The sequence below is a fragment of the Pipra filicauda genome, unplaced genomic scaffold (assembly GCF_003945595.2).
Source record: "Pipra filicauda isolate LSUMZ 115617 unplaced genomic scaffold, ASM394559v2 scaffold84_size4826128_pilon, whole genome shotgun sequence".
In the NCBI taxonomy this organism is placed as follows: domain Eukaryota; kingdom Metazoa; phylum Chordata; class Aves; order Passeriformes; family Pipridae; genus Pipra; species Pipra filicauda.
The window spans coordinates 35,226-177,751 of record NW_024105031.1 but is presented as its reverse complement, the minus strand read 5'-3'; the positions used below and the strand labels follow the sequence as shown (position 1 = coordinate 177,751).

The 142,526-nt window shown below is 42.8% G+C and overlaps 4 protein-coding genes and 1 long non-coding RNA gene across 7 annotated transcripts; 3 read left to right on the top strand and 2 right to left on the bottom strand.

The window, feature by feature from the left end:
• Positions 1-13,266: 13,266 nt before the first annotated feature.
• LOC120325137 lies at positions 13,267-15,616 on the bottom strand. The gene is made up of 3 exons (XR_005567005.1): positions 15,469-15,616; positions 13,861-14,180; positions 13,267-13,668 (listed from the first exon to the last, which is right to left on the bottom strand). It is a non-coding gene; the product is annotated as an uncharacterized LOC120325137 (long non-coding RNA).
• Positions 15,617-29,245: 13,629 nt separating this feature from the next.
• On the top strand, positions 29,246-75,267 carry UBE2E1 (ubiquitin conjugating enzyme E2 E1). The gene is given in 8 exon segments (XM_027744886.2): positions 29,246-29,267; positions 29,684-29,834; positions 29,837-29,868; positions 31,859-32,037; positions 34,163-34,213; positions 65,960-66,092; positions 73,277-73,424; positions 74,363-75,267. Coding segments are annotated over 7 exon segments (783 nt in total). The 5' UTR covers positions 29,246-29,267; positions 29,684-29,692; the 3' UTR covers positions 74,461-75,267.
• A 2,419-nt stretch (positions 75,268-77,686) lies between these two features.
• NKIRAS1 (NFKB inhibitor interacting Ras like 1) lies at positions 77,687-91,729 on the bottom strand. Of its 2 annotated transcripts, XM_039390609.1 has the most exons (5): positions 91,513-91,729; positions 90,819-90,912; positions 90,019-90,147; positions 82,303-82,544; positions 77,687-79,468 (listed from the first exon to the last, which is right to left on the bottom strand). In XM_039390609.1, the coding sequence occupies exons 1-5, from the start codon at positions 91,666-91,668 to the stop codon at positions 79,229-79,231; spliced, it is 861 nt and encodes a 286-aa protein (XP_039246543.1). In that variant the 5' UTR covers positions 91,669-91,729; the 3' UTR covers positions 77,687-79,228. The 2 variants fall into 2 exon arrangements, with proteins under 2 accessions (XP_039246543.1, XP_039246544.1); XM_039390610.1 differs by lacking the exon at positions 91,513-91,729 and having other exon boundaries at positions 90,019-90,145; positions 90,818-90,902.
• Positions 91,730-92,083: 354 nt separating this feature from the next.
• Positions 92,084-97,902, top strand: RPL15 (ribosomal protein L15). 2 transcript variants are annotated; one of them, XM_027744898.2, is made up of 4 exons: positions 92,084-92,133; positions 93,559-93,743; positions 95,133-95,269; positions 97,268-97,902. In XM_027744898.2, the coding sequence occupies exons 2-4, from the start codon at positions 93,572-93,574 to the stop codon at positions 97,571-97,573; spliced, it is 615 nt and encodes a 204-aa protein (XP_027600699.1). In that variant the 5' UTR covers positions 92,084-92,133; positions 93,559-93,571; the 3' UTR covers positions 97,574-97,902. The 2 variants fall into 2 exon arrangements, with proteins under 2 accessions (XP_027600699.1, XP_027600700.1); XM_027744899.2 differs by having other exon boundaries at positions 92,096-92,133; positions 93,562-93,743.
• Positions 97,903-113,241: 15,339 nt separating this feature from the next.
• On the top strand, positions 113,242-137,304 carry NR1D2 (nuclear receptor subfamily 1 group D member 2). The gene is made up of 8 exons (XM_027744897.2): positions 113,242-113,503; positions 116,855-117,115; positions 119,038-119,126; positions 120,065-120,209; positions 121,792-122,408; positions 125,624-125,809; positions 129,636-129,846; positions 134,209-137,304. The coding sequence occupies exons 1-8, from the start codon at positions 113,488-113,490 to the stop codon at positions 134,403-134,405; spliced, it is 1,722 nt and encodes a 573-aa protein (XP_027600698.2). The 5' UTR covers positions 113,242-113,487; the 3' UTR covers positions 134,406-137,304.
• Positions 137,305-142,526: the final 5,222 nt, after the last annotated feature.

The following is a 142,526-nucleotide window of genomic DNA, read 5'->3' as shown; positions in this document are numbered from 1 at the left end:
GGAGAAGGGCACCTGAGGGCACCAGCATTGAACGGAAAGTGTTTTATAGGGCAATACACGTTGTAGCAGCTGCTGCTGATGGAGAAGGAATAAGGAGGAAGAACAGATACTAATTCCTACCTTGGAAAGATTAATAAAGTTTACTGCCTAGTTTCACTGAATCTCGGCAAATCTAAGTCCTTGCCCCTTGGTCTGCTGCAGGGGTCCAGGGGAGGTTCAGGGTAAGAATCTCCAGGGTTATATACTAAAGAAGGGTAAGCAAATTTCTGGACAAGTTTGGAGAAGAACTATGTGGTGTGTGCCTTGTTTTTGAGTAAGTGGAAGTTTGCACCAAGCATCCACTGGCCACGGGCTTGGAATTTTTGTCAGTTCTGGCAAAATAATCGCTCTCTCTCAGCAGACACCACAAAGGTCTCATCCTCTTTTACTTGTTCATGGTTAATCTTTAATATTTTCCTGGAAGTGGAACTCTACCGGTTCTCACAGAACTACAAAGCCACATTTATAAACAAAGATCTTATTTGCGAGAAGATGAAACCCTGATGGCAATGAATGGTTTGCTTTCCACCACGCTACAGAAACACTGTTTCCTGCCACTCCCATGAAAAGAATTTGTGGCAGCAGTCCCTGCACAGGCTGCACACCTACAGAAACCATGGGCTGCCCACGCCAGCAGCACCAGCGCCTGTCACCTGCCTCACCTCTGGGGACAGCTGCAGGTCAGCAGGAGCTGGAGTTGTTACACCTGCAAGGCTCCATATACCACCCATCAAAGAAGGGCAAATGGCCTAACTTAAAACTTTTTTTTAATCTATTGCAAGGAATGGATTCTCACTGAAGCAGGAGGTTATTTATGCTGTTTGGAGATAAGCTGTTATTAGGACAAACACTAGGTAGATCTGGCCCACATCTTGCCTGGTGCATCTTCCTGCTGTCATTCTTGCTTGGAGAAGTCATGAAAGAAATAGGGAAAGCCATCACCACTTCTTTCTCTGCCTTCTGAGCTGTTGGTCCGAAACTTCCTTTAAAACCTGCAGAAGGTGCAGGGATGCCTGAGCTTCCCACAGTGGCACCTCCACTTCCATTGTCTTCAGAACTGTTCATGGGAACAGAACAACTTCGCAGCAGCTACTCTTCAAGACATAAGGCTGTGCAAATCATGAAAGAATGGCACAGAGAGGAAGAAAAATAAACACACTCTCAGTTCCTCATCTGCAAGCTGCTGCTACATAAAAAGGCAGCACAGAGCTGGTGTAAGGAAAGAGATTGTTCTTTCATGTGGTTTCCAGATAACCACCGATAACATATAGGATTGCAGCTGACCTTGTGATACCATATTGCTGCTTATATTTTCTTTTAAAGTACAGAAAGCTGTGTTGCCTAATGCAAACAAGACTGGCAATGAAGAAACAAGCTCACAGCACCTCCGGTAGCAAGGCTGATGACTACAATATCACCTTTCAGCCACTGCTCTCCTGTTCTGTCCATCATCATCTGGATCATGTACTGTCTATCATTTGACTGTAAAATATTCCCCTTCATCATTAGACACATGGTTTCTTGATCCCCTGGACTGAACCCCTGGGCTTTCTTTTCCTTCATCTGTGGAGCTACATATAGTATGTTGCAACATTCCTGCTACCACACAGCTTCTCAGGAGATGTACAAGGCCCCTTTTTGGTGGGTCCTTACCACCACACTTCAGGCCTAATTGCAAGTTAGAGCTTCTCCATCAGTGGCACTGTGAAGAAACCAGAGCCTTGATCCAAGCAATTTTAATTGGATACTTATGGGAATAAAGACAAGTAATAAGAAAAAAAGGAAGCTTTGCTCTTTCGAACTAGACCAGGAAAACCTTGACTGAGCTCAGGAAGGCTCACAGTGTAATCTTGGTACATCAGCTATCTATATTGCATAGAGTTCCAAAAAGTTCTGGTTTTATTCAGCATGTTAAATAGCATTAGTATTTATTTCCTCATGTGAATTTTCTATTTCTATCACAACTTTTTTGTTCTCAGCCACAGAATAAAAATACACCAGATGCTAATGGCTGTTTGTTGGGTATGTAGAAAGTGGGGAAACTGAGACTCAGAAAAGGAACTGCAAAGACTTGTAGATAGAACAGAATAAAAGATATTGTCAGTTGCCTCATATGTCTCATACTGTTCATATGTCTTATGATGTGTATACAATTTAATAAAGGCATTAATATCTTTGGGCATCTTGTAATTTTTAATGCTAACTTTTCGTGTCACTTATGTTTGGGATGAAGGCAAGAGAAAGAGAGAGAGAGAGAGAGAGAGACAGAGAGCAAACATCATATTAGTCCCCGTGAAAAGTGCCAGCAAGTACTTAATACGTATCTGTGTCAAGCAGTGCAGAGGCAGAAAAATCCATACAAACATATACGGAGAGGACCTACAAAAACTTCTTGCCATTGGGAAGAGAGAGCTACCTGAAGGCTCCCATGGTCTTGCCTGCTTCGGATGCTGGAAGGGGTCCTAGTGTAATGTAGGGTAATCTGTTTCAGTCGCAGCACGGGCCTGTGCTAGCTACTGCAAGCATCCCAAGACCACACAAGGCACAGCCCTGTCAGACTTCCCAGACGTTTTTAACAATATCTTATGACCTCAGATATTTTATGGTAAGCTGTGTCTGATCTTTAGGAGCACCTGTAAGTTCAATTCCTACAGAGCTGACTTCCACAGAATTTTTATGAATATGTTTTATATAGAAGATTTGCCCTGTATTACGTTTGAATGTGTATCAGACAATAAATTGCATAGCTGCTGTGCTGGTCATTAGCAGACGTCTCCCCGGGGTTCCAGGGTAACCACATGATGTACAGACTGGTTGGGCAAGTTTCAGTCCCAGAGGGAAAAAAAAAGAAAGTGATGACACAAGGCTCAATTAATAATGAATTGGAGGACCAAAATATAATAATTGCCAGTCAACAGATGTTGTGGAAAAGAGGTCAAACAAACTGAATGTTTTATAACTATGTAGTTATTTTTACCAGCTGATATGTTTAACATACCAATCATGCCATTTTTTTTAAATTTAGCACTATACAATTTCCACAAATTATGCCTACAGTGGACTAGGAAACACACTACTAGGAGCTCAAAAAATAATAATAACTGTATGACATGATATTGAGGGGCTGCTATCAGGTTTCTGTAAGCATCAACATCAGGATTGAGGGCATCCAGCATCTTAAATTAATGCCCTGGAAATGAATATAAAATCACTGCTAATAAAATTTGCAGATGACATAAAGACAATTATGAGGACAAAGCACCCATACAAACTGACCAGGAGCTCAGCAATCCTGGATCATTCTAACTAGACCAGTTATGCAGTGAAATATAAAGTAATTCATTTAGCATCATGGAACCAAGCCAAAGTTATAGACTTCATCCTGTAAAAGAATGATCTGAAAAAGATTATAGCAGAAAGGCAATTCAACATGGACTCCAAAGGCAATTCTGTGATAAAACATGACCAGTCTTACCCTGGAACTTCTAGACTGGTGATTACTGAGTAGGACTAAGGAAGTGATTTTTCTGGGTAGAACACTGGGCCAAATTATACTGGAGTACAACATCTGGTTTTGGTGTACACAGGTTTAAAGGATTTTGGAAATAAATGCGAAAGGAGAGTTTCCTGGTTACAGGGGCTGGGATCAGTTTATCATTACATGGGTATAACCAAAACTGTGTATTCTGCACCATCCGTGTCATTTCTGATGGACTATTAATAAATGGATCGTTTGCAGCAGCTGCCCAGGGCACACCTGACACCTCAGGCTACAAACTGGGTGTTAAAGAATCGCTGTGAGGCAGGGGAGTGTTCTTTTGTTTTCACATCAATGACTCAGCTGCGATAACTCCCCTCTGGAAAGGCATTAACACCTTCACACCCAGACTGAGGGGTCATCTCTGCTAATGGGCCACCCAGGACTGGCAAAATAGGCAGCTGCAACACTCGACCGTCAAAGATTCCAAAAATATCCCATGACTCACAGAGTTAAATCACCTGTTGTGAAACTCCCCGTCCTGGAGGAGGTACTGGACATTCCCACCTGAACTTGAGCATATATAAACATCGGGGTTGGGGACTTCTGGTACCACTCATTGGATCAAGAGGAGGACCAGAACACCAACGGGACTGCGACTGCCACTCTCAACAGGATTGCCACGATCATCTGGACCAACAGGTTTTTCTTTCGTTTTACTTTGCCCCCGGGGGGGCACGTGGTGCTCAGCACAGGGACCAACAAACACTGTTCTGTTCTTGTCCCAGGGTGCTGGGTTATACATCTGTCTTTGGGGGTTAAAATCAGTTTTCTCTGTATTATTGTATTTATTGTAATCTTTTTAGTAAATTGTAACTCTGACTTGTAATCTCTCGAGTTGGGTTCATTTCTCCCGCTGGTTTACTTTTAAACCAGCACAGAGAGAAATCTATGCAGCAGGAGATGCAAGAGCTTAGTGCTTTAGCTTATTGAAAAGTGTATTGAAGGCACCGAATTATATCACAGAAGTACCTTTCTTGTAGGCAGAAAATAGAAGGGTTCCACAGCCTAGAGGAGAAGACTGTAACAAGGACTAATGACTGGAAACCAAAACCAGACAAGTTCAAATTAGAAAAGTAAGAATTTTTTTTTTTGTTTTTGGTAGTGAAGGTGATCAACATGACCAAAGGAACAAGTTATTCTCCATCTCATGGCATCTTCAAATCAGCCCTTGCCTTTGCCAAATGCAAATTATTGGCTTCATTCTAGACATAACTGAAAGGAATTTAGTGGTCTGTGATACACAGGAGGCCATGTAAGATATCTAATGGTCCCTTTTCACCTTAACTTCTGTGCATCAGTGAATTAAAGGAAGGAATTCTGGTACTACAGGATATTGCCAAGTGGGAAAGGATGAACTGGTGCTTTTGGCATCCAGAGAGGAGTGGAGGGTGCTTCTAACAATCAGGTGCTTGTTACTTTAGTTACAACTTTACTCTTTAGTAATATTATTAGAGGCCAAGAAATTAATTTATTTTGGGGGGTGGGATGGGGTGAGAATTCCTGTTGCTAAATTTTTTCCTAACAACAGGCTTGGAAAACAAATTTTCTTTATTTTCTTATCTCAAAAATTTTGCTTTGAATTTTTACTTAAACAAATGTCTTCATTTGCTTAGCAAATGAAGCAAATCATCTGGAGGTTCCTAGTATTATCTGTGATAAATAGTTAATACTAAGCCCTGTCCAAAGACCATTGAAACTCTTCACAAGGAAGTTTTCAGATTCACCGACATTCAGTCAGTCATTATGCAGTCTCTTAGTATCCACATTGGGTCAGTAGAATAGACTTCAGCTACTCTGGCATAGATCTGGATACACACCTGGGAAGCCTATCTGCGTTGGTTCAAACTCTACACTTTGTAGGATCTTTTTTTTTTTTTTTAATAAACCATACAGCAAATTATATTTTACCAAGAATGGTATTATTCTGCAGATACAGTGTCTTTTCCACAACTAGGAGAATGTTGACTTTCATCATGAAGTTCAGTTTCACACTACCAGTACCAAATAATTTGTTTTTTCAACTTCTCTATTTTCTCTCAAAACAATATTCTAGAAGACCTGAAGAGAATTAATCCCAATAGTTTTCATTTAGCTCCTACAAGAAAAATGCCCTTTTTAAAAATTATCATTTTTGTCAGTCATTCCTGCCTCTCTGCTTCATCAAACTTCTTGAAAATTTGGCCTGTAGGAGTACTTGAAAAAAAAGGTGTTTAAGCAAAGTGGATTGTTAGAGCCAACTCTACTTCACTGATTTCACCAAGTCAAATTTTCTCACTATTAATATCAGTAAGTATTTTTTATGTAAGTAGCAATAATACTGAATACTGTACATTAAATGAGCTAGAATATATACAATAAGGGCCCTATTCTTCAACAGGTGTTTTCTATTACCCATCTGTTTTTATTATATAGTTTTTGCCTACAGCTGATCTGAAAAAAAAATATATCTACTGTTCTATGTGCATTACTCCAGCATAGTGCTGGTTCATACTTGTGTCTCCTACCCAGCACAGCATCAGAAGAAATAATAATTATTATGACAGTATTGATGATAATAATAATATTTATATATATACTCCACAAGCAGAAGAATATGTACCAGTATTAAGAAGAAGAAGGGATTTACCTAACAGGAGGTTAACTCGGTGATAAGAGATTAAGATGGGAACAGGTGGATCCAGAGTACTTGGAGATTGTATATTTTATTAAAAGTCTATATTAAAATGTTTTTAACTTAACTGGTTTATGAAATTATACAGACCATTATATATATTTCATACATATGGAAATTTTTCTCATTCAGAAAATCCGACACTACCTACTCTAGTCTATTATTAGGAACACCCTCTAATATTACTATGTTCAGGCCCATTCTAAGTAGACCAACTATAGTCCTGTTCTCTCTCTCTCAAAAAAAAAAAAGGTAAAGAAAAACCCATAGAAATGCATCACCGATGCACTAATGCCTACTGGGAATATTTTCTCAGCTGGGAATGATAAACTGTCAGTAGAGTAGATACTTTGGGGGGAGGGAAAGATGCAGCAGAAAGGAAGGAGAATCCACAAAGTGGGAAGCTCATTGTGAAATAGAAAACCTGCGATGAGTTCCCTATCCTGCCACTGATACCTTGAGGCCATGTAGATAATGTCTCTTTAGTGTCTCTGCTCCTTCTCCAGGAGTTCTTCACCACACAACCATGTTGTGAGGCTCTCAGATCTGATTGTAATGAGGAACCATATCGAGAGAGAGCTGAGTTAGATACGAGAGACAGCAGGATAATATCTGCCTTTATTAGGGGACAGATACTGCCTTGAAAAGCCAGGACATGGATCCCTGCTGTTAGGATATGAACAGAAGGATTATTAAACGAATGGGTGTCATAACAGAAATAATAACACTGACCTCTAGTTTTCATCAGTATTAATGTTGTTCCCTCATTATAACAAACTATTTACCCTTTGGCCTCATTTTATGCACATGGGAATCAGATTATTGCCTCATAAAACAAAGGAGCAGTGAGATTATCACTTAAGTAATGGTCCCAAACATACTGTTAGCACAGTGTCACGGACTGTTGCTATACGGCAGAGCAGTATAACCTCTTTCATCAGGGCACAGTCCCAGTAACATGGGCAGTGGAGCAAGTAGAAATGTCACAGGGCAAGTGAGCACAGCTTCCCATTCACCCTTGGAGCAGTCAATCCCCAGAATTTTATCCCTGCAACTTGTTAAACCTCAGAAAGCTCACAGCCATTTAAAAGTGATAGCTGCTGTGTCCGTGCCAAATTGTTTTATCAGTTTTAGATAGCCGATTTTTCACACACCCTCCCCGCCCCACCCCCTTGGTATTTGCTGATAAAATGTTTGCACACTGTTACATGGGGAAATACAGAGCACTGGGTGGGGGGAAGGGGGGGGGAGGAAAGAAAAAAGGCCTTGATAATTTCAGTGCTGGCATTTCAGAACGAGAATGTCAAGCAGTTTATATCTTGTTGACGTTGAACCCTGGGGCTCTCCCTCCCTCCTTCTTCTTCATGTTTAAAGCAGTCAGAGTGATCCTACGTTAAGGGCGTGTAGTCAGATACCTCTGCTGGGGATTCTTCTGACCAGCTTCAAGCATACAGCAGTGACTGAAGTCCGTGGAGACAAGGATCTGTGGATATAATACCAGCATTGTCTACACTTTCATTTCTGCCATACGCTGGCCCCTCTCCTCCTCTGCATTCATTGTCGCTATTACATTTATCTGGAGAGAGAGGCTACCGTAGGCTGCATATTTATTAATCATTCTTACCTGCTTCTCTTTTTGTTCTTTGCTCTCGTTCTTTTCTGTACAGGGAGACTGAAAGGCAGCAGCATATCATTGCAGAAGTACTTACACAGTGCTTTTCTTATCCACAGATCTCCAAGTGCTCTACAAAGGTAAGTGCTAATATAACAATTATCATTCCTGTTTGTCAAACCAGAGAAGCGAGGCTAAGAGAGAAACCCAAGGGCACACAGCAGGTCAATGACACAGAGTGGGAGACACCTTACAGCTTCTCTACAGTATGTTGGATTTTGTTCATCATGTTTCTTAAGCCAAGTAGCCTCGTGGAAAGGCCTCTCTTGTCCTCTATCAGAGACCTTTTGACAAGCAGAAGACACCCTTGCTTTAGTGGACAATCCAGTGCAGCAAAATATTATCTTCGCTGTAGTAGCAATAGGGTTACTTTCTTCCCAGCACTCTGCAAAACTCCTTCCCAACCACTGCTTCCTGTAGAGATTACTATGCTGACAGGGTTAGCAGGCTGCAAAGGGTGCATAGGGATCAAGAAATGAATAGATGCATCAGGAGATTTAGCAGAGGTCACTAAACCCCTGACTTTTAGCAACTACCCCTAAACACCCCTCCCTTCCAAAGCTGGGGACCGACCACCCTGGGTAGGCAGATCTTTCCCCAATTAACAGACACAGCAGCAAAATTTTGATTTCCCTGAAAGTAGTGGTGTCTGTATAATATCACACTGCTCATTTCTAGATCTTGATTTCAGCTTTGTTTATCTTCTGAGTACAGTTATAAAAATAAAATCCAGATTTATTTTTTTTCTTAGTGCTGATGAGAATGGGAGTCTGGATGTCTCAGGGATTAGGTAATGGGAGAGACAGTCTTTGGCTTGAAGTCACCCATTCAGCTTTGGTCAGGTCAGCTGTGTGTTAGCATTTATATTGTTTGCTATCCCAAGTACTGAGAAGTTGGTGGTCCTATTCTGATGTGCAGCTCAAAAGGAACATTTTACTTTGAATGTGAAGAGGATTTATTAGCAACAGGGCTGAGGAGTATATGAGCATGGAAAATTAAGCAGGCCTGAAACTTCTGGGCTGTGCCAGGATTTCAGTTCACTGGAAGATGCCGTGGATAACACTGCACATCTCTTGCAGGTAATTGATCTAGGGAAAAGTTTTCAGTGCAATCAATCTAGTACCTTCTCAAAGGTGGTATCGTCATTTTTAAAGAGGCTGAACATTAGTATTGTTTTCCTTTGATAATTGAAAGTTTCAGTAGATTTAGGATTTAACAAATTCCTTTTTGGCTCACACTAGCATATGAATTTAATGTAATTTTGTATATTATCATCTCCACTGAAAATATTCTGTAGTTTCTTTTCCTCTCCTGGTATAAGTAGAATATCTATAATGCAGTACTTGCAGCCACTGCCAGTGCCTTGGACGATTGTGAGGAGAAATGTGAATTAGAAGTGGATTTGAAAAAAAATCCTTTCCTTGATGGTACCTTTGTAACTGATTAGATTTGGTAATGGACTTGCAAATGAAGTTTAAACATTAATCTAAGAGCTCAATTAGGTAAGGTATTATGGTGCAGTGGAGATTTTCTCCATTCCCCAGGCAAGTGAAAAAACCTTGGAAATCAAGACAAAATCAGCTTCTTTTCTTTCTTGTCTTTAGAGAGGTTTAACAGAGGTTGTTACTGAATTAATGAAATATTATTGATTCATATATCCTTTCTAGTAAGTGAAATGGAAGGGGATATCACCTATAGTTCCTGAGCATTTTCATACTGCAACTGGCAACACCACTGGAGCCTTGTAGGCCTGAAAATCCCCAAGCAAATCAGGTCTCTCTGAAGGTCACATTAGCAAGCCATGTGACTTTTTTCAATAAACCCTTCAGATTTAACTTTGCATTGGGAGTCATAAAGTACACTTTTCAGTATGACCGAGTTACTGGATCCCATAATGTTTTCTTACAAAGGTGTAAACTCAAACTTGCACTTAACTGCATGGGAATTAAGCATATCATTAAAGTTAAGTGTGTGCTTAAGTACTGCTCTAAATAGAAATGCTTTCCTGAATCTGGAATAGCGGTAAAGAGTAATTCCTTCCACTGCAGGCCTTGCAGGTTAGAATGCCATAACCTGCATTATGCGTGAGGTCAGATAGGATGGTTGGCTGTAGTCATCCTGTTTGGACCTCCAGCCTGTGAATAAGACACATCGTTGGTCAAATACCAACTTTCCAACTGGACTACATCCAGCACTAGCAAGCAGTGTTTAGAATTATACTAAGGAAATAAAGACAGGCTGGGGTAATTAAACACAGGGGAGATTTTTTCCATTCACAAGCCCTAGACATCGGTGTTTTGAATAACTTGTTCTATTAAAAAGCTATCTTGCTACAATATATTTGAACAATCCTTTATTCTGCTCATTCTATTAAGGTTGCTCTAAAATTATTCCACTGAGTATTGCCAGCAGCTTTGAGAACTTAAGCACACAGCATTAAGTAGAAATGAATAAACACTTGGCTAAAATAACACATGGTGACTCTCTTAAAAGGCACTGTCAAGGCATTTTATACACTTTTCCTTTTACTCTGCTTTTTTATAATATTCCTCTGAGAAGACTGAAAATCCTCGGTTCTTCCCACTGTCATTTGATCCCTCACTCTGTGCAAATAGATGTTGTCTTCAATGGCAATGGGAGAGAGCCTGTCTCGTTCCTCTTAGGAGTCTTAGCTTGCACAGTCCACTGCTCTGCTGGACCGTTTTCCTTATGGATCAGTAGTAAAGGTGTCCCAATAATTTCTCCTATGCAGCTGTGTGATGAAGGGAGCATCTGAAATGCAGAATTGGTAGCCCATATAAACCAATGACTGTGAGATTTTTAAATATAAACTCTTGCAAAGTAACACCTAACATCTGCACGCAGGTGTAAAAATCTCCTCACAGCACATGAACCCAGCAGATGCTGAGTTTGGTGAAGAACTCAGCTGTCCACTGCAGTTTCCCACTACAAGAGCCATCTTCAGTGAGAGACTCATCCCATAAGTACCTAGTGATGCCTTACAACAAAAGACATTCTTTAGCTACTACAGGGAGGATAACCTGAGCAGGATGATGGTTCTGCTGGCTGGGACCATTCAGCAATGGATTGACAGCACTGATGGTGACTCAGGTATACAAGCCTCATAGCATCAGCTTGGCTCATATAGTGGAGTCAGCACTGAGTAACTCAGTGTAGCCATCCAAACCATCTCCATCAGATATACCACTTCATGTGAGTTAGAAATCTATGCTGGATGGTGCTTTGAAGCAGGGAATTGCTTGCCTCTTCCCCCATCTTCTTGCACTCTAGTGCTTTTTGCAACACATTCATCACAGCTCCTCCCTCCCCCTCTCACTGTCATTTGGCTGCCTAAGGAAAAGCAGGAATGTGGAGCCAAGTGACTATGTACTGATTCACTTCTCTCTGAGGTAGCACCAGCAGTCTGCCAGCTTTAATCACACAAAAAAATTAGTTTAGAAATGTGGGGGCTTTTTATAAGCCCTGAGGATAGGTTCTCTTCTCATCTGTGCTTGTGTCAATCAGGAGGATGTCAACAAAAGCCAGTGAGACCTTGTTTAAAGTGCAGTCTTAATTCCTTTCCAAGTCTCCTAACAGAGGGTAGATGCCACTATAGAACTGTTACCTGTCAGCAGTCAAACAAAAGCATGCTGAAGTAGTTCCTTGGACTAGCTAATAAAAAACAACTTCCATTAGTTCAAGGGCTATCTCCTCTCGCACCATCCTCTCTCCAGTTTCTCCACTGTCTCCTCACCCAGACCTGTAACCATCCAATGTGACAGTTGCTGGTCACAGCATCCATCTCTGCAAGAAAAATATTAATCTCAGTCCAGGAATGTCCCAGGGAACAGAACTGAATTTCTTGAATTTAGGAGGAAAAACCATCTAGGGCAACCACAATTTCACCGTATGGGTGGGTGTTAGGGAGATTTCCACCACACTTCACAGATCGAGGGAGAGCAATGCTCTCTACCAGCATTACATCACCCATCTTGAAGAAGAAAGGCAACAGCTGTTTAATAGCACTGTGTAACGCTTCCTGACAGCTTATGACAAAATGGGAAGTGGAAATTGGACTTTCTTTTTTAAAGATCATTGCTACTATTTTACCCACCAATTCTCTCTCATGAATTGTGTGATTCAGCCCCAAGAGGACTTGCTTGAAGAACTGTTCTCACAAAGAGAGCTACTGTGAAAGCCCTTTTTGACAGGTTTTTCCAGATTTGACGATTTCCTTGACATTAGACTCCCTCCCTCCCTCCCCCTCTCTCACAAACCCGTGCATGAGTATAGCTCACTGTCTACTTTCCTTTCACCATCTTTCCATGAAAATAATTAAAAGCCTCTGTGCAAAGATCTCTCTGAAAGATTTGTACCTCAAACATAGTCCTACTAAGACGAATTTTGTGGGGAAGCCTGAAGTACTTTTGCAATCTTTGCCCCTCAATTGCATTTTGAAGTGCTGTAACAGTTAACAGATATTTAAAGAGAAATGATGTTCTGTTTCACTAAGGCTCTGTGTTTTCAAAGTACATCAGCCCTTGTCTTGAGCTGATGAAAATTTCCACTTCGATACATTCACAGTGATTTGGCCCCACCAGGGCCTTGTCCCACGTGCTTCCTTTGAATTAGCCTCATGTTAGCCCTTTCTCTCAGAAATAGAGCTCAAGCTCCTTTCTGCATTACAGGGTCCAATAAATAGCCTCCCATGAGATGGGAGATTTTGCCCATCCCTTAGCCCATTGTAAAAGGGAGGCAGCATGACTGATGAGTCAGGTACTTCAAGTGAGGTATTACAGAGCAGGTGATGCATGGTACCCTGCCAGCAGGGTCAAACACATCTGAGCACTTTTCTATTTATGGGATGCTTTTGAGACAATATAGTTGAGATTTATTTTAGTATATTTGATTCAGGACACACTTACAGAGCTGAATTTTTGTATCCATACCTGTATTGTTTATGTGCGAGTACGCGTGTGCATTTTTATGTGTGTATATATATTGTAGGCACGTTGCTTTGGTTGGCTGCTCTTCAGATTCAGGACACAAAAAATTCACCAGTTTCATAATTCACTACTCACATTCACAGACCTTTCCAGCCTCGAAAACCATAACCACTCTCTACGTTTTGTAAGATCAGACGACAAGGACCACTGCCTCGTAACGGTGCCTCATAACAGTGAGTATTGAAGTTGGACATCGTATTACAGTGCAAAATTGCAGATAATAATCACGGCTCAAAGCATATCTCTGACATAAGCATAAATATTGCTCATTAAATATTATGGGAGAGGAATATAAAAATCTAACTTGGTCTCTCATTGAAGCAGTAAACAGCACAGCCAAAGCACCTGCTACAAACAGCTCTGTAAATCTTTATATAACATATGGCATCCAGCAATGAAGAATTAGTTTGTCTTCATGTTCATCTACATTTTGAGGAAAGATATAAGTTCCTGGGAAACCAAATCTAAACCTTTCCAGAGGTGCTCAACCTTGGGAACCTCAGCATCCTGTTTGAGACCTCAATAATTCTCCATGTGACTGGAAAGCGCAGCTGCTTCCAGTAGCCAACACAGTGATATAAACCACAACACCTCCATCCTTTCTGAAGTAGATCCTCTGCTAAAGCCAATGAGAATTTGGCATCTGTAGCAGTAGTCAGTTTGGCCCTTCAAAATAAGGTCTTGGTGTGCAGTTTTCAAGTCAATTGCCAGAGGAGATTTTCTTCTGTGAGATATGTCCCTGGATTTAAAAGAAAAAAAAAATAATTGTGCTAGCACTTTTGTTACTTATATGAGTACAAAATCTGTGTATAGACCAAGCCAAAGGCTTAGGAATCAAAATATACATATTGGATTGTGCTCGTTCACTGGAAGCAAATGAATACATTCAAAACCATAGTCCAAGCAAGATAAACCATACTTTAGCACTCACTAAGCTGATGAAACTGAAGGCTTCAGTTCAACAGATGTCTCCATGAAAGAAGGCAGGCAGTCATGTGCCGTTCTGCCTGCGCTCTGAGCCAGCCAGATGTGAGGCAGCCAAGAAGTCCTAGTGAACCATGTGTGTTGGATCCAGTGTGTCATATGTGCTCTTGATTAGTTTTCCATTTCCAGTCTTGGAAGACATTCTTGTCCATATGTGGATTAATTATGTGTCACATGCTCCTTTTGCAATCAAGGAGCAATGTCAGCATTTTTCTGCAGCTACAGAAGCACCTTTACATTGAAAGAATTGTAGGTTGGCATCTTTTCCTAGAGCAAAAGAGGGGAAAGGAGAGGAGAAATAAGCTTACTAAAAATGGTTCTTAGATTTAATTTTCTTACTGTGAGCTATGGGCTTACAGTTAAAATAATTAAAGCACAAATATCACATAGGTAGCTCACATAGGGCTCCTAAATTTACACTGACCACATAAAAATTACCAGGTAGTAAGGGACGCTAAATATTTACTATAGCTTCAGTAGTCAGCACTTTTGAAAATCAGGCCACTTGATATAGGCAGCTAAACAGGCATGTTGGAAATGGTTTGCCTTAATTAGTTCCCCAAAGTTACACAGATTATTAGAAAAATAACTAAAGAAGCATTTTTATTCAGGAGGCAAAATGTAATGCAGTGTTAAACTATTAAGTGTAATTTGCATGAAACGTGGTGTGCACACACAACTCCCTCTGTTTGAACTTTACAGCCTTTCTATATAATATACTAGTAATAATTTTCCCCTTGTAATACTCGTTAAGTTCCTCTTGCTTTGGGGGGTATTAAGTGAATGCTTTTGTAGGTAAAATGACAACTGCAAATGAATGGTAAGATTGTGTAGCTGAGTGGATAAAATACTTTAAATCGTGGCACTATGATAAAGACACCTCTGCAAAGGTTGCAAATCATTTTTCATTTTAAGGTCAGTGTTCATGATTCCACTAACATTTTTAGATGGGTTTAAGAATGAGGTTCATTCTGTTTAAATGAATCACAGGGCTGTATCTGTAGAAAGCTTTCTGTGCCTGCAGAGAACCCTGCTCCTATTCCACAGCAAGGGAAGATACAACCCTCTATCTGGGAAAGCTCATCAGGAAATTATTTAATTTGGCACTAAATAGTTTGATCTATCTAGATTCTTTCTCTTCTAGCTCAAGAGGTAGGCTCTTTTTTACTAGTCGTAGGCTCAGCTTGCACTAATAATGAGGGTCATGACCTTACAGATAAGGAGAGGGATATTTTACCTTAAAAAGCCGTCTTATGAGAGATTACCAGATATCGAATTTGGGAATTTTCATGGAAATTATACAGAGGAGAATAATGCAAGCACTTAGGGGGCTCTAAAATAAATCTCTCTTCAACATATCACTACAATATTAGGAGATTAACTTTCTACACGACTGTCTGCATTAAGGAAAATACTGTCCATTTTAAAGGCAAGCTCAGCTGCAGTACTGCACCAGCAGGTTGTGTGCAAAGGTAGGCAGGGTTTGGTCTTATCACCAAAAAAAGCTGCTCTCACTACTGCTGTGAAACAGACACAGGTTGTCCTCGTGGCTTACCTCCGTAAAAGCTGATGTTAGTTTTGTCTAACAAATTGGACAAATGCAATCTGAAAGCTGTGATTTCCTCTGCATCCTTAGGGAGAAATATCTTCAGGAAGGTGCTTTGACGGGTTAGGAATTTTTCCCAGCTCCTGCCTTCAGCTGACTTCTCAGAGAAAAGGGTAAAAACAGTGAAAGCAAAAGAAGAAAAGTGTGGTGCCTTCAAGTCCAAGAGGAATTTTTCAGAAAAGCATCCTAACTTTATGAAGCGTGATATTAACTTGGGCTGAGCCTTTTGTCAGGCCTAAAGGTGTGGCAGAGTTTGTGCATGAACCCAAACTGTGCCCCTATGACTCCGTGTAACTGCACAGACTTGAATTTATACTGAAGAGGAGAGCTTGATCAGTCTTATAACTTTATGATGAGACTGGTAGTCAATGCTTTCCTGTCTCACTTTTGTCAGACTTTTCCACTGGCATGGCATTGTTCCCTTCGTGGGTGTCCTAGTATATATACAGCTAAATTCAGTGCTAGTGTAAGTGAGCACAGCCCTTGATACCTCAGCTGAACTGAGGAACGTACAACAGCAGTGAACCTGCTCCAGTTTACCAGAAGAAAAGTGTTGTTTACTACTGGGAGCACCTTACTCATTGCTGCTAGTGCTGTAAATATATATTAAGATCCACTATCTCCATCACTGCCCAGCAACCTCATCAACTCTCAACTTCCCTTTAATTTAGTTAAATTCTCCATCCTCACCTGAACCCCAGTATAAACTCCCCTTTTCTCCTGTTTTTTGGGGTTTTTTTCTTTTTTTGCGGTGGGTGGGGGAGGAGGTGTTGAGAAGGGCCCTATGGACACCTCAGCTGCAGTGGTGATTTTGCAGCGTTGCTAAATTAAGTCGCCGATTAAAGCCGGCGCGCTGCGAGCTCCCCCTCCTGTCGCCGAGCCGGTCGCTCGGGGCAGCTCCGGCTCAGCGCCGGTGGTACCTACAGGAGGGCAGAAGGATGCTAAAGAGGGGCTAAATCTGGAGGAAAACTCCTTCGAGCCGCCAAGGGAGGTCTGGCATTGAAAAAACTGGCATGTCGGAAAGCAAAGCAGCTTTATGTTGTACACTAGAGCCTTCATGGACTAGGGTGATAAAATTGTCTGGCGCAGGATAACACTAGCCTTTGCCAGGACATCACTTATTTTATACAATTGCATCTTTAAGAAGGTAATAAATGCTAAAATTACAAGAAAATCCCTTGTTCCTTTACTATCTCTGTATCTTCCTTTGTAATGGTTTAACTCAAAGGGCTTGGGATATAAGGAGAAAGCAGAATTTTTCAGAGACTCTAAGCCTGCCCCTTAGGCACAGAGGAAAAGTGAATACAAACTAGTCAGAAGGATTTTGTGCAGGTTTTCTCCATCTATGTAGCGTGTCTCTATACAGCAGTATGAGCAGAACCTTGCATAGTATACACCAGGCATGAGGGATGGGAGAGCCAGATCCAGAAGTGCATTGCTGTGGATGCTACTGTAGCTCATCCCCGCTCACAGCATCATGAGAGCATTTTAAGAAGGAACGAAACTTTCCAAGTGAAAGCTCTGCTGAGAAATCATCACTAGCCAGTGTTGCCCAACAACAGGCAATCACTGTAGGTCTACCCTTGGGTCTGACATGGTTTAGAGTCCAATTATACAGTGAAGCTGAGAGAACAAGTCCAGGAGCTTCCTCTCACTCTTTCTCAGTGGCAGGGTGTACTCTGGAGCAACTATGAACCAGCTGCTTGAAGTGTGTAGCTGTTCTCTTGTTTACAAACCAGAGCCAACACTCATTTGGATGGAGGGATGAAAGGGAGAAATTGGATTCAGGCCCCTCTTGAATGTGAACTGAGAGCTGTAGCTTAAAGGGAACAACAGGAGCATCATTTGAGGTGAAAGTGAGCCAGGCACAGAACAATTTCAACTGTGTCCTTCTGCCACTTCCCACTCCTGGCAGGCCCTGGAAGTACCTGGAAGATGGTCTAAGCCATTGGACCAAAGTGGGGAGGAGACAGGGGTGTTGACATACAGGGAACAAGGATGGGGAGACAGGCTCATCGCTGGAGCTGAAGTGATTCATTAAAGGTGTGCATAGGGTACAATGAGTCAAGCAGCTATTCATTTAAGACTGGAGGTGGGAGTAAAGAATTTAGTACTGTATTTGTTTGTGGGCTTGCACCAAAGCCTAAGCAGAAGTCTGAGAGAAAGCAATGTATGTTTGCACAGTTTGCAGCCCAGCCAGGGAAATCTGGCACTCAGGTTCTGCTGGGTAGAGGTTTTCCAAAAAATCCTACTTCCAGCCTCTAAAATCCATTAAGGCCATTCATAGGGCCCTATAGACTGTGGAGCACAGTTAGGCTATAGGACAAAACACATTTGTACTTCTGAGCAGAGACTGTGTCTGTATTGTGGGCTGCAGCTGTGAACTGAGAGATACAAATATGAAGTAGGTCAGAAGGAGACCATCATACAGGCAGAGAGGAATAGAGCTTTACACTTGGTGTAAAGGCTTTAACCCTTGCCAGACCAAGGGCCTCAGTGGATTTAGGAGAGCCATAACCTCCACCAGGCAGTTGTGATGGGTGGAGGTGCTTGTTTGTACCCCACATGCCTTCTCCCCTCCTCCTGCCCAATCTTTTCATGCATGCTGCAAGCACATCCCATACACCAGGAGTCAGTAGGAATGGATAGATTAAAATCTCACCCCTGTGAGCTGCTTCGAAACACCTCTAAACCATGAGGCTATTGAGAAGTATCCGTAGTGAAAGCCAGACCCTTCCTCCTAGTCAGAACTTTACACGAGGCAAGTTTGTTGGTTTCAGTTGGACACTAGTGTTACTTACTATGGTTTCTAAAAGTAAATCAGAGTTTTAATTCAGAAATAAGCAAAGAGGAAACCTTCCAGCCATCAAAGCGAGGTTTGACTCAAAAAGCAAGAAAGAACCCGGTTGTTCATAGGCAGCCTCAGAAATCAAAGAAGCCAGAATCTCCACTTCCCCAGTCACCACCTTCGCCAGCGCTGCCTTGGCACTAGGCTTCTCTCCTGAAAATATGAGTGGGTGGAGTTGTATTTGCAGGCTGGAGGGAGTTCCTGAGCTGACATACTGCCAGATTCAGGCCTGTTAACTGTTGCTTTCACTGTCAGCTGCTGAGATTATAATGGGAGCATTTTTAATAACGTTGGGGCAAAAATTAAAAAGAGGGCATTAGATTAAGCAGTGACCCTCAGACAATCTGTAAGTCACAGTAAGGAGAGAGATATCTGGAAAATTTGCCAAGTTCAAAGGTCTTCATTATTCATGTTCCAATAGCTGACTTGATGGATTGTCTCTGGTCTGTGTCCCTTTATTCCTTCCACCTTCTCTCCTAAAGACAAATGCTTAAGACAAATCTCTAGATGGAGGGATAGACTCTGTAATAGATTATTTCTTATTACTTAGAAATTGGTTAATAATTTACTAATTCAATTTCACTGTTCCATCCCCCACTTCAATTAATCTTTAGAATATAGAGTAAATGCTGTTCTTTGTTCTTCTAGTACTAATGAAGAAAGAAACTAATGAGGAGACCTGGCCTTGATACCTTTCTAAAGATGATTTAGCTGTATAGTAGTTAATTTTCTTTTTTATCTGCTTTTATTTACTTTTCTTCTCAAACACAAAATCCATCCATAAAACTGAAAGCTGTACAAGCTGATTATGAGCCCAGTTTCATGTGTGCTACACAAGTCTTACTCTAGACAAATTCCATTTCTTGTCAGAGTGTAACAAAATAATGCACACCTATAGTCTGCCATCCTGTAGATAAATATTTTATACAGATAGTTTATATATACCTGAATAAAACAAGATATAGGAACTTTTGTACAGCAATTCAAACTGCTGTCTGCCATTTTGCAATGGTGCTTTAATATTTAGCAGATGTAGAGAGTAATTTGTTTCTAACAAATTGTACCTGTGGCTCTGTGGCCATAATGCATTTCAAAGAGATTTTTTTAATCTCACCTGTCAGGAATTACACAAGTATAGTCAATACAGCCTCCTGATATCCCTTCCAGCCCTGTTTCCTGTAATTCTATTACCTTTGGTTTCTTACTTTTCTTCTACTGTTTTCTCTTACCGGAACCCTCCCATCAGCACTCTGAGAAATGTTTCCAGCCCTGCCCATAGCACTGTAGCCAGGATACATGGGAGTCTGTGATTGATGGCTGCTTGTCTGCCAATGCACAGGTGTGAATTAGGAAACCAGTTCAGATTCCAGCCAACAGACCTTTGTTCTTGCAGCATGTTGTGTCATCATTTGGACGTAAACATTTAGGGCACCAAATGACGCATTCCAGTATTCAGATACTTTTTGCCAAATGCCATTTCACACCATGGGGAGGACAAAAAAAAAAAAAAGAAATCTGTCAAAAAAAACTCCAAACGGCAACGTTCATCTATTTTCACTTTCACAGAGTCCATTTTCATAATGGTAGTAGCATGTGGTCATCATTGATAAGCCTACTTCATGTAATTACCACTGATACAGGAAGCTAACAGCCTTTTCCTTCACACCTACAAGCTTGCTTAAGCCTGTCCCATTACAGAACAAGGATAGTATATTAAGCCATTTAATAGCGGGACCGGAATACTGTCCATCCAATGAAGGAGAGAAAAGATGCTGTTCAGCATGGGAGAAATCCTACCAGTCAGGACAGGATTCCTCACAGCAGGCTCTTGGCATCCTTTTCCCCATGAACAAGATCACTCAGACCTGTATCTAGTTATAATTTGCTTCTGAGGGCTGCATAAGTGATCACTGGCTGGAAGGCTACATCCAGGTCTGCTACAGGCCAGAAGCATTCATTAGCTTTTTGTCTTTCTACAGGGGCAGGAAATTCCCTGTGCATCTTATTCTTTACTTTGCCCTCAAGCACAAGAGGGGGAAGGGCTTGCTGTGTAAAATTTGCTTTACAGATTCCTAATTCTACTAAGCAAACACATCTATACACCACAGTGCAGGCCACCAAATATATTAGAATAGTGAATTGTCCCAGATTTTTGGCAGTAGGGGAGTAAGATTTTCCAAGTGACTGAGTAAATTGATGCCTCCAAAAGCACCGTAAACTGATCTATTTGGCTTAACTCTGAGATCGCTTTATTACAGTGTAAATCTGGAGTAAACCTGCTGAACTAAATAGAGTTATGCCAAGGCAAAGTCAGAATCCCTCTCTTCACTTTTTTTTCTTTTACTGTGCTGCCTAATCCCATAGCTGCAGCAAAACTGAAAAATATATATGTACAAACTCCATTGGCCAGGTTCTCTTATTGTGAAACCTACAGTATATCCCAACCTTATAAGAAATCATTCAAGTGTGACACTGTCCTCTCTCTTGCTTTTCTGATAAGCACAGAGGAAGGACTGCCAATAGCACAGAAACTAGAAGACAAGAAAATAATATTTCACAGTAGTGGAAGAAAACATAACTGAATGGATATCAAGGAAGCTAAATTAGAGAAACTCACAATACCTGGGTTACATGTCCACAACACACAGCTACAGCACAGATGTCAAGGCAACTAAAGGATTCTCCCAATGGCAATCTTCTAGTTGCAGAAAGCAGCAGCATCTCCACTAATGAGTTGCTTCTAAAAATCTGCTCTTATCGAATGGTTTGATTTGAAACAGATTAAACTAGTGAGAAGAATCTTGTTGGCTTCATCAGTCAGTGCATGAGGCTTGATGAATTTAAATAACACGTAAACTGGTGAAATACTATCATGGTAAAAGAACCTACAGTTTCCCAGATTGCAGCTGATCGTATTGCATTGTTTGACCTGTGTGACAATGTGTATTTAGAAGGGTGAGTGTCATCTTTCTATGGTATTGGCAAAAACAAGGGCATCTTTTGAGATTAGCAGATGTTTAAAGTAAAAATAATGGTAGAATTTAAGGGTGGCATTGGAAAGGTGCTAGTCCTGTCTCTGCTATATGAAAAATCTCCAAATTTTTTGCCAACAAATTCCTAGAAAAAATGGTAATGTTCCATTTCATTATTAGCTGTTTTTAAATAATCATATGAATATGCCTTTCATATCAGCCCACGCTGTAAAGACTGCCTGTAGTTTCAATATATAAATTCTGAGATCTGAAATGCAAATCTCATTTTTGAGGACACGGCAATTTATGTGCAAATCTTCAAAGAGCAATTCTCCTTCTGACTATACCTAGTAGAGGAAGTACTTTTGATATCTACTGTTCAGTGTCTTTTTTTTTTTCTATCTCAGTTTTGCAAACAAACCCTTCCAGGGTGTGGTACGATTGCCACCCAAAGTGCCACAGAGCTGTGCAGTTTCAGTCACACCTTGAACATTGAATACTGTATAGGAAGAATGATTCTCTGCTTTGCTTTAAGCATACACACCACTGGATTCTTACTACACACGTGTCTCTAGGCTGGGAGACATCTTACTAAAACTGTTTCTATAAAAATATTTATTGACTTCTGCAGTTATGTTATTACGTCCTGTTCATACAGTGGTAACGCCTAAAGCCCAGTTATGCTGTAAGAATGAAAAGTTCATGTCCAGAGGGCTCCTATTTTTATCACACCGACTAATGCAATAGGTAGTGGTTCTCAAACTACAGGCCCCTGTGGACCTGTGAGGCTGTAGAGCATTTGCTGTGTTACTGATCCGCTGAGAGAAAGCTGCTTCCATGAACAGTTGCAAGGCACTTCATGGAGCAGCCTGTAAGCCCGGGAGAAGCAGGACTACGAAGAAGGATCTCACATAGCAGCATTTGCTATGGGAAGAAGGGGAGAAAGGAATTAATTGACCATTTTGTATGATTGGAGAAGATGGGGAAAAAAAAACTTGGCTGACTGGACACACTGGCCAAAATTCCAGGAATCACTTGCAGAGAGTTAAGAAAAGCCAGAAAGAAGGAAGTGTATACAGAAGAAAAAGTGGAAAAGGTAAAAAACAATCAGAGAATCATGGTCCCACAAATATGGAGAAAGGCAGTGCTTCAGGCTATGCAGAGAGGAAAAGCAAAGTAAAAGTCAAAGGAGTAAAAAAGGTGCAGTAAATTCTTTGAGAGAAATCCCAAACAGAGTATCAAAAGAAGCTCCTCTTGTTCCTGTTCTAACTCAACAGAAATGTTAAATTAAAAGATTGGCAAAGAAACTTCATTACGCCATGGCTAAAGTTTCCTGAAGCATGTCTATGCAACAAAAGAGGTTATTATATTATATAATGTTATATAATTACACTGGTATAATACCTTGTGTGAACAGTCTAGAAGTGAGCCTTTTTCCAGTTTTGACTTATATTGCTCTGGAAAGGGTATTAGATGAACTAGAGACAGTATTTTTATGCTGGAACGGGAGTTCACAGATAGTGTTATTCTTGCCTAACTCTATCTGTATGATTGTATTGATGTGAAGGGTGAAACATATCTATAGGGATAAAACCTGAAATATCTAGCTGTCCTTCAGGCCACAGACACGTCGTTCTTTAGCTTAGCAAGAAGTCATATTTCAAAGACACCTTTTATGATTGCATGGGAACAGAACAGAACAATACAAGGTTATTCAGAAATGTTTAGGTTTCCTAAGCTTATACTTCCCTGTCAGCAATTGCAGAAGATGCCACATGGAACTTTCGTGAACATGAACGTGAGAAAGGATAATGAAATAGTGTTATGTGTGAAGATTTAGTCCATGCTGTGAACACTTCTATAACCTTTGGCATAATCTGAGAGTTACCATGGCCTATATCAGGAAGAAAAAAAAGAGACAAAGTTTAAGAAGCCTTGAAATGAAGGGCTCTCTAATGCTGGAGTTTTTAATAGCATACAACTTTTTGTTTTAATGATGGACTTTATGTGGAAAACAAAGAATGCTTTATCACTCAATAAAGATAAAAAAATATATGATTCAGGTGTTAAGTAATGGTTAACAATCAGATGCATGTTCTATTCTTTGCTTCCATGTACTGGTCAGACAAAAAGAGAAGAAAAGAATTGCAATACACTGGTTTCTCAAGAATGCAGCATCAGGGATCTGTAAAAGTCTGAGTGATTCTATTGCTTCCTTTTGAAGGGCTCTAATAATAAGGAGGCCTAGGGAGAAAAATTGCAGTTGAAGACCATTGAAGTCTTGAACTGCAGTCAAGCCACAGAGTGAAATTACTGAGCCCTGAACACCTCTCCTGATCTTTCTCTGTTGAGAAGAACCTTTGTTAGATGAGGAGGCAGAGGTTGAAAGACTCAATTGAAATCCTCACTAAATAAATTTTCTGAGAAGTTAGGACGTGGACTTTTTCCTCACATGGATATACAAATCCACAGAATTGGAGCAGATGGGAAAACTCATTTTTAATAGAAAGAATAAACTAGAATATTACCAATTCAGCATATGAGCAAGCAAAGCAGAATTTCTTGTACTAACCCATCTAGGCCAGAGTGACCCATACTGTGACACTGAGAAATATTTGAAAGTGCAGAAAGAAAGGACTGTAGGTGTAAATATTATTTACAAGGTGAGAAACCCTTTTATTTCAAATACTAGGAAAATTGTTTTGTCCACTTATTACTGAGTTCTTAAATATCACATTCAGTACAATTGACCGACATTTTATATGTCTTATTGCAGACCTTCATCTTTACAGTGAGTGATTTTTCAGAGAACATATTCAGAGTCTATGGGCAATCTGTAACATTCTGGTGACCATATAATAAACACTGTCCTTTTTCATCTGAAATTATGAAAGAACACTACAAAAGCAGAGGCATAAACTGTAAGTGTACACTATTAATAAGCCAATCCCCATCAGTTCTCCTCTCTGACTATTCTGTTCCAAGACAGAGACACTCTGAGGTTAAGCTTACACCAGAAAAAGATCTCTTGGGATAGCTGTGCAGGTAGTACAGCAGTACAGAAAAAATGCAACATCAGGAGGTGCACTTTGTGCTGGCAAACCAGTCTTTTAGACTGGCTTTTACAGGGCTATACCTGGTGTTATGCCAGCATAGGCATGTCGTAACCTAACCATTTACTACTGTGGTGGAAAGCTTCATCTACAGATTTTCTCCAGCAATAGACATTGCCATTGGTCATTTAGTGTTGACAAATAAAAAGCAAACACAAGTTTAAATGTCAAGTCGGACTTTCCTGCAAGCTAGCAGAAGAAGAGTGGCAAAAGTACTGCATTTGCTGCAGTTTGACCCACCGCTTACAGGAGTCTGTTTGTGTGGGTCATGTTGGACAACATCTTTCATCTCTCCCACAGGTCTTGCCAGCAGGAATGTCATCACCTTGGGATCTTTCCTATGGTACTACTGTTTGATGATAGTCCACCTACTACTTAATCTAGTATTAATCTAGATAATCTAGTATTCCACTTTCTGAGTTTCTTCAGAACCTGAGTACTGCTGCCAAGGAAAAGTGGTATGTAGAAATGGAAAGCTGATGATGATCAATAAAGCAGCAGTTCCTGTAAATTGAAAAATAGGCAGAAACAAGGAAAACATCTGAACTAGGGGAGCATGCACTGCCAGAAGAGAAAAAGTCAAGGAATACAGCAATCCAGAGATCCTAGATGGGCCTTTGAGAAACCCGGTGTAGTGAAAAGTGTCCCGGCCCATGGCAGGGGAGTTCAAAGTAGGTGATTTTTAAGGTTCCTTCCAACCCAAACCATTCTATGATTCTATGAAGAAAAGCAGAGCCAGCTACTGCAAAGCCCAAAGGAAGCACAGAGGAGAAGCATTGTTCTGCAGAAAAGGAAGTCCATCAGGCACAAAAAGGAAGAAACAAAAAAGACTAATGAGTGGCTAGGGATGAAGTCTGAATGTGCACCTCTATTTACACTTTCAGTCTAACTCCAGATGAACATCATTCTCTTTTTTTACAGGATGGAAAATGAAGATCAGAAATATGGAATCAATGCTATAGAGACATAGACAGGGGAAGAACCACACAGCTCTCAGTCCTGGTCGCTAAGTACTAGCTACAGACTGGGCAAACCGAGAAAGAAATGAATCATTGTATCGTCAAGATAAAGCAATTTTAAGACTCAATCTCATCACCTGGAAGCAAGGCAGAACCCCCTGGAAATATATCTGTTGAAACTTCTTATGAAGCTGCAAAATTTAATTGATCTAAGCATCTCCAGTTTTTCAATTACCAAAACGAACCAGATCATATACCAGCAGAGGCGTAAAAGAAGCACAGTAGAGGCAGAAGATATGTATAGTTATATGCTGCTATACTTCTCTGCTTAAGCATTTGGAATTAATTGCCAGCTGCTCTTCATATCTATGGGAGTTCAGCCAGGACTTTAATAAGGTCAAAACATGAAACAGGTCTCAAGTCTTTCTGCCCACATGACAGTCTCACAGCAAGGCCTTCAGACAGGTCTCAGGACTAGTCTCTAACAGAACCAAAACCAAGTAGCAAGCAGCAAGGGTCTGACAATGAGATCTAAACTTTTCCTTCACAACTGAGTCCTCTTTGGTACTGGAATAAAAGGAGAGGAAACAATTCTTTTTCTGCTTGTGGACCCTTTCATTCTTCTGTAGGGAATTGAAAAAGATAAAACTCTAAGGACTAAGAGTTGTATTGTGTGAAAAAATTACAGCAAGGGAAGTTGGACAGCATTATTAAGTTATGGCAAGATAGTTGTGAGTGGGAAACCAAAGGGTGAGACTGTAAATTCACTACCTTATGTCACATAAATAAGCCACTTTTGGTTTCTCTGTTACATTTTGTCTCATTTGAATGAAGTTCCTTCCTCTTTTGGCCCAATTCAGAGTTTCTGTCTAGCTTTATTCAAAAGCTGTGTTGTAAATCCTGAGTTTATTGTAGCTTTTCCTTGCCACCTCACCTTGTATCACAGGGGCACACAAAAAGGACAAAATGTGTCATCCCAGGGCTGTGTAAGGTATTAGTATGTTTCTGGATTTGCTGCTGTCACTTGCAAGTGTGACATTACCAGCAAGCTGACATTAGGAGAGACAAAAATATGATCATTTCTTTCTGCTCCCCACAAAAGGTCTGATGCAAAACTCACTGGAATTGCTGGAAATATAAGGGGCTTTGGCTCAGACCCAAACAGACCAGCCAGAAATAATGCTGAAAATGTATTTGGAACTGAGATGATACAAAGGGACTAATCCTAGTCACCTTCCCTTAGTGGAAGGCTCAGAGTGATTTGAATTGGCTACCTTCTGTTGTGAATTAAGCTCAAAGCCCCAAAGGCAACTTGATTTCAGCCATCTATCTTTGCAGCCTCCTCCAAACTCGATCCAGAGGGAAAAGTGACTAATCCTATTCAGTTGCTACACTGAGCTAGTGCCATCGATTAAAAAGGCTTGGGGCACAGGGAAAATGAATAATCTGGGTCAGTTTTGCTCTGCAAGTCCTTTGCACAACTCGTTCAAGAAAATAAAAAAAAGTAAGGACGCAGCGAGAGGAAGCACTGATAAGAAGGAAAGCTCACCCAATAAAGTGCACACACTTCACAGGAAAGAAATACAAGCAGATCAGTGAGGTTTTGTCCAAATTCCTAAGATGGGATGAGATTGATTACAGGAGTTAGTCCTCCTATTTGCTGGAAAAGAGGATCATGTTTTACACTCTTTTGCAGTTCTTCCATGTCCATGCAAAGCTGAGAGGCCAAGCATGGTAGCAAGGCAAGCTGCAAAAACATTTCCGGGCACAGAAGTCGGCTTCTTGGCCCCCCCTCTCTCCACGGCTGTGGGTATGGCACGGCTAGCACAGGAGAACAGCCCATTGCTGATCCTAGCCATGACCTAGAAGGTGAGTCATAATATGGGAGTTGCCACTGTAACAGCTGCTCAAGCGATGACATTAGTAGGTGCTTTCAGCAAAAGCATTTTTGGGTAGGCTTCAAAGTAAATAACTGCTGCTGCTGGTTATCGTATTATTACTTTGAACAGGGTTACCAAGGACTGTGTGCTGCAGAAAAGGTTAGTTTACAGATAACCCCCTACCAAGGTTATTAACATAATATAGGAAAAGTGCCTGTGTGATTTTATAGCACTCTTTACATTTTCCCTGCCCCTTATTACAGAAGTGGAGGGCTTTCATTATTAATAACAGTTGTCTGACTTGACTTTGGTGCATGTTTCCTGTGATGACAGGAAAGGGCTGGAGGTTTGTTTGTGGCGAAAGAGAAGATTTTCTGTTTTAAAAGAGTTGTTCCATAAGCAGTAAAATTTGTGAAGCCTGGTCACCTTGTTTTGTGTCCTCTCATCTTCTGCATCTGCAACCTGACACATACCACCATATCGCCAGCCCCATCCTCCACAGCCCCCTGGGTCAATTAGGAGAATGCTGACAGAGCAGCTGGTTGCTGTTAAGTCTACAGGAGCTGAATTCTGACCCCCTTTTGTCGAGGAGGGGCATGAAGCCATCAGATCGCCCACCTTACCTAAATGCCATTTTTCATGAAGTTTTACGTGTCTTCAAGGCCATGGTCAGTGGTGGAGATGTCAAAGCTCCAGTTACTAGAGGGAAGAACGACTACGGCTTCCTAAGTGTCATTCCTACAGGTCAAACTAGACAGGTTGTCTCTGCTAGCAAACTGCTTTTGCAGGACAGTTCACTGAGGCCTCATACATGGTACCACAGGTAATAAAGACTGAAGAGGTGGGTTAGCAGAAAAAAAAAAAGCTCCAAAATCAAAACTCCCCACTCAAAGACCATGTAAGGTTGACACTCCAGTGGAATTCCTTCTGTTGTCAGGGTGATGCTCAGAGTGTCACTGGGGTGTATGCATGGCTCAACCAGGAGGCTGGGCGACAAGTTTGGGGAGTGTAGGTAGTTTTGGGATGGATCAAGAGGAAATGAGGTGCTGCTGAGATATGTGCAGAAAACGAGAGAAAGAGAGAAGATAAGGAGAGAGAAGCAGCATATGCAGTGCTGCAGAGGAGAGGGTAACAAGGGGAAAGACTGTTCCTGCATGGATGTCCCCTCTAGGGATACCTCTGACTCAAGGATTAGGGGATATAAATGGTGAAAGACCAGTGCCACGACCAGATCCTTGTGTTGAGTCACAAAGTGTGAAGCTGCTGTCCCATGGAGCAGGGGCACAGCATCCCCAGGCAGCCCTGCTAACAGCTGACCCCAAAAGAAGCCACAGGCACCCCATTACCCAACCCAGCCTTTAAGGTTTCATCCCCACTCAAGCCTCCAGCCTCGCTCAGGGGCAGGCTCCTCCCGGAGGCCGGCTTCACAGAACCAGTCCCACCGGCGGGCAGGGGGCCGGGTCCCACGGGAGCCCGAGGGCCGCTCGCCGCGGGGAATGGGGAAGGCTTCCCATGGCCGGACCCGGGCCCGCCGCAAGCCGCCGCCCGCTGGGGCCATCTTGGCATCCCGGGAACGGGCAGAGCCCGGCAGCGTCAGATGGGAAGCCCGGGCTTCAGGAGAAGCCAGCCTCGGCTGCCCCCCCTCTCCGCCCCCGGTCGCTGTGAGGCGGAGATGTCCAGCCTCGGGGTGTCCCCCCGCCTCCGTCCCCCGCCGCTCCGGCGGCTTCGGTTTTGTAATTGACCCCTGGGGACTCCCCAGGCGTCATGTCGCAACAGCGCCCTGTCGAGCCAGCAGCCAGTCGTGTGTGCCTGCGGATCACCTCGAGGTCCTCCCGTGGGAGGACTCCGATCCATTATTGCGTGGTGGTGACAGTGCAGTGTATTTTCGGCCACTGAAGACACCAAGTAACTCGATAGGTGATACCTCGATAGGCTGTGGAAACTGGAGGCATCAAGCCAAATGTGCCCCGGGTGAGGTCGGTGGGAATGCCGGTCCCCATTGTCCATTCACGAGTGGGTCCGGCACCTCCAGGAAGAGCCGCGGCTGCCCACCGGGGCTGCTCCCCTCGCCCACGCCTGGGCTGGGGGTGGTGGGTGGCTCCAGCCAAATTACTTTTCTCCGTTGGGTGGACAGGGAGGGAGAGATGGATAGCAGAGGTTTCGGGGAGATGAGTAAATCGCCTCGCGAATACAAACACGCTAGCGAATACAACACGCCTTTTCCCGCAGACGGGATCCTCATCAGGAGACTCGGGGGGGGGGGGGGGGGGGGGGGGGGGGGGAAATCCCTAATAATTTTACCTTTGGAAAATTGAAGAGTGTGGGGGTGCGTGTGTGGGAGTGTGTGTTCGTGCTGTCGCTGCCAAGCCCAGGATTTTGTTTTCTCTCCCAGCATGCGTTGATGACATCACGAAGTGCCCCTTCTTTGTGTGTCAGTGATGTCACCAAATGCAGTGTGTGGGACAATGGAATCCTGAACTCCGGGCGAGGGCGAGTGGGAAGCGGCTGCTCCTGCTGCTGGTTCAGAGCTGAGTCGAGAGAGGGGAGGACACAGCTGCTGCTTTGGGGCTGAAACAGGTGAGAGACAGGAAAGCTGCCGGGGATTCCTTTTGCCTGGATTGGTGGGGGCGAGGGGGCTTTGGGATGGGCTCTTCTGTTTTTCCCCCTTATTGCTTTCCAACTGAGACAGGTGAGAAGTTGCTGCTGCTGCCAGACGGACAAAGCAGGTGAGGCAGGGGAGTAGCTTTGGGTTAGACACAGTTGTAAGAATAGGAGGAAAGCAAACAGCCCCCCCGCCGAGCCTAATAGCCCCCTCTCAGCTTTAAAAAAGCAGCCCCGGGAACTGCCCCTCTCCCAGCCACCTGCTTCCACCGCGTCCTCGCGGAGCTCCCGCACGGAAGCAGCACCGGAGCCGGGGAGGGCGCCTGTCCCACCCCCACGACACCCCTGCAGGTTACTTTTCAGAAGGTCTCAATTAAAAACTCACGTCCCCCTCCGCGCGCCCCTTTCTCCCTTCCCCGGGGGCGGGGGAGGGAAGGGGGGACCGTGGCCGCCGGGATCCCCCTTCCATCCCCGGAGCGGGGGCTCCGCTGCCCGCCCCCCGCCGGCCCCCGCTCCGCGCCGGGTGGCGCCCCGGCCCCGCCGCCCCCCAGCCCCGCTCGGCGGTGGGGGAGGCAGCCAGGGAAGCCATTGCCTGTTTAATAGTTGCTGTTGCAGCACTTCCGCTTCTCTCCCAGCGAGAGAGACACGAGTGGCCAGGCCCAGCCGCACCGAGGAGGAGCAGCCAGACACAAAGGGAGAGGTAGGGGGACGGGGCACCCCCCGCCGCCCTCCCCGGGGGCAGGGGCGAGGGGCAGGGCCGGCCGCGGCCCGGCGATGGGGCGGCAGCCGGCGGGGCAGGGGGGTCGCGCCCGAGGCTGTCAGGTATCGCTGTGCCCCCGGCCCTGCGGGCCCGCGGCTGGGGCAGCTCGGCCGGGCCCCCCCGGCTCTCGCCCGGCGGGGGCCGGGGAGCTCCCCGGGGGCCCGTGTCCCCAGGGGGGAGGCGGCCGTGTGCTGGCTTCCCGGGCCCGCGGCTGCCCTCCTCGCCCCTCCCAACCCCCCCGAACTCTCCAGGGGTGCCCTGCCAGCCCCCCCATCCCTCCCGACGGCTTCTCGCCCCTTTCGGGCGCGGACAGCCCGCCGTGCTCGCCCTCCTCCCCCGTGTCCCCGGGGTGCCCTCATGAGCCGTGCTGTCTCCCCCTGGGACCCCGCTGCCCCCCTCCCTGCCACCGGCTTCCCTGGGCCCTCCGTTCTCGCCCCTCTTAGGCCCTGGCCCTCCTCCCTCCCACGTACCCCCCCAGCACAGACCCACTGTTCCCTTGCCCCTTTACTGGCACATGCCCCTCAGTGCAGTGGGCCTCGGTGGGTCCCATCAGTGCACCCCACTCCCTGCTTAGCCGTTCCCCTTCGTTTGCCCTCTTCCTGCTCCCTCCCCCCACGGCTTACAACACTCGATCCCACAGGCAGGGGTTATCCAGCAGGCAGGGGTTTCCCCACCACAGGTCACAGATTCTCCAGGGTCTTCCCTGTGTTGCCAGTGATGCCCCACTTCCATTTTAGAGCTGGCGATGGTCACCTCGCCAGCCCCATCCCTTCCTGCCTCCCCCACGTGCCTCCCGGGAACCCAAGGGACCGGAGCTGTTCCATTTTTATCTTCTACACCCCTAGGCTGGATAGTGGTGGGTGGTGATGGCTCCTCTTGTGTGTGCAGTTTGGGGGAGATTAGAAGGAATTGCTTTGAGCTTCCCTGATCCTTGCAGTCGTCCTCGTTCCAGTCTCCTCTCATTTCGCACTTGCTTTCTGAGAGGAAGCTTTAAAAATCCTTTTCCCCCTGCTCCTCGGTGCTCCTAGTGCACGCAAGGCTACTGCTTCTCCTGCTACGGCTGTAGGGCCTGAAGAGGAAAGGGAGACATGAGGATCCTTTAAAAGGAGCATGACCCAAACACAGAGCGAGATTGTCAGCAGCCTTTCTCTGTGTGTGTTTGTGTTCACTGTTTGTTCCCCACGCCCCATGGTGTCTCCTCTCCAGGTTGGGGTGTGTGGTGGGGGGGTCGCTATGTCGGATGACGATTCGAGGGCCAGCACCAGCTCCTCCTCATCTTCATCCTCCAACCAACAGACAGAGAAAGAGACAAGCACGCCTAAGAAGAAGGAAAGCAAAGTCAGCATGAGTAAAAACTCTAAGCTGCTATCTACCAGTGCCAAGAGGTGAGACTGCAGTCAGTTTTCTCACTGATTCACTGCATCTTTCCTCCTTCCTCGTTTTATTTTGCTCTGTGCCCCCACTGCTCCCTTGCTGCTTTCATTCCTCGTCTCTAGCCCTTGTGCTCAACCTTTCCACATGAATCTGCTATTGTCTCGCATTTTTCAGTGTCTCAGTGCAGTGACTTTCTGCCCAACTTCACTGCTCGCTGATCTCTCTTCCTGTTTATTCCTCTGTTCCATCCCAAATATTTTCCTGTCTTTTCTTCCTCTGGGTTGTTATTCTGACCCTCAGTTATTTCTGCTGTCTTTCCTTTTTCCTTATTGGCATCTGTTATCGGGATGGTGTAGGATTGACATGTAGACCTTAATTCTTTCTCTGCTGCTGGAAGCTATGTGGTCCCAAGTAAGGCATTGCATTTCAACATCAGTTTCCCTCTCTGTAGGTTGGAATTATCTAGACTGGCTTTTTTACTTTCCAGGACTGATTTGGGGATTAATTAATGTTTGTGAAGTTTTGAGATTGCTTGCATTGGGGGAGGGCACTCCAGTGCAAGTGGTGTAGTATAGCCCCAGATCTTTTCCAACAAATATGTTACTGTTATTTTTGTCTGCTCAACACTTACATTGAATTTTCTGTATATGGTTGGATGCTGACTAGAATAAATAATCTACAGCCAGTCCACTTGTGGACATTCTGCTCTAAAATAGTCTTTGCTCACAGCACAGAGTGGGTTGGGTTTTTTTTGAGAATTAAATAATTTTTGTTCCAGAATAATGTGTAGGGAGAGATGCCTGCATAGAATAGTAATTCCAGAACAGCAATGTCAATCAGTTTTCTTCACTTGGACCTACTCAGGCTTTTTTTTTTTTTTAAATAAATTGTTACCCTTTCTTATTTGTTCTGTGTTTCACCTGAATTCAGCACCATCCTGCTTCAGGGAGCTAAGCTGACAAATGGAAGTTTTCAAGCAAACTTGCGGTACTTCAGTAAGAATAATAAACCATCTCACTGAACAGCTTTGCCCGGCAGCAGAGAGGTTGTATCAGAAGGTGTCAAAAGTGACTAGGGTTTTATGCAAAGCCCCTGCTGTTGCAACTGAGTTCTCTGTGGCTTTGTAGAATTTAGGCAGTTTGGTTATTCCAGAACTCCACTCAGCAGGTTTCCATGGCAAACTGACATAGATATTGGCAAATGGTGTTTACGTGTTGTGCCCTTCACTCTTTTAAGAAGATTTTAAACTGCTTAATGTGGAAAGGCTGTGGTTCTTGTGTGACAAGTGGAAGAGAGGCAGAAGATGCTGTCTGAGTTTAAAGAAGGGAGGCAGACTGAGTGCTGGGTGGGGAAATCTGGAAAGGAAGCCTGAGTGACAGTAATGGGACTCCAGGGAAGGGGATGATAGCTGGTTGGGCGTTTTGTGGCAAAAGCAGCATAAGCCCAGAATAGTCTGGGCAGGGAGTACAGGGTGTTGGCTGAACACGATGGAGAAAGGGAGCATCTGGAGTGCTGAGGGAGGAGACCTGGGGATGTGTGGCTCTTGAGGGTGAAGAGAGGGGAGAATTGAAGGTGGCAGGAACGTGCAGGAGCCTCGGAAATAGATATTCGCCTTCCTTTAAGTGTCCTTGGGAATGGCGCAGTTATTGACTCCCTCAGGGCTGATGTTTTTTTTTTTCTCAGGTTGGTGATGAGAAGCTGTGGGGAGAGGGGGAGCCAATTTGGCAATGACTGTTTCTGTCAATCCTGTAAGACAAAATTCCTTTTCAGACTGCAGTTTCCTCCTAGCACTTGGTTCATCACATTTGCAGAGGTTTCCCCTCATTTATAGGCTGGTTGTCAGAGCAAAGCAGACAGACTTTTCCACTGTGTGGCTGGCATCTTTATGGGAGCATGCAGCAGTGCACCTCTCTGGGTTCAGTGCATGATGCCTGAGTGCTTCTCTCCCTGCCTCTGTAAGAGGGCAGGACACCTGTCCTGCTTAGTGAGTTTGGACTGGTGTGAGGCTTCATCTGAGAGTGCCTCTGTCTTGTGTCCTGTTGCAAACTCAGTGACAGTATGTCTGTAAGGTCTATGTGTTAGCTGCTATCCCACACAGTGACTTACTTTTGTACCTTCTTGCTTTTATTGCCACAGGATTCAGAAGGAATTGGCTGACATCACCTTAGATCCACCTCCCAACTGCAGGTCGGTGTCGAGTCCTTCCCTGAGGAGGGTGGGGGAAGGTGAGGGGCTGAAGTATGCCTGTGTGTTGTAACTGCCTTCAGAGGCTTTCGATGGAGCAGAGGAATGGCTGTTTAGGTGGCCTGCAGTAATTTTGTGAATGCTTGGATGACATTAAATAGTTTCCAGGTGGGGACACCTCCAAAGATTCTATGTGTTTTCATAAGTTTTCTGTTTGTTTTGGAAGTTGTTTTGTTTTTTTTTAACAATTGCATTTCAATCAAGTTACACTGCTTGCGTGTGTATGTTTCGGAAACTGGTCTGTAAAGAAGAGTGTGAAAACTTTCTCCTTGTTTGTTTTTTTTTGTTTATAAATCTAATGCCTGACTGCACTAATCTTATATAAATAAGAGTCCTGCCAAGGAAGCAGAGAATAGTAAAATGCTATGAGGTTTTTAGCTCAGAGTGTTCTGTTGTGAACAGCAGCTCACAGTGGAAGAGAAGCGTGAATTCGTCACTCAGTGGGTGCCCCACAGGAGCACACATCTTAGCTGATGAAATAAAAAGCAGGGATATTCTGTTGCCCTTTACAGAGCAGCTTGTTTTTAAGTGTGTTTTAGAAACTTGTACTATTTTTTTAAAACATCTAGCAGGTTGATTTGAGGCATTGCATGGTGTCCCTGAGCCTCTTTGCATTTGGAGAGGAGACTGTAGTAGCGTAACATCTTTGGTTGTGCTCGTTCATTCAAGAGGAAAGAGGCTTTTGGTCTGGTCTGTGTTCGCTGTAGTTGCCAAAGCACAACTCTGTTCCCATCTTCTTGCTGTAGCTGAGGTTTGATGCCTCTTGATGTTGGTAATAGCAGAAATCAGAGAAAATTATGTTTATAAATAACTGTTCAAATTGGTCTTTTTAGTATTGAATTGCTGCCCACAAATGTATGTGAACCTTTTTATTGAAGCTTTTTGCCACTGTTTGTGTGCAGAGAGGCATTAGCACAAGAATTAGCCTGACAGGTCCAGAGCCACCCTTTCAGTACCAGTCCCAAGGATCATTATTAATGAAAGGAGGGACTGGATGTGATGTGTGATGTCTAGTCTGATACTAAGATTTTTGTGCTGTTTGGAAGATAACCAGTGAGCTCGGAAATCTTTAGCTGTGACAATGTTGTTTTAGTGACAGTAATGACTTATCTCAATAATTCAAGAATTTCCAGTTCTTGGGCTGGAGGCGTCTGTCTTGTCTTCGTCCTGGCTCTGTGTCAGGATGAAGTCCACATGCTTTTCCTTCCTCCTCCCACCATAACCTGATTTTCATGGGAAAGAAACACAGAAGCACAGCTCAGAAAGGCACTGTGCCTTGCTGTCTAGATAATGTGAGTCTGGATGATCAAAGTGCTGGGACTGCAGTGAACTTTGCAAATCTATCCAACAGTTGTGATAGTGAATGAGTATGTTAGATTGCACGTTTCATCTGAAGGTTTGTGTAAATAATATTAGAACCCTAATTTGTCCTTTTTTCAATTGGATTCATTCACAGGTAAAGATGAGCTAGCAGGCTACCTGTCAAAATAGAGTATAGTTTTGATTTTTCTTTTTTAATTACATAGACCTTTGAGGATAATGCACTTCAGGGGCCGCATAGTAAGTTTGTGTTGTTTCAGCCTTTATAAATATTTCTAATGGTAAAAACTGGATCCTAGTGCAAGTAGTGATGATTGATCTTCACCCGTAGTGGAATTACAAGTATTCTGCATTCCTTCTGACCTTCCGATGGATGAAGGCTGGCAACTCTTGCAAATAATATATGAAACTGATGTAGTTGTTACTGTCCCTTAATATGTTGATAGGTAGGAAACTGTGAGTGAAGGGGTTTGGTGTGTGTGTGTGTATGTGTGACAGTGCTGAGAGTGGCAGAGAGCACCTCTGCTTATGGCTCACAAGGCTCCAGTTGTGCAGTCAAGCACTGGGAGTTTGCTTCTGTAGCAGCGGGTTTGTAAAAGGGTGAGCAGGTGCTGATTGCCACAACAGTGAGATGAGTTTCAACTATCACAGTTATCGGGAAAGTTCACCTCTTGTGGATAGAGAAACAGTCAGTTTATGACTGTTAGGATATTAAGCGAGTGAGAGGCTCTGGTTGCTGCGTGATGTTTAAGGTTGCCAAAATTTGCTCTTGGGAAGCCTGCTAACAGTGACACTGCTTTCCTTTATGTTTTTTCCTTCGTATGAACATCATTGGCATGCTGTGAGGGAGGTATTAAATACATAGTTTGAGAACTTAGTTTCAATTTCCTGCCTTTATGACTTTGCTTATTCTCACCTTTCCTCTGACCCCCAGCCCCTCATATTTCTGCTCTCTTTGTGCCTCTACAGATGTTTTTCAGGTGTCACTGGAGGGGAGGCCAGTCCTCTTCTTTTAGATCTGACTCTCTCCTGCAAGTTTAATCTCAAAACTTACATATTCAGGGAGTTATACACGATGCCAAGTACTACTTGTTCTGTTGTCAGCTTCAGGGGTGCCACAGCATCAGAAGTCACATTTGAAAATGTGCATCTGAAACTGTATCCTGTGTTATGTTGGAAATGTCATAATCTTTTTTTCTGGACATTTGTTCTTACACACCTCACCACCATCCTTGTATTTTCCCCTGTTCCATGCCCAGTGTTTGATAGCAGTTCATGGCTGGCTGTGCTTTAATTTTTGGCCTCATTGCAAAATGCTGTTCTTCTTTCAGTGTTATTGCAGAAATGAGAGTTCAAGATATTTAGCACATCCCAGAGCAGCTCTGCATATTGAAAGACAAAGCTTTAGGTTGTGAATGATTTTTAGTAAAAGTTTTCTTCTTATAAAATACCACATATAAGATGCAATTACAAATAATGACAACCATTTGATATTTAAAAAAAAAAAGCTTAAAACCAAATGTTACATTTTTATTTTTGTAGCTTGCAGTGGCTGTATTTTCATGTGTGTAACCCACAGATCATCTGTTTAAAAAACAAAAACCAAAAAACCCAAACCCCAAACTCACTCAACACTCTGTGATTGAGCAGCTGTGTGGGTTTTAGACATATGTGGGTAATATGAGGGGAAATTTATCCCAGAACTTCCTCTCTCCTCAGTACTTTCCTTGCTTCTGGTTTTCCATAGCTTGTCTATGTCCCCCAAAAGCTTACCTGTGCTTGTTACTCTTTTACTGCTTTACCTCTCGAAGTCTGTTTGCCCCTCCTGTCTCCCCCCCAGGCTGCGATTTTGATTTTGTGTAGGCTAGTGCAGTTACTCGTGCAGAGGTGCAGAATATGTGCATGGAAACACTCTGTTTGGCCTGCATTCAAAAAATAGGTTTTTTGACTTGAAGACATTTTCTAAAAGGATACGTTTAATACATGTCATGAAATCATGGGTTCCTGATGGGAGCAATGCTGTCCTCATAAGTGTCCTAGTGTAATATATGTGTGGCAGCTACTTCTGAATGGATTTAAGTCCTCTTCATCACCTTCAGTAGTCTGCTGCTCTAGAGGTCTTTAATTTCTGCAAGTTGGTTTGACTTCTCATATTAATACTGAGTTATGAAAGTTAAATGTGGCTTTCAAGTTCAAAAGGTGGTTAGTGATTAATATAAATTGGAGAATGACTGTTTGGACCTAAAGTATTTTAAATCTTTTAAGAGTGTACCTGGTGATTTCTTCTCCTACTTTGTATTATATCAAAAAGTTATAACTCTTGTTTTAGGACTCAATGAAGGTACCTAGAGACTTTTTACTTTTGATCTTCTGTATATGTTGGTGACAGAGCAGTATGTCATGTCTTTGCTTTGAGTCAAGGAAGTATGTATCTGTGACTGTCCACAGATGTCAGAATATGGTTCCATCTTGATATGTAGGCAGTCCTATCTTTGCTGAAGACGCTTGTATTGTGAAAAAGCTTGCTTTCTGTCCCTGTGATAAAGTTTTCAAAGCTTTAAGAGAAGTTAATTAAAGCTTTAGGTACTGTTTATTCACTTTGTGTCATGTATTTGATCTATGTATTTAAGGATCTCCTTATAGTAAATCTGCTTGTTGAGATTATGAAAGAAATGTTTTTTCCCACTTTTAGGGTGGGGAGTTACAGCACACAAAAACCAAGTGAGTTGTCCAGGGTCACGCAAGAAGTCTCTGGCACAAAGTGGAGAAATGAATGTAAATCTCCTTTGTTTCAAGCTAACTAGCAGCTGAGCTGTTCTGCTGGAACTGTGTGCATCAGTTGCATTATGAGCAAGGCTTTGAATTTGAGCTTTATTGGGTGTCTGGTATTGACTGTATGTAAGCACGGTAATTTAATGTTATTTCTCCCATCTGCGTAGAGGGACCAAAATGGATATTAACTAGAATTAATGTTTTTTAATCTTTCTTACCCAAACTGTAACAAGTTTGTCTCCACACGGCTCATTTAAGTCCACATAGGCAAGACCAGCTGTTATTTAAACAAAAATAATTTTCAAACACTTACTGAAAGAGGCATTTGCCTGCAAGACTTACCATTGCTTCAGAGAAAAATGCCATCACAAATTCATTATTTAGATAATAATAAAATACAGTTGTGTTTCCTGGCACTTTCAGCCCGGTTTTTGTAAATTCACAGAATAAGGACCAGATCTCCCTGAGAGTCTTGTGAAAGTTAACTGTCATCACTTAATAAATATGTCTTGGTAGAGATGGTGGGGAGAAGTGCTCTGCATTATAATGTATGGAATATTAATAGTTTTCAAAACTTTGCAATGTGGAATTAAAATTTGTTGGCTTGGAAGAAGTCTGCATAAAATGTATGGCTCAAAGGCAGTTTTGAACTCAATAGTTTCATATTATAATTAATATATTTCATCTACATACCATGTAAGTCTGGCATTTGTCTTGCTTACATTTGTTTTTTTATGGTACTTGTAATTTTTTGCAAATGTAATTTTTCAATACTTCCAACTCCAATAATGCTTGAAGTACTTTTGCTTTTAAATCTAGTATATTATCTAAGGATAATATACTGTTTAATATCAGTTATTTAATATCAGTGTTGGTTTTGTTATTTTCATGCTTGGAATAGTCCTTCCTGAACGTAGCCATATTCTGGCATAAATTTTCTGGTCTTAAATTTTTGTAATTAAAAAGCTTAATTTCAGTTTGACCTTTTTTCTCAATATGCAGACTAACTTATTTGATCAAGAATGACACAAATGCCTGGTTTTACTTCCTTGTAGAAATAAAAAATACAGATCACGTTTAATGAAAATTATCAGCTTACAAAAGTGGTTTTAAAACTTCTTTTTTCTCCCCCCCCCCTTGTGTTGTTTCTCTAAATGCAGGTGTTTTCTGTGAGAAGTTTCAAGACGCAGGATAGGATGCACCTTCATAATTAGTGCTGTGTGTAGTTGAAAAATATCTTTTGTCGTATAAACTACCAGTGGTTCAGCATTCCCTCCTTGCTTTGTTTGGCACACGATCCCTGGAGAAATAACTCTTCCTTTTGAAATGGTGTATTAACTAATTTAGAGATCCTCTGCAGCTGTGTATGGTCTGGCTTGCAAACCATAAAAATAATACATTTCTACACTTGGTGAATTTGAAGTATGTGAAAGTAGATGCTCCTGCAGGCAAAGTCCTCTACCTGGCGTACTCAGACAAAAACTGCACAGGAGCAGCTTCTTTGCTGTGGGTCGATCAGTTAATATTACAGGAATTAACCTTTCTGAAGCTACTTCTGCTTTTATTTTAGCAATCAGAAATGTTTTGATGGCCAGGCTACTCGGATGCTGTGGCAGGAGCTGGCTGATGCTGTGGTAGATTTTGTTTGGCACATCCTGGCTCAGTAATTCCCAAATGAACTGCATTCTGTGCTCTTGCATGCCAAACATTGGAACGATGAATCTTGAGAGCGGCTGTGAAATTGTATCATGGCTAAGAACAAAGAGGATTGAAATCCCTTCTGTGCACACTCTCTTGTATACCACTTAATTTTATTATTTGACTTTCAGCTTTGCTGCCCTTGGAGGGCACTGTGCACCTGTGTTTATGATGCTACATATGTTTTATCTGACAAATTCTAATATTTCCTCTTGGTCATGCAGTCTTGTTTGGTTCGTTTCCATTGTATTCCAGTGCTGCTGCTTATATTGGATACGTGCATTGCAGCGGGTTCTATGTCCGGTTTTGTTTTAAACCTACACTTTAGGGGTTGAATCTATCTTGTCTTTTTATATGAAGGCAAAATTATCTACAGAGAACTGGCTAATCTAGGGGATTGAGAAAGTAGTAGAGGATGGTTTTGTGTTTGAGGATTTCGAAAAGAGCAGGTTGCTAGCGGCTGAGGGCTTTGTGGTTTATGAAGAATGGCTTGGTTTTGAGAGCTGGTAACGTGCTGTCTGACAAGATGTTAACTTTGGTCCTGCTGTCCAAGGGAATTGTGCCAGGAATGGAGACAGAGCTGACAGGCACCTGTAAATCAGTGGATTAAGGTTATTGGTGAGTTTGTGCATAGTGAAACTTCTGCGGTCTCTGCCTGCACTCTTCTGTAGTTGTACATGAAAGACCAGACTTCCATAGAGCACCTTTTTAGAAGTATTTAATGTACTAAACAAAAAAGGATACCATTTCATGTGAACAGGTTAAGAGATTATTGCACACCTGTGCAGACTCGCACACCGCGTTCAAAGTTAAAGGCTATGCTCTCTCCACAAAACAAAGTGCTTCAAACTAGGTTAAATTAATAGTGCAATTTAGTCATTATAAGTAGAATCTTGCCAATCTGTAAATTTATTTGAATGAAATAAATTTATACTTATTTTTCCCTCTGAGGCTTAACAGCAGAGGTCTAAATACTGACTTCATAATTTTACAAGATGAAGAAGAGAACATGTATTGTCAAGTACTATAAATAAACTAAAACTATCAAAATATTACTGTACACTCTGGAATTCAGAGGGGTTTTCTTGTTTCTTCTGCCAGTTTGCAAATTTCAGCAACATGCAATTGGACTTCCAAGGCATTTGTGGAAAGTGTAATGTTTACCACCATGCATTTAATACATATGTTCTGTGTCTGAGGGGCTGATTGACATTACCAGGAAAATATATTGCAGAGTTGTACACATAACTTCAATATTCAATATGCAGTGTTCTTTATTAACCTGGACTCTGTGCGATGGGAGCTGGGAGAGAAAAGGAGAGAGAGAGGCATGCAGACTATAGCTTGGTGTAGATATGGTATTTGACTCTCTCTGCTCCCTCCAATTTGATTCATGATTTCACAACTGAAAATATAGATCAGTTAAGATTAAATTGAGCTGTTTTGAGAACTGGGTCCAGGCCAAGTTTTGGCAGTTCGTTTGTTTAAGAGAAAATATGAAGTAATTGGATTAAAAAGGCTGTACGATTAATGATGTAGATTCCTGTTAGATTTCTTTGCCTCTGTGTTTCTGTGAATCAAGGCAGAAATTAGGGCTTAATTCCTCCAGGGACTTTTTTAGAGTCAAAAGTGAGTGTAACGTTATCACAGCACGTTAGTAGATGTGTTTTGTACTTTCTCTGTATCAGTATAAATGGCTGATTTCTCATCTTTCTCTCTGGAGCTGCTGGATTTGCTGGAACATAGAGAATCTTGAACTGGTACTGAGAATTGTAAAGGCAGTAGTAAATGCTCTGTGCTAAGAGGGGAGGCCCTTCCCGGGGCAGGTGCGCTGCTAATATTTAATGCTTTTTCTTCTGTGGCTATCTGAGCAATACAATTTGGTCAGTGAGCTAATTCCCGTGTCTGTTTGAGAGAAATCAGGAGAGGGGTCTTGGTGTCTTTCTTTTTTTCTTTTGATGCCTAGGATCATACAGAGAGTTGCACACAGGGGTAAAAAAGACCCTAAACATTAAAAATTAATTCTAAAATTGAAAGTATCTTTTTACAATAGGTGAATTGATTAAAAAAAGATAAGTACTTCTGTATGGTCTAAGAACTTTGTCAGAGTTTTTTGGAGACAACAGCAAAGTTTCAGGGCAGTAGTGATTGTTCTTCAAGGAAACCTGCCAGGGTAACTGTCTCAAAAGTTTTATATGCAGTTTGAATATCTTCACTGACATTTTAGGGCGCTAATTTACATGACGACTGTTGTGGTTTTGTCATGCGTTTGCGCTTTTCAAGTGGGCAACTTCTAGAAAGTTTGTGTGTTATTTTATATTCTGAACAACTGTAGCTGCTCTGAGAAGTGGCCTATAAATGGTGGAGAAAGTGCAACATATTTCATTAAAGCATTGCTTAGCTGTTTCAGATGGTTTTGAAAGATTGCTAAAATGTACACAGTTGTAATAACATCGTTTTAAAGCAACTATATCAATACTGTGGTATAACACAAAAGGTCATTTAAGCAGAAGTTTCTGATCAAACTGATTATTGTAGTATTATATTTGCACATTATTTTCTGTATGTCTTAGTAACCTTTTTAAAGAAGCTAAATTAGGTGATGTATGCAAGTATTTATCGTTGGTGTCCTCCTTGACTTCCTTGTAAGTTGTTTATCAACAAGAATTGCCTAGTTTTGTTTTTGATGGGGTAATTCTTAATTTGAGAATGCTATCATATTTTGTGGGGCTTTGGCTTCTGATGAAAGTATTTATGCCTACTTATACTTGGGTGACTGTGTGAGAGAGGGAAAAGACTGAAGGCTTTAAATAACTGTGCCAAGTCTCAAAATATGATGAAGCTGACTGAGTTCTCCATTGCATTAAAGTTGTGGTGATGCTTTCCTAATTTAAATTTAATTTTAACAGCACCCTTGTGACATAGGAAATCAGGCAAGAAGATGTGTAGGAGTGACAAGAGTGACCTAGGAAATCTAAGTTTTGAGTGTAACTAGTGTCAGGCCTTCAGCTGCCCTGCTGCTTGTCTTTTAGTTGCATCTCAGGATTAAAATCTCTAGTAAAATCTTAATATTTTCTTTGGAATAGCTGCTTTCCAATTTTTCCATCCCCTCACTCTCCTTGTGAGGGTAATCAGATTGCAGGTATTGGTAAGACTGGGAGAATGAATGAGTTGTAGTTGAGAATCAGAAAAGGACATAAAGGCACTCAAGGCAGAAGAGTGTTGCGTTCCTATGGACAGCAAGATTGTGCTGGGCATTAATGGAGACTGTAAGAAACAGCAGAGAGATGGTCCATCAGGGCAGCTGAGGCAATTTTTGCCCTGATTGCCGAAACAGTTGCAGCAAAGGTGGAAGCAGAGACAGATTGATGGTTTTTCTGCTCCAGCAATTTAGTTCAGCTTTTGTATTGCCTTCTGTAAGGAGCAGAAGAGACAGGGCATCCTCCTCTTGAATGAATGGGGGGACCATCCATGGGCCAACCTCTTCTTGGGCATGACTGAATTTTTAAAATAGTAAAGCATGCAAGCTGCAACAATAGTTTTTGCTGTGGTGATTGCTTTACACCCCCACCTGGGAAGCAAAATATTGATATAGCGGTGAAGTCAGTGCCCTTATACAGTCTTACAGTAGGTAAAACCTAAAATACCTTAAAGAATATTTGGGGGTGCCCAACTGTATCTTTGCAGACCTCCTTCAGTTGCTGCTTGAGCCACATGTCGGTCTTGAGCCATGGATTGTCCTCCTAGAAGCACATCAGTGAGATGAGAGGAGTAGGAAAAGTGGGGGAGTTACAGCAAGAAAGGAGCAGAGGGAGAAATGGAGGAAGGGGGCAGAAACAGGAGAGAGAAACAAGTAAGCAAGCAAACTGGGTAGAAATGTTAAAAAAACAATTGCAATTTAGTCAATCCCAATAAGGTAGACCAGTATTAAAGATAGGAAGTTGCAAATTTAATTTGTTGAAGGTCCTGAGCTCCCAAAGGAGCACACCTTGCCATGCTTCTCTTACAGTTGCTACAGGAGCAAGAGCTATTATTCAGTAAATTCCATAATACTGGAAATGGAGATATTCACAAAAATTGTTAAGAGATCATTTTATAACAGATGAAGTCCTTCTACCCAGTAGGTACTGGAAGCTTTTCCTGCAGGAGGGTGTGGAGGCAAATAGTATCAGCACATTAAAGGTGGGTTAAATAAATTCATGAGCAACAGATCCATAAACAGACAAAGAGAACTCAGCCATATACCCTTTAGCACCTCGAATTCAGTGGCTGTGGATGCTGAGGGAGTACAAGGGGAATGGACTATAGGTCCATAGTCACCTATTCTGAGGAGTATGTGCTCTTACTACTGACAGGAGGAGGGTGCTGAGTTAAATGATCCCAAATGGTCTTTTTGAATTCTGTGTGGAATACCCACCACATTTTCCTTCATTCCAGTTCACTAACTTCAGGCTCTTTTTTGTTTCCTTACTCCATTTCACATGGCTTTTAGCCACCCAACATGTTCAACTTCTGCCCTTTCTGGAACCATTCTTGCATCTCTTCTTTTTATACTTTGCCATTTAAAGCAAGCCCTTGTTTGCTGTCACTCAGCCACTTCTCTTTGTTTTTTGTGAAGGATTAACCTTCATTCATTTGTGTTGCTGAATTTAGATTGTAAATTTTCAGGGCAAAGGACTTCTTTAATTTTGTCTGTTTGCAAAGTGGTATGTAAATTTCCATCTATGTTTAAATGTTCTTTAGTAATAAAGTATGTTTAGTCTTTGGGCTTGTAGGTGTCACCCTAGCCCCCTTCCCAAAAAAAGTTCTGCTTATGTTGTGGTGTTGCATTTTTTTCTTATCTGATAGAGGTAAATAAGCAGGTTGTTTTATTCAGCAGCTATTGTATTTTGTTGAATATATGATTTGGTTATTTTCCGGGTTTATGCACATCAAGGTTATCACAGCTGTTACTTTGTGATACTAGTACATTGTAATAGGATAATGTGTTTTGAGGTATATTAGTATTGGGGTTTTTTTCCTTCCTGGATAGTGGCAGAGAAATAAGAAAGTTGTCCAACAGCTAACCTCTTTGTTTGGCGTCTTTGTGCTCCTACTTCACCTTCCACCTCAATATCTAGGAGGACTGTAACTATTTGTTAGGGAAATATTAGTTAAATTGCAGAGCTGAGACATTCCAGTTTAAAGCGCTTAGTATCTAGTGTGTGTACTCTTAATGACTATAAATATTATGTTACATTTGAGGTTTTGTAATGTATCAGGTATGTCTTGTACGTTGTTTTTCCCACAGAAAATGCAAATTTTCTAACCCATGGACTGTTCAAGCTGTATGTTCTACATTGCATTACAAGGATTTTACTTTGTATTTCATAGAAGAGTCTTATTTATGGGGAGATGTAAAGTCCAGACAAATTATTTAGCTCTGAGATAGTTCAGGTGCATGTTTCACTCCAGTGCTAAGTAGCACAGAACTAACCGTATTTATTACCTAGTACTGAATTTTGTCAGGAAAGACTGAAAAATAGGGATTGGATAGTAGAGGCTTTGTGGTAACGCTGCAGGAGGGATGCGATGAACTGGCAGGGTCCAACGATAAGCTGTAGCTGCAGAGTAAAGAGCTGAGGGTAAATGGGGATGTGCTGTGACCTCTCTCATGGCTGACTGAACAGCTGGATGAGATTTGTTAGCAATTCAAAGCTTAAAAAGAGATAAGGAAGGAGTGCTGATTGAGGTTTGGATCTGGAAAGGAGAGTTATCTGTTACCTAGCGAAGTCTGTTGTATTTGCAGCAGTCTTGATTGATTCAGAACAAATGAGGAAAAAAAGGATGGAGCTAGAGCTGATGGCTGAACTATGACATACTAGGAAAAGAGTGAAGATATGGGGTGGGGTTAAACATGACCCTTAAATTAAGGGAATAACAGGAGAAAAAAAAGCATTTTGCCAGATCCCTTTCCAGTAGTAAACCTGCCAGTCTCTTGCAGAGATTGTCAGCTCTCTCTACTTCCTTTCTAGGCTTTCCCTTCACCACAATCCAAGGAGTCCCAAGTCACCAGTGTGATGAGAGTTCTACAGAAGAGAGCTAGTGTGCCTATGCTGGCCCATGGAGCTGGGCCTCTTTCTGTAAGCCATCACAGGCTTGTAAAGAACAGTGCTAGTGTCTTCTGCCTCCTTATCCCTCTGAGCTGAGCACATTGTGATCCCTTCTGTTTCCTGATGGCTGCACTGACCGTTCAGCAGTAAGCCATTAGATCTGTCAAAGTCTGCAGCCCATGCCTACAGGGAACTGGAAGAGGCAAGGTTGTCCCATAGACAGAAAGAAAATATTTATTAGGAATTAAAAAATAAGCAGACATAACCATTCTTGCTTTATTAATTTACTTGCAAATGAAGTAGCAGTGATCAGCTAAACTACTGGATGTGCATATAGATTTTTTTTTCTTTTAAATTGCTGAAGTACCTGGATCATGAATCAAAGGAGCTTGATGGAAGGGAAAGAGGAAAGTGTTTTTAAAGTACTTAAATGAGCAGTTGGGATAATCCTGAGTGCAAGGTAACATAAGAATTGGCATTTGTTATCTTTCCTTATGTAGTATTGGTCATTGGAAAAATGTACTTTATTATTTTGAAAGGTTTCTAGTCAAGAGGATACGTCTAAACTTCACTTGGGAGTTATTAGGACACTGGACATGTGCAGTAGGTGAGCTTGTATGAGTGTTTACACAGCAGACAGCTGTATGCCAGGCAAATGAAAGATTCTTTTGGTCAGTATTTAAATGACACATCTGGAAAGTCATCTAGTTGCTGTTTTAGCAAATGATTTCTTTTCAGGGAGAGGATCTTTGGTTTTTGGATATTAAAATAGTAATGGAACTGTAATGTTTGCTTAGATTGGCTTTCCTGAAAGATAATGTGTCATATCCTAATGATTCACTAGGTCAAGTGCTAAATTTCAGTCCTTGCTGGAGACAGTGAATGAACTGTGTCCAGAAATAAGTGGATTTGTATGTCCTTGTTTATATTACTATAGTTCAAGATTACTAAAAAGTTGTGAGTTTTAATGTGCAATACGTATGATTTATCTACTTTTTCTTTAAAAGTGCCAGACTGTTTACTGAACTATGTGAGCACTTTACTGTTTTATAGACAGCCAATGATTTTCTTTTTCTGAACTGGTTATACCCAGAGAGTAAACATTTTTTCTTCCTTATTTATTTATTATGCTGGGACAACTGGATGGAGGAATACATCTTGCCTTTGGCTTCTAAAAGAAAGATTTCTCTTTTTGTTCAGTGTACTGGGTTTTATATAAGGTTATTCTCTAGTAAGGGCTGTATAAGATGATTATGAAGTTATCCTCTCTTCCAGAGGGTCGTATATGTCAGATCTCTGGTCAATACGCAGAAACTCTCACTTTTGACCTTTCTGTCTCTTTGGACCCATTAGCTGTTGGACATAATGGTCCTTCTAAATGGTCCTTCTAAAATTGCTTAATTTCCAAAGAGATCATTTGTGCTTGTTCTGTTACTGCCGTTTGATGCTGCCTCTCTACACACTGCCAAAAGCCCACAGTATATTACATTTTTATTGTTATGTAAAGCAGCTGTAAAATAAACTGTGGTTGTGTGTGTTTGAAATTTTTGCTATTGGCTACTTCTTTTTTTCCCTTTGTGTCTTTAACTTTTACATTTATAGTTTTGCCACCACAGAGAGCTTATGAAAAGCAAACATATAGACTGTTAAAAAAAAAAAGTAATTATATGCACAGATTCACATTGATTCCTTATTCATATTTATTATCCTGTTTCTCAGTATAAGAAGAGCTAGAACATGCTGTGCTGGAGTGTTTTTTTGATGGGAAGATTGGATTTTTTGTTTTCTTTGCATTGGTTTAACTGTTAAAGTCCTCTTTAGGAAACTTCAACAGTTGTAGACCAAGTGACCATAGAGCAAACAAAGAAAGAAAAAAGATAAATGTATGTGCAGTAAGACATTGATCTGGACGTGGGGAGGTCTATTTAACTGTTTTGTTTTTTTAATACTTGCATGCCTGTAGGCAATCAGTCCCATGTGCATCTTTAGCACACTCACAGGATTATGAAAGGTGATTTCTTTCATGTGTTCAAGTTTCTCTTTACAAGTAGTACTGAAGAAAATAAAGGCTTAAATTACCCTGTATTTTTGATTCTTTCTGTACCTCTTGTGGTATGTAGTAGAACAGTCTCAGGAGTAAAATTATGAAATGCATATATTTATTAAGGGTTTGACTTTCCACAAAAGCTGTTTCCAGTAAGAGTACTCATTGAGATGATGAGTCTCTTGATCATTCTTTGCCCTAGTGGGAAAAGTGTGTAAAACCAGCACAACAGCCACTGGGCAGCCTCTCTCACGATTTCTCCTCCGTGCTGGTCGCATCTGCTAAGGTGTTTTTTGTAGATTTTTTTTCTTAGTTTAAGCTGTTTTTCTGCTTTAATTTGAGCTTGCACAGCTTAGATCATGCTTTCCATTCTATTCAGAAATACACTGAACTCAGTCACCACTGAACCAGAGCTGCCTTTCCTCTGTAGCCTGTGCTGGGGAGATATACCTATTCGGTGGGGGTCTGCTCTACGTGGATTAAAGGAACGTAAACTATAAAGATTAGAAGATGCTCAGGAGGGGAATGTATACTTGGATTTTGCCAGCAGTTAAAGGTAAATCCCTTACAGCAAGGAAGGCTCTAAATAGTGCCTCTCAATGTCTTTTGCAGTAGATGAATTGTTGGAGAAAACTGAGAATATAGTACAGCTGCCAGACTTCAACTTAGAAATAAATGAAGTAGATTTTAGCTTGATTTTTATTTTGCTCACCATTTCATTATAATTTGCACATTTTTAAACCATTAGATATTATCTGTAGAACAGCTCTGGGGGAACAGTGTTGCATCAGATCTGCCATTTGTCAGCAATGTGATTAGGGTGTGCATATGTGTGCAAACACCCCTTTTGCATTCACTTACCAGAGCACAGTTGTAGTTCTGAGAAAGTAGAGTTATTTTATTATTTTTTACTTTTCCCATACCAAATGTGCAAAAGTAGCTGTGTGGAAAAGAATTATTGTAAGATCAGCTTTGCTTTTCTTCAGCATTTAATATGACTTGCAGCAGCTGACACAGCTGACAGAACACGTTTTCCTAAACTGCAAACATTGCATCACCCAGGAGAAGCATACATGGGAAAGTCTCTTTAAGTGGGGGCAAAACAGACTCCAAGGATAACACTGACTTGCCAGTTAATCCCAGTGGCATAAAGGGTAAAGTCAAACTTCTTTTTGTGACTGACAGCAAAAGGTACTAGCTGGGATCAGCGCTGCTGTATCGTGTATCCTTGTCATCATTTTGTATCAAAAATGATAATACAATTCTAGGTCTGCCATTGTGGAAGACTATATATGAGTGTGTGTGTGTGTGTGTCTGTGTGCCACTGAACTGAGTGAGTACAGCTATGGAGGTGTACAGATTTTGTGTGTGTGTATGCATATTTGTACACACGTACATGTATACTCAGATTTTGTATATGAAGTAGTGTCTGTATGATCAGAACTGGATGTAACTGTTCTGTTATCACACAAGTGTGTTAAAAGATGTGTTTTTAGAAAATTCAATCTGAATATCATCACACTCAGTTAAGACACCTCATTTTGTATTTCACTCACCTGCATTTCCTTTTTCTATCCAGTCCTGTCATCAAGTAAGAACTAATTCTGCTCTTGTGCCCTTGGCTAATCACAGCAGACTAGTGGCTTTCCTTCAGTCTTTGCTGAGTTTTGACTCGGAACATTGAACTTCTTAACTGTATGAGAACACTTTATTTGTTTATAATCTGTTTCACTGTTGAAAAATACACCTTAAAAAAATAAATCTGATCCAAATGACATGTATTGTCAACAAGAGTTTCTCTGCTCCAGAAATTTGTCTTCAAGTCCTCAAAGCTGGGCACATACAGCTGATGCCTTTTCACATGTAGCAAATGTGTGTTAATGATTCTGGTGTAAAGATCAAGGATCCCATCATACTGCAGAGTGAGGCATTGAAGTCTGAGTGTATTTTTCATCAACTGCAGTGTTGTTTCCATTAAATTAAGATGAGGAAAGTTGGAATTGGGCTTAGTAAGACACAGTGCAGATTGGCATTGGATCTGAGAGTAGGCAACCTTTATATTTAGGGATCAGTCCTATAGCTGAGGTAACATAAAAGCTCTGTAATTTCTCTGAATGGTCCTTTCCTGTCCTGTGATAACTAAATCAAGCAATGTTTCCACTGAAATTGTAACACCAATATCATCAGTCGCAATCCGGTGAGTTCCTCTGAAATCTACTTCCACTGCTTTTATAAATTTAATGTCTCTACATGGACATCTCTGTTTTATTAAATGTTTTGGTTGAAGTCACGCTTTTGTTTGATGCAGCTTACACCCAGATAATGGTAGTTACATACAAATATAGACATAGACCCTTCCTGCAAGTGCCCAGAAATGTCATTGCAAAATTATGGCATTGATCGCTTTTAAGCCATTCATCCATGACCCTGGTGATGGCACCTGAGAACTTGCTTACACTTACAAAAGAAGCTGGAATTGTTGACTGTAACTGCTTCTACAATGAGGTTTAAAATAGCATGCTGAGTATGTGTGATGTTTGGGTGACATTACATGTGAAGTTCTCTTCTTTTGCTTTTTTTATTGTCGCTCTCCCTCACTAGTGTCTTCAGCCATACGTACTGTATTTCATTTGGTTAGTTGTGGTTTGTTTGGTGGTTTGGTTTTTTTCTTTTTCAAATGTAGGCATACCAGCATTGAATGGGGGGAGCATTTTTTAATGCTTGTGGTATTTGTTTTCTCGTTTTCTGTCATAAGCCCTATGCTCAAAGTTCATAAGTTTTTGAATTTCTGTACTTCCTTTACTTGTTCATCTTTCTCTGATTCTCCTAGTAGGCAGGCAAGTTTACTCCTGTCTGGAAGAACACAGTCAGGATGCAATAATTCAGTCATTTAACTGTCAACTTCATGCTGCATTGAATACTAGTATAAGAGAAAATAAATTAGAAACATCTGTTTTCTTTTTCTCATAACAGAAGAACAAAGAAATATGTTCTATTAAAATCAAAGGTGGCAAATATAAGAGCAATAAAAAGAAGGTATTATGTGTGTCTTTCACACATATAATTAGTCTCTGGAATTTACTGTCACAGGAAATTATTGAGGCCAAGAACATAACAGAATTTTAAATAGAATTGGGTAGACATGCGGCTACCGTGAATGTTCAAAGTCAGTCTTATTAATTATTGTGATCTGGGAGCAATTTTAAACTCATGCTCCTAGGTTTAAACAACATTGAGATGTTGTGTCAGAAGAGCCGGCTTTTGTTTCTTCCAATTAAACTTACCTATACACTAAAATTTACTTGAATTCTGAGCATTGCACTGAAATCTCTTTGTCCAGTCCCAGCTTGTACATATGCAAGTGTTTTTCCATGTACACACCTGTCTTGTATCCCTTTGAGACTGGAAATCCTCCTCATGTATTGTCTTTGTCCCTTTTCATGCTTCTTTTCCGCATCCTTTTCCATATCAGCTTGTCCCAGGAATGGCCATTATGCATCATGTCTGATCAGGTTGCAGGGGAAAGCGCACGGAAATGACCTACAAAGTGAGCAATAGAAGCCGAAGACCTGTAAATGATTAATACCTACATAGAGCAGAGCCACAGCCTTGATGAAACTTGAGTATGCTGTAATGAGTGAAATCACTATATTTCTGTACAGGAAGTGATGATGGTAGCAGGCTCTTTACCATGTCTTGCCTTTTTAATAAGTGACACTTCAAGTTATGGGATTAATTCCACAGAGTGGAAAAATATCAGGAGTGAAGTAATAAATAAGTTAAAAGGTTATTATAGTTGACATTTATGCCTGCAAATCTCAGCAGGACTTTTAAACTACACAGTTCCTACACGCTGGAGCCAGGGAGGAGAAATATCTTCTTGATATGCTAAAGCTTTTTTATTTTTTTAAAAAAACAAAACACACCCTGACCAAACAAACAAAGAAACCCCCCCAAAAAAGAGACCAAACAAAAAAAGAAAATAAAAAAAAAAAATCAAAAAAACCCACAAGAAACCCACATCTGTAGACTCAGAAAGAAAAGAAAAAAGTGGTTGAGCAAAAGTGTAATAGAAACAATATTTAGAAATCCCTGGGCATTAGCCAAATATTAGTGGTCTCCAAATTCTCTTATTGGGAGTGTAGAAAAGGTAACATGAATAAATCATGGGGCTTTAAAGGAAAGAACCTTAAAATGCCTCCTGTAGAGGAGTTTAGCTCTCTGCAGAGCTCTGTGCTTTCTTTGTAAGGTTCTACTCTCCTGTAATTATGTAAAAATTACAGTCAGATTAATGACAGAAGCAAAGCTTGTTGCTTGTTTCTAAGATGCTCAGCAGCAACACTGATTGATAACAAACTCTTAGAGTTTATTCTTCCATAAAGAATACAATATTTTGTCTTTTTACAGGACGTAGAGGCAACAAGGATGCTTTCAAAAATGTTCTTTGCTGACTGTGACAATGAGGAATGCCATAATTAGTGACTGGGCTAAGTGTGATGAAGTAAATTCCCAAGCCAAGAGCTTTGCAGCGGTCTGGCTTTTGCAGTTGCTGCTGGGGGGGTGGGTTTTCCAGGTTCTCAGAAGAGATTTCTCTATCCTGCCTTGCATATGAACTAGTTCTGCTGAATTTGATGGAAGTTCTGTCATTGACTTCAGCTCACCCAGACTGATACAGAAGTACTGGTTTCTAGAAAGAGACTTGACAGATGCATTTGCCAACAGGATAGATCTTAACAATGAGTAATCTGTGGCAAACTTTGAAGTAGGGAAAGGAACTTACTCTTTACTTGTCTAGTGTTCATTAGGGACATAATCACCTATGATGATAAATCTTCCAGTTTTGAAAAAAGGAAGGGCAGTAGGTTCTTCTGGTGTGTGAATGAGAAAAAGGCTTAATACAAATACATACAAAGTAATGGTTTGTCTATCATAGCTCCTGTGGAATGCTGTCCACTTTATCTCAGGAAGAATATTGAAGAAGTAGGCGGATTTTGGAGGGTAGAGATGGAAATTATTAAAAAAGGAACTGGAGGACTTCTCATATGAAGATACAGGGATTGTTTCCTTAAAAAAAATGTTATATTTATTTTCCTATTTTTCATTCTCTAGAGAAAATAGATGGGAAGTTTATTTATTTTCCTCTGACTTCTAATACAAGAACAAAGGCATGTGGAATGAGATTAAAAGATAGAGAAATTTAATTTTTACAGAATGAAATTGGACACAGGGATTCCGTGCTGTATTAATTACTGAAGCCAGGAATTAAGCAAGCCTCAAAAAGTCTGAGTTTTGCCTTCTGTGGAGGGCAAAACCAGACAGAATTACTGCAGCTTATTCATAATACTGATTTCAGAAGGAAAACATAGATGCCTGGTTTTAAGGCTCAAGCATTTACCACTGAGGGTGTTGCTATGGTAGGGGAAAACAGAAGACCTGGCAGAAGCCTTCTGATGCCCATCTCTGTCATGTTTGACACTGGAAGCCAGTGAGAGATGGAGTGTTAGAATAGGTGGACTTCAGATCCAGCCTGGTGTTTCCTGTATTCCTTTTGATAAGCCAGTAGAGTAACAGATTTTTCGTTTCACCTGTGCTCAAAGTCTTTGCAGTAATGCTACCTCTGTTATACTAATGTGTGAACTGAACTTTATTTTAACATTGCTTTATATGGGAGAAAACTGTGTTTAGAAAAAAAAAATCCTTGTAAGGCATGTTATAAAAAGGTTTGTGCAGTATGAAACACATTCATATGTATCAGTATATATATGTGCGACCAAAGCACCTTTAAGAGCAATTTATAAAAGTATTTTCTGTTATATTTTTTTCAAAATAATATCTCTCTCAGACAACTGAGTCTTGAGCTGAAAATGAGGACACATACTTTAGTGTCTTACTCCAGTACTTAAGATTGACTTTGCCCAATCAGATTTCAAATTTGTAGTAGCATTAACTCATGGCTTGAAAGTTGCATGTGTGACATGAAGTTTTACATGTATTTATAGAGAGTGAATTAAAAAAATTAATTTTAGCATTGGTGAGTTTGCTACTCTGTTAATGATCTGTTCTACTCTTCTGTGACAGAACAACCTCAGCAGAAGAGAATTATTTTCAGTTAGTTTGCCTTAACTGGAAAAAAAAGGAGTTGTCTCATCATAACTTGTAATTATATTGGATTAAAAATTCATTGTAAAATAAAAAAAAAGAAAAAGGTCAGTTTTAGTGATGGGAGTTAGCTGCCCTTGGAAATTGTTTGTTCTTACTGATTCATTAAGAAGTCTGTTTCTGTGTCCTGTAAGGGTTTTATTTCCTGTCCTTTCTGAACTGTGATCTTGATATAAAAACTTAAATGAAGAAATATCTGTATTATTTTATCTTGAAAGTTCAGGTGGAATTGTCTGGATTGGCTAAGAAATTTTCTAACATAATGTAAATATATTTACCTTGTAAACATATTGCTGTTTGAACATCTTTATTTCACTAAAAGGAATATTTGAAAAGCTTTTTAGTGAAGAAAATCAAAGTGAATGAAGCTGCAGTGACTGGAAACAAATAGTTTTTCTTTGTTCTTACAGAGCTTTTCCCTACCTTCATACCCCAAATCCCTGTGATTTTTAGCTAATGGTAGATTTATTTCTCTTCTTATGTTGTTATCAATGTATAATTGCATCAAGTATTGGTATTGAGGCTATCAGTTCTTCCAGGTGTTTTGCCATACTACTGTGTGCTATTACACTGTTTTCCTACTTGTGCCTAATTGGACGTGACGTGTTCTTTTTGTCTTCAAAAATTAATAGTGTAAAATAAGGTGCAAACTGTTCATCTATGTCTGTGTCAGTTTTACAGTTCTGTAGGCACACCTCTTTATTTCTGCTGCTGTCTGTATGGAAATGGTTACAGCATAACATAAGCGGTGCTCAGCTCTCAAAACATACTCTCTCCTGATCTTGCTTTAAGGTGTAACTTGTAACAATGCTGAGGTTAATAGGTTAGAAAATGTACACTGCTGTATGTCTCTAAAACGCTTGCATGTGTCTGTGAAATGTGGTCTCCTCCTTCTGCCTCTGTTTATGAAATATAGTAGAAAATCTCATGCTAGCACTATTACCGATTAATATGTTAACAGCATCCAATAAAAAGATGTAAATTTTTACTAAATTCCCTTAAGACCCTTCTTCGTGAACTTCTTGGATTGCCCAAGAAGTTTATGAGGGAAATACATCTTTCTTTTTTAATGGCTAGGAAAGCCTCTGGATCACAGGAATATACATGAAATATTATTTAACATCAGTGGTTTTGGGTAATTAAAGGGTTTTTTTAAAAAAATTACATTTTTTTTTCCATGACAGCAAAAAGTTTGAATTTAGTTTAAACTAAGAATACTGGTGATCAGCTGAAGGAGCAGGTTTCCAACTGTGTGAGACCAGGAGTGATGTTGAGGAGGATGCCTAAACTTCTTGTGCTCCCTGGCAGCTCCCTGTTACCTGCCTACTGTGGTCCTCTGTCAGCAGAATTTAACTGCCACTCGTGGGTGTTGCCTTTCCAGCTTATTTAGTTGTTGCTAAGTCATCTCTCGTTGGTGGAAAGCAGGGAGGAGAAGACACCAGTTTTGGATTTCTTTGGTGTGTGAATGTGATGTGCTTTTCATAAAAGGTGTCAGTGATGTAATGCCCTAAGTTAGAACTATTATTGCCTTGCACTTCATTGTTAATGTTTCATTACATTTGGGAGAGACTTCCAAATAAAAATGTCATAAAGTTAAGACATTGGGAAGTTTGAAAGTCAATGATGTGGGAGTTTTTTCCTTTGGGGGAAGTTACTTAACTTCAGTTGCCAAATAGAGTTCTGAAGAAAAGAAAAAAAAACGTAGTTTGTGAAGGACTGTATCTCCCCTTTAAGTTAAGGCATGCAGGACCCCAAAACTGTATACATTACATAGGAGCACTGCATAGTCCTCTTGTGGCTCCTAATGTGGATTAAATTTAATGTTCCTAATACTTTGAAAACAAAAAAATAATCAAAACTTTAGAAAGCTACCACAAATGTCTATGTGGGCTATCCTTACACATGTAAATCTGCTGGGGGAAAAAAAAAAGAAAATTCTCTTTTAAGTCTCTTGAAAGTTTTGGAGGCTTTTAAGCTTTTGCCCTCATGTCAGCTTGAGAATATTTGTAACTGCTGCAGTAAATGCTGATTAGCTATTGTGACAAGCTTGTGTCTGCAACTGTTATTAATGAGAACTCGCAGTGGTATATAAACAATTTTTAGTGAGTGCTGTGTAGTTGGCTGGCAGCTGTGCTGTATTACAGTCTAGGTAATCTTCTTTTACTTAAAGAAAGTAAACTCTCGTCTTAGATTTCTGATAAAATTTCTAGTCTGTACATGCCACAGTTTCAAAACTCAAAGGCAATGGTTTCAAATTACTTTTCTGCCAGATAATTTTGGTAGTTTAGAATTGTGGAAAATCAGGAAAGAGATGCTCTAGGTATTGCGGCATAACTGAAAATATTTTGTTGTTGTTTTGAAAGCAGTAACCCAATTTTGGTTTTGTATTGGCTGGTTTGTGTAATTTTGCTGTTAGCACCTGCAGTGAAATAAATTAATCCCAATGCAGTGATCTTAATTTATTTAGTTTAAATGTAGGAAAGGAAGTCTAATGGAGGTAAAGGAGAAGGGGAAGACATTTAGATTAGGTTTTTTCTTTTTCTTTCTAGGTTTCATGTATGATTAAGATATGTCCTTCAAAACATACTGTATTGATTAGCAACAGTGTTAATGGTATCAGCATTGGAATGCTGATGAGAAGAGATATAATTATGTGAAGCCAAGATACTGGGATGGCCTGATCATTAAGTGATGTTGACTCTATCTGTCAGTGATCTAATGGGAAGGAGACTCTCTTGATGTTGATTGGCTGATGGATTTGGATTAATTTGTAGCATGTTTTTTGGGTTAGTTGGTTTATTGGTAGGTAGGTGGTGGGACAGTTTAGGAGCATGTGGTACATGAGCAGATTTTTTCCAGCTTAAAGTTGCATGTAAACTAGTAATCTTAAAATACTTCATCATCTGTTTTGAGTACAGACTTTTAAACAGGATTCCTGCAGTTCAGTGCAAGAGAGACAGCAGTGCATCCTTTACCCTAGCAACGCCAGTGTCTGTTCACTTTAAAGTAGCCCTTTTCCTCCCCTTGGAAGTAAGAAAGCTAGCTCAAGGAGTCAATTGGATGAAGCCACAAGAACCTTGTCCTTATTTGTTTGAGGAAGTTCGAGAGTCTTGTCTGCTTTCAATTTTCAGCATAGCAGGGGCATCTTGCCAAGTGTTACACATCATCTTTAACTTTCTGGGGCTGTTTTTTCCAAGCTGGTTTGTAGCTGCTGTTGCTCTTATGTTCTAACTCGTTTAGGGTATGCATTTCTTGATCAGCAGAATTACTAGTTATAATGAAATCAATACAACAAAGTGATGATCAAGTCAAAAATAAACAGTCCACTATGATAGCTCAGTGCTGGATACCTGGACTTATGAAATAACTGGGATCCTCTGTTTTTTTTCCTTGAGCAGGACAAGTGACTTGTGAAGAGAGAGAGGCCTCTAGATCATATGGGTTCAAACTTAGCAGCTGTACACTTTATGTACTACAGGATGCCTGAATATTTATGATGTGCTGGCTGGTTTTTTTATCTGTTTATTGATATCACCTTTCATATTCCTATATTGATAGGGACAGAACAGGAGGTGGGCATGAAAGGCAGAAACATAGATACAGGTCCCAGCTTGATTCTGGAATGGCAGGTTAATTGTGATGGATTTCTGTTTTCCCTAATGGATAAATCATGCTATTTAGGGAGGAGCCCTGTGATCATTCATTGTAGCACATTTAGGGCTGCTTATGGGCAGAAAGGAGACATTACTGAACTGTTTAGTTGTCAGAGGGGGTAGTTTCTGTGCCATGTGTAAAGAACCTACTATATCCCAATACGTGCCAGCAGGAAGTAGAAGTTTTGTTTTCTTTTGAGGAGTACACCACATTTGAGATTAGTGACACAAGAACTTTCATATTTATTAATAGTATTGATTGTCTTTTGTTTGTTTTTAATTACAGGTCTGTCAAATAGATGCTAGGCAACCAGTTAAAGAGTTTGCTTTATGAAAGCATTAAAATTGCAGAAACAAATAGATTTACTAGTTATATTTTTATACCAATTTCATTCCATATACCTGTTGGAATGTGAAAAGGCCCCAAACAAATAGTGTAGTCAGAGAAATAACACATTTGTGAAACTGCCTGGTTTTGCTTACCATTTGTAAATTACACATCTGTGTCGTAAATACTAAATTTGGAAATGAGGTCTGATGTGTAGGAATTTCTGTTCCCATGTTGGCAGTTAATAGTCTGGTTGACAAATGGCAGGAAGGAAACTGATGTAAAAATAACACAAAGTTAAGTTGGCAGAGCACAGATTCTACCACCACATCTTCTTGTCACTTTAAGTAAGACATTGCTAATTGTTAGGTGAGTCAGATTCTCTGTTACTCTTTCCCAATTTGTGTTATTGTTTCTTGTGCAGGGTATTATTTAATGGGAAATGCAAGGTCACATATGAGACATTTGAATTTAATATGTAGTTTTTGGTCATGGTGTCAACCTAAAACTAGGAGGCGAAAAGGAAAAGATTTGCATACGATGAAAATAATTTCATTGACTACTTAGTGTGGCATTTTCTGTGTTTGCATACTGTACATACTGAAGTCTCAGATTTGCAGAAACAGCCTCTCTGCAGTCAAGTTAGACACTGAAAATGTTCCTGCATGTAGGGGAACCAACTTCCAGTACTTTGCAGTAGAGAAGGCTAAGAAGAAGCCCCACTGCAGGGGAAAGCGGGAACCCTTGAGAGCTGAGCAGGCTGGATTTATTATCAATTTTGGAACCAATGCTAAACGGATTAATTTTTCTTGAATCTTTTTATGAGGACTTGCTCTTAAATTGGAGTGATTATTGTTAAACTAAATAGAGCTGCAGCACACTTCTGAGAATATCGTAAGTCTCCTCCTGAGCTCCCTGAGGTCAAAACTGAGATTTTATTTTAAATCCTTGAAGCCTGGTTTAAAAATCAAACTCTGCAGTGAAATTGTTCGGGAGGGTTGGCCTTTTCACCAAGTAGTTTAGTAGTACTATTTTGCAGAGACTGAAATATTTCAGGTGAAGGTCCTAAATTTGCAAATACTCCTGGGCATTTCTGTTTCTGTTGTAATAGAAAAGGAGTGAGATCTTGGCTGTGATAAGACTCTTTGTTGTTGTGCGATCTTATTGCCAAGTATTTTTTATGTAAATTGGAAAACATAGTCCTTTTTTTTCTTCCCACAAATAAATCCTTCTGATCAGTTTTCCTTGAAGTCCCGTAAATCCCTGCGTAACACCTTATCAGCTCCATTATCAGAGCTATTTAGTTATTTATTTCCTTTTTTAACCTAGTAAGAAAGTAATTCACTGCACCACTTATCCTCCAGTTTAAGTTTTGTGCAATTTTTCAAAGCTCTCCAATTTTACATTAGGCTGATACTTAAGGGAAAAGCCTTCCCAGATGCTAAAACAGAAATTTTGTGCCTGAAAATGAACAGAAGAATGATATTATTTCTAACACAATTCTCTGTTAGAAATGTGGGGTTTGTGAGGCATTTACACTTGTGCAATAATATTGTGACTGCCATTTTAAATTGAAGACAGAAAGTACAATACTTTCAATGAGTTACGAGAAAAATAATAATATTTGCTGCTTTGTACTTGAAAACCATGCCCCGGAAGGTGCAACAGAAGGAAAACTAAGTTCTGTTTTTACAATTTTGTTTGGATTGCTGTAGCAATGTAACGTTCCATCTTTGCTCACTTACTTTTCTTTCCCTCCTTTGCTCTCTTCTTATGTTTTAACTAAACCCAGCTGCAACTTTTTCTCTTGCTGTCTTTTCCTTCTATCTGTCATTGAGCCCATAGGAATTTCACCTATGCCAATCCATCATTTTTAGCTAACGTTAATACAGAGGAGCAGCTTGGTTGTGCGTAATGACAGGGGGCAAAAATTGCCACTCTGATTGGTGTAGGCACATGGTAATCCAGTATATTGCCTCTAACTTCCCATCATTGCACAGGAGGGATTTTCTTACGTTGTGATTTTTTTTTTCCCTTTCTTTTCCTTTAATTTCCATTCTTTGACTAAAAATGGAAGGCATCCCACTTTTAAAATACTTTGCAAAAAAATGGCAATTAAATGCATGGCCCCAGGTATCCTTTTAACTACTACTGTTTTGTCTATTTGAATTTCTTCCTAATAATTGTGTCATGTTTTAATGCTTATTTTATAATTGGAAAACCTGTGTAAGTTTCGTACAGGAGTCTTTGGGTTGTATTCTAGCAGGCTTGGCATAGTGAGGTCCTGGCTGTGAATGGAGTGTCTTGGTGCTATAGTAATAAAAATAATACATTTTGGTAGCTAAAGCATGTGCAGAAGGTGACAATTGATTTCTAAAATTAGAACTATGCATTAATATGAGGGTTTTGAAGTGACGTTTGGGTCAAAGGCTGCTTTTTTGTTTGGTTGATTTTCACTCTGTTCTGTGACATTCCCATTTTTAACTCAGCTTGATTAAAGATCTGTAGAGCAAAATTTCTTTGAATGGGGGATTTTGTAAGTGTGTGTTTTTCAATGGCTAATTTGTCATGCTTCTTTTTGAACTGGTGATCTAGTACTTGATCACTTGGGTGATCTTCTGGGGTGCTTTTGCAATCTCTGCACCAGATTCAGCCTAATAATGTAAGTGAGCAAGTTTAGTGTGGACCCACCTAGTGAGCTACCAGCAAAAAACCCCCATATTTAGCCTGGGGTCAGGAACAGGGTGGACTAGGAAGGAAAATCAAGGTGCACCAGAACTTCATGTGAGAATGATATGCTGCCTCGCTGGCAGTCAAAATTTCTAATGCATTTTGGGCCTGCATCTTTGGAGGAAAAAAAAAAAAGGAAAGGGGGGAGGAAATAAAGGGCAAGAAAGAGACCTAACATTCAACTAAATATTTCCCAAAGCTAGTAGGTGATGAGTCCATAACCAAGACGCACTTCCGTGTTCAGTCATTCACTGTTTCTTACTACAAAATAAAGCAACAGGAAAAAAATATTGATGTTGCTGTCATGGTTTGTAATGGTACAGCTTTGTTTTGGAGATCATTAGATTCTCTGCCACCTTGGAATTCCCATGTGCCTTAGTATGTTGTTTGCTTTCTGATTTGAGCTATGTCCCTTGGAAAAGGTCATGTCTGCAGTGTTTTTAGAATTTATATTTATTTTCCCCAAGTGTGCAACTTCAAAACAGCTTAACTACTTGCATCAGGCTCTTCATGTTCAGGTCAAAATAGCCTCAAAAATAGCAACTAGGGATATGAAGTAGTTGGAGTATGAGTTCGTGGTTTTGTTATTTGTGGTTTTAACTGAAACATATTGTAGGTTTTCATTAGCTGTTATTTCCTTAAGCGTAACATGAAATTGCACTTCTTATCACCCTGATGGATAGCAGTCTCTGGCACTTTTTAGCTGCTCTGCTAAATTAGTTAGCTTTTAAAAGGAATATATGCTGCTTTGATATATCAGGGTATTAACCTAGTGTCTGTACCATTTTGATTTATTTATCACTGCAGTGATCTGCTATTGTGTGTTTTCTGTATCTCAAAGAAGAGGAACTAAAGTATTTGCCAGCCTGAAATTTCACTAAAGGGAGCACTTACATTATCATTTGGTCAACCCCTAGAAAGGACCAGGTAGTTTCCAAATAAACTAGCATGTTGTCATAAACAATGGACTCTTTCTGAGTCATTCTCCTGGAAAGTACTGTTCAGTGTGTTCCCAGGGATTTTTGTACATTAGCTATATGTGGTGAGCACCAAAAAGTCCTGCCTTCCCTCCATGGCATAGGTGTACTTCAAGTGATTTGCCCAGGAGTGCCAGGGTGGAGGAGGAAGCTGAGTTTGTGTTTGCAGAGTATCAGGGTGGTATCACATAATGCAGGCCTGTGGTGGAGGTTGTACCTGGATGGCTTAATACGATAAAGCCACAGGCTGGGTGTTCTTGCAGACTGTCTGTCATTTCAGCCTTTAAAATTCATGAAGGGGGGGGATGTGTGTGAGTGTGTGTGTGTGTTCCCTCCACGAACACCGAATCTCTGAGGCACAGTCCTGTGTTTACCGTTGCTCAATACCACAAGGCATCTGCAGCTCATTTACTGAGGCATCATTCTGTTCCCCAGCCTCTGCTGCAGGCATTTATAATTTACCTGTTTGGTTTTTAAGTTGAGAAAGAATATGGCACCTGCCAGGACAAGGAGGCAGAGCAAGATCAGATTTTTCCAAAGCAACACAAGGCTGGTTGGGACATGACCGCTGCAGAACTTTGAGCCTGGTCTCACCTGTGCTGAGACTTTCTCTATGCCTTGCATTTACCAGGAGGTAATGCCTTGCATTTTCCTGCTTCTGGACTTGGAAAGTTAGGTAGTCCTTGAACAATACCTTGGCACTGTGCAGTTTCCCAAGGAGCGTTTCTTGTCATAACATCTGTCCAGAGCATAAGCCAGCATCATTGGGAATGATCAGGAACAGTTGCTACAGTGGGTGCAGCACATCTTCACTGAGTATATTGCTGTTTTTCCGAGGAAGAGAGATGTCAGTTGCACTGCTGCGTAACACGTGCTGCCTGGTAGGATAATAATGGGTTGGGATCTTTTCAGTCTTCTTTTGGATGTCATCTTTTACTCTGCATTACACCTCTTTTACTCATTTCTTTCTTTGGAAGTGAAGAGGTTGTGGGCTGCTGAGTTAATACAGAAAGTTGTTGCTCTCTACGCTTGTCTTGCAGTGTAAACAATTTCTATTTAATTGGTTAAGATTGTCTTCCCAGCGGTCATATGTTGCACAGCTTCAAAGTGTTGTATTAGTAGATCTAAACACTTAATTTGAGCAGTGGTGACATGCATCAGGCAAGGTGGCAGCTGTGCCTCTGAGCCCTGTGTCTATGCATCAGTAAATTTCATTTTGAAGCAGATAATTGCATGGATTTTAAACAAAGGATGTAATCTTTAACCTCTGATATCTCCACCAAAAGTTAATGCTGCTGCTCTTACGCTGTGGTCCAGCATCGTCACTTTTGTATTAAGCAGTAGGTCTTCATGAGCTGTTTGATATTACCTAATCCTAAATTAAATCTGGGCAATATTCTACTATGAAGCTGGCTTGCCTCTTCCTCTTTCAGTCTTTCCTTTATAAGAAATCAATGTTAATGTGTAAAAATTGGACATGTACAGCTGTTTCACTCTGTTAATTGAATTATGAAAAGCTTAAAAGGTAAGCTTAGTACATCACTGTTAAAGCCTACTGATGTGCAACAAAGATGTTGCACTCTTAATATGGAGGTCTAGCAGTATATTACTTCTGTGCAGTGATAGCTCTAATTGGAAATCTAATAGGATACAAGAGATTTCTAAGACTATTACAAATGATAATATATTATTTTTTAAGTCTGTGGGATTTTTTTATTGACAGTCCTTTGGGCCGAAGCTGGAAATAAAATGCAGAATGTTGAAATATTTCTCGTTGGTTCAGAGGGCTGTAAGCAGTGCTAATCACACATCACATTTCTTGAGTTCTGAAGTGCTCCCAGTTGCCAGTTCTCATGATAAAAATTCCAACAGTAAATCGGTGCTAACAAAGCTCAAGTACCTGTTCCCGCTCGGTAGCTCCATCTTTAGGGGAGGGAGGGGAGGATGATCTCTGGTGCAACTTGCAGTAATGACAGCATGTCAGTAGGTTGCTAATGTATATATAAAGAGGTGGTTTCTTGAAGTGGTGGCTGAAAGTGCCCCAGAGAGTCCTTTTCAGTAAGTTTGCACAGTTAAGCTGGTGTCTTTCCAGAGGCAGAGCTTCCTGTCGAAATACAACACTCTAATGCACAAGTGGTAGCTGGAGAATACTGAGTGTCCAGATATATAGACCTGCATAGGACAGGGACAAGTCATTAAGGTGGAGTGGGATGCCAGAAGTGTTCAGGATAGAATGGCTTTTACTTTAATTTAGTACTGATCTTGAGCTGCACAAGGTTTCATGTTCTGGGGAGAAAAATCTTTCCCTCGTGGCTGGTGCATCACTTTACAGAGAATCTGTCTCCCTTTACTGCTTTCTTACATGCTTTCCTGCTCCTGGAAGCATGCTTTTAGTTATAGCTTCACTATTGTTGAATTATCTAGCACCAGCATATTGTGAAATTTTATTATTAGTCTAATCTGAAAATAAAATTTTAGGTATGATAACAGAATTAATTCCCTTTCTCCCTCCCAATTCCCCTGCTGTCAAGAACATGTTCACCAGTACTGTGAAGAGCAGGGGAAAAAAATCATGTCTCTGATCACCGAAGTTACTTTGACAATTTATGTTTTCACAATCGTATTTCTATTTGTAACATTGTTACTAACACTTAGCGATTACTCCGGTTCCCTGCACCTTAATCAAATGCATATTGTCATGTATATATTGAATTTACTGGATTGCCTTCCCTCCCAAGTAATACTGCTCCATGATTGTTATATTATAAAGAGAGCCTGTTTTTATCCTTCTGTCTTATAGTAGCTTTATTAAAAGAATGGGGAAAGAAGACCAAGGCTGGTTTTCATTATATTAGGAATGTTAAGATCCATTCCCTTCAGAACAAGGGGAGAAGAGGTTTCCAAAGCCATGGTACACCCATGATGGAAAAGGCTGTGTCAGCACCTCCCTGTATGCAAAGGGAGTTTTCAGTTCTTGCATCTTACAGATAAAATACTACCATAGCAGCACAGAATGAAAGAGGCAGCAATGGAGTCCTAAACCATTAATGGCTTTATTGGTTGAGGTGCACTTAGGTGACATACGGCACACTGCAGAATACAAGTGTCTGAGGATCTCAGTAAAACTAATTTTCCACAAGCAGACGTTTGAGTTCTGCAACACCTTTAGTTTGTACCACTCGTAGTGAGCTGCTGGCAGGTTAGGGAGAATCCAGAGTTAGACAAAGCTGATTTGAGAAAGTACTGTTTTAATTCCCTTACAAAAGCCGTTCCACAATGCAAATAATATCAATGGGGTTAAGTTCACGTAGCCTCATTTTAGAAATCAGTGTAGCAAAATGATAAAAGTGTAGAAAATTCGGAAATTTAAAAACATCATTATGTATTTTCTTCCTTCAGTTATACTGTGAGCCTTGGTTTAGCAATAATGCAGGAATATATTTTAATTTTAAAGGACACATAAGATAAAGGAAATTAACATAAGTCTTTAATTTATTTAGTATGGTCTTTAACGTGGTACGGTTTTATTAAGACTGAGAAGGAAGAGCCATTTCTGAAATACAGTGGGAAATTGTTCCTTGAAACTTAATTCTTCTGTTGTGTTGATAGTGTAGTATGTTTGGGAGTAGTTCTGGGCAGTGCTACTCTTATAAAGGCCAGGAGAGAGAGGCTGGAAACTATGCCCCATCCCTAGTTTCTTTGCTTTGCTAAGCAGTCGGGAACACTGATAAGTCCAGGTAAGATCTTTGAGATTTTGGAAGTATTCAATCTACTTTTAATCCCTGTCTCTACTTCAGATTGTGTATGAAGAGTAACACTGAAAACTTTTTTCCATATCATACTTGAAGAATGTAAGAAGTCATATTTATTTGAGCTGTAATCATATTCCTAAACAATTTTGTTTTTTATCTCTTAGTGCTGGCCCCAAAGGTGACAACATCTATGAATGGAGATCAACTATTCTAGGACCTCCAGGTTCAGTCTATGAGGGAGGTGTTTTCTTCCTTGACATCACATTTACACCAGAATATCCTTTCAAGCCTCCAAAGGTAAGAGACCTGTAGCTGATGCCTTAAGTCATGAATGCTCAACAGACCGTTGGGTAGCATGCAGTGTTAATGGAATGCAGCCCATTTGAAAGCCATTCTTTTTAAGAACAAACTTAAGCCCATTTCAAACATTTCACAGGTTTCTATTAGCTAATGTTAACAGCTTTTCAAGTCCTCTTGATCGTTATTTTGGACCTTGTTTTCTTTTTTCCCTGCTTCTATTCATAAGAGGTCCAAAGCAATTAGTGCAAGCATTGGGACACAACTGGGAAATTGAGAAGTAAATAAATTTGAGGAGAGGAGAAAGGCTACAAATACTTGTTTCTCAAACCACTTGGGTACTGTAAGCATAAGTTACGTGTGTTTTGGCCACTAAGGTAATATTTAATTAGTCCATTTAGTTGGACACTTGTTCACCTATTTGTACAGTAACAAACTTTCTGTAGGTGTATTATATTTGTGAAGCTCTTACCTTCCAGTGTGTTTGTGTTCCAGTGTTATAAGGCAAATACCAGTGGAAGTGAATGTTATCTTGTGGTTCCAATACTTGGCCATGGGAAGAGTGTTAGGTTACCAGAAGAGGTGGTTGTGTATACACTCAGTGTTTGCCTTGTATCTGAAAGCATTTATGTACATGTTTAACTTTCTGCTTAAAAGTTGTTTGATTCATGAGATAAATGCCGACAACTGCCCCATCTTCAGACTTTGGTCTAGTCTGCAGTAGAAAGGATTTGTCATAGTTCAGGCCATCAGTCCATCTCAGCAGAGACAATGCTAATTGGTCATGCAAGACAAATCAATACAAGCTTGCCAAATTAAAGAAACTTTTTGACTGTTTTTCCTAGCATAACTTGAGGGTTTCTGATAGTATCAACAGGACCTTAAATTCCACCCCTAAGATAGGACTCTGATTCACAAGCAGCATGGTCCACCTTGGGGCATGTCTAGTGCTTTCCTACTGACATCTGTCTATCCCTTTTTGGAGATTCTCTGGCATCATGGATGGTTCTCTTGGGTTAGAACTTAATTCAGTTTAGAATAGTTTCTCTTTTTTTTTTTTTTTCATTAGTTTGCATTGAATAATTTATTGTCCAACCAACTATATGCAGTTTATTATGTCATGAGCCCAGTACGCATTTAAAGAGGAAGCTTTTTCATTCCCATGTGTGCTTTGTTACACCTTTGCTTTCTGTGCCACAGGTCAGAAGCATTTATCACCCCAGGCTTATCCAGACTCATTGCAGAATCATGAAATGGTTTGGGTTAGAAGGGACCTTAAAGATCATCTAATTCCAGCCTCCTTGCCATGGGAAGGGATGTCTTCCACTAAACCAGGTTGCTCAAAGCTCCATCCAACGTGGCCTTGAACACTTACAGGGATGGAGCATCCACAGCTTCTCTGGGCAACCTGTTCCAGTGCCTCACCACCCTCACAGTAAAGATATTCCTCCCAGTATCAAATCTAAATGTACCTTTTTAATTTTAAAACTGTCACTCCCTTTCTCTGCCCTTATGAAAAGTCCCTCTCCAGCTCTCTTTTAGGCCCTCTTCAGGTACTGGAAGACTGCTCTAAGGTCTCCACGTAGCCTTCTCCAGGCTGAAAAAACCCAACTCTCTCAGCCTGTCTTCATAGGAGAGGTGCTTCAGCGCTCTTGATTGTCTTCATGGCCCTCCTCTGGATTCATTCCAACAGGTTCACATGCTTCTCATGTTGGGGGCCCCAGAGCTAGATGCAGTACTCTAGATGGGGTCTCACGAGTGCTTGAGATTGCCCCAGGACAATTACAGGACCTTGCACATGGCCTTCTTAAACTTCTTGAGTTTTATGTGTTTGGGCTTGTCCAGGAGCTACTCGTTCAGGTCTCTTTGCCTTCTCTGGCAGGTGGACCCCATCAGTGCCCAGCAGACAAGGTTTCTCAAAGCAAGTCCCATGGTCTGAGTAGCCAAACACCCAGCTGGAGCATCAGTCCTGTAACCATTTGTTGATTCGCCAGATGCAACTGGCCCTTTTGAACCCTTTCCCTTTGACCAGGAGGATTGATAAAAAAACTAACCAGTTCTTTCCTGTTGCTCCCAGGGCTCTGTAATCCTTCTTGACACTGCCAAGACTGCTCCTGGCTGTATCACTGGTGCCCAGGTGAAACAGCAGCAGTGGGCAATGGCCAGTGGACTGTACAGGGCCTGGAAGCCTGTCTGTGACATCCCTGTTATGAGCCCCTGGTGAGCAGCACATCTCTCTAGAGAGTACATCAGGTCTGCACACGGGTGCCTCTGCACCTCTTCAAAGACTCTCCTACTACTGGCACCTGATGCCTTCTCTTAGTTGCGCTGGTTGTTACACAGGGAGTGGATGGGGCTCCCTTACCCAGTTCCATGTCTTTCCTGACGTCATGGGTCTTTCCTCTCCAATCTCGGAGCAGCAAAGCAATAAAGCAATTCTGCAGAGGCACGTCAGGCTTTGAGGGGAAGTCTCTTCCTTCTGCAGGTCCTTGCTGTGGCAAGCCTCATTCTTCTGCATTATTGGCCCCCCCTCCCTTCCCTGTGTGCTGTTGGGAATGCTTCTGGCTGCTTGGCTGCACGCTGTGGGTCCTCTGCAGACTGAGCCTGGAACCAGCTGTCCAACTCCTGCTCAGCAGCCCTGATGCCACACAGCCTTCTCACTACCTCCTACAGCTCAACCACCTGCTGCAGGAGGTCCTCCACCTGGGCACACCTTTTGCAGGCAGATCTGCTGCCTGTCCTGCCCCAGGAGAAAGGTCTCAGCACTGCCTTGAGCCTGAGGTCTGCACTGCAGCCTCTGCCTTCAGCTGCTGCATCGGGATGGAAGCATCTGCCACTGCAGACAGTGCAGACGCCCCAGGCAGAGCTGCAGCCTTTGCTCTCTGAGTGCCCACATTCTGCCTTGAGGGTCAGGTAGGATCTCTTACAGGACCATATTGTAACTACTGGCGATATGGAGACAGCCTTATATGCCGAGTTCCCTGATGCAGAACTAAATATACAGTTATGTCATACAAGCTCAGCCGTGCTTTCTGCTCTGTGCTTCTGACAGGAATCTCTTTATCTTTGAATCTAAACCCTCACCCAGATGAAAAGAAGGGTGGGATTAAAAAAACAAACAAGCACCACTTAATGAGGCTTTAAAAAACTAGTTTAGTGGCCATTCACTGTATTGTAGCAGTCTCATTTAAATGGAGTCTTTCATCTAGCAAAGTCCAAGTTGGTTTACAAACCACGTATGTGTATGGAAATAAAATATATATAGCTTCAGTCACATTGAGATGGGATATAGGAGAAAGCATAGTGATGCTCTAATAGAAGATACTTGTGCTACATGAGTACTTCAGGTTTAAACAAAGAGCCTTTCTTCGCTGCTTCTGTGTTAACATCTACACTAGTGTTAATAAATGGTAATGTGGAAAATATAATTATCCTATTGCTCTTGCTTTATTCCTGCTATTTTGTTGTTTTCAGATTGTCCCAACTACTTGCAGTGACCAGTAAATACTGTTTGTGGGTCATCTTGAAGTGCTAGGCTAATCTAATTACCGTAGCCTTCCTTTATATGTGTTTTAGGGCAAAAAATAAAGAAACAGCTGGTTGAAACAAAACCCAGTGTATGACTTCGATGATAAGCACTAGCAAAGCAGTAATTTTAGAAGAGTAGAATGTCATTTTAAAAGCCTGAAAGAATGTAATTTTAAAAGCCTAAAAGCTCTGAAAAGATTAAACTCTCTAAAGAAAGAGGACTAGTTTCACTTGAATCTTCCTTGGTAAGCCTTGTAAAATCAGTGGAATAAAACCTCTACTGCCTCCTTGAGTCTTTGAGGACAGTCCCTCCTGTGGGCTGCCCAGTGGTGAAGTGCCTGTAGTTAAACACGTTTCACAACCTGAAAATGAAATGTCATTAAAGGATTTACTTTCTTAAATAAAGCAAGATGAAAATGGTCATCCTGGCAGGCTTCCAAGCCCTTAGGAATACGCATGAGAGAAGGTGTTGAGGCGAAACCACTGTTGACAACTGCCGTGTGGCTGATGAGCATCCTAGAGATGTGTGATAAAGGGTATACAGGTGCAGCCTTTGAGGACTGGGTCTAGCTCCAGCAGAGGGTTTGATTCAGTATGTTGGTGCAAACGTTTTTGGAGAGTCAGAGGACTGTGCTGGAAGTGATATTAACAGATTCCTGGAAGGATATAAAGAGGGACTGCACTACTGTAACTTGAGGGTGGAGAAATGAAAGGTCTTAAAATTTGCCTTGGAAATACATTGCATAATACAAGGAACTTCAGTGGGAGAAATCTGATACAGGGACAGATACTCTCTTTCATGTCCTAAATATGTATAATGGAGTTCTTTTGCATTTATTGAGCATTCCATATACCACTTTGAAGATTTTAGTGTTAATCTGTTCTCTACTTTTTATGTTTTCTCATTTTGTGTGGTGTTCTGGTTTTGCCTGTGTCTGAGATAGCAATTGAATTGGGCACGTGCTGGGTGGGCCTGGATTTAGGAGAATCCAATAAACAAATATAATTAGAATTTAAGAGTTCAGTACTTGTACTATTACAATGGACATTTTCCCAAGAGTTATATTATAGTTGGATTAGATTTCATTTATTGAGGTGAAAACAGTAGCTTGTGTTGACCTGGTGTGTGTGCTTTGATCATTTGTATTAATAACCTCTAACCACTTCCTTCTACCCACTCCTATTCTGCTACTTGTGTAAATTAACCTCTGCTATCACTTCAGGGTAAGGTCGAGAATACCTTCTTTTATGTCTTTTCAAAAGCCGTGCTTAACTCTGTGTAGTTACTGCATTAATGTAATCTCAGGTGGGACATTTCCAAAGGATTGTTCAGTTGCACTGTATTTTTCTGCTATTCTACATGCTGTTCTCTTTACTACCTTCTAAGTAGCTCAGTTTCTTTTGATTTTGGTCTTAATCTGCTAGGTTTATATGATTTTTTTTTCCTCTTTAAGGTGTAATGAACATTTACTTTAAATATTTTTGTTTGTTTTCAAGAGGGCCTCCAATTTCTCACCCTCTTCCAGCTCCGTTTGGGTTCCCTGCATGGCTGACTTTTGTACCGTCAGCAAAAATTGTAAATGGCAAACAGCTGGACTACATGTTTCTAACACGATCCCAGTTCTGACTTGCTGCTTTAAGTGAAAACAAATTTAGATTTTTCCCACAGTGTTTTGGTAGAGCTCCTCTAGCTGGAGAAAACTGCTTTTGGTGCCATGGATATATCCCTTAAGAATTATATCTTACGGTGTGTTAAAGAACCAGCATGTTCTGCCAATATATGGGAGTCCCTTCTTTTGTTTTTGCTTTCCCCTCCTTCATGAATAATAATTAAAAAGTAAGTCTTACTTTTAAAGGCAAACAGGATTCATGTTTTGCTCTCAGTTATCAGTCAACTGGACTGAGAGACTGCCTACAGAGTATTCAGCTTTTGTGCTGAGCATCAGGATTAACAACTTTCTGTCTTTACAGATTAGAACTGTTGACCTCTGGTAATTTGGTCCTTATTGTATCTACTTGGAAATACTCCATGCTTCCCCTTCTGGAAGTGTTTAATCTGTCAAAATTCTTACCTCGTTTACATTTAGAGTCTTCTTGGAAGGAGACCAAGGATGCAGGTCAAATAGAGAAACACTGAGCAAGCAATGGGGCTGGGCTGAGGCTGCTCGGCAACCCAGGGCAGAGCCGCCACCAGCCACTGCAAATGCCACAAACTTCTGTTTTGCCCTGAACAGTGTGGGTTGGGGCAAGTACTGCAGAGGCAGGTCCGCCCTCTGCTCAGGCTGATGCACGTGGACTTCCACATGACTGTAGAGAGTAATTAGTGCTTTTCCTCTGAAGATTAGATGATCTGGGAAACAAAGGTCACTTTGGTTTCTTGTCTGCTATTATGCCTCTAAGGTTCCCTAGGTAGAAAGCAGCAGGAGTTCTTGGTTTTGGAGTGGCAGCTTGTTGCAGAAGGTGTGGGAGGATGACACATCTCTGCTCTCTTTCAGTCATTTTGCTGTTCCCACCCATAATGTGCTAACGTGCAGGGATTCGGGGTTTCCTTCGCTTCCTGTTTTAATCCAAAATCCAGGAAGCTCACAAGAAACAAAGTGTAAAGTCTCCCTAAGTGTGCAGTGTGGGTGTCTCCTGTGTGACAAGTAACCGCTTTTGTAAGTCCAGAAATAGCCTGTGTGCTCTGTGCATTGGGAGCATTCTTGATAACACTGCATGGATTCAGTGCACAGGGACACGGCAGGCACCAGGGTTTTGTAGCTGTGTCACCTCACCCTGTGTCTGCCTCCCAAACCGGTGAGAGCGAGGGTCACAGGCAAAATTTTTGCATCAGAAAGGCAGTAGAAAAAATGAAGGTTGACTGGCAAGTTTTGTGTGTGGGCTGGTCTCATGTCTAGGTGAAGCACTAGTGTGTTCTTGTTACCCCGCAGGCTTACCAAGTGTGTTTTGTAAATACCCCCATGACCTATAAACAAACCATAAAATTTGTGGGTGTGGGTGTGGATAGCTGACAAATTTTGAGGATTTAGGGCATGAACCCACCAGCCTTTATTCATCCACATAATCCTAATCCATGTAAATTCCACCAAATTTGTGGTTGCTGTTCATGCAGTAAGTCAGAGCAAGGCCTCTCTACGGGTCACATTGTGTTCTTCTGAAGCTGGCTCATGGTGCTTTTGTTTCGCTTTCGGGTAACTTCTGTGGCAAGCTGTCTCGCTCAGTCACGTCTCCCAGAATCGAAAATAGGAAAATCCAACTAATTTACCCTATTGCTGAGCTCTTAAAAGTGATGAAAGCTGTGATTCCGAGTGCCCTGGTCTGTCTGGGGGATTTTACAAGTCCTTGGGAGCCCAGCAGGAGAAAAATGCTGGTGTTAAAGCCCTGGGCCCCTTTGCCACTGCGAGCAAAAACACAAAAGGTAATTAAAAAAAAAATTAACCCCCCCCGACATACTGGGTTTTGCGGTGGCCGTGGAAGTCGGCTCCTGAGACTGTTACTCATTTTTAATTTAAATCAGGCTCTTTTTGGTTTCCACCGCGAGAGGGCGGCGGCGGCCCGGGGAGCTCGGCGGTGGGTCAGCCCGGGGCCGCTGCTTCGCTCTCTCACGTTGTACCGCCTGTCCCTGCGGCACGTGTGCTCATAACCCTCTCTTGCAGGTAACATTCCGGACAAGGATCTACCACTGTAACATTAACAGCCAAGGCGTCATCTGCCTGGACATTTTAAAAGACAACTGGAGTCCAGCATTAACCATTTCTAAAGTTCTTCTCTCCATCTGCTCCCTCCTCACAGACTGCAACCCGGGTAAGTTCCCTGCATGGCCACGCAGGCTGCCTGCCACCTTGCACCCCTCCTGGCATCCAAATATTACATGGCCCTCATCTCACCCTGATGGCTTCAGCCAGCATGGCTCCAGCCTCCAGAGCAGGAGGTTTCCCTCTCCAGGGCAGCCGGAGAAGCTGCCCAGACAGCCTGCTGTTCACAGCTCCTCAGGCTGACCCCAAGAGGAAAGCAGCGGTCCTCCTCGTGCACATGAAAACTTCTTCCTCCTCCAAACCCACCCTGGGTTTGGGTAAGGGTTGAACACTTTGCTGGTCTGTAGGGTTACAGTGATTCAGTAATGGAACTGGAAGAGCCACAAACACAGTTCTGAAAACAGGGGATTAGCCTCTTACTTTCCATCATCCATTTAAAACCAGTGACCAACTATACCACAAGTAATTGTCACTGCTGCTCTAACCCACCCACTATCCACACTAGTTAAGAGGAATGTGTCTTGGTTTTCAAAGTCAATTTTACAGGTTGTATTTTTATATATCTGAAAATCAGAGAAACGCCAGATTTCACACTGTGTTATATATGCTGAACTTATTGGAACCTCTTCTTGAGATCTGATCTTTCCTAGAAGGCAGGTTTATATTGATACAAAGACATTTAGCAATGCTTTTAGAGGGAATAAAACAAACCTGAAATGCATGAATTGGTGAAAGTTATCAGTAATGCAAATTATGACTGATTATTGTCTCTTAAACTCCTTAAAACTTTGTTGACATTTCACTCTATTGAGTTATAGATTAGTACATCACCATAAATACACAAAATCAGAGAGGATACAGACCATCAATTCAGTATGTTTAGATTGTTACAGTGAACTTTACCTTGTATTAAATTCACAGTTCAGCTTTATTTTAAAGTTTTTATTTGGTAACTCGTCTAAAATAAGCAGTGTATTTCCTTTTCAGCTGACCCCCTGGTTGGAAGCATTGCCACTCAGTATATGACTAACAGAGCAGAGCATGACAGAATGGCCAGACAATGGACCAAAAGATACGCTACATAAATTGGATTTTCATCAAACTCTTACATTATTCGTCTGTGATGGAAAGAGCTGCTTATGAATTTGAAGGGGTGGGAGGAGGGAGGGTGCTGGTAAAGAGTAGGGTATTTCTATAACAGATTTTATTCAGTCTTTTATTTCCTAAGATTTTGTTGTTGTAACTTAAGGTATCTTGCTACAGTAGACAGCTAGGATTGGGAATAGCATACTTTAAGACTGTAATTAGTTCAGCAATATTAGCTCACATATAGTACCGAGAAGAATGTAAACTTCTTAGACTTCTTTGGTTTTCAGTTTGCTTGCAATATGTAAAAGATTAAAACAGCTTAATTTTGTACAGGTACATAGGTTGACGTTTATGTAAAAGTCCTTTCAAGACTCTACACACTGTTTTTGCTTTTTGTTTGTTTTGGGTTTGGGGGATTTATTTTGTTCTGGGTTGGTTTTGTTTTGGGGTTTTCGTTTTGTAAAAAGATGTCAGCATTGTTTTCCCCTATGGGAGGTCACATTGGTATTTAACAAATCCTTTTTAAAGACTGTCATCTCATGATCTGTGATATGGAGAGGTGGATATATGGCCTCATATATGAAAGGAGAAGTAGTTAATGTATTATTTTATAAGCCAATCTATCTTTGTGAAAAGAATAAAGGGTTTAATCAGGACTTATGGTAACCTGTAGTGAAATACCTTAAGCTGTTTAACTGTAAGGTGTGGAATAGGAGTCACTCAGTGGATTGGTTGTATGTTGTGGGCTACTTAAGTCTGCATTTGTTACTGTGCTAATAAAAAGATGTTTAAAAAAAAAAAAAAGAAAACATTTCTGCTTAGTCCCTTGCTTTCCCATTTTGCCAGAATGGTGTCTCCCAGTACTCTTTGATGATTACAGTATGGTTAAGGCAAGGGAGATCTGCAGGTGAGTGTACTGACTGCTGCTATTTTGGGAACACAGTTCTAGACAACCATACAATGAATGACAGCGTAAGACCTTCGCAACTGTTCGCTGTCTAAGTGTTGTGCAGGGGCATGGCCATGAGGAGGTAACATACCACAGGATCCATGATAGCTACTTTTTAGTGGAAGTTTTCACAGCATTGCCTCTTCAGGAGTGGCATGTTTTGTGAAAGTACAACTGGAAAAGTGTAAGCAATCTAGAAGGGAAAGAGGCAGGAGGTAAAAAGAAGAAAAAAATATCTTGATGCTTTTCTGATGGAGTGACTGTTTGGACTTGGAAGAGGAGAAGGAATCGTGTCCTGGTAAGCTAGCAGGAGACACTGTAAAGGAGACTTAATCAGTAGATCTTTTAACTACCTATAAAGATTATCTCCTAGAGACATGGTGTTTACATTGAGGTGTGTAGCAACAGGGCAGTTAGTTGTGGATATGGCATTTCAGACCACTCCCTTAAGGTAAAGGCCGGAAGCACAGATTTATTTTCACATGGCGAGTACTTCACCTTGTGAAATTCTTCTGGGTGCCACGTGGTCATCTGCACTCTCAGATTTGGGTTGGTACTTTAAAATAAATTCCATATATATTTTATTTACATACTTCTCTTCCTATCTAGATACGGAGCCAATCTAACTTGCTCCAAAGTAAGCTGTTAATTAGAGGTGCCCTTTCCTTTGCTGGGTGGCTGTGGGTAGTAGTACCTTAGCCTCATCAGCTGAACTGCAGTCTTTTGACACAGTGTATGTTTAGGTGTATGAGTCCCCTCAGCTGTTTGGCTGTTTGGTATATAGCTACATCACACCAGGAGCATCTCTGGTCATCTTTCCCTCCTCTCCTTTACTGAGTAAAGATGTAAATGGTTAAATCTCAGTAGGTTTTTGCCAGCTTCTTGCTTTGTGCTACCAGGACATGCCAAATTAACTGTTTTAGCTGGTGAGGGTGACTGATCTGTACAGTGGGTATTCAGCAGGATAGAGGTTTAAGAAGAACAGAGAAAGATAGTACAATTTACTAATTTATTTTTCTTCTTTTTAACAATTTTTCCCCATTAGCTCGTGAAGGGACTCTAGCTTTGCAGAAGGTAAGTGATCCCAGTGACCTAGAACAGGGTTTGAGTCAGTGGAACAGTAAGAACAAAATATGTGTTCTGCCCTTTAAACTACTCTGTACTTTACTTATTAACCCTATGCAAAACAGCACTACAGCAAGTTTCATTTTCACTCAGTACCAGCCACTGTATGTACATTGTTTGCAGAGGAGACACTATGTTTTCCATAACTTGTCAATAAAATACTATGGTATTTAGAATAGATTATTTGAGTGCTTAAAAAGCATCAGAGTAAGCTTATGAAAGAAAACAGTGGGTGGTGGTTTTTTATGTGAATGCATTGAATGATCTAAACTCATTCCTAGTGAATTAACCAAATCAAAGATAACGTGTTTGCCTTTACATAACCTATTTGAAAAAATAGTTAGTCACTTGGAAGATCCTTTTTGTCTTGCTTGTCTTAAAATATTGTCAAGTCCAGGGGAGCAGGTGAGCAAGCTACACTTCCACTGCACAGCTCTGGCAGCCTACAGGTGACATCAGTCTTGGCAGTAGAATTGGCACTGAGTCTGCGGCGTGCAGAGCTGGAAAGGAACCAGTCATCTCCATTCTTTCCATCTCCACACGTTTTAAGTTAATTCTGACTTGTCAACCTGTACTCCCTTTGCTCAAGGGTGAGCTTCAGTGATGATGTGATGTTAGTAGATGTCTTCACATATTTTGATTCATCCAAAGCTGATTCAAGTCCCTTCTAGAAGAAGGATTCTGCAGAGCTGAAGAAGGGGAACGTGACCCATTCCTTGGTAAGAGGTTGCAGCAAGGAGGTGAACCGCTGCTGCTCTGAAGTCACCTCTACTTCCCAAGCATGCAGGCAGATATGGAGTCTTCTGGGCAGGGAGAAGCCTGGAGTACACGTGTGTTCAGTAGGAAATGAGTGAGTAGTGGGTGTTGTCGTGCAGAATCACTGGGGACAATGACTATTACTAGCCAGGTTGGAGGAGGTCATGCTGTAGTGCTTACTCAGCTGCAGTGTTGCAATGGAAACAATTGTATGTTTCTAGCAGGGCAGTGCAGGAGCTTGCTCATTCATAATTGCTCTCTTATCTTACTCCTTGGCCACAGCAATCCAAACTATATTGAGCAAAGCACATAAACAGTTTCGTCTACCTTTATTATAATGGTAGGGATACCTGCTTCGTTTTTAGTGAAGTGTACTGCTGCTCTGACATCAGTAATGCTGACAGACTTTATTAACCAGTATTCAGGAAGAGCAATACTATAAGCTTAATTGTGATCATTAAGCACACTATTTAGCAGTTATGATATGACACTGCAAATATTGCTTGTGGTTTTGCTGATTCACAGTGGAATTCTCAGTATTTGTTCAAAACAGCAGTGAAAAATGCAGGAACTGGGTATTTATGTTCACTCCCTCTCCCTGCTCTTGTCTTCAAATATAAAGAAAAGGTAGCATCTTTTAGTACAGGAGGTTGTTAAGATGCCAAAAACTGGCCACTGTCTCTGGGAACAGTTGCTCATTCTGTCCCTCTATATCCCCTTTTGTTAACTTTACTGACAGGCTGACCTAGGACAGCAGATTCCTGCAGCACAGGTTTACCTTTACCAGCACTGAGTCAACACAGCACATCCAGTTGTGCTCCTGCTGCTGGACAATGTGCAGCATGATAAGTCCAAACCCATTTGGTACAGGTATTTCTGGGTGTTTTCCATGAGGATAGTCCCAAAAGGCAGCCCCCTACACTCCCTATAGCCCGCTCTCACACAGCAGTACAGCACTTTGTACCAGTTATTATCTGGCCTGTAGCTTCGTACAGGGGGGTGGATTGCTGCAGCTTGGCTGAGCAGCCGGGTGGGAGTGTTATGCAATGCACTAAGCAGAGCCCAGGCAGTACCTCCTGCATACAAAATTGCTCTGTATAATTTCTCAGTACAATTATCACCTATGTGACTGTGACTGATTTGTACTGGACATGCTGGAACAAACCCACATACAGCTATCTTGTCCGTCAGGTCACAGTTAAATTAAGGAGTGCTCTGAGAGCTTTTCTGGTTTGTACAAATGAGTTCTTGAGCTGGAAGCACTGATTGCCAGACTTTGTTGACGAGCTTCATGTCAGGGTAGATCTGGTCTAGTATTTCCCAGATGATGTGAGGGGTGTTTTTGTATGATTTTGTTTTGTTTTTTTTTTTTCCTTCCAGACACTGGCATAATATCAGTGGCTAAATCTGGTAATCATTTCTCCTTCCCCATACCCTTCTCCTGCAACAAGACACTGGCCTCAGCCTTCTGCAGCATCAGTATGCTTTGTGGCCCTATTTAAGGTCAAGGTAAAAGAACTACTGCCATTTCAAACATACTGTCTCTCCAAATTGCTTTATTGCAGCTAATACTATTTGTGACTAGAGGCTACAGATCTGCAAGGCCATTGCTTAACGGTAAGCTTGTTGATTTGTCCCTCAACATGGCTGCATCCAGGCATAGTAAAAGCCCCTGATAGAGAGGTGTCCATCTATCCCTTCTGTCTTCATAACCCTTGTTGCAAAATAACTGCTCTCATGAAAAGCTTTTTTAGGTTTTTACCACCAGCGACTTTTTCAAGCCAAGTCTGTGAGAAGAAAGGATACCTCTTAGCTATAATCTTGCTGATTTTATTGCTGAATGAGATTATTGCTTTAAGTGAAACTGCAAGAAGCAAATGGCACAAAAAGGACTTAGACTGTGACCTGGCAGCAGGAGACAATGCTAGGCTAGCCTAGTTATCACAGTTATTCCCTTTGCTCTTCCTTCCAGGCAAGGGAAATGTTGATTTGTTCTGGGACTGGGACAGTTTGCTAGCTAAGAAGGTGAAGGGTTCAAGCAGTGTTTTCCGATCTGTCACAGTCACTTCCCACAGTCTCACTTTCTCAGCCCTTGCCCATTGCTGTGCTGCTTCTGTTTCCACTTGCCTTTGGTCCAGGAGGTCAGTTTTGTTTCCCAAGACAATAACTGTTACCTACAAACCAAACAAGAAGGGTGAGCTTTATACCAAAACCATCCACCAGTCACAATCCTTTTAAACAGCAGGCAAGTAGCTACACAGTTCAGACCTGTCCTTTAACTTAGCCCTGGCACAAGGTAAGTTGCATGTAGTTTGGAAGATCAGGGTCTGGGATTTGAATTAGCCTCATCTACTTGTGGGTTGGGAGCTTGTTTTCATCATAGGATATGCAGGACTTCCCCCTTCTCCCCACCCTGCTCCCCCCACCAATTGCTTGGAAGGGAAACAATACCAGAGAGATCCAAAGTTAAACAGCCTGATTCTCCACTTACTTGGCAATTGAGCTGTCCTAGGCAAATGATAAGAGCATGACATCTGAGTAGGTCAGAGCAGCAGATGCTTGAGAGATGAAAAAATGCACGGCAGCAGAGAAAGCCTGGACCCCACAGCTGTGGATTTTGCCCTGTTTGTTTCTTTTCCAAGCCCCAGCCCACAATATAAATAAAGCCAACCGTGCCAGTGGCCCAGGCAGGCTGGGCTGCTGGGCCCCTCTCCCAGCCCGGCCCGCTGGCTGTCCCGCCCCAGGCACCAAGAGCCACCAGAGGGACCGAAGCAGGGACAGTCTGCTGAAAGGGGCAGATAAGCACCAGCACTGTCCTCTGGGAAGCAGTTTCAAGAGCAGCTGGTTATTAGCCAAGTAGAGCAGCACAGTGGTATCAAGTCAGATTCATAGCTGTAAGGATCCACCAAGTGACTTCTGTATGACCGAGACAAGTACAGGGTGGCTGAGCTCAGTAGGCATATGCAGCCTTCCCAGTATTTCAGTTCTAGGAAGTGCTGAAAGTAGTGCTGGACAGGTGAAGTTACTGCTCCTCCTTATTTTAAGCTAACCATTGTCTAAAAATGTTTTACCAGCATCAGCTCTTAGGGGAAACCATGCCTACATGTACAGTTCAAGGTCCTCAGTCAGACTCTGGTCTCATCTCTACACTAGTAGTTTGACAGAGATCAAGTCATAAAGTCCTCTCTTACTGATGATTTGTGGGTTTTGCTGTGGCCACACCTGCTTGCTCTTTCCTGTTCATCAGGCTAACGCCAGGATGTCTTCTGTTTCTTTCCAGCTAGAGCTGTTTGTCCTGTTCCTGTGAGGTCTGAGGCTTCCTTTCTTTTTTACAGCAGTCCAGGGTGTTTGAAAAAATGCTGTTTGGGGGTTTTTTTCCCCTCTGTGAAGGCTTTGAAAGAAGCTATAATCTTCATGTGCATTTATCACATGCTCCAACTGAATTTATCTATGGGTAAGCCCTGTCAGTATAACAGACACAACCTCTATGTAGTGTAAAATTTGGCCAGACTTTAAGCGTGCTGGAGAACCCCTACCACCAGCAGAGACAAGGAACCAGCCATCAGTGCTTTCTGTCATCTACCACACAACAGAGGACTGTGCCGCTCAACAAGTTGAAGTTCTACCAGCTCAGAAGCACATACATTCCTAATTCAGTTAAGGATTCATTCTATCAGAGCCCAAACTTTAAGTATAGAATAATTAATCCACTGATTACCAGCTATCTTAAGATAGGACTCCTGATTTTACCTTCTGTGCTTCAAAGCCTACTTTATATGGATTAGAAATCACAGGAATGAAACTAATTTATCCATTTTATTGTGGGCACCACTCTTTTGACTACGTTATCCTCAGTCAAAATCACAAAAGGATAAGCAAACTGTCTGTTTTCTAAAATACCTGCATGCAATGAAAGAGAAGTTCTGACAGGTAACACAGAACAGCAGGATGCAGATCCTGTTGGAGCTGTGACTCCCTCTCCTCATTACAACATGCTGTAGAGTAACAAATCAGGGCCCTCACAAAACACAGCACCTGGGAAAAATTTCCTGCTTGTCCACCTTTCCTTGCCCTGCAGGGGAGTTATGATTGACTCCTGTATCCCTGATATACGTGACAGTCTGCAGCTCACACCAGCCCTACCAGCTAACATACCGCTCCTGTGACTGCACATTCGTTCTGCTGTCAAACTTGAGCCTGCCTTCCTCTACCACCCTGTGTGCTGTCAGTACAAAACAAGTAACATTCTTGGAAAGTCTCTCCCTACCATTATCCAATTAATTCTTCATGCATTTTTTTTTCCCCCAAACAGCATAAAACAGGCATTTGGAAAGCTGTAGGCCAAAGACTTTTAGCAGAGAAAACTACTTGAGAATATAAAGATATTGTAGGAAAAGCCATAATGCTAATGCCACATGCAAGTTATATTTGTTTAGCTAAGCTGGAACACTGTCAGCTGAAAACACTAGCTGCTTTCTAAGGGAAAATAGAGCAGTCATTTCACACAATTGAATTGATTCAATATGGTTGTTAAAATACATTAAAGCTGCTTTGCCAATTGACTAATGTCTGGGAGACCCATTGTCAATTACACTAGTTTGCAAGCCATCAAGTACATGAATACAAAACAAACAAAGATAATGCCCTTTGCTATATTATTCCATGCACTTGACTTCCCCTGTACAATATCTAAGAAAACATATGAGCTGCACTGCTGTAGACCATATGTTTTATTAGTCATAAGTGCCCTGGCTGGTGCATTCAGCTGACTGAATTTTAGCTCTATTAGAGGAAATAAGGAAGAGAAAACAAAAAGCATTCTTTTGAATGACCTGCATGGCATGTGAATGAGACTTCTCCACCATGAGAAAGCTTCCTTTTGCTGGGTTGCCCAAGGCTGTGGGTACATTAGTTTTCCTTTGTATGCGAGTTTTACAGAAACAAAATCTATTCTTTGCCATCTTAACTTCCTATCACTGATACAGCATTTAGCCAAGCATGCATTTACCTCCTTTTTGTCCCTAAAGACATCGATCTCCTTTTTGAGCAGTTCAACTCTTTGGAAGGCTTCAAGGCTGGTCACAGCATACACCAGAACAAAGCCATCAGCAACAGAGAAATAGTGTTTTGGCAATTCTACGCCCTCCTGCAGACCTCTGGTGTCATAAAGCCGTAACTGTTCCTTCACGCCTCGGTCTGTCTCCACCGATGCCAAATACACGTCTTCCATTGTGGCACCCTCTTCTAAGCCTGTTTGAAAACAAGCAGGAAAGTTCAACTGCTATAGGTAAAGCACCACTATAATAATTATTTGCAGGACAGCAGAATTTTACCCCATAACAGCTTTCAGTGCATGTTTTCTTGTGTGACTTGACTTGGACTCAGCCTTTCCTGGTATTCCCATGGAGGGTTGTATTCATAGATGACCACACTAGCTGTTTCCACTAGCATCACTGTAAATACAACCACCTAATATATAAGCACATGATTATGCCTGTAAAATTAATCTATACAACATGCACATTCAGAATAGGATAAGATGTGTGTTCTCCCTCCAGGTTTTCCAAACTCCAACCACCCAGTGCACCAGTTCTGTGCCAAACATGCTGCAAAAGGGCCTGCCCAAACATACCCTTTTGGAACAACAGCTGAGAAACACCAGATAGCAAGTACTAACATCATAAGTCTACTTCTTTGCTGCATAATGAGCTGGGTCACACTGCAGAAGCAGCAGCCAAAGGAATAATTCTGGGAATGAATGTGCATTGGTGGTACATCTAACTAACAAGTGAAACCAAGCCAGAAAGGGAAGGGGATGTTTGCATACAAAAAAAGTTGCATACTCTATTTACTCAAATGCACAGTGAGCTTTTTCCATCCCTTAGGGATTTAAAATGACTCAGATTTGCTAATAGGAGCAAGTTCATTTACTGCAAGGTAAGAGCATGCACAGTGTAATAAGCTTTGATACGTGTATCACCTGTTCCATGGTGACTATCTGCATACTGGCCCTCCTTCCCTCCTCCTCTACCCCTAGTAAATGTGAGGTAATTCAAGGCAGCTTGCTTTGAACTAATTTAAACGATTTTTTTTTCCCCAAGACAAACCCAGAAACACATAAATCACCTTAGCTTTGTGTTTCTCCTGGATGCAGGTGCATAAGGCTACAGGTCCAAACATCCTATGTATAGTGTAGCTGGGCCCCTTTCAGAGTTGATTTTAAATATTCATATAAACCCTCTGCAATCCATGTTTTTGCCTCCACTGCACTCCTGTATACAATTGTTTGCTGTTGCAGGGCTACAGTAATGAGTCCTGCATTACTCTCTTTGTCTGCCAAAAAGGGACCATTTTAGTGCATTGTTTAAGGAAACAGGAGGGATTATCTGGCCTGTGAAAATAAGGATTTTGCTATATTCAATGACACTATTCAAAATACTTCACATTGACAAAGAAGTTAAAGCATTCCACCCACGCTGATGGTTTCCCATGTGTATGCAGCATTCCTGTGCAGGAAAGTGGCACAAGCTGTTCTTTTTGCCCCTCTCTGCGCAGTCTTCATAGATTAAACTCTTATTAGGTTTCCAATGATTTAATTTATCTCGCCTCCAAATATAGCCTACTAATGTGTGGGAGCAAAACTAAGAACAGAAGATCAAAACAAAGGTTAATAAAAAAGGAAGCACAAACGCATTCTGTGTGGTTGTAGAATGTGTTATAGGGGTATTTTTAAAGACTGAGGTAGTAATGGAGCCCTTTCTGGATATAGCACTGTTGTATAGACATAGCACTATGTTCTTGTTCTGCCTCATTGCATTGTACAGACAGGTCAAGGAAATCAGTAAATACAGCTTTGGCAAGAAGGAACGAACCATAAGTACCTAAGTTTTCTTTTTAGAAAGCAATGAATAATGTTGTACAGTTTTTTGTCATCTAAATGCTGCACTGTAATTCAATGACATCTAATATATCCACCTTATCCTGTGGCAATCTCTTCCCAATGGCATTAAAAGCAGCAGTGAAAATTGTGTCTTTAACATCCTCTTTGAAAATGAAGAGGAAAATTTAAGACCTGGGATTTAACTCAGCAGAATAGAACAACAAATTTTGATACGAAATAGGGGGGCCTCTTAGGAGGGAGTTGGAATTTATGTACCAGTATCAGACTCCAGAGGTGAAATTTCACCTACGTGCACTGGGGGAGGCAGTATATGCAAGTAATTTCCTAAGTAAACACAGATAATTTTTAGAAATACCTGTGCCACCTTATTCAAGGCCTTGCTTGTAAAGCCCAGACCATGTATTAGCCACATCTTACTGACAATGATATTTACACTTCTTGTTAGTACCGTCCCATTCAAACACTTTCCTGGTATCCATTCAAATATGGTCCAGGCAAGTTGTTTTAAGACTAATTGTGTCAGTGCCCTAGAAAGGTGCTGGCACCATCCAATCCTCCCTGCCACAAGAACCCTGGTTCTCCTTTCCTTCACTGGCATCCCCAGGCACACTCCCACCTTTGCTACCTGGGTGGGCAAGGGCAGCTTGGGCTGGGAAGTTACCGCCCTGCAGACTGCTGCCAGCTTGAGTAGATTTTCTTTGGCGGAGAGCACTACAGTGAGCCACCTTTCAGGTTCAGAAGTTACAGGGGTGAAGGGGAACTGACAAGACAGGGCACAATCTCATGCTTTCTTTGAAAACTAAAGGCATAAAAAAGTTAGGAAGGGGAAGGAGGAATAGACAGGAGTGATGCCATTCTCCGAGGTCTACTGAGCTGGTGCAAATCTTAGGAGAGGCAGAAGGGTCTTTGTCTATGTTACCAACTGCTGACACAGAGGAACTGCAAGGGGAAGCCTCAGTCATAAATTGGATGGTGTTCAAACCTTTGTGGTTTCCCAATGAGGTAAAGAAAAGGCTCAATATACTAATGAATACTGCACACTCAGGCCTGGCATGGCAGATATATTGTAAATACAAAAGTAAATCAAAATTTCAAGATGGATGGAATTTCATAAGTTCACAATTGCATCTTGAACATAATGCAGTGCAAATTTTGAGTCTTCTTAAGTACTTTTGAAGATCTATGTAATCTCTTTTTCCCTTTTTCTGGAGGAATTCAGCAAAGAGCTTCTAAAGCCTGCTATTTCTTATGTTTGCAAACTGCAGGATAAGGGGCTTTGCTTACTTAGGTCTCAAATGACAGTCTATCAGAGGATCCCTGACTCAGAGAAGAGCTGGGTAGATCTCAAAAGGAGCTGGTCTATTTAGATTTAGCTGCTAACAAGTAGCCAGGTTGTGACCCTCGGTTGCATACATTCAGCTCTATTTCCATCTTTCTAAAATGCAAAGCTGACTGCACCTCTATCATGAGGTAGTTTTAATTTAAGAAGCAAATATGTAAAAAGGTGTCTCTGCCCATGGAAAGGGAATTGGAAGGAGATGATCTTTAAGGTCCCTTCTAACCCAAACCATTCTATGATTCTATGAATGCATAATTAGGTTAATTAGCCTCCACATCTTATGAGCTGTATAAGCCAAAACCCCAATCCCTCCAGCTCGACCAAGTGAGGCAAATTCTCTCATTATGGGTTCTACCACAGTAATATATGGTGTTTTCATTCCTACTTAGTAAGAGGATCTGAAGTAGCTGCTTGTGAATAACCTGGCCATACCAGCTATTTACACAGCCAGGAGGCAGAGATAAATGTTCTATAGGAAGAGCTCTCATCTCCTTCTGTTGAGCTGATAAGCTTTACCATAGGTTTTGAGGTAAAAGCAGAAGGAAGACTCCTTTCTGCACCATCACTGAACAGGGACACTGTTTAAGGAAAAATAACTATCCTTTTTACAGATATGTCCCATGCCAAAGTTAAGGCAACAATTCTCCTGTTAGTCTAGTCAAGAGAGGTCAGGCCAAGCAGTGCCACATACCACAGGTATTTAGTGGGACAATCTTCTACTGCCAGTCAAAAACCCATTTCATGACATTTCCCATCCCAGGTACCAGGCAATCACAGAATCATAGAATAGTTAAGGCTGGAAAAGACCTCTAAGATGATCAAGTCCAACTGTTAACCCAGCATTGCCAAGCCCACTACTAAATCGTGTCCCCAAGTGCCACGCCTATGTGTTTTTTGAACACTTCCAGGGATGGTGATTCCATCACTTCCCTGGGCAGCCTGTTCCAATGCCTGACCACCCTTTTAGTGAAGAAATTTTTCCTGATATCAAATCTAAACCTCCCCTGGCATTAACTGAGGCCATTTCCTCTTGTCTTGTTGCTTGTTACTTGGGAGAGACCCAACTCCCACCTGCTCCAACCTCCTTTCATGAAGTTGTAGAGAGTGATAAAGTTCCCCCTAAGCCTCCTTTTCTCCAGGCTAAACAACCCTCAGTTGCTCCTCATGGGACTTGTGCTCCAGACCCTTCACCAGCTCTGTTGTCCTTCTCTGGACCCACTCCAGCACCTCAATGTCCTTCTTGTTGTGAGGGGCCGAAAACTGAACACAGGATTTGAGTTGTGGCCTCATCAGTGCCAAGTACAGGGCGACAATCACTGCCCTGGTGCTGCTGGCCACACTATTTCTGACACAAGCCAGGATGCCATTGGCCTTCTTGGCCCCCTGGGCACACTGCTGTGCATTTATAGGTATCATGTACATATGTGCAATTCTTAACAACTATTCGTCCTGACCTATGGCAATATAGTCCCTACATGACGCAAAGCTAAATCTGCATCCATTTCAAACATCTCCTTTTAGGTTTTCTTCTGATTCCTTGTATTAGTTTAGCAAGAGAGTCTGCCATGCAATATGTACATTATTTTATGTGGCTCCGAGAGCATCTCTCATCTTTTTGCCCTCTCCCTTCCCATCCTGGGGCACAAGGCAAACAGTTTCTCTTGCAGTTTAAAGCCTATCACAATATCCAGTACCACACATGGTTGCTCACATGCTACAGAGTTATTCCTCCCTCCAGAGTACTATTTCCTCTTTGACCTCAAGTAATCCTAGTGCCTTTGCAAGAGTGTTAGCTGCTGACCATGTGAGCAACAGTGGCACTTTGGGACTTCATCGGTGACAAGCCAGGGAGACTTGAAGTTGCACATTTTTCTAGGTAAAGAAACACAGTGCAACTGGGTTCACAGCAACATCACCGAGCACACAGCCAGGAGCATGGGCTCAAAGCCAAGGGCTTTACATAGCAGCGTTAAACCTCCAAGGACTCCAATCACTTCTCTGACAGCAGCTGTGTCTCCACTCTTTTTACAGGAAAGTCAACAGGAGGCACATGAGCACTGACATAGACACGTGGCTGATTTACAGCCAGGAGGAACCTCTCGTGTCAATGGCTGTGACACTTCAGAGAATGGCACCAGACCTTGTGCTCTGAGCCTCCAACTAAGTTCAGGCATGCCTCTTGTCACTTGGGAGGAGGATGTGCATGCCATCAAAATGGAAAGACTCCATGCATTGGCTCAGCAGTCCTCCCCACGGCTCCCCGGCCCTCAGACCAGCCACGGAGCTGCTCCTGACGTCAGTCAGGAAGCACAGGTTTTGAAACAGCTTGTGTCCATGTTGCCATGCCCGATGAGCTGCCTTGTTGGTTGGCTCTGAACAGACAGGCTTTCAGCAAACACACTAGTCTTTTTTGCCTCCTGCCAAAAAGGCCAGAAGCCAGAATGTACATGTCAGCTTTCTGGAGCTCGCAAGCTTTAGGAAATGAGCATCATGACCCAGTAATCATGTTTCAAGCGTGGAAGTGCCACCCCTGCAATGGTAGCACCAGCAATGGGTCTGTGCAGTTTAAAGCAGCTCAGCTAAGAAGCACTCAAAAGACTCGCCATTCCTCAAACTCTGTCCTTGCTCAGTGAGACCCTCACAGTGGTGTCCTGCCTCTGCAGTTTGAGGGCTAAATCAGTACAGAGTGGAAGAAGAGTTGAAGATCTTATGGGAACCATTTTCACCAGCCCATACTTCAGGCACCCTCTGCCACAACTGCCCATGTACTAAGGAAGAGGCAGGGAGGATGGTGACCACTCAGGAGGACTGCCAAAACCACCAATTTACCAGTCCACCCCCCAAAATGTGCCCGATGGCCCACACGAGTGACATCAAAACTGCTGAGCCACAGTCTCTCATCCTTTGGGGCTGCAGTGGCTCCATAATGAGCCCTCTCCACATCTTGATCTAGACCCTACTATTTGCCCCCTTCTCTGAATGTCTTGGCAATAAGATTTGACCAAAATCATAGAAACCAGGAGACTACCTTCTTCTTTCTCCCCAGCTGCTCCCTCTCCTTCTGATAATTCCGAAAAATAAGAGACAAGCTGCAGGAAAGGAAAACTGATCTTTTCAAGATGTGGTGGGTGGAGGTCTGCATTTCTAAATGGCCAAGATGGAGCAGAGCATTTGGGAGCGACAGAGGGACACCCACAGCTAAACCCCAGGCACAAGGTCTCCCTCCGGTTATGTCAGCCAGCATCCATGACGTTGTATAATCATGTACATGGCTGGCTCCATAAATAGCTCCTCTGATCAGCAACACCCGAATATCCTTCCTGCCTGGGTTGCTAATAGGAGGCAGGAATTAATGCAAGGCAATACGATTTAAGTAACGTGGCCTTGCTCATGCTGCTCGGGTGTCCCTGACAATCACCCAGCCCAACGCGGAGGAGAGGCAGGTTGGTAGCACAGGGAAAAACCTTCAGCCTCCAGGTTTTGCAACCTTCACGTTGAAAGCTACACGGGGCTACGTGCATAGCACTCGGTAGGATGCTGGAAACAGATGTTGCTGCAACATTAGAGGAAATCCTCCTTTTAAACACGGGTATTAGCACACAGTTCTGTATCACGCTTTGCCAGCAAATTCCTCCCATCCACGCATTTTAAAGGAGCAGTGCTGCAAAGCACCATTCTAGAAATCCTGGTGTATACGCAGTAACTTATACCAAGGTCTAATTTAACAACTCAAGAAAAAGATATATAGTGACTAGGCATCTTCTGTCAAAACCCTGGTGCCACCCCTTGTTTCTGGGCGAGGCAGGAATAATTTGTCAGCTTAATGACCGTTGCCCTTCCTCTCAAAGCCAAGTCACGTGGAAACAGAGGGAAACATGCCGGTTTTGCCTTTGTTCCCTTTCTTTTGTGCACAGCAAATCTCAAACATCCCCTGCTCCACTGTCAAGTCTATTTTCCACAGGAGGATTTCTTTGAGAGCTGAGACACTTGGCCTTCAAAGTTCAGCACAGAATGTGGAACCTAAAGCTTAGCTGTTTTTCTTGCCAGAGCTTTGATTAAATGTTAGCCAAAACCAAGCAAAATAAAGCTTTAAGAAGATGAAACAAAAGTCTAAACAGTGTCTCCACTCATCATGTGACATTATTTATTTTTCAGGCATCTATGGCGTCCTTCAGGGAACGAGATATTTCTTACGTAAATAGGCAGCAAGCACATCACCTACTTTCTGTGTTTGTTTCTCTTTAAACATTCACGTGTTTTATAACTGGGAACATCACGGGAAGGGTTCTTCTCCAAGGCTCTTTTAAAAATCTGCCAGTAAGTGACTATGAATTTCAAGAACTGCCCAGAGATGCAACAAAACCACATGAATTTTCTCCTTCACTTCAGTGCAGTTCTCTTTCACCTCAGTTACTGGTGTTTTGGGGCCCACACAGAACACTGGAAAAGGAAACAACCTCCCCCCAAAAGTAAAAATGTCTCACCAACAGTATGCTTTCCATAGAGAAGCTGCTCCAAAATCGCAGTCTTTCCCACTGAGGCCATTCCACAAACCACCACTTTGTAGCCCTTTCCCATCTTTCCCGAGGGAGCAGAGTCGGCGGGCGAGCCCTGTGCAGACACAGGAGGCTGTTAGCCTGGCACGGCGGCAGGGATCGCTCCCGGCGGGAGCAGAGCCCACGGAAAGCGAGAGGCAAAGCGCAAAGCAACGGGAGACTCGGAGGCACAGCTCTCTCCCAGGCGCTCGCCAGAGACTGATATTTTTAGGACTCGAGTTTCCTCCCACACCATTTTTTAAGGTTTTTAGGCTGCTGCCAGTGGTGCTGATGCCTGCCTGCAGCCTCGACACTTGTCCTGTCAGGCTCAGGGAGGCTGCGAGTGATTAAGCGTGGAAGGCCCCGGGGACAGGGGCTGTGTTTGTTGGCGTAACACTGTGTTATTGGGCTGCCTGGTTTTGCAGTGGGCCTGATGGTACCAGGATGGTTCTGGAAATGCAAGAAAATGGTGGTTCCCTCCCTTTTATTTCACCCACAGAAAGTTTATAGCTTTTACAGACTAGGACCTACAAAATAGGAGTGTTAAAGGCAGAAGTATGGAAAGCAAATGCAGAAGCAGGTTTTTGCAGTCTGCTTTACATCAGTTTGGATGGGTGGGGGGTTGGTTTTAGCAGGAGGTGTCCAGCAGCTGAGGCAGTTCCCTCCGCCAGTGAGCCATGGCAGGGCAGCAGGCCCGAACTCAGTTTGTTGTTTGGAGCCATTTGCCACAGAGAGAGATGAAGAGTACCTTTTTTTGGACCAGGAGGAACTGGCGTTGTCCTGCTTCACTTCCAGTTTAACCAGGTAACACTGCACAAGCCAGGGTGCTCTGCAAAGCATACACTGAAAAACAGAAAGGTCACCCTGCAGCCACAGGTAGGAAGGAATTGCAGGCTGGGAAAGCCTAACTCATAGAAACATAGAATGGCTTGGGTTAGAGGGGAGATTAAAGATCCTCTCCTTCTAGCTCCCCTGCCATAGGCAGGGATGCCACCCATCAGACTAGGTCACTCAGTGACGCTGCACACAGGAGGGATGGGAGCAGATTGATGGGTAAAGTCACAACCTTGGCCCCAGCCTGGGCTGCTCATGCTCACCATGAGGGGGCTGCAGCTCTGGGGGCTCCCCGGTGCCCTCCTCCTTACCCCCCCACTGAAAAGGTTTTGGAGCTGGTTTTAGGGCTTTTTCAGCCCTTAGGGTTTATTATTTGGAATAGAATAGAATCATCAAGGTTGGAAGAGGCCTTCAAGATCATCCAGTCTAACCATCAATCCAGCACTACCCCTGTGACCCCTAAACCACATTATCCAGATCCAGATGCCTCTTAAATACCTCCAGGGATGGTGACTCCACCACCTCCCTGGGCAAACCATTCCAATGCCTGACCATCCAAACAGTGATTTTTTTTTTTCTAATATCTAATCTGAATCTCCACTATCTCACCTTAAGGACATTTCCTCTGGTCCTCTCACTGCAGGCACGGTAGAAGAAACTGAACCCCACCTCACTACAATCTCCTTTCAGGTAGTTGTAGAGAGCAATAAGGCCCCCGCTGAGCCTCCTCTTCTCGAGACTAAACAAACCCCAGCCGTTCCTCATACTCGTATGAGTTCTTTAATTATTATTTTAGAGATTTTTTTTTTTAAGGCTTCTTTTCAGGATTTTGAGGGAAGTCCCGTCCCCCCCCCCCCAATCCCTAACCTGGGGGGGGAGAGTGGGGGGTGTTTCAGAGGATGTCGCATTTCGCCGAGCCCCTGCCCCAGGTCCGGCCCCGGTCCGCGCCCCCGCCCTCAGCCCCCGAGCGCGCCCCCGACCCCCGAGCGCGCGCGCACACCTGGGCAGAACCTCGCGCCGGGCCCATTGACCCGTGCGGGCCACGCCCCCTCGCTCCCATTGGCGGGCGCGGGGGGCCGGGCCGCGAGGGGCGGAGCGGGGCGCGCGGCACCGCTCCCCTGCGGGGACTGCATTACCCATGAGGCGCCGCGGCAGCCGCCGGAAGCGCGGCGCTACCGCTAGGGTTTGTGGGAAGTGGGCCTCTTCCCTTCCGGTGCCGGGCGCCATCAGGTGAGGGATTGTCCGCGCGCGGCCTTTCCCTCCATCCGCGCCCATCCCCGGATCCCGCCGCACATCCGCCCAGAGCCGGGCGGCACGGGGCTGCTCCCGCGGCGCGGGCGCCCTGGGAGGCCGGTGGCGGAGGGCCAGGGGACTGCGCCCCGGCGGGGCGGGAAGGGGAGGAGGAGTGGCTGGGGATACCCGGGGGGTACACAGGGGGGACAGTGGCGCAACGTAGCGGCTGCAGGTCACTGACAGACCTCAGGCCCCTCTTTGGCTCCGGGTTTGCGATTCCTTCATGGTGTTCTCTGCCATAATGCAGGGAAGACGGCGGGCCTCAGGGGATGGGAAGGGATGAGCCGTACCTGGGCAGTTTTAAACAAGAGGGGTATCCAAATCACACACGAGCTGGATTTGGATCTTTTTTTTCTTATAGTGTAAATAAAATGGGCGGCGTGTTCCAGATGGTGAGTTGGGTGGGGGTTTGATGGAGTGCGGGTACACGTGCTGGTTGCTGCAGGCGTGTGAGACCTCAGGTTTCTAGGAAACCAGCAATAAACAGGATGAACACATAAAGTAATACTTGATTTTAAAATGCCTAGAGCTTTTCAGAAGCGTTCGACTCAGAAAAGGGGGTTTGTAATAATCGTTATTTTCTTAAAGGCAAAGTAGGAACATTGTGTTGAGTCCTTGCTCTGCTGAAGTCAATACAAATTGACCCTGATGGTACTTAGCAGAAATAATTTAAAGAAATTAACTTAAAAGAAAAGAAAAGAAAATGCAAGGCATCTGTGGAGCAGAGCACAGGCTCAGGTGTCACCATCAGTGGGACGCTGAGCTGTGGCACTTGATTTTTTGCTCCATGTATGACCCAAGCAGTACACCTCACTTTGCTTAAAGCCCAGTTTCAGCAGATGTGGAGAAAGGCCTTGTCTCTCCTGAGATGTAGGAGGCACAGTGTGAGTAGCACTGAGAGAACAGAAGTCCCAATGCAGTTCTTTCCATTTCTTAGGCAACTGTTAAGCTTTCACTTGCCAGTAAAACCTTACTAAAGTAAGTGTTAAGAATAAAAACTACACTACTTGCCCTCCCCTGGTTCTGTGTAGATTGACATTTACAACTTGTTTCAGGTGTTAACTGTTATTTTTGGTAGTATCAGACATAACACATCGGAAACTTTCTCGGTGGAGGAGTTTTTAACACCTCAGAACACATGAAAAGGAGAAAAATTGCCAGGAATGGTGACTGCTGCATGTCCTGCTGGGGGTTGCTAAGTGTGATCCATGTTTCCAGTTGTGTCAGTGGTACAGAAGAGCTTGTGAGCTCCCTGTCTCTCAGTGGTGTTCCATGTGTGGTTTTATGCAGTGTTGGTGTTGGAAGACGCTCAGGTTTGGGATCGGGTTTTGGTGCGTTGTTTTCACCGGCCTCTCCGTTCAGCAGGTAGACAGACATGGGTGCCTACAAGTACATCCAGGAGCTATGGAGGAAGAAGCAGTCGGACGTGATGCGGTTCCTGCTGCGTGTGCGCTGCTGGCAGTACCGGCAGCTGTCGGCCCTGCACCGGGCACCGCGCCCCACCCGCCCGGACAAAGCCCGCCGGCTGGGGTACAAGGCCAAGCAAGGTAATGGCATGGAGAGGTGAATTCCACATGCCTCAGAATGCAGTGACCTGGTCTTTCGTCAGCTTCCTTAAGTGGCAGCAGGATAACAATCTGAAACTGAAGCATCCCCTAATAAACTGAAGTGTCCAACATGAAATCAGCTGAGTATCATAAACGTGTTCAGTTGGTAGCAACATCCACAACCTAAAACCTTAGCTCCCCTTAATTTTCCATCTGCACCTTCTACGGCTGCTTTGGCAGATGAAGATCAAGTGGGCTTTGGCCCCAGTTCTTGTGCACTGTTGGTACTGCAGAGTTGAGCAGTGCTGTTAATATCTTGGGTTTGGGGGGTGTCTTTTCTCTGCCTAAGCATTGTCATGCGTTACTTTGACTTTTTTTCAGGGTGACTTAATTGCAACCTTCCAGTACCTAAAGGGAACTACAAGGGAGCTGGAGAGGGACTTGTACAAGAGCAAGTAGTGATGGGACAAGGGGGAATGGCTTCAAACTGAAAGAGAGTAGGTTGAGTTTAGATTTTGGAGAAGAAATTCTATACTGTGATGGTGGTGAGACACTGGAACAGGTTGCACCATCCCTGGAAGTGTTCAAGGCCACGTTCGATGGAGCTCTGAGCAACCTGCTCTAGTGGAAAGTGTCCCCTCTCCATGTCAGGGGGGTTGGAACTAGATGATCTTTCAAGTACCTGGGCCATTCTGTGATTCCGTGACTGTTATTACAGCTGCATGCACTTGAGTAAGCAAGATGATGGAGTTTGTACTGTTATTGGAAAACAGTTATTGCTTAGGGAAGGAAGTGGAGAAAGTGGCCATCTATGTGTAACTTGAGCAAATCCCATTACAAAAACCAGTATGTTTATTCACTAGGAAGATAAAAAGCTAAGACTCTACACTTCTGTCACTGCTCATCTAATTTGGTCGTTATTCAGTGATTAGAATTCAGTAGGGTTTGTGGATGGCTTGTGCTTCAGTGCTTTTATGAATGCTGCTGTTAGAATATGAGATTTCAGAGTTTGAGTGGTGGCTTTGTTGGGTGTTCAGGGGTGATTTTTTTCTTTTTTTTTTTTAAATTTTTTACATTTTGTAATCATGTTACAACATAGCTGTAGCTGTTCTTAGTCTGTTTGAGACTGAATAGTGAAAAGGTGCCATAACCTCTGGTTTGGAACCAAAAACTAGTTGTGAGATGAGATCACTTCCTTTACTCTGTTGTGATGAAAATAACAGAAAAATCTTGTGCTATCCAACTTCAGATGTAAATTTTGGTGAAGGTTATTATAATGACTTTAATCTTGGCAGCATTTCATGTAAATTTTTGGGGGTTGGAAATGCAATATGGGCATTAAAATCCCTACTAGAATTCTCCTAGTTCCTAAGTTGCCGTTTCTTTCAGGTTACGTGATCTACCGTGTCCGCGTCCGCCGTGGTGGCCGCAAGCGCCCAGTCCCGAAAGGTGCCACCTATGGCAAACCCGTGCACCACGGTGTTAATCAGCTCAAGTTTGCCCGGAGCCTTCAGTCTGTTGCAGAGGTGAGTATTTTGTTTACTGCTCACAAATTTGGGTAGCAAGGTCTTAGTCTGTAAAAAAATACACACAGACAAAAAACCCCCCAAATTAGCTGTTTGGTTAATATGTTGGGTCAAAGATCTTGAATTCTGGTGGCAGGAAAGCACCAGAATGTCTTGAAAAGCTCTGTTGGGACAATAAAAAAACTGTTCAGGCTTTACAGATGGGGTCTTGGGGAACCACTTAGGTGGTTTCTTGAAGTTCGTAGCGTATACTTCTAAAATATGCCACAGTATTTGTAATTGAAAATAGGTAAGTAGTACAAGCCACAATAAAATAAAGAGTTAGGCATGGGAAATAAGAATTCAAATACGCTAAGGCATCTGACTTGTCGGTAAATCCCACCTCTGTTCCCTGCTATGTTGTATGTATTGCCAGCTGTAGGTGATGGTCCCTTCACAAAGTAGAGGTGAGTTCCTGTCTTAAAGTCTGTAGCACCTGTTTGTGTAGTAGGAGTGGTGCCTGGTGTACTTGGCTGTATCGTAGGATCTGAAAGCAGCTGCCAGAGACCGTCTGGTTCTTTATAAAAACTTGTGTACCTCACTAGCACACAGATTGGTGCTAAAGTTATTTCTAGGTGAGATGCGTTCACAGTAGTAGTGTGGAAAAGATGTGGTTGTCACCTTTACAAAAAAACTCTTTCAGTGGGTTAGAATTAATACGAGTCCGCACTCAAAGAGACATTGTGAAAGAAGGGGGACTGCTTGTTGCCTTTCTGTCTTGAAGCAGAAGACTTTTCTGTTCTCAAGATTACAGAAGTATTCCTAAGGGACTTCATCGAGTTGAATATGGTGGGATTTTTTTTTTTCAAGGAAAAAAATGCTTATTTAAAAGAAACACATGATGAGTTTAAGTTAAAAATGCAATTCTGTATTATCAGTACTCACGGCATTCTCTTCATATATGCTATTCCCAGATGGCTAATCACAAGCTCACTTGAGATGACAACTATGGAAGAGGTTATTTTCCCTCAGTTTTAGCTTGAAATTTTCGGAATCTGACATACTCTCTCCTGGAAGACTTAAATTTTTCAGATTACAGAAATACAAAGCCTCAATTGGAGCTCCCATCCCTGCACAGAAGCTGGTTGAGGGTGGTTGGTGTTTCAGTGTTTCATATAGGTGCTACTCTTATTCTAGAATAAAACAAGGACTTGAAAAAATGTTATTACATGTGCAGAAGATAGTCAAGTACTGTTTAGTGGGAGCCTGTAGCAATGGATTGGGATCACATTGGGGAAGAAGATGAGTGTATTCTATTGGTTCATACTTTCCCATGGTGATGATAAAGTCCTACAATTAAACACCCAGTGTTTTAAATAAGGAACATCCTTGACAGGACAGGCAGATGGAATTGCAAAATTGTTATTTTCTGCTTTGTTTTGTTTTTTAAACTAAGACTGCGTCTTTCCAACCACAAGTGATGATAGGAATAGCAAGCATTAATATGCCAGCAGTGGTACAAAAATTTTTTACATCAGCTATTCCTTTTCTCCTATCAGTACAGTCTTGCTCTCTGCAGAAATGTGTTTCTCCCCTGTAGCTTTGGATGTGCAAATCAATCGGGCTTTCATAACTTCCCACAAAAGCTTGTTCTATGGCCCCAAGTGCAGCTCGTGCTTCTCTTTTCATATTAAAGTTACTTTTAATGCTGTATTTACTGGTTGGGGCTTCCGTGTAAAAAGAGTTCTTTCTTTTGTCAACCAAGCACCTTCCTGCTTATATTCTTTAAAACCTGATTCATGTCGCAATCCAGACAGTCTTTTTTTTTTTAACACAGCATTCCTTTCAGCTGTTACTTTTCTTGCACCTTTGCAACTGAAAGGGGAGGAGTTCTTTCAGGAAAAGAGGGTCTCTTGGGGAAAGTTGAAATTTCATGTTTCAGTTAAGTTGTATCTTTCTGCATGAAGAGTGCCCTGCATCCATGGTTTTACAGGCCTTTGCATTTATGTTTTCCCCTAGGAACGTGCTGGCCGTCACTGTGGGGCTCTGAGAGTCTTGAACTCGTATTGGGTTGGTGAAGATTCCACTTACAAGTTTTTTGAAGTGATTCTGATCGATCCCTTCCATAAGACCATCAGGCGCAACCCCGATACCCAGTGGATCACCAAGCCCGTCCACAAGCACAGGGAGATGCGTGGGCTGACGTCAGCCGGGCGGAAGAGCCGTGGCCTTGGCAAGGGCCACAAGTTCCACCACACCATCGGTGGCTCCCGTCGTGCTGCCTGGAGAAGGCGCAATACCCTGCAGCTGCACCGCTACCGCTAATCCTTGTAAACGTAACCATCTAATAAAGCTGATGCGGGTTCTTAAATTCCACGAGTGCTTCTGCTGCTTCTTGGTGTATGTGCACAAGTATAGAATTCTCCAGGAGCTCTGTTGTTTCCATAGTTTGACAGGCTTTTGAAAATGTAATTTGATACTTGTGAAGTTTGTAGGCCGCAAGTTTAGAGTTCTGTGACGGGTTTCACCTTTGGTAAGGGTTGGAGTCTCTGTCCTGTGCTTAGACTGAAGGCCAGCTTTGATCCTGTGCAATGAGATATAAACTCAAAGTGCTTGTTTATTTTTTATAGGCGATTAAATACTCATGACAATTTTATTTTTCCAGTTTTGTTTTTTTGTATGTCTTCGGTATCAAACCAGCTCTTGGGCCTCTCTTAGCTACAAACATTGTCTAAATCAACTTAAGCCCAGAACAGAAAGGTAAAGCTTGGTCCATTCATTAAAGTGCACAGTATTGTAAATATAGACACATCACAAAGAGCGATAAAGTTTTAGGCTGAATAAAATACTGACTGTAAACTAGGTATTGCTTAATATGTCAAGATTCCAACCTGTTTCTTTTGCAGTGGAGACAGTATCTCTTAGATCTGCCTTTTGATACCGGAACAGAGAACGTCTCTGGTGCTAAGAGAGCTGCATTCTGATTTACTCTATATGGTTAGGTGGTAGAAATAACCACATTTGGATGGCATTTGTGATCATAAATTAATTTATTTTGGGCTACTTTTTGTGAAATTACAGTGTGACCTTTAAGCATGAAGTCAGCTTGCACAGAAACACTGAGAGAATAATTGCACTTCCTGGTAAATTAGATGGATGGCTGTCCTAGCTTCCACAGATTCTGTACCACATCCATTGGGTAGTGATGGGCAAAAAGGTCAGTAGAAGGCCCAAAAATTAGCTGTGTCTTCCTGGAACTTCAACTTGAGATGTGGAATGATTTTTTTTTTTATGCTGGGCTGAAATGTGTCAAGATTTTCCCTTCAATTGAGAAAATACACTTACTACTTCCATTTCTTACAGGAGGGTGGTAACCTGAAGAAGAGATGTTTTGGCAGTGTGTTCTTCGAGCCAGAGAGAACAGCTCAAGGCAGCAATTCTTTCATGATGTGTTTGTTTGGCCCAAACAAGAAAAAATTCAAAAGGAATCTTCTGTTAAAAAGTGCTATCTGCTCTAGGGAAGGGAGATCTTTTTTACTTTTCCTGTGAAGAAGCACCAGTTTTCTTGAGAGCAGCTCCTGTGACGGTGTTGGACAGGCAGTGGAAGTTCCTCAGAGCACATTCAGTGAATGAGGTCTCCCCCTGAGCATGGAGGGGTTATTGCAGAGAGAGGGCTGATCTTTCTGTTTTGTGTGTTTAGGGCTTAAGGTGGTGCCAGTATAGCTAGCATGTCCATTCCTTTGGGACTTCTATTGTCTATTTGATCAGCCTCGTCTATCGGAAGGTGTCTCTGCCCATGATCTTTAAGGTCCCTTCCAACCCAAACTGTTCTATGATTTTATTTTTTTTTTTTTAATAAAGCAACAGCTTCAAGACTGGTGGTGCTGTATTGGGTGTTGTTAAACTGTTTGGGACCCTTGCCATTCATTGATGGGGGAAGGTAATAGCAGGTGACAGGGCAGTCAGCACTAATGCTGCATCCTTTGCCAGCTTTCAAAACTTATAGCATATGGTAGTTCAGTGAGACTTGAACTTTAAAATAAGGGGAGAAGTACTATCCCCTTCAAAGTTCATTGAAAACTACTAATGAAAGTGTACCTAAGAGGGCATGGTATCAGACTAGCGAAGGAATTTGAAACAGATAGTAGTGACTTCAAGGGATGCTCTGAGTATGGATGGCTCATTCCAGGTATTTGAAAAGTTAGATTGCCTTAGCGTCTTTTCACGCTGGAAGTGTCTTATGCTCTGTTAAACAGTGCTTTGGGTTTGAAGGGACATTGCGGTATTCACATGGAACAGAAAGGCTAATTATCTTTTACTAAAATATTTAAAAAAGGCAAAACATTGAGGAAAAACTTCTGTGGGGAGGTGGGTTGTTTGCTTGGGAAATCCAGGTTAGAGAGAGGTTATGTAATCTCCGTCTTTCCTACTTGATTTTTGAACCTGTTATGCAAGTTCAACAAATTGTAAGTAGTCTATGTTTCATAAGATTGTAGTGGAAAGAAGTCCTCTGAGACAAGAGTCCTAGTGAGAGGCTGTAAGTTGAGTTGACCCCACCAAGGGTCTGCCTGAAACAGGGACACTAAGCTATAGCTGAAGGAGGGCAGAGGAAGGGAGGAGGAAACATCAGGAATTTTACTAGTGATATCTATTAAGACATGGAGGAATCCAATAATCTGTTTCCAAGCCATCTACTTGGCTTTGCTTGCAGCACTGATTATTTCTCAGTCTGAACAGGCATGTTTTGGATGTAATTAAAAGAGCTGTCTGTTTTCAGGCAAGACAAAATTAATACCACAGTTAAACTGCAGAGAAATGGGGATGTACAGTACCAGCCCGGTATTAAGTGCTGTTGAAAATAGTTGACTGTAAGCTTTTATTAGGCTAGATTTTGCTTTTGTGTCCGCCACCCAGATTAGCTAATCACTTAGTTTTTGGTGCAAGGTGAGGGCCAGGCAAGGGCACTATTTCTGTCCTCCTGAAGAGTGGAATGTGTAAAAACATTGTGTGATTTAGTGTGTTCTTTAAATAAGCAAGTAGTAAACTCCCTTCCACATAGCTAAAAGAAGTGCTCATTACTTGGCAACACTAGCTATGTTGAAAAGTAGAGACTCACTAATCAACAGGGAGTGTAATTGTTTCCTTGCATTGTCTCTGCGAGGCAGCTGTGTGCTGCTGGGCGAGGGACACGGGCCTGCTGCCTGCAGAAGGCACAGATGCTGATGCAGGCAGGCAGTTGGCTCCTTCCTTGCAGCAGAAGGTCATGGGATTTCGCTGGTGATTTTGTGTGGGTCTTAGAATGAAGTAATTAGTGATGGAGAAGAGTTATAGCTCTACTTTCTCACTTATCTCTGTCCTTGTAATGCAGCAGTTGTTCACCAGCCTTGACCCAATAGAGAAAAGTGACTGCCTGTGAAGACTTCCAGACAGCTAATGAATTAAAAAGCTAGACTCTAAAAATAGAGCCTGATTCCTACTCTATTATCTACTCACTCTCCAAGATGGGAAAAACATCGTAATTTTTGCCCTGAACATCTTTTTTTGCAGCACACAGAGGTCTAGTTCTGAGAGTATCAAGCCAAAATACCAAGAGTGATGGAAACACAGCATCAACCAGAAAGAAAGCAATTTGGATTTCAGTTGAACACTCTTTTCTGAGGCTTTGAGCAAGCACCAGCTTTTTGATCCAACGCTTTTTAAGTAATTGCTTGAAATGTAAAGCTGTATGAAAGGATGGAGAGCTTGAGGGTCGTTCATGTGTCAAAGTTCTGAATCAGCTTCAATTTAATAATTATACGCAGAGTGTTTAGGTTGCAAAGTCTCATTCCCTACAGTTAGGAAGTGTCTGAGCTGCACTGCTTACACAATCTTTAATTCTGTGGCTATCCTTCTCTTACCTAGTGTGCCGGAAAAGGCCCCTGGCAAAGTCAGGGCTGGAACCCAGTTCTTCTGGGCCCCTTGTCACTGCCTGAAATTTAAGAGAGCATGCTTTTCTTCAGTATCAAATGATGTTCAATGATATAATTAAAGGCTCTTATGTAATGAAGATGATATTTAATCTCATTGAATACTGTCATCTCTCCATCATTCAGGGAAATGGAGACCTGGGGTATCCTGAAGATCAGGGAGCTCAGTGGGAGCAGATGAGTGATTAAATTAAGCCTGGCTCTGATAAGATCTATGCTGGCTGAGATTGCTGTCTCAGATGGCAGGTAGCCCCCTTCCAAGCCTGTTCCCTGCATTGCCTTCCTGGTGTCAGGCTTTAGAAGAACACTTGCTAGTTAATACGCTGGGCTCTGGCTGACTCCATAGGGGTTTTGCAGTCTATGTTCTTGCAAAGAGCAGTGGAAGAATACCTCTGAACCCAAGCTGGCTGTCCATGTGCAAGCTGAGGAGTTCCCTTGGAAACACAAGAATAGAGAGGCACATTGAAGGGGGGGTAGGGAAAGAAAAGCTGGAGAACAAAGAAGAGGACAAGTAAAGTGGCTTTCAGTGGGGCTTGTTATCACTCTGGTGCTACCTGGTGCTGTAGAGGAGGCTACAGATGGCCAGCGTCATGCAGGGTTCACCAGCCAGGTCTGTGTGGTGTGGTGCAGTCCCCGCAGTATAAACCTGATGGCACCCAAAGGTCCTCAGCACAGAACTAGCTCCACATGCCTCTGTCTCTGGAGTCAATCTGCTACCCCAACCCAGATAGCAGCTGCACTTCACCAGACCCAGAGCAGGAGGACGGTTCCCATTTGGTGCTGTGAAAGACACTGCATCCAACACCGTCTCCCAGGCCTCGTCAGCAGACTGTGTCAGTAGTCAGAGCAGCAGGCAGAAACCAAGACCTTGTTAACTCTGCATCGTGTTCACACGTGTAACTAAATGAGTCGTCATCCCCAGAGAGCTCATACGCCAAGCAGAGGAAGTAGCTCATTAGTCCAGTGTTCACTCATTCATTTATTCATACAGTTTTCTTCCAGCATTGTTTTTCTGTGACTAACAAGCAATTATTTGAACCCTTTCCTTGTATGAGAATCATGGCCCTTCAACTCATCTGCTGTTACAATCCACCTGCCTCTCTCATGGGTTTCATGATTAGGAGATGAGTTTAGATAGCAAGTTATGCAACCTTTATAAATAATGTGTTTTGAGCTTTGCATTTTCAGTTCTTTCAGAGTCATATAAAAAAAATGATGGTTTATAAAGTTGCTTTCTCATGTTTGACTATTTGGAAAGCGATTTTGTCAATGCACGGTTAAAGAAAGTCATAGTAAACTTTTTAAGCAAAACAGAAAATTTTGTATTATTTTCACTTTGCAAGTTGCTGTTACGGGTGTTGATGGAGAACATCTGCTTAAGATCTTTTTTACAGAAGAAGGTGGAAGTGAAAGGGACATTCTTGATTTTTTTTTTAAATAGATTTATAGAAAAAACTTGATTCAATGGGTTCTGTTGAATCTGCAGAATTTAGTCCCCAGACTTAATTTAGGTAGTTTTATTTCTGATAGATGCCTGGTTGTCTATGCTTAAGAGGCAGAGACTAAAAACCTGTATGAGCTGATAGTAAGATACTAAGTTTTTCATGTTAACTCTAATGATTTGTACTGGGAAGGTGATTGTTGTCCCAAACTGCAATTTTAAAGCATTAGTTATACCATATCAACGGGAAACAGAAAATAAGTTGATTACTATAAGTTACACTGAAACCCCAGTTCTTAGATTTATTATTTATATTGCCAAGAAGGAAAAAAGAAAGGAAACCAACCCACTGTGAACAACTGAATCAGTGTTCTGACTCCTGAGGCTAAATGAAAAACTCAAGTACAGTTATTATTTTCATTGGCTAGTTTAATAAAAAATACAAGAATTATAAAACTGTGTAAAACATATGGCATACATGAATTCTATTTTCTCTAGTGATGGCTCCATCTATTTAGAACCAAAAACTTCGAAATCCCTTTCTAACAAACAATCTCACCTTCTAGTAGGTGCCATTCTGGCAACGTTCTGAAATTTTAATCTATTTTAAGAAAAATAATTTTAAAATAAGGAAAGAAGATATTTGTTTTAAGCATGAATAATTATTTTAGCCAAATTATGACTGTGTGGAAATGAACTACAGAGCTGAAACTTGATTGTTTTTGCAGTTTTTGCAAATTGTCCTAAAATCATATTAATTGCATTACAGTTTGAATATTGAATTGTATGTTACTTTCATAAGAACTTTGTAATATATATAATATATATAATATATATTAAATATATATAATATATATATTATAATAATGCTTTGTAATAGCATTAAAGGCTGAAGGAATTTTGTCCTACGCAGAGGAGTGAGACAGAGTACCAGGAAAGCAACTACCTTCCATCTTTCTCCACTTTGGCCCAGCCTGAAGTGGTAATCCTAGACCAACTCTTTCAGCATCTACCAGCCAACGCAAGCCGACCCATCTCATTTCTTCTGGGTTTATATACAGCCCTGTGTAACAGGCTACTGCTTGCTGCTGACTCGGTTCTTCTTGTTGTTGTTGTTCAATAGGAGTGAGATTGCCAAAGTTGTAGTTGTTTAGGTTTGTAAAAAATGAGCTGCTCAGTTCTGTGTGCCAACACAAAGTTGCCAACTCTGTTGTCACAAGAGCTGATTTCCGACTGTCTGTCAAGCACAGTGGGGAGGGGCAGAGGTGGGAGAGCAGTAGGTCCTGAGCTGGCCAGCTCTGAGGTGGGAGACTTCCTAATTCAAAGACAAACCCAGTGTAATGTGTCCTGCTGGGATCTCTGACCTGGCACCAGATTAAGACTTGGCATTGCCTCAAAGGGAAATAAAAAAAAGAAAAAAGTGTGAGCTAATGAAGCCCCTGGCTCTGGTGACAAGAGCAGGGATATGGTGTTTGACAGCTTCTGGCCTCCCAGCGAGCAAATAGTCGTGCAGGGCCAGCCCAGAGGTCTAAGGGTCATGGTGTCCACTTTTGACAGGGACCAGCAACGGGTGTTTGGAGAAAGGCTGGTGAGCACAAAGCATGTCCAACACCACGTGCAGCATCTCCAGTTCTCTGAAGGGCAGGGTAAGGATTTCCTCATGCTGTGGTTGCCCTCGTGCCAGCAGCCACCCAGGACAGCTGCAAGCTGTGACATCCAGTACTGGATGGGATCTCCCACAGGTCTTCTGGTTTGGCAGGTGCACAGGCTGGATCCTTATGCAGGATGGCATCTGAAGGTAGATAAAGAGAAAATTATTGCCTTGACTCATGGGTGCCTCCTGTAATTTGAAATGGGAAGTTGAAATACAACCTGTTTTGATGCTCTGCTCGTGGAAGCTCACTGAACCAGAGACTTTCCAGATGACTCACAGCAAGATGGTTGTTTGCTGAGAACTGCTGTATCAAGGATTTGGCAGGATTATATAACAAGCAGTTGTCCTTCACCCCTGATAACATGTCTTCTCTGCAAGACTGATGCTTACAATTGACCAGTTTTGAGGAAGAGCAGTAAAACAAAATGGCAAGCCTGGAGACATCTTCAGGATGCAGGTGAGCTCCTGCCTGGAACAGATCTATTATTTGTTTCTAGGCATTGCACTGCAGTTGTTCAGGAAAAGATAATAAAATTTCACTATTAGCCTCATAATGCCACCCATTCCTTTGCAGTGGTCCTGTTTAAGTTGTGCTTGGCATGGTGTACCTCAATCTATTTAGCAGAGGCACTAAAACTAGATGTGGAGAAAATACCTGTTTCTTTGCTAAGGTTCGGAGAGTGATCTTTTTGGCAGCTGGAGCAAGGCTGGCTTATTCTGAGTGCTTGAATTTCACCATGTCTCTTTACATGCCCCTCCTGGAAAAGATTGTACTGGATTGAGCTTTGGTAAAAATTGCTAGTGTATGTAGGTGAAGGTTAAGAAGATCCTTTCTAGCCTGCGTTGTCCCAGTTCAGGGAAAAAAATAACAAACAACTCCACACAAAAACCCTCCATGAAATAAAAATGAACATAAACCAACCAATCAACCAACCCAAAAAAACCCCAAAACAAAACAAAACAAACAAACAAACAAAACAAAACCCCAAAACCCCAGAAGAAACAGGAATGATCCTTTTTGTTACTGTCTGATATCAACTTTTGCAGAAGATAATTGATTTTGTCAGGGAATTCCAAGAGTATTTTCAGTCCTTGGAACTGTGTTTGAGACTAATTAACTCTACCTCAGCCAAAACCAGCACAAGACCCCAGCTGGGAATTGCATTTATTTGCTGATGTTCATGTAACAAGAGATGAAGTGACCATGATGATTTTATTAAAACTGTAAGAGGCTCACCAGGAGGTTTTGTTGGTTTGCCCATGATCGCTAGAAGGAATGAGAGAATTGGCTTCCTTCCTTCTTGTTTGTAATGGTTTAAAGCAGAAAGTTCTTACTCTGACTTAATGTAAAGAGAGCCAGTTTTGCCACATGTGAAGCTGGTAGCTGAATCTGACTAAATGCACATCTGTCTTTATTCACGAGGTTGATAATATCCAGCTTTGTTTCCATCACATCAAATATGAATGGCCTCTTAATAGGAATATAATTGTGTCAGAAGTAATCTGGGCAAGTCGCTGAGGCATAACACAGTCAGACCCAAGATTTGGTACAGCCACAGAGGTCAGTATTTCTACTGCTTGTACAAGTGCCAAAACTGCAAGTGCAGGTTAGTTTGGATACACAGCAAAGTTTGTATCCAGAGATATCCCACCAAGGTATTTCTAAGGCCCTATAAACATAATTTGGATCTCACACTGGTGTTTCAGGATTACACCCTTCTGCTTTCAATAGAGTTATTCCAGATTTATCTGGAATCTGAATTATTTTAAGAAGCATTGTGTACTTGCAAAATAGTTCGAATACCTCAGGTTTGTTTCTAGTAAGCTTTCACTCTTGCTACTAATGCCTTGCATAGGATTTTATGAGAGAAACTCCATTTGTTTTAACCGTTAAGTTTTTATAGCTGGAAGCAATTTTCTTTAGTGTAACATTTCAGGAGCCCTTTATGGCTAGCGATATTTCATTGAATGCCTGAAGATTGAGACCTAGTACATGACTTTATCATGTATAAAGCTTATTATCTGACATAATTTGGTGCATAGCAGGCTTATTTATTTAAAAGGTCACACAATCATATTTCACCCCTGGTAATGGCATTTTTATCCATTTAATAGGTTTATCCTAAAGCATATTTATTCCTAATGCATTTTATTCAGAAGCCAGTTAATAACTTTAACTGTTCAGGCTCTTAGCAGAACACAGAAACTAGCTTTTCAAAACAAGAATTTGACCAGTTGAGCCTAATCCAGCAGCACAAAAGATGCTATACAGTGTCCCGTGTGTCATCTCTTGATTCAACTCAGCACCTTGAAGCATTAGGCCTTAAGTCATCTTTGGGCCTCCAAGTTAGCCAGGGTGAGACAATGATAGGGAAAAAACCACTGTACGGTATAGAGTCTGAAGCTGCCTTGACCCTTGAACTGCCAGCTATCCTTTGGTTAGTTACAGGTAATAATTCTGGGGATCAAAATTTGTTTTGGTTTATCCTGCAGAGAATTTGTTCAGATTTCACTATAGTTGCCTTTGTTTTGCCTGTATGCGTAAAGGCAGTTCTCACTCCCTGGGCCAATGCACAGGGACCAATGGCACCTGTAATGAAAGCTGTTCATTTTCTAAAAACTTGTGCTTTAAGGGCCCAGGTGCAAGTGGTATTTGCCTTTCTTCAGGACTGAGCTGAGTTTACTCTGGAATGTTCCTTGTAAATTACACCAGTAATTGCAGTAAGCTTGTGCTGCTGCAGAGGAGAGAAGCAAGGGTGACACACAAAACCTTGCAAGAGCTGGGGCTGTCATTTCTAACTATGTGTCCCCTCCATACAACCTGCAGAGTTTTCCCAAAACAAGGAGAAGGCATCATTTGCATCTCTGCTCTGCCCAGGATGAGCTTTGTGTTTGTGTTACACTATATCCCCCCAAGAATTAACATAGCTTATTAAGAGAAAAAGCAAGCTGGGTTTATGTTTTGGTGGCCTGGAGGGTTCAGAAGGGAAATGGTTGGTCTGAGCTACATGACTTCTGAAGCAATGGTTTTGATCTGGTGACAGCAATGACACCACACCAGGGATGTCCTGGCCTGCACCATGTCACACAGTGCCAACATGATTGCTGGCAGCCTGCAGCTTAGCTAACTTCCTAGAGAGCATTGGTGCTTTCAAATAAGGCGCTCTGCAGGACACCATGATAGAATTTTAAAAAGGTAGAGGAAAATTTAAAAATCCAGTCTTAGAAGGATATTTATTACAGAAGACAGTCTTAGAAGGATATTTATTACAGAAGACACCAGAGGGAGAAATGCAGTTGTCTCTGGAGAGGTTGGGTTGCTGGGGAAAAGGGACTAGCAGCTCTCAGAACATAAGGCAGCAGTTGTCTGCTGACTGTGCCTTCAATACAACACTGCTGATGCCTTCTCCAAGACAGGACAATGTGTCAGAAATCACCTGTAGCTAAGTCGCATGTTTTAAGACTCTCAGTGTTTTAGCAAAAGTAAAGGGTAGGTCTTTGTACATCCTTTGCACTATCCATTCTGCTTCTCTATAAAAATCAAATTTGGCCCAATCAAGCAGTATACATTCTCATCTTTGTTTCATCAGCTGATGATTTTATTTCAAGATAAATAGACGACATACTGACAGATTAAGTAACTTACAGCACAGAAAGGAAAAGGTGGGCAGTGATATTGCTGTCATATAAGATAGGCTTAATTAACGTAGAATTAATGCTTTGTCTTTCTGGACTAAAGGTCCAAGTCATCACCTTCCATTAAAATCTGCAGGGGCAGCTGAAGCTAGTTGTAATACCTCACTATTGCACGAGATTATTTCCCATCATTTTGACCAGCCTAGGCAACCAATTGTATTACCAATATATGTGAATAAAAAGCACACTTGCAATAGCACTAGATAAGAGAAAAAAGTGGCAGTGTTATGTGCTTCAGGCCATAAACTGACTGCTGGAGAGCTTTATCAGGAAGAGAGTTACCCTATGGGCAAGTTAGTATATAACTGTCTATTATGAGCTTTTATATCTTCCTCCAAGGCTTTGGTACCAAGAGACAGGATGTGAGTGCAAGGGGATGGCTTGTGAGCCACATCCTCTGTTTCGGTCATACTTAGCTCTGTGACTACACCACTCCCTGTACCTAAGCTGGTTGCATTTGTGTCATGTAGGCATGCCCTTAATGGGTAGGCTTTAAATTATTCTATATTTAGCTTTTGTTTCTTCCTCAAGCATTCTGCACACATTCAGCCTATGAAGGGATGTGATGACAAGCTAAAGACCTCTGGGACCTCCTTATCAGGATTTCTCTTCAACAGAGAGAAAAATGTGCAACAATTGAAAGAGTTAGAGATGTATGTGAAATAGAAATGGAGAAAAAGTAGGGCAAGAGATCAGAAAACACTGTGTAGGGCTTGACCCAAGCTGACTCTAATCGATAGAAAAATTTCCACTGGCTTCCAGAGGCTAAGATTAGTTAGATGAGTTGTGGCTATTTATATCATTTAATGCATGAAAGAAGTCACAGTTATAGCTATCTTTAAAAAGACTTTTAGAGGGTAATATTTAAGGTAGTCACTGAAGATAGCAAGTGAATCTTTGCTTTAAAGAAACTGGAAAGGCAAGGATAGGTTTGTTATCAGTTGCCTCACCTAAGAGAAATGTACTTGTACGAACAAGTTCCACCTGCAATTGTGGAGCACAAACTATTCAAGACAGATAGATTACTGAGGGTTTCAGAAGGATCCTTTCAAATAGACTGACCAGAGAAAAAAAGAGTGAAAGAATTTTATACAAGGGGAAAAAAATAACTTCTGTTATATGTAAACCATTATAAGCTGTAAATGACCAGGAAAGAGAATTTGGACTTACTGTAGATCTGTGCAAATGTCAGAGCTGTTCTGAGCATCAGTCAAAAAGACAAATAAGAGGTTAGGAATTTTTTTCCTGAGGTAATAAGTTAAAAAGAAATAGAAAACATCAGGAGCTGTTGGGGCATGAAAAAATGCTGTTTCTTGGCACTCTTCAAGTAAACATTGTTTTTCTGTTCACAAAGTCTGTGTCTGGGTATCAAGCTAATATTATTGTAAATGTGCCAGGCACTGAAGAAATCCAACTCATCCAAAAGCAGACATATGCCTGCTGAGGGAAACTCCTGCATTCCTGGCTGGTGTGTGGATGTTTACCGGGATTAGGAGGGCCTCTTCATGGGGACAGAAAGGTGCAGGCATTCTGCTCCAACCTGAGGAACCACCAGCACTTCAGGCCTGAGGAAAAAGAGTCATCAGCCTCTACATACCTCTGCTGAGGTGGCCGAAGTGCATCCTATCCCACCGTCCAACTGTCAGCCGCACTTAACATTTCAGTCAGCATTAGTTGGTGCAACACCGTTGTGCCATCTCCCACCCAGAGGTAGAAGAGTTTGTAGCACAGTGGAAGTCACTCTGCAACTTCTGAAATTTAAACATGCAGTTTGACCTGCTCCACGTGTGTGGGCTGGGAGGAAAGAGGCAGAAATATTTGTGTTCCCTCTCAGGGGTGGGAAGGGGTTTGAAGAAGCTTTCTGTCCCACCTTCTGTGCTTTTTCCCCTCTTGCTTCAATGCCTCACTTCAGTCTCTTCCCAGAACCACGAGTGTTCTGCAGAGAGCAGCACCCTCAGTAAACAGAGGCTGAAGGAGTCTAAGGACTGACCAAACACATGGATTCCCAATCGCTCTTCCATGGATCATTCTAGTGCCTGCCCAACCTTTGGGTTGGAGAAGTGCCATGCCACTGTGAATGCCAGAAGTACACTGCCTTTCCATAATAAAAAGGATTTGTTTTACCCTTCTTGGAAAGCTGAACAACATGGAGGGAATCACAATCCCTTGTGGGGATCAGGGAATATCCACCGAGAAATACATCTTTAAGGGAATGTTACTTGCAGCTCAGCAAGTAACACCAGAGCTTTAGCAGCCAAGCTACAGTCAAAGAGCAGCCCCTCGAGAAGAAGCCCAGGTACCATGACTTGGCCAGCACCCAGAGCCACAAGTTATTATGCCAGTTGTTTGTTTGTGTGGGTTTGGAAGAGATAGGTGGAAGGAGGCTCCAAGAAAAATTTGACCCTCACATTGCATTGGCAGAGTGGAGTCTTCTTCGAGGTTACAGGGCAGAATAAAAACCCTGATGCTATCTAAGACAGTTTTCTCCTCCAAACAATGAAGTGCCTCTCATGGACTGTTGCAGTCCATAGCTTAGTGCTGAGCAGCAGACCTCCAGCATAGGAGTGGACAGGGCCATTTCTGAGACCTCCTCCATTAGGAACGCCAGGACAGGAGTTACACTGCTTGCACCATCCTTTGGCTATCCACAGCAGGCTCTACCTGCTGGACCTTCTAAGGAAACACATCTTTTGGTGTCCTCTGATGTGGACAAGGATCCTGAGTGCTAGGCTGCGTGGTGGGCCCATTAATTGTCTTTTGCCATACTCTGTCCCTAAGAGAAGTGCTTGGCTCTTTCAAACCATGTGTATGTGTGGATCCACCTCAGGGAAGGAAGCAGAAAGACTAGTAGGGGAGCACACAGAGCAGTCCAAGGTCACTAAGGAATGGGCTGATCTGAGATAGGAGAGAGAAGCAAAATAAATGCATTCTTGAAGATGGGTGGGGGTTGGCTCCAGGGCTGCAAAGAGGCAAGAGCAGGCTGAAACTGCTATAATGATCTTCAAGAGTCTCAGAAGCAGATGGTAGAAGATATTAGAGGCTGGAATCTCTCTGGGAGTGACAAAATCATGTCCTGACAGTAAATAAGAGAGACTGAGATTGGGAGCAATAATGTGGTGGCCTCTCCCTATAGCATCCTACAAACCTGCGTACATTGCCTTTCCTATTTGTCCTGCCAGGCAGGAGCAACAGCATTTATCTTTGCCCACAAAGGAAGTGAACGAGCAGTCCTTCCCTTTATTGGCCCCTCTCAGGAATGGAGTCCATGCACCCGAAAAACCTGGAGCTTCCCTTGAGCACCACAGCCTGCCTGCAGGCCAGGTGGACCTTTGGTCTGAGTGCCAGTGCTTCCATACTCATCTCTGAGTGCTTCCATCACCACCTGCAAAGTCTCCTGCCTTATCCAACAGCAAGAGCTCGACATCTGTAGTTCTTTTTTAGCAGACTCAGTGAATATCTAGGGTTGGTGACCTGCTGGTTAATAAATATTACTAAAACATCTGCTTTGCTAAAATCCAAAAATAACATTAAAAATCCCAGAGACAAAGAATGCACAGAGAGGACTTGCTCTGCTTTTGTTCCTGATGTTCACCTAAGTTTCCTAACAGCATTTGATTAATTTGCTATCTTTTCCTTTGAGTTTGTAGGCCAATTTCATTTGTTGAGAAGTTTGACATGTCCCAATAGGCTAATATCAAATACGTCACTGTCCACAGAAGACCAGAAGCCAGGCAGAGGAGCGAGGCAGAAACCCAGCCAGGTGCCTCGAGCATAGGAAGGGAGAATGGGACATCGTGTCCCATACCTGGCCATGCCAGGGCAGGCAGCACTGCTTGGTATCCAGCCGAGCAGGCAGGGACAGTACAAGAGCCAGAGGGACATGTCAGGGCTTAGGAAATGTAGTTTGGAGTTGGTATGAGGAGGAAAACTGGGAATATGAGGAGGACAAAAAGCTTTTGCTGTAGGAAATTGGAGTTGGGGGATAGAGGGTCTGGAGATAGTGGTGGACATTGTCTGTGGACCAAGAAGAAAGCTGTATGCCTCCCAACCACTGGGCCACAGACAGAAAAATGGGAAAACTCACCTGCTTACCTTATTCGAGAAGAGAGAAAGCTCACCCAAACTGACCTGTTTACCTCATTTGAGAGGAGAGGAAATTCACCCAAATTAGAAGGCAGTAAACTACATTTAGCTGCCTTTAACCTCTGCTTGTTAACCTCAGTTAACCCCACTGCCTCCCTCTCGGTCTAGAGGTCAAAATGCTCCATGAAGCCATGCATCTGTCTCTACCTCCCAGGGGTCAAGGAGGGATAGAGCTTCATTTTGGGCTCTGCATTCCCTTAGTGGAGAGCCTTCCCCAATTTCACGTTCCCTTTATTGTTGTGGTGCATTTTCTTTGCGGGTTCCCTTTCGGGAGTGGGAGATGGGGATCCCAGCAGGGACACCCTTGCTCAGGTCCTCTAGGGGCGCATCCCTCTCCCGTTGCTGCGGCGCTGTGAACCAGAGACATCACTGCATGGTAGAAGATATTAGAGGCTGGAATCTCTCTGGGAGTGACAAAATCATGTCCTGGCTGTAAATAGGAGAGACTAAGATTGGAAGCAATAGCGTGATGGCCTCTCCCTATGACTGCATAGGGAGAGACTATGTCTGCAGCAGTGTGTGTGCACTGCCGAAGGAGGTCTCTCCCGGATTTTCCTTTTCCCCGGCAAAGGGAAAACATGCGGCTGAAGGGGTCTCTCCTAGATATTCCTTTTCCCCGGCAACGAGAAAACACGCGGCTGACAGGGGACGGAGTGCTGACAGTTGGAACTGGGAGCTGTCAGATGCTCGTGTCGGGATGGTAGCGAGCAGCTCGCCAGCTGCGGCAATCAGAGCGGTGGCATTTCCTGCCAGTGCTCGGCGGTGGAGCGGCTGACACACACCGCCGCCCCTCGCCGTGCCCCGCGGTGGGCGAGCGGAGCGCCGATTGCGGCGGCGGTGGTGACTCCAGCGGGGCTCCCCTGCCGCACCGCCCGGCCGGGGGAGGACACCCCCGCTCGGTGCGCTCCCCGCCGCCGCCGCAGTGCCCCCCCACTCCCGCACGCTCCCGCCGCACGTGAGCGCTGCCGCCGGCGCGGAAAGTGTGTCACTGGGTGAGGGGGGCGGCCGGGGGCGGGGCGGGGCGGCCGCCGGGGCGGGGCGTGGCCGGGGCGGGGCGGGCGGCGGTGCCGCACTCGCTCTGCGCGGCTCCCCGAGAGCGCTTTTGTTGTAAAGGGGAGGGCGCCGCGGCGGGGACGTGCACCCGCCGCTCTGACAGGCGACAGCGCGGCCGCCTCCCGCTCAACCTCCCTCCCGCCGGCTGCATGTAGGGCTGCGGCAGCGGGGACACGGAGCTGGGAGGACAACGACCGAGCGGAGCCGCGCCGCGCCGACCGGAGCCGAGGCGGGTCCGGTGGAACCCAGCGCGGCGCCGCCCGTACCCCAGCGGGAGGTGGCCGCCATGGAAGTCAGCGCGGGTAAGCGGGGGGCGGCCGCCGCGGGGGCAGTCGGCCGGGCTGCTCGGGGTGGTCCCGCAGGGCCGGGCGGGCGCGGGGGCGCGGGCGGGGTCGGTCCGGGGTGCGGTGGGGCGGGGGGAGCGCGGCGGGCGGCGGCGCTGCCCGGCCCCGGCCCCGCTGGTGGCCGGGACGGCCCCGCGCCGCCTCACATGGACCCGCCGGGCGAGCCATGTGCGCGCTGTGTTTACGTTCCGCGCGGCGCGCCCGCTCATTGGCCGCGCGGGGCGGTGACGCGCGCATTGCATAATAGCGGCGGGGCGGCGGCGCGGGGCAGCGGGCGGCGCGGACACGTGAGGCGCGCGGGCGGCCGCTGTTTTGGTGACCTACATTCGGGGCGGCGGCGGCGGCGGGGGCGCGCCGGGGACACGTGGGGCCGCGCCGCCGCTGCGGCGCCGGGCAGCCCCGCCCCCGCGGCTCCCGCGGCTCCGCCCCCGCCGCGGCGGAGCGCGGGGGGGTGGCCGGGGTCGGCGGCGCGGGGGCGGGGGGAGCGCTCGGGGTCGCGGGGGGACACGCGGTGCGGCCGTGTGCGGCGGCGGCGGCGGCACGCGGCCCGTCCCGGTGCGCGGGGGCGGCGTTGTGTAACGGGGAGGGGGCGGCCCGGGGGCAGCGCAGGGCGGGCCCGGCGCTTCCAGCCCCGGCGCCGCGTGACCGCGGCAGGGAAAAGCCGCAGCCCCGGTGCGGTGGGATGGGATGGGGCGGGAGGGCAGCTGCGGGCACGGGGACCGCGGTCCTCGCTCCCTTCTCGCGTGGTTAACGAGGGAGGTCGGCGGTGTCGGGGGTGCCTGCCGGGGAGCCCCCGCTGCCGCAGCGTCCTGGGGCCGGGTTCATCGCCCAGCCAGCGCGTCCCTGCGGCGGTACAGCTTCCCGGATGGCTGTGCAAATGAAATGCCGGCACGGCGCGGTGCCCCCGCCTCCCTTCCCAAGTAAACCCCGCCAGGTAGAGCCCGAAGGGTCCTCGTCACTCAGCCGAAGGTGCCTCCGCAGCAACGTTAGCAGCGCGGCCCCGCGTAGCCCCAAGGACTCCTTTCACCGCCCTCCATCGGGTTCTCGAGGCAAAGCCCGGGCAATTCCCAGTCCCCACGCTGCCTTCCCCGCCGAACGCCCCGGTATCCCCGTTCTGCAGAGCAGCGGCGTGCGTGTGCACGTGTACGGGCACGCACAGAGGTCACTGTGTCTGTGCTCTTTGTTCTGAGATGTCACCCTGCGCTGTGTGAGAGATTCAACTTTTGACTGCTGACCAAACAAAACCAGAGTTCATAGGGAAGTGCAGCTTCTGAAATAAAAATACGGGGAACCTAGACTGTGACGCAGGCAAGACTGCCGGGCTCTCTAGGGTGCAGGAGCAACCCAGCTATCTGGGGCTCCTCCGGCTTTCAGAAGAAGAGGGGTGAAACCATAAACACACTCATTCTGTGCTTCCGTATGACACTGGTGTTACCCCTGAGGAAAAAGAGAATCTCTTTTATGAGTAGGGTTTAAAGATAACGGGGCGCGGTGGCAGTGTGGAGAAATATGGAGTTCCCTGCAGGAGCTGTGCTGTGCTTGCGTGTCCTGGTCTGCCCCTTGCAGATAAGGATGGCGCCTGCTGAGAAACCGGGTGCCTCCCATGGACCAGGTGGACTGTGAGCTTTGACCTGGCACCTGGCAGAGGCGCGTGCAGCACCGGGGGATGGCACAGACCTTTGTCAAACAGGTGGTGTCTTAGCCTAGCATGGGTGTCTGAGGATGTCTCATTTCTCATGCTGTTGCTGAACCCGTGACTCCATTGCCAATCCTCCTTTCTCCGAAAACCTGATCCGGAATGCGTGCTGTGCCGTGTGGAGGATTTCTTAAAAAATCTGTGTGAGAACAGCGGCTGTGGCAGGGTGTAGGGGCACCAGTGTCTGGAAACGTGAGCAGTAGTCTGTGTAGTGCACGTGTCACACGGCCCCTTAGTCTGACTTCTGCTGTGAGGCAGCTCTTCCAGGAGTTCCTGGGCTGCATGCTCTGTAGGGAACCTTTTCACCAAGGGTTTCCTTAGTAGAAAAAAAGTTAAATGTTAAAGAGGAAAAGTTGCTGCAGAGATGCTAAGAGGATCATTACAGCTGATAGAAGTATTTAAAATTTGTAAGTCAGAATTTCTCCCTGCAAGCAGTGATGTGTCCAGGGTTGTATAACACCACTGCCTTTATGTGTGGAGGTGATGGCTGATGTAAAGGGCTAGAGCCCCAACCTGTAATGCCAATTCAGTTGATTGAGGACTCTACAGACACCAATGCTTTTTATCTCTAAAGGAAAGCAGTGCCTGGCCCTTTTTAAGTTTTTAGTTCTTACTGGCATGTGGAGTTCCTTGCTGCAATGTCATGGGTTGCCTGTGAAGAGACTCTACAGAGCAATAGAGGCATAAAACATAGAAGATACCGAGTCTAATTTATTTAAACAGTTGCATGGCTATGGCTGTTGAAATTTTTGTGTGAAATATCAAATGATTTTATATTGACTTTTGAAATGCTGAGTCTTGGAGACAAACTCAAATGAAGCGCAAACAATGTCTCTTGCTTACAAGCAAGAAGGAGCCTGTGAAAAGCCAGAACTGCTCCCCGGTCTGCCTGAGGACAAAAAGCTGTTTCATCTGAGGGATTCTCAAGTGCGTCAGATTGCAAGACATGGCAGGACAGAGACTGTTTGCAATAGCAGCCTAGCAGTTGGAGTTCAGCTGCTGTTAGAAACACTACAAAGGCTTGCAATCGGACAAATGGCGTTCAGTAGGCTAACCAGGCTGCAGTGCTATTTCTTTCCTTTGCCCCCTTCCCTTCTGCATCATGAGCGCCTCCCAGCCCTTCCTTTCTGTGCCTCTGGCGCATAGCCTGCATGAAGGCTTTCTCTCTGCCCTATTTCTGTTGCTAACCTAGCTTGTTTGCATTCTGGCTCCACAGCGCTCTAAGATCCTGTCTTTGCTGTGGCTCCAGATGAGCTCTGCTCAGAGGGTGCCCAGGGAAACCTCTCCTGGGCAATCCCATGCTCTCTCCCTGCTGCCCCATCCTTACAGCACCGTGGCTTGTTGCTCCATCTGTTGGTTCTGCCATTTCGTCTTGGCTTGGATCACAGAAGGCTGATAAGACAGGAGAAGGGAATGGGGCAGACTGGGAGGTCAGCCATTGAAAACGAATGGAGACAAACAGACTTCAGGGAGGGAGGGAGGAAGGGAGAGGAGTGCTCCCAGGAGCACGTAATGGCTGATCTGGTGGTGCTGGGTCACGGCATGGCTCACATGGCAGCGGTGCATGTCTGCTGGTTATGTCACTACGTGCCGCCTTTTTTTTCTTGCCTTAGGGGGTGTGATAGCTTACATCAGCTCTTCGAGCTCGGCATCTAGCCCAGCCTCATGTCACAGTGAGAGCTCAGACAGCGGTTTCCAGTCATCCTCTTCGCCTGTGCCATCTTCTCCGAACAGCTCCTCCTCAGAAAGCGGATGCAATGGCCGGAGCAGCGAAGGCTCTGATGGGGCACCGAAGAACGATCGGCTGGAGGAGACTGTTAAAACAAACCAGTCCAGTGTTGCTGGTTTGACAAAAGGCCATAATGGAGTCACAAGTATGTTTGGTGCTGGTTCCTTAAAACACCATTTCCCCCTTATATATTACAACCTCATATGTTACAACCAGGTCTTCCGTGTGGCTTGTGGTGAAGGCACATAGCAAAGCCTCCATTTTTATCTTTTGGCATTATGTGTGTGGTAATACAGCGGGTGTTGCCATACAAATGCTAATAAGATGGAGGTCCCATTGCTGCTGACTTCAGACAGTCCGTAAATACAATCCGGCTTTACTTCAAATTTTCGTGAGGACTGATCTTAGTAAAATCAAGCAATTAAAAGGAAGTAACGAAACAAAGGTAATAGTAATCAGAAATTGCCTTCAAGAGTATTTATGGAGCGGTCTTGGAAATCTGGTTTATCTGTTTTTTCATATGCTCTCCCTTGCCCCTTCACCTTTCCTTCCCCCCCAGTTTTGAGGAACAAAATAAATAAATTACCTGAACGTAATATTTACATAGCTGCAGTTGGAACAGTTATCTTTTTGATTCCAAGTCTTAATTTGTGGATGTAAAAAACAAAATACTTGTAAACTGGAACGAAAGGATAGCCTTTTAAAATGCATTTAACAATCTAACTTTACCTATTCGCTTCACACTTTTTTTGGTAATTGGAGAAGATCAACGGTAGAGAAGTATATTTGAACAGTTTTGGAAGGGTAGAAATCAAACTGAGCACTGGAATGAGTGATTCAGCAAACTCTCAGCTGGAATTTAGTCTTTTGGAGGCTCAGTTCTTTTATTGGCAGAATTGTTTTATTCTTTTGGATTGATACAAAGCTAGAATAAGTATATAGAAGTTCTACCTTAAAAGGTTTGGGTTTTTTTTTTAAGGTGTTCCTACCCTAAGTTCATCAAGAACCTTTACTTCTTTTTAAAAATTCCCTAGTAACTGGGTTTCTTGGTATCAGGGCAGAAGTTCCTGAGATGAAACCTCTGGTAAACTGTTCAAATGGATAGACAGATAGATAACACTTCTAGCTCAGTACTAGTTGTGTTAAAAAAAAAATAAAAATTGTGGTTTAGTTCTTTTTGAAAACCTTGATGTTTTAGTTCTTCTTTACAAATGAAACTCAAATGTCAAATAAGTTACTTTTCTGGTAGAATAGTGGGAGTATTTCCAGTTTTCTCTTGTATTAAGGTAACTTTGTGGTTACTGAAGTCACTAGTAAAATTCCTATTGGCTTTGGTGAAACCAGTGTTAGACCAGGACTTAGGACTTGCAATAAAATCTTTATTGACAAGCTGAAATAAAAAAGGTGGGGGAAAACTTAAAAAAATCAAACCATGAGCATATTTACAGGGCTGAGAAGGTATTTTTGAGTTCAAGTGTGCAAGCACGCTATTCTGGATATGCATTCAAATGAGTGGTCTTTACATATGTAGATGTGGCTGAGTTACTAGTCCTAAATTGTTATCAAGTAGGTAGAGTGTATGGCTTGTTTTTAATATATAATAAAGTGTCCTTTCATATTTCTGGTTTTTAAGAAAAGATGTTTATTCTCTGTCAGGGAAACTCTAGCCTTTTATAGGCTTACTTGTCCTGATGGGAAAAACAGATTGAGCCTGAACTTTAGTGGCCTAGTTAACTGAATGGTCCTTTTAAAAGTGCTTAAATGTAAGCAGACTTTCTTTTTCTACAGTTGAGTGCAGTGCTACTGTGATTGAAAGCCCATTGAATATGTGCTTTCTACCTATTCTGTTGAGTGCTTCGTGTTTGTCTTTTCCCCCCTCCTTTGCCCTAGTACCTTCTGAACTGTTCGGTTTGGTACATTGTTGGTGTCTGTTCTTCTGCTGTACTTTTTCATATGTTGAGCTGACCTGATGTGTTTTGATTTAAGTCCAGGTTTTAAAAGGTGGAAACATGTTCCTGCAGTTGTCATTGGTTTTCTATATCCTTGACTTTTTTGTTCTGATTCTAGAATTTAATGGCATGGTTCTTCTTTGCAAAGTCTGTGGAGATGTCGCTTCAGGATTTCATTATGGTGTTCATGCCTGTGAGGGCTGCAAGGTGAGCTATATTTCTGCTCACCTTTCTGCTGCTGAAGTGCTCAAGTTCTCCCCATTGGGGAAAAGGGGTGATACTGCCAAAAAAAGTCTGTGTATTTATCTGTTAAATGTGAGAAATTTCAGAAGTTGTAGGGAAAAGGCAAACCACTTAGCAATACACAGTATTTTCCAACCTCTGCAGTACTTTCTGTTCTCACCCCTTGTCCAATCCTGCCTGACCTGGAGTGCGTGGCAGAGAACAAGAACTGGAGGCAGAGGTGGTAAGGATCATGTCACGCAAGACATGTGCATGTTAATTGCATTAAGAGATAGTGGGTGTGGGTTGTCACCTGGACTGGGGCACAGAACAAAATAGCTTTGGAAAAGCAGTTCTTTACCACAGGGAAAGCCAGAACTGGGTGCTTCCATGTTCATGCATCACTAAATGTGTATTTTTCTGAATCTGTAACACTGCAAATGTTATGTTCTTTGAAGGAGTTTTATCAGCTTAAGCGTTGTGTGAAAGAACCACCTTTGAAGGTCATATGGTGCAGCAGGATGGTTTTGTTGCCAAACTGCAGAGATTGGTGTCAAAAGATCTGATTTTTGACTCCCATATTTGTACTTGATGTCAGAGGCATTTAAGAGCATCTTACAAACTGTTAGTATAGTCTTAGAGGTAATACTGGAGATACTCGGTGCTGACTGTGCGGGGAACAACTTAGTATTTTCTGTAATTAGAAATCATAACTAGTTAGCATTATATATAGATCACACACAAAGGGGAAGTAAGTCTTGAGGAGTATCAAGTTCTTTAAAATCACTTGGGGCTGATGGCTCTGAAGCAGCTGATGAGAGACAGTGAGGTTTTCTGTGCTTGCAGAGAAGTGAATCTTGGCAGAAGAATTTGACATGTGCTGTAATGATAGTTGTGGGGCTTTTTTGTTTGTTTGTTTACAGGGTTTTTTCAGAAGAAGCATTCAGCAAAACATCCAGTATAAGAAGTGCTTGAAGAATAACAACTGCTCTATAATGAGAATGAATAGGAACAGATGCCAGCAGTGTCGTTTCAAAAAATGCCTGTCTGTTGGGATGTCAAGAGATGGTACGTTCCTGTACTGAGCAGGGATCCTCTGAGAGGGAATCTGCTGCCCACTTCAAAACTGATTGCTGAAGGTCTTAATGGCAGATAATGCAGCTAGCCCTGTTCTCAAGAGCAGGTTCACTGTCTGAGAACATTTAGATCAGCTTGCCTTCTTGCTCCATGACTCTCCTGGACTGGTAATGTAATACTGCGGACAGCCGCAGAGCTGTTCTCCTGCCTGTGGAGGCTGATGCAGTGGGATATGCTGCAGTGGTCTGTTAGGGGGATGGTTGTAACAAGTGCCTCAATTTTGTGTATCCTACCTGAAGCTGAACAAGACTCATATTTTTTTTTTTCCCCTCTTTTCTTTTGTTACTGTTGCTTTTTCAATGAAAGGGAATTCTGCCCAAGCTGATAGCTTTAGAGTAATTGCTACAGAGCCTAAAGAATTAGATTTGGGTGCATAGGATGAGCATGTATCTACTCCGTTCTTTTTCTTTCTTTTTTTCTTTCTTTCTTTTCTTGGAGGAAGAGGAAAGACAAGGAGGAAATAGTAGTGTTGAGCTGTGTCTCTGACCACCTTGCTGGCTGTCCACTCCTTGTGACTTTTTAATATGTAATGCTGAAAGTGTAGTTCACTTGTCTGCTACAACTTACTGACACAAACCAGAACTCTTCCTTCTGTTTCACTTTTTAATTTTCTCTGGCTGTTTATTTCACAAGAACTAGGAATCTTGGGCTGTTAATAATTTAGTGGGTGGAGTGTTAAAACTTATTTTAAATAATTGTTCTGAGTTCTTGTCGTGCATAGGAGTTATTTCATCCCCTAGGCACTTATTTGCGCACAAGGTTGCACCTGCTTTAATGAAAGAGACTTAGTTACATTAATGATGGACTACTGCATGAACATAATTACATCAGTCGAAACTGGTTATAAGCCCTTGTGCAGCTGTGGTTGGACAGGGTGGTAGAGGCAGTTATAGATTCCCTAGGACAGGGTCAAAAGTGCTGCAGCCACAATGATGCCCGTCCCCTTGCCAGCAGAAAATGTCCTTGTCAAGGCAAAGTTATCAAGGAAATTTGCCAAGGTAAGCTTTGTTCAGCATTGATTCTATTGTTTTGACAAGTTATATAATTAGTCCTTGAGGACCTGTCTTGTAGGACTTCTATTCAAATATGATATGGACTGTGTTTACATTCAGCTAATTGTCAGCTCACAAAGTTGTGCTGATTTAATAGATCCAATCTTAAACTTAAAGCCCAACACTTCGTCAATTAACACAACTGCATGTATGCTCCATAGCCAGGTTTGAGGCAAAAGGGGACAAGGCTTTAGAGACTCTGTGCTTTAGAGCTGCCTTCTGTTTGTATGCAAACAACAGCATGCATTTCATACCTCACACCAGTCCTGTGCACTGGAAACTCCTTGACTTCACTGGAATATCCCTGCTGTAGTATTGGTGAGAGCAGTTAAAACCTTTCCTTAAAAGGCAAGATTTTTGGTTGGGGTGTGTGTTTTGTGTGTGTGTGTGTGCCAACACTTTCAGGATTGATTTTTTTTTTTTTTCCCTTCCCACCACTTTCTGTTTCTCCACCTTGGTAGCTGTTCGATTTGGCCGTATTCCCAAACGTGAAAAACAGAGGATGCTGATTGAAATGCAGAGTGCCATGAAGTCCATGATGAACAGTCAGTTCAGTGGCCACTTACCCAACGAAGCATTAACAGAACATCAAGACCAAGCACCTCAAGAAGACCTTTCTTCCAAGCCCAAACAAGAGCGGGATACCATCAAAAGCCCTTCTCCCCCTCCTACTGCTGACATGGCTAAGGAAGAAGTGATCGGGATGGTCACTAGAGCCCACAAAGACACTTTCATGTACAACCAGGAACAGTCCCAAAACCCTGCAGAGATGATGCAGCCCCAGAGTGGGGAGAGAGTGTCGAAGAACACCGAGCAGTACATCTTGAGCAGTGAGCACTGTGTTGGAGGCCTCAGTGGCCCTCAGTACCCTGAAAGGGAGCAGCACCTTGGTGGACAGTACAAAGGGAGAAGCACAATGCATTATCCAAGTGGGCATGCCATGTGCTTCACAAATGGCCACTGCATGAACTTCACCAGCGGTTATACTCAGCGAATGTGTGATAGGATCCCAGAAGATGGCTTTTCTCCAAACAAGAATACCACTTACTCCTGTAGCACTGGAGGAAGAATGCATCTGGTATATTAATATTAATTGCTTCATTTGACTTAGTGAAAGGCTTAGTGGTGGGTGTGATACAGCTGTGTCTTAGTAGTCAATGGAGCTGCACACAGTTGACAAAACTTCTGAAACTTAAAATATTGACATAAACTTGATAGCGCACATTGTCGCAAAGGAGGTAGTAGCTCAAGTTGTGTGGAGAATTTGAAATCATACAAGTGATGGGGTTTCTTGGCTCATTTTTTAGCTAACTGAAAGTAGGTGAACATCAAAGAGCATTGGTTGAAAAAAAATCAGGTTTTTTTGAAGTGATTTGACTTTGAAAAGAAAACAACACTTTATAAATGCCCCTTTTCACTCAATCCTTTTGAAGACTTTAAAATAATCTACACAGTCAGATGTACTGTATTTTCATTAAATGTATTCAGAGCAAATTTCTGGGGTGAGACCCCAGGGCGAGGATTTCAAGCCAGCGTACACGCTTAGCTAGTGTGTTCTAAAGTCTCTCTTGCTGGGTAGGCTGTTTTTTTGATGTTGGGGTTTTTTTGTTTGTTTTGTTTTAATGGGGTGCACAGGCTATGCATCCTTTTCACCCTAGAACATCTTCAGATAGGAACAGAGGCAGGAGGAAGATGTGCAGCTAAACCACTTGAGAGAAGTTCAGGGTCTTTTCTGTAGGTCTTTTCTTGAGGACCTTAGATGGCTTTACTAGAGCATTTTTTTTCACTGAATTCTTAACAAGGATGTTTCCTGGTTTTTTGCATATGGTTGTCGGGTTTTTTGATTGTTTGGTTTTTTTTTTTTTGGTCTTTCCTTAACAGATCCCTCTCATTTGCCTTGCACCTGCTGTTTCTCTGCTATTCAAGCAACCAGTTCTGTAAGCCCCTTAAAATAGATTGTCCTTCTCTTTATCACTGCAACCGCCTGGGATGAGAGAACATAACATCCTCGTTCTCATCCTGCACTCCTGTTGTGAAGTGCGAGACCCTGACCTTTCTGAAGTACTTGAGCTGCTGGTGGTTTTCTTTCTCCTAGTTTATAAAGATCCTTCTTAGGTTCTTGAAGACCCCTGAAAGTTTCCACAGTGAAAGTGTTTATTTGTTGATTTTGCTGTATTTTCATGACGGTTTTTCTGTTGGGGCTTTTTGTGTGTGTGTGGTTTTTTTTTTTCCCTTTTTTGGGTACTGCATATATAGACTATGCCATCCCTAGGAGGGTCTGACCTTAATTGCAGACTCTGGGCACTACACCATGGCAAATAATAATAATTGCCAACGTTTCTTCCTTGCAGGGAAAGTATGTGGTGTCACTACGATGGCATTCTTGGCACTCCTGAGAAGCAGAGGTTAAACCCATCAGTATGGGCGGGCAGGGAGTGGTGCTGCCTTGCAGAGGCTCAACCAGTCAGTTTGACCTGTGCATGGCAGCTGCAGGGAGGCTTTACACAGCCAACGATGAGGAAACAAAACTGAATCCAACAGAGCACTGCAGCTCCCCCTCCCTGCCCCAAGTCTCTGACATGAATAAGGGTTTTGCCTGAGAACTCAGTGAGATCAGGATCCAACCAAAATGAGTCAGTAGCAATAAGGGCATGTAATTAGGCTCTGAACGAGTATGGAGACAGATGTTCAGGGGTTTGACATTTTTTACTCAATACCCCTGTAAGCAGAAAAGCAGAACATGTCGTTTCTGAAGATGTTCTTCTAAAGAGAGCTGGTGACTGTACATCTGACAACTGCTTCCATAGGAAGCCTGTCAGAGTTCAAGGAGCACCTGGCGACACTCTTAGTCATATGGCTTAGTTTTAGGTAGTTCTGCAAGGAGCAGAGAGTTGGACTCTGTCTTCATGAGTCTCTTCTAACCTGAGATACTCTATGACTCTTGGGCACAGGTCTGTCAAGGCAGTGTAAACACAATGCACAGGGTGGAGAAGTGGTAGTTTCCCTTTGGGACTGAGTGCCTGTGGGTTAAGCTAAACGATCGTAGGATTAGAAGTTAAGGTGATTTTTGTGTCCAATGAGGAGCAGGAGATTCGTTATTTTCAGAGAGTACTGTATTTTTAACAAGATCTATGTGGACCACTGCAGTATTACAAACAGAGCAGTGATTAGCATCTGCCATCCTTCTGTTTGTATGCCTAGGCCTTTCCTTTTGCCAAAATATTATATTCTTGTAGTCTTAGAACCTTCCACACAAAGATTTGCTAGGCAATTACCATATTCAAGATGCCCTGCCAAAACAGCACAGCTCTGAGGAATTGTTAATCTATCTCACAGTTTTTCCTTTGTTTTGCTGACATTATGTAGGATTACGTACACCATTTAGGATGCTTGTGAGGAATACTTAAAAGGAATTCTCATCCTTGATGATGACAGGTGAAATGAATATTAAAAGGTTTAAACTTCATTAAAATATGTGAATTTTAGAAAGCAGAACTGAAAATATCTCAGAGCTTCCGGTTGGGTCTTGCAGAGGGAATTTATTGGCAATCAGCCTCGACTGATATGTCTGATCTCATTGTAATGGATTCAGACTTTCCTACTAAAAAATTGCTGTATATTTGTATAAAAGAAAGAGCATTTTCTCGTCCTGTGGCTGAGAAAAATTGGAAAACCAGTTCCTTGGTCATCCTCCTTCAGTGATACAAGTAAAAGAAAACTTGTAAAGGAAGATTATCCTTGTAATGAGGGTGTAAACCTGTGACTCAGGAAACCAAGGCTCGCTTTCTTGCTCTAGTGTTGACACCTTTGTCATCTTGACTGAAGCACTTCAGTTGCCTGCAAAACAAGACAGATAGGAGAATGAATGTAGTCATGACTGTGAGATTGCAATCAATTGATTTTGAAATCATGATTAACTGTGAAATTACAGGGATAACACAAATAAGAGAAATCCAGCTGTCAGACATCAGTTGAGATCAGGGACGAATCCCATAACATTGGTTCAGTCAGATCTTTTGCAGTAAACACTGTTGTAGTTTCCATAGTCAGCAAATTTATGAACAACTTGCTGACAATCCACCATGGATTTTTTTTTGTTGGTTGGTTGGTTGTTTTAAAGGAAGGGGGAGAAATCTAGTTGCTTTGGGAGATGACTGAGAAATACTGATCTTTTTTTCTCTATATGTCATTATCACTAAGTTTTGTAGAAGAATAAAATTGTTTCTTCCAAGTATTTGTCAGGATTCGGAGTGATATCTTTAACAGTTGTTTTCTATGTTTTGTAAACATCAGGTCTGCCCAATGAGTAAGACTCCCCATGTGGACCCAAATAAATCTGGCCATGAAGTCTGGGAAGAGTTTTCCCTGAGTTTTACCCCTGCAGTGAAGGAAGTGGTGGAGTTTGCCAAGCGCATCCCAGGATTCCGAGATCTCTCCCAGCATGACCAGGTCAATCTTCTGAAAGCTGGGACCTTTGAGGTGAGACCACTGTGTGTATATTGTGAATCTGACAAGCTCTGCATCGGTCTGACCCTGTAAGAACAAAACCAAATAGAACTGGGTTACATCAGGTGAAACCAGCATGTTCATGAGTGGTAGCTCTGAGCTTTCCTCAAGGTGGTGTCGAAAGGATCTGTTATGTCAGATCTTGGTGAACTGTCCCTCTTCCAACTAGCTCAAAACTGCTCAGCCCTTCTACCCATTCTTCTTCCCTGGACATTAATAAATGGGTAATTAGGGTTTTTTTGATTTTGTATAGCAGTGGTTACACTGATAGCTACCTTTGCTTACTCTGAAGAACTGTACTGCATCCAGAAGGGTGGATAGTTTAGAAAGCTGTCTGTCGACTTACAAGTTTTGTTGAGAAATGTGTTTAACGCTCTCTGTGTCTTTCCTTGTGCCGCTCTGCTTCCTGCCAAAGCCAGAGTATCTATCCTGACCAGTCACCACTAGCCTTTGGTGGCAGCTGGAGTGTCTGAAGCTTCCATGTCTAATGCAGTAACAGTAGTAACGAGCTGTACTGCTGCAACTCTGGAGGTGCTGTGTGCCAGCTGCAGCCTGACTTACTCTGGACTAATCCCTCTAGGTCCTCGCGGTTAATTTCATCCACTTGTGGTCATGACGTATATGTGCATTAGTGGTGTTAATTTGGAAATGATACCACAGAGCTTGGTGCTGTTTTATAATTAGTGACCTTCACAAGATGACCTTTACTTAAGGCTTTAGTTGTTCTTCCAGACCCTTGAGTCTGTTGGAGATCATACACATTTTATAAATATTCAAATGTGAAATTTGAATTCAAATGTGCAATTTGAATATAGAGGGCCAGAGGAGCTGATGTTACTGTGCTTTCCTGGAGAGGGTAGAGTTAGTGATGTCTTTGCACTTGTTTACTTGATTTATTCTTTCAAAGAGGTGTGCTTGATTTTGGTTTTACCCAAACTGATGACATTTCTTGTGTAGTGTGTTGGGCATTTACACGGCCCAGTTCTAAGGTGGATAATTGTTGGGTTGGAAGGTACAAGTTATACTGGAAGACTTGATGCCTGGAGTGTGTCAGTTTCTTTGTTGCTTTCATTTTGCTGTCCTGTATTTTTTCTGTTGTATGTATTCTTGACCTTTTAATATTCATCTACAACTCCTGCGGCATAGAGGCTGTATTTTCACTCCTTCAGCTACAGTCTCTTACATGGCTGTTCACATTACACAGAAATGTTAGTTTCTTCCTCTGCTGTCCAGTACCCTCAAGGAGGGTGGAAAATTGGGCTTGGACTGTTCCTATAAAGTGAAGCCAAATCTTTCTGTTTTGCAAGTAAAATGTTTTGTCTTGGCCTCTCTTCACCTCGAGCTTTTCTCAGGCTTCATTCGTATGCTTTTTTTGCCAGTTACAAGCACTGCTGATAAGAAGGTTTCTATATCCAGGGGAATTTATAATAATGTATGGCTGCATGCTTGTCACTTTTCACTTATTTATAAGAAACATTAATGATTTCTGTTAGTGAGCTAGTACTTGTAGTTAAAGGCCTATGTGGCCTCTTAGCAACAGAAAACAAAAAAAGTGATGCTGAAGAGCAGTGGGGAAAAAAACCACAACAGGATTAATGAATCCATTGCAATAGAGGCAAAAAAGCATCTTGAAAGCCTGGTGCATACAAGGTCATTTCTGTTTTGTGGGTAACTGAACTGGGATGTTCCAATGTGTGCATGTTAATAGAAGAACCTGAGTAAAAATGCTGCCTCCAAGCCTGGTGTGGTTGGCTTGGCACTGTGCTTCTTAGCAGCCCGTATTCAAGGAGCTGTTCATTTTAGGGTAAGAAGACACATGGAGACAATGTTGGTGCAGAAGCTGCATAGCTATATATATTCACACACGTGTAAGCTAAAAAGGTTTTTAGAACTGGGAGTACTGGGGAGCTCAGTGTGTTGTGGTGGCATTTGCATGGCTTCTATGACAGCCAGCTCAGAAAAAGCAGTGAGTGTAAAATAAGGAACTTGACTGGTTTTCAGTGGGCCCTTCCCCACCTTCCCTCCAAATGTAGTTGATGGTAGAGCTAGCAAGTCACTACTCAAATAGATCCATTTGAGTAGTGACTCAGCTTCTTGGCAGACTCACAAACCTGGTCATTTAACTACAGGTGGTAGGGAAGTGAGCAAGCAACCTTCAGGTGTGGAGGTTTTTATGTGCTTATGTTGCTGTGATTGAGTGATAGGATTGATCAGGTATATCCTAAGCATGCACAAATAGGAGTCTGGCTTGAAGTGAAATGGAATTAATCAATCCTGTGCTATGCCACAGTCAATTCTTCCTTAGGTTAGAATGGTGACATTGAAATCTATAGGTGAGCTCTTTGCCTTAGTATAAGTCAACACAACTTTATGAGCTTCAGTTTTGAATACTAGTGTTAATACTGGCTGTTCATTATTTAAAGTTTGTTTCTAAAGCCCAGTTCTGTAGGGAGAGTACTGTTTTGAACTGAAAGGTTTTTGAATACCTGGTGGGTCTGTGCTAATGCACAAGTTCAGCTTTGTCTGTCTGCCCTTTGTCTTTCTTTGTTGTATTCTGAGGGCTTCTGCATCTAGGTTTCTGCACTCTGTAGTTAATGTCAGCACAGGACATAGAGCTTAGCTGACAAAAGTGAATAGTGCATAGTGCTCATGTGTCCATCAAGGTTGCTGCATGTCATTTGGCCGTTAAAATTTAGGTGCAGGTCATGGGATGTGCATGAATGGTATTTGAATTCTCAAACATTTTCATTTGGTTTGAACATTCCTGTTTTTAAGCTTGTCAAAGACACTAGGCTTTGAAACCCTGGTTCTCCTCTCACCTGTAGTAAACATTTAAATTAATGCAGTTATGTAGGTTAAGTGAGAAGAGACAGCTGTCACACCAGGAGATTACAGTGAGTCTGAAGTTTTAACCAATGCCAGTTGGTTCATTTTCTCCAAATAAAAAGGCTGTTCTGTGTAACTTAAATCTTGAAAATGTAAATAAGGTTGTTGAACATGAGCAAACGGAACTTTACAAGCCATTCCAGAGGGAAACTTTTCACAGTACGACTGACAAACCACAGGAGAAATTTCAGCCCAGAGGGGTAAGTTTAGCTCACATCAGCTGCTCCAGCCCTGGTGCTTGTAGCAAAGGGGTATTCCCAGCTGCTACAGACCAGGTGCCATCTCAAGCTGTGCTTCCCTAGCCTTTCAAAAGCTGAAAGCCACACATGTGGCTCCTTTCTACCAGAGCTCATTAGCATTCCTGTGGGTACAGTGATGCGGCATGGTACTTTCCCAAAGAATGCCTAGGGGGCCTGATCATGAGGTGGTGAAAATCAGCATTATTTCTGTATAGCTACTCCAATTTGTGCCAAGTGAGAATCTGGTTCGGTACCTTCATTTTGCTCCTCATAAGTGTGGCCAAAAAAATGTTTCTTTTAACGCTCTGTATGCCTTTGGCTGTTGAGTAGCTTAAGCAAGTTGTCCTACTGGCATATTTATGAATGACATGGTCCGTGTGGCTCAGACTGTCTGAGGTTTAAATTTTAATTTTCCTCCCTTTCATGTGCTGTATCCCCTCCCCTGCATCCACTCGCTAATTTTGCCACTTGTTTGTTTCTCTTAGATTACTGGGCCAGAGCTTGCACTGTGTTTTACAGCTCAACAGCATGCTGACAGTTTCTGTATAGAATGCTTGTAGAACAGTTAATGAGACAGTTTGAATGATGTTAAAAGGTTTAGTATTTTTCTTTGGCTTTTCTAGAAATGCACTTGCATTTATCTGGTTTTGTTGGTGTTTTCTTTCTTTCACCAGGTTTTAATGGTACGATTTGCATCTTTGTTTGATGCAAAGGAACGTACAGTCACCTTCCTGAGTGGAAAGAAGTACAGTGTGGATGACTTGCATTCAATGGGAGCTGGTGATCTGCTCAACTCAATGTTTGAATTTAGTGAGAAATTAAATGCCCTGCAACTTAGCGATGAGGAAATGAGTTTGTTTACAGCGGTTGTCCTGGTATCTGCTGGTAAGGAGAGAAAGTTAACTTGCATCTTTGTCAAGATTTGAATGTGGCTCTCTATTGAAAGTTTTCTGTAAAAGGTATAGCCTGTTATTTCATGTCGAAGTGCAGTTGAGTAGGTTTTAAGCTATTAGCAGCTTGTAATCTACTTTCTACATACCTAGTCTTTCTAATATTGCCTTTTGAAAAAATGTGACAATGGGGTTACGTTTTCCTGCTGCTTTCTATAGAATGCAAAACCACATCTCATAACTGCCCTGTGGCCATTTAGGTGGTATTTGTCTGACTCCTCTAAGCTTCACAGGACAGCATCGCCGAAATTACTCCTGACTTGCACAGCATAAGTCTTTAGATAAGGTGGTATTTTTACTTCCAAGTATTGTCATTTAAGTTTACTGTGTATTTTACTTAAGTCTAAATCCAGCAGTTTGATCTCTGCCTATGTCAGCAAGAAAGCCCTGTCATCTGCATCATGACCTCTTACCGCTAAAGGCCTGCCAATTCACTGACATCTTCACCGGCCTCCTATCTTGTTTCAGTCGCTGGATATACAGAACGCTCTGGCCCAGATTCAAAGAAGGATTAAGCACCTACTTCTGTAGTATTATCTCAAGCCTCAAATTAGGCACATTAGCTCTGCGTATAATGCCTGGAATACAAGATGCAGAATCCCTGCTTGCAGTTTAAGAAGCTTTCTAGAGGTAGGTAGCAGGAGTGCTCCTAGGGCCTATTTAGACAGCAAGCCAGCAGTTGGGGAGCACTCAAGTCCTTGAAAAAGTGAACCTCTTTCACATGAGTGATTCAGACCCATGTCTTTCTTATCAGGCAGGGGCACCCCAGGCATGGTGCTGTAGGCACTTGAAGCCTCTGTAAACAAGGTAGGACAGTTCAGTCTAAGAGCTTTGTGCGTGGCTGAACTGAAATGTTACAGCACAGGAGGGGGCAGCTGTTGCCTCTTCAGTCTCTAAGCCATGATGATGAGCGAAGGGTGGCACAGAGCTTGAAGAGCCAGAACAAATGTCAGTGTGAAGGAGGCGTGGGACTATAATCTGTTAGTGAAAATGTTCAGGTAGCAGAGAGAAACCTGGAGTATTAGTTACTATTCCAGACTCTACAAATTTTATCCTTTTTTGACAAGAACTGGAGGCAACCTTTAAAATAAGGACTTTTCCCTTCTTGTGCAATGTAACTAGGCTTACAGCCGCTCTTCTTACTTGCTCAGCTACTGGGTCCCGGAATATCACAATCTCTGTGCCAACTGTTTTTAATGTAAATGGCTGTATTTGTTCTGTTAAATGTTCTTTTAGCACAGAGTCGGGTCCCCTAGCCTTTTAAGCAGTACTCTGATTGCTGGCTCCCAGTAGGGATTAGCTTATGGATGATATGTAACGTACAGCATGTAATGTCAGAGCTGTGCAACAGGTATTCAGGCTTCTTGCACAGATGCTGAGGATTTTTCAGATCATTTTTTTTAGGACATTATTGCTATGTATCTTAGCTGCCTTGTGATCTGCAGTCTAATCACAGCCTTCCTGGACATCTTCACTAAACACTTCTAGGGTTTTATAAAGTACAACTTCATTAGTCGATGTTGGAGCTGTATTCCAGACACAACAGTAACCTTGATGTTTACTGTGAGGTCAGAAATCTCAGGTGAACTTTACTTTGTAGCTTGTGACTGGATTGAAATGCTGCAGTCATTCCTTTGTGCAAGTAAGTGAGTAAACTTCATGCTCAAGCAGGTACCAAAGAAGAACAGAAGTGCCCCCAACAGAGCTCCTGGGGAAGATACTCTCAGTGTGAGTGTTTACCAGGAGGAGAAGGCGCCTGTAGAACTGAAGGATTGTGGGCATCTGTTGATTAAACAGATCTTGAAAGACAAATCCCCTGCACCCCACTCCTCAAGGAGGGATGTAACACAAAGAGTCATTTCCCGTAAGGGGAGGTAGAGCACAGTTAGAGATGGAGGAAGAATTGAAGAACGGGATCGGAGAGAATGACATGGAGATACAGGCAAAGGCAAAATATGCCATAAATGTAAGAAGAGCTGAAGGTGGAAGAAAAAGGCCATTAAGACTTCTTCATTTCAGAATAAAAGTTATTTAAGAGGAGATTGAAAAGGAAGAGAGCAGTCAAGATTTATATCAGTTCCAAAAGCAAACAGGAGTGTGACTGTTGAATACTGATTAGGTGATCCAGAATACAAAGTAGCATGGTGCACAACTTAAAAATCTTCTTAAAAGACTTTCAGTTGCTTAAAATTAAGAAAAAACCCAAAACCACCAATGGAAAAAAAGAAGTAAGTCTCTAAGTAGTGCTACTGGGGAGAATACCTGTCAGAAACATTTCCACATAACACTGGATGAATAACCACTCTTACGAGGGATATTTAGAATATGCAGAAGAAGCAGGGACAGTAGCAAGGACTGCGTGTAACTCTGTACATCCTCTTGTTTTCACGTCCTGTGGAAAAAAAAGAAAAGGCAGGGTCCTGTTTGGGTGGTGCTAAGGAATTACTTTGGTACCATTCTAAAACTGACAGAATGCTTCACCTCTGGCTTCAGTGAGCTGGATGTAGTGAAGAGGGAGGGGAGATAGCAAGGTGGATCATGGGCAATGAAGAAGGAAAAAGCAAGGTAGAAGCGAAGCTGAAAGAATGTGGTTCATGCGGGTCTAGAGACTAGATAAAACCTTAACTAAGGGTGATGCACTGTGGTAGAAGAATATAAAATACACACCCTCTCCTATTCTCTCTTACTGGAGTGGTACTAACAAACTCTTCTGCTGGCCACTGGGAGCAACTGGAAGAAGTCTGACAGGGAGAAGAAAGACTTGGACTAATTGAAGGAGAGGAGACTACATTAACTTGCCTGAGGCAGCCAGGAAAGGTTGGACTGCATTCTTCCACCTTCAGAAGCAAGGCAGTACCATTGTCACTGTACAGAGCTCTTGAGAAACTCCATCGGACACATTCTGTGCAAATGTTGTCATACCTGCTTGGAATAGAGCAACCTTTTGTAGAGCACAGGGCAAGCAGAAATAATTGTTTAATCAATAAAGGCAGAGAGACGTCTCTTCACTCATGTTACCTTGAACAGCAGCTATCAAACCTAACAGACAGTCTTCACAGAGTGGAATTGTTTGGTAGTAATCAGAGCTCCTAATTGTTACAGTAGAAGATTCTAGAACAGTTTTCCTAAGGGAACAAAACACATTAACTGCTTCAAGATGCATCCTTAAGTGGATTATGTAATAATTTTTCCCATAGCAGTTGGGAAGTGTACTGAATAGTCCAGGAGGACTTCCTAGGCTCTGTTCACCGGAGCGGTCTGATTGGATTGACACTGACAGCATAAGGAAGGGATTCCCACTCTGACTGTACGATCTGACTCAGTGTTACTCCAGAAAGCTGTTGTCATTCCATGTCCCAGTTCTGCAAAGTGCTTAAGTACATGTACACATCAAAGCACATTTCTGTTCCTGTCCGTCACGTGGGTATGTACATGCCCTACTGAATTTACATAGCATTTAAGAAAAGAGGCTACAGCTTGGAAAAAAACAGCTGCTGTTCATGGTTATTAGGTGAGATGTTTTACTTAAAAATTCATCCTTTTAAGCTGCTTACTTAGGTTCCACCTAAGGATACCAGGTGTGTTCTTAAATACAGCTCTCTTGAAAGAGATGCTTCAGGCGTGGGGTGAGTGCAGTATGTGAAAGCATAATATTTATCTTGATGTTGACATTCTTCTTTTCCTCAGTTGGGAGTTTTTGGGTGCCTCATGTTTCAATTTGTAAGTGCTTCAGAACGTGCTTGGAAATAGTGCCCACTTGTATCAAGGCTTGTACTCCCTTTGCCCCTGAGGATCCCAAAGTGCAGATATGAGTGTGGCTTGTCCCGAGTGGGAATTTCCTCCTCAAACCTCCAATTTAAGTTTAGGATTCTCTGTCCAGCTTTGAGAAATGTTTGAAATTTTTACTTTCATGTGCCCTGTCTCTCTCCTTATGTTGAAAGTTGTGATTCAGCAACATATTTAAGCGTGTGCTTCAGTCTGTCCTTTTCTGGACATATGGCTATGGGATTACAGAAGTGGTGATTGAATGCTGCCAGTTTGGCATGAGCTTCCTTAACTTGCAAAGATAATGCTAAATAATGTTTGAAAGACTTTTCAGTATATGGATTTGAAACTTCTGGCTTAAATATCTAATTTTTCTTGTGCTTGTTAATTGCTGAGTGATTCTTGCAATGCCTTTATGTTGCGAACTACATCTGTTCAGTCTTTTTTTTGTTTCTTTGTTTTTTACCCCCACCCTCCTGTTTTTTAATTTCTCTCTCTCCCTCTCTCCTCCTCACCCTGCCCTTCTGTATAGATCGCTCCGGAATAGAAAATGTCAATTCTGTGGAGGCACTTCAGGAAACACTAATCCGTGCATTAAGGACCTTAATTATGAAAAATCACCCTAACGAAGCGTCTATTTTCACAAAACTTCTTTTGAAATTACCCGACTTGCGTTCCTTAAACAACATGCACTCTGAAGAACTCTTGGCCTTTAAAGTTCACCCATAGGCCTTTAGGTCTCAATTTGTACTTGGACTTGCCTCGTGTTAAACTGTTTTGTGCTAAAATATGTATTTATACAGTTGTACCACTTGTTGGAGAGAGTTCACAGACTGTGAACAGTTGATAGCTGTCCCATAACCATGCAATAAAGCTTTGGCAGGTGCTTTCAGCTAACGACGGCACAGCATTCGGAGTCCTCCAAGGCATCCAGACCCAGCTGTGCCACACTTCTGCAGAAGAGGTTGCAATGAGCCCGCGTAAATATGGACTGTTCTTTCATTTAGAAAAAAAGAACCACCACTGCCCTCTCACATAAACTGAACGCAAAATAACTATGTGCATACGGAGCATGGAATGGGGTGGGAGCAATCCAGTGCTAATAGGAAAAAGGAAGAGCTGATTTAATTGGTCTTTCACTTATCTAATAGATGTATGTCTGTGTCTCTTGATAACTCACTCATGGTTTCACTGCTGTTATTCCATTAAATGCAATGGAATGATTTCAGCCTGCACCAACTCTTCACCGAGCGTGTGTTCATGCCATGTGTATATAATATAAATAGTTAAGTAGTGAGTGTTTATGGCTATATAAAGTACAGAGTTGTGTGTATATATGTGTATGTATATAAATAGTTCTATACATAAAGTATACATATAATTTCTTCACAATATTTTAAACTGTGAAGGAATTTAAACTTAAAACAGAAGGTGATCTATGGAAAGAACCAAATAGATGCACTTTGCATATTGCTGAACTAATTATCTGAGCATTTTTTAGAAAACATCGAATTTGCATTAATATGCTGTGTTTGTTAATTTAAAAAAAAAAAAAAACAACCAAGAGTGGCACTAAAGAGTCAGAGTCGGATTCAACTTCCAAAAGGGGCTTGTAGAGAATCTCAAGTGGAGATGGTTGGTTGCGGCACTAATGAGATTGATTGTCCATTGCCACTGAGGTTCTTGCGTTCTGATAAAGGTTAAAGAAGCACTAGATGCTCTTCAAAAACTTCAGCACAGCCAGAAAGAAATTATCAGATGAATTAACAGCATGTATCAGAGAAAAAAAAATGGGAAAAATGTATCCATGGTTGCGTTTGGGTGTATGTGTGTTCTGTGACCGTTTATTTCTTGCAATACATCATTTTGCTGCTTCATTGCTAAATGAGAATTGAAAAAAAAAGTGAGATTTCCCCATGTCTTTTCACCATTTGGGCTTTGTGGTTCTCATGCTTGTTCTTCTGGAGCTCTCTATTGGTGCGTGTGCATGTGAGTGTGTGTGATGTGCACAGAAGGTGCACTGGATGGTCTGTATTTTTTTTCTTAAAAAAACACCACAAAAATCAACCAAACAAATGGGACTTTTTTTTTGTTGTTTATGCCAGTAGCAAATTACAAAGCAGATTCTCAAGGCTTAAGATTCTGCTGCTTTTCCATCTAGGAAAGTGGCTCTCTGTGGTTTTTTTTTTTTTTTTTTCATTTGTAGCAAGACCTGGCACCAGAAAAGAGAGATTAAAAGAAGTCAAAGCAGTTGTGTTAATTAGTTATGTTTCTGTTTTGCTAATGTGGGAAGCAGATGCAGCATCACCCTTGTGTTTAGTTAACTTGCCTTAGAGGTAGCTCTCTGGGTCTGTAGTGTTTGGTAACACTACTCTGGAGGGAGGGACCTCTCCGTGTGTTACTGCATCGAGATGTACGTGGTCGACGCCAGGACCCAGAAAGCCACGAGGCTGCGGAAGCTCCTCTTTGCACCACAGTGGGTTGATGGGAGCCCTCATGCCTGCAGTAGAGCTGGAGCAGGAGCAGACCTCTGCCTGTCCCTGAGCATCAGGAGCTGGGATGGATAGAGGGGTGGCTTGCACTCTGCTGTGCTCAGCTTGTCTTTGGGCTGGAGATTCCCCCTCAGAAGGGAGTAAGGGGGTGAGAGCAGGAAGAGGGCAGGTGCTTGAGTAAGAGGTGGGCAAAATTCAGCTATAGCCTTGACTAAGGAACAGAAGATCCCACCCTTTCCCTTCCTCTGCAGCTGCTGCAGGGAGAGCTGTCCTGCTTCAAACTGCTTTAACCACTGGATAATGGCCCCTTAATACATACAGTTTTGCTACCCAAATGTACTACTGGGGCATGTTGTCCTAATTTCTGTTAACAGTCTGCATCCTACCAGTATTATTTGTTTGAGAGCTTCACTGAATTATGCATTGAACCATTCAGACTTTAGAAAGGACACAGTCACATGTTTTATATTATTTAGGAGCTGAAATTACTTCTTTGTAGATCCCGTTTCACACATGGAAAGTACAGTTAACCCTTGGTTGTTTTGGGAGGGAAGGAGGCTTCATACAGAGATTGCCACCCTACAACTATGTTTTGTTGTGTTTTGTTTTATTTTTTTTTTCTTCTTAAAACTGTATTATTAAGCCTTTAGGAATGTATAACCAGGACTGAGTAATTACTGCTTATTAAATTTTTTAGTTAGATTGACCATGTATGCCTATAGGTAGATATTCTAACTTGTGCAATTTCATTGAAAATAATCTTCCTGTACATAATGGAAAAACTCACATAACAGAAAAAAAAAGCCCCAAACAGATTGACTGAACAAAAAGCTGATTAAAGAATGGTTCAAAAGTGACCCATGTGTTACAAACACAAGCTGGACTCTTAGAAGAAAATCTAAACTTATTGTGTTAGCTGTGTATTGTGAGCTCTTCTTTTACTGTGTCACTGGTTATACACTTGTTAAATGCTGAGATAATAGACTTCATGCCAGGCATTTGAGTACTGTAGATTGGGTCATTGCTGAAAGATTAATGTACTGTATGACTTAAATGAAATTTTTATTCTCGATTTTATTCTTGATTTTGTTCTTGTTTTAAAAGATTAAATATGGGCATTATGTCAGCAAGCTAAACTTGTGTTCCTGTGTCCTTTCTGTTTCTCTGAACGAAATCTGGTGGGGAGGACAGCACGCTGAGACGAACAGAGCAGAAGTAATGGATGAGAACATCAGCTGCTGTAAGGTCACAGAGGCTGCGCTGGTACACAGTGGCAGGGAGCTGGCACCTCGGTCTGCCTGTGATCCTGGTCTGGCTTGCCAGGTGGTTGGGTGGGGTTTTCTGGTGCACTTCATTTGCTACAAGTTACAGGACTTTTTTGGGTATAGTTACTTTAAACACTGCATTAATTTGGAGAATATAACTTTGTAACTGAAAAAAGGATATGGTAGAGGATAAAAAGCCCCAATACTGTTTGATTAAGACAAGTCTTTAGGTTTTGAGAGAGAGAGATGGAAAACAGAACATGAAGGGCAAAGATCTGTTTGATTTTTCCAGCTTGATTTTGTAATTTGGAGTGTGCACTGTTTTAGGAGATAAGAGAAGCTTCTCCAAGTAGTGTGGTATTGGTGTTTAAATAAAAAGCACACGCACAAAAACCAAAGTTATGACTGGCCAGCACTGGAAAAAATAACAGCTCAAAAATGCTTTCTTTTTTTCTTGGCATATTTTCTCTAGTGGCATGTTTGCATATGGTTTTCCTTGTTGCCACAAAGTCTGAGCCCTCTGAACAGTGCTGTGAGCCACAGAGGTTTCAGGGCCTGGGAGGTCCTTGGTCCTCTTTCCAGCTTTTGCTGGGATCCTCTGGATGGGCCACGAGTAATTTTTCCCTGTTTGGCTGGAAGAGCCTTACCACAGCAAATGGGGGGAGGAATGGGGGACAGAACTTCCCAGCAAAAACATGATCCTGTTCCTACCACTCTCCCACCCTCCCAGTTTGGCAAGATAATCTGAGGATGGGGACATGAAGCGTATGTGCTTGTTCACGAGAAACTTGCTGGGCTCTGAGTTGCAGTGCCGGCTTGAGTGTGAATGTGCTCACAGCAGCAGCCTGGCCTGGCTCTGTTCTCACTCCACCAGGAAATGGTGAATGTCACAAGGAAAACAGAGGTATGAGTGTTGCTGTGCGAAAGTGTAAACTGAAAAGGGTGTGGGCAGCCAGCTACCTCTGATTCTGGCTCATGACCGAGGAGCTGCATTGGGCGGGAGGGAATCAGCATTCGCAGCTCAACCGCAGAGCACTTTGATTACAGAAACAGTTCCTACAAGGAAGTATTTGGCACTTCCTCTTCTTTGATGAGTACAGCGAGCAGCTGCTAGAGCCTTCATCAGTGAATACCTCCTTTTTTTTTCCCCTTCTATTTGATTTCTTTTAAGGTTGAAGTTTCGAGTGGGGAGGGAGGAGCATGCAGGTGTGAGGAGAGCCTGGAGACACCCACCCCTGGCAGCTGACTGAGCTCCAATGGGCAGCTTGTTAAAAGCACAGTAGAGGTTATGCTTGCTGGGCAAGAAAGTTGGTCAAGGACACAGCCACATCACCAGCAAGAGAGAGGGAGAAAGAAGAGCTGAGCAGGTGTGCGCAGAAGCTGCAAGGCTGCACATTCCTGGTTATTTGGAACAAACATGCCCACCCACGCCAAAAAAACTTCACTCCGTGCAGACACTGCTCTGCCATGCCAGGTCCCTTCACAGAACAGTTTATACTTGCTATAAATGCTCACTCTAGTTCTGTGTGAAGGCAGAGTTTGCTGTGACAGGGGGCTGAACTCTTCTGTCTCCTTCCTGGCCTGAATCCCTATGGCAGGCTACATTGTTATCCTTGACAGTTGCTCGCCTGCATTGCGCTCCAGGACTGCCTTTGCCTCTGGCTGGAGGAACACCCTCAGGGGATTACTTGTGAAGTTACATGCTTAAAACTTGACAGGTGGGGGGGTATCTTCTCAAAGGGCCCTTCTCTCTGCCCACCCACCCCCCCTCCTCCCCTTTACCCCATCTTAAGGAGATTGTGGCTCAAATTATTCCATGCAACACCGTCGAGGTGGTACTAAGGTGGAGAAAAACATGACATGGTAAAAGCTCATCTGCCCCAGAAGCTGCAGCTGAAAACGAAGCACATCTAGAGAGGTCTGCTGCTAGACTGCTGCTGTACAACAGCTCTTCTCCATCATGTGTGATACTCCACAGACCTCATGCAGGCAACCGTGGATTAGCTGCAGTGGTAATGTTGTATAAAATGAGGCTGCCACTAATGCCCTTTTATATGCCTCTTTGGCAGGTTCAGTTGCCAGAGCACAGCTGAAGATTGTGTCTGACCTAGGCTGGAGACTGACTTGGTTCTTGCACAGTCCCAGGGTAAGAGAGGATCTTGAGGAGAACTTCAAGTACCCTTTAGTCCCCTTCCCTCTGCTTATGCAGAAGCCCCAGGAAGCAACCCAGATCTGTGCACATATAGGGCATTCTGGTAGCTGACTTCTCTTCTGCACAACACTCCCAGATAGAGAAAACACATGGATAAATGGTCAACCCAGCGTGCACCTGGATCCCCAGTGGCAGATGGCACAAATTATTTAACAATGCTGCATTTCCAAGATGTCTAAACTAGTACCTCTCTGGCTGGTTAAGGGTGCAAAGCTCAGTCCATGGTGCATGAGGAATTTTTTCCTTTCACCTTCTTATCCTTGCCCCATAGCAACCTCTCCAACCTCCTCTCATACTGCTTAACAGTGTGTGTGGCTTGGCAGCCCTGGTTCCTACTATACAGTGTGCATTTGCCCTCTGTGGGCCCATGCACAGGCTTCCCCTTGTTGCTAGTTTGGCACAGGGTCAAACTGACTCCCCTCCACACACATCTGCAGGGGAGCATCTGTCCTCTTAGTCCCTTTATAAGAGTATAAACAAAACTGCTGAGTTAATGCATCATGAAACTAATGCTGGTTCTTACATTTCACAAGGAGAATTCAGTCATGATTTCCATAATTCATGGAATTTGTGGGAAGCTCCCAGGTGGAACAGGTCCTGGGGCTGTTGGTTGATGGCTGTCTCAGCATGAGCCAGCAGTGTGCCCAGGTGGCCAAGAAGGCCAGTGGCATCCTGGCCTGTATCAAAAATAGTGTAGCCAGCAGGAAGTGATTGTTCCCCTCTACTTGGCACTGGTGAGGCCGCACCTCGAATCTTGTGTTTAGTTTTGGGCCCCTCACTGTAAAATGTTGAGGTGCTGTAGTAAGTCCAGGCAATGAAGCTGGTGAAGGGTCTGGAGCACAAGTGTGATGAGGAGCAGCTGAGGGAACTGGCATTGCTTAACCTGGAGAAAAGGAGGCTCAGGAGGGACCTCATCGCAACCTGAAAGGAGGTTATAGTGATGTGGAAGTCAGTCTCTTCTCCCAAGTAACAAGCGACAGGACAAGAGGAAATGACTTCAAGTTGTGCCAAGAGAGGTTGGATCGGATATTAGGAAAAAGTTCTTCACTGAAAGGGTAGTCAAGCATTGGGATAGACTACCCATGGAATTGGTATGGATGTGGCATTTGGGGACGTGGTTTAGTGGTGGACTTGGCAGTGTTGAACTTGATGATCTTGGAGGTCTTTTCCAACATAAATGATTCTTTGATTCTATGATTCTATAATTATTTACAGTCATTTGCCATGTACCTCGCAGAAGCACTGTGCTACAATAACGATATATCAGGAAACCCACTTCTGTCACTCAGTGGCTGCTTGCTTTTAATTTATCTGCACATAGTGAATGCTGTGATAAATCTGGGCATAAAAGTACCATTTTTCATATAGGTGCTTCACCATAGGAGAGGTCATTCCAATGTTTTCTGAGGCAAAGTGGGGTGTCACTTTTTAACTTCACTGTAAACAAAACTTTATTGGTAGCTAGATTCATGTAAGCTCTGCACAGGGTTGTTCTTGCACAGGAGCCTTGCTTGAGCATAGGTGGGCTGAATTAAAGCACTGTTATGAATGGTGAGAAGGATTGCCTGCCAGCAATACCAGGAATTACCTGATACCTGTGGCCAAAATTCCTTGGCATAAACGAGCAGGCTTAGCCTTTTCTGCTTTGCAGGGGGGTCAACCTCCCCCAGCTGTCCCAGGCACCACAACTCCTGAGCCACGCTCAGACTGAAAATCTGGCCCTGAAAAGTCTCCTAATGCACTGAAGCCAAGACAAGAGAGTGTCACGTTTGGAGAAAGAGGAGAAGACAAACATGGGATGGTCAGGGATAATAAGGCTTAGCAACTACATTCACAGCTAATAATTATTTCAAATCATGGAGAAGGTCCCTGTGTTTGCTCCTTCCCACTCGATAGGTGTCTGCAGGTCTGTAACCAGGTCAGGATCTTTAAAAATTGTTTTGGGCCTGAAGAGCAAAGTGCTTGCAGGCCCTGATGTCCATGCTGTACTTGTCTGTGGTCCGGTTCTCCAGTTGTGTCTTGGCCTTCAAACATGCTCAGCTCAAACCCCGTATGGCTGCCGTGGTAAGCATTTCCTTTGCCTCTTCACCCACCTTAGCCACCAAAATGGCCAGAAACAGTGCTGTCTGAGTTATAACTGAGCTAAGTTTGCCTTACTGCCACAACAGTTTCCTTATTTAGTCCTAGCATTTCATTAGAAATAAAATAAATAAAACTATAAGACTCTCAGAACTGGGATACAGCTTCGTGTGCCTATTCACATATGTCTGCAGACATGCATATGTGTACCCTTGCTCTCATGTAGTTACTGATTGCAGAATCATAGAATGATCTGGGTTGGAAGGGAATTTAAAGATCATCTCATTGCACAGGCAGAGACACCTCCTTCTAGACCAGGTTGCTCAAAGCCCCATCTAACCTTACCTTGAACACTTCCAGGGATGGGACATCCTGTTCCCGTGCCTTACCACCCTAAGTAAAGAATTTCTTCCTCAAATCTAATCTAAAGTTGCCCTCTTTCAGTTTGAGGCCATTAACCCTTGTCCTATCACCACATACTCTTTTAAAAAAATCCCTCTCCAGCTCTTTTGTAGGCCCCCTTAAGGTACTGGAAGGTACTATATATATATATATATATATATATATATATATACACCTTAAGGTACTATAAGGTCTCCCTGGAGTTTTCTCTTCTCCAGTGCTTCTCTTCTCCAACCCCTCTCAGCCTGTCTTTGTAGGAGAGGTGCCCCAGCTCTCTTACCACCTTCATAGTCCCCTCTTGGACCTAATCCAGCAGGTCCACATCCTTCTTATGTTGGGGGACCCAGAGCCGGACACAGTACTCCAGATGGGGGTCTCATGAGTGCTGAGTAGAGGGGCA

What these genes read in the sequence shown, in the direction of transcription:
- NKIRAS1 (XM_039390609.1), bottom strand. Translation starts at nt 91,668, where the DNA reads ATGAGGAACGGCTGGGGTTTGTTTAGTCTCGAGAAGAGGAGGCTCAGC. An exon ending in CTATGGAAAGCATACTGTTG is followed by an intron (nt 82,545 to 90,018) that starts GTGAGACATTTT and finishes GTTTTCAAACAG; the next exon opens with GCTTAGAAGAGGGTGCCACA. An exon ending in TCTTTAGGGACAAAAAGGAG is followed by an intron (nt 79,469 to 82,302) that starts GTAAATGCATGC and finishes TTTGGTTTGTAG; the next exon opens with GTAACAGTTATTGTCTTGGG.
- RPL15 (XM_027744898.2), top strand. Translation starts at nt 93,572, where the DNA reads ATGGGTGCCTACAAGTACATCCAGGAGCTATGGAGGAAGAAGCAGTCG. An exon ending in GGGGTACAAGGCCAAGCAAG is followed by an intron (nt 93,744 to 95,132) that starts GTAATGGCATGG and finishes CGTTTCTTTCAG; the next exon opens with GTTACGTGATCTACCGTGTC. An exon ending in GCCTTCAGTCTGTTGCAGAG is followed by an intron (nt 95,270 to 97,267) that starts GTGAGTATTTTG and finishes GTTTTCCCCTAG; the next exon opens with GAACGTGCTGGCCGTCACTG.
- NR1D2 (XM_027744897.2), top strand. An exon ending in CTGGAGGAAGAATGCATCTG is followed by an intron (nt 122,409 to 125,623) that starts GTATATTAATAT and finishes TGTAAACATCAG; the next exon opens with GTCTGCCCAATGAGTAAGAC. An exon ending in TGAAAGCTGGGACCTTTGAG is followed by an intron (nt 125,810 to 129,635) that starts GTGAGACCACTG and finishes TTCTTTCACCAG; the next exon opens with GTTTTAATGGTACGATTTGC.